Raw genomic sequence first — 144,179 nt, forward strand, 5'->3', positions numbered from 1 at the left:
ACCACTACCCTAGAGCAATCATTCTTGACTGAAGCCAGGCAATGCGAGGGGAAATGTGCTTCAGAGGAATGTGCTGACATTTTTCTGACACTCCTCTTTATCCTTCTTCTGGCTGCTCTATGCTCCAAGAGACCTGCACCAATGGTCCTGTCTCACCACTAGGCTGAATTTGGGCTCAGCCAATAAGGAATATGAGCAAGCAATACGTGGGACAGAGGAGAGAGATTGGATTACTGATTCCCTTCCCAGTGGAATTGCTGCCTGCTGGCTGTGTCCACAGCCGAAGGTTCTATCTCCTGGCAGATAGTCCCCTCTACAGGCCTCTCTGTCTCTGTGTTTCTAGTATCTGTATCCTCCTCATGTTCTTCCAGGCTTAGGGAGTTCAAAGACCTCCCTGCTATTAGCCCTGGGAGTTGCACTATCCTTTATGGCATCCTTATATCCTGACTTCACTTTTATAATCATGTTATTAAACTCTTCTTAAATGACTCAATTTGAGCCTATCATTTATTTCAGACAAGGAGTGTGGTTGATATAAAAGACATAACAATATTTCTTAAAAGACTTGGCTAAAAATTGCAGACCTGATTTCTGCTTTATTTTATTAGTTAGACTGCAAGTGAGGCCAGGGAATTTGTCTAGCTTTGCTCCCAGAAAAAAAAAATATATATATACATATATATCTACTTGCTGAAATATATATACATAGTTTTTTATATATATATATAGGTGAACAGTCTTTTCCGCACACTTAAATTTGCTATGTCCTAGTAGAAATTCATGTAGCTGAAAACAAATTTATAACTATTTGAGCTTAGAACCTAATTCTATTTTACAGGTATACACAGAAATGCTTCTGATACATACTTGGTAAATTGAGGGGCAAGTATACATTATTTTACTCATAACTTTACCAAGAGATGTCTACTATTTCAGGAAATCTTATCAGCAACAGTTATTATTTAAGTCACCAATACAAGACAAGGGAATCCTGGCATTTGACCATTTAATCATGTGTTCTAGTGTAGTCTTGCCTCAGTATTTACATGCTGAAATATATATACATAGTTTTATCTTCTGTTAAAAATATGAAATTCAATTGATGTTTCTTTTAAAATCACATGCACTCAAGTTAGAGTACAATATTATAGTTTATAAATAAAAGCATGTGTTATAAAAGAAGGTGTTGGGTTTTTAGGACTGAGAACAGTATTTTGTAAAGAGGAACCTCTTGAAAGACATTTGTAGTCTCGCACCTGTGGGAAACCTTAGGCCTAAACTAGCCAATCATCATAGTTAGCATATAGAGAAAAGTGGACAGATGTCAGTGATGAACAAGTGACAGCTGGATGGAAGCTACCAGACACTCCAGCCCCAGACGATCTGGAGAATGGTGAGGCTGTTTGCGGAAATTCTTCCATACATGAACACAGTCATTGTTTATGAGTTTCATGACATTTCTAGCCACTGGTAATTGTACCTCAAGTTTGAGTCTTGAGAACAATTGGAGAAAAGCCCAGAGGAAGGAATAAAATCCATTTATTTGTTCATTAAGTAGCACAATTTCAGTAACAACATAGGATATTATTAATACTGCCTGGGGGTATAGCATATTTTCCTTCTTTTTACAATGTGGGTATTTGCTTAGAAATTATGATCCAACATGTAAGCAAAATATTAATCTTTATACCTCCATTGCAATAACATAAAATAACTGCAATAAAGAGAATAAACACATGAGTGAGTGTATGTGCAGTTGCGCGCACACACACACACACACACCCATACCCTGACTGGTAAAGGATGGCATTCACATGTTATTAATACCAAATTTGCATGCTATTTAGAGCCTATTGGAGCTTATAAAGCACTTTCTCCTATATTCCCTCATGTCTTCCTCACAACAGCCCCCTGGAATAGGTATTTTTATATTTAATTATTTGCTGAAGAACGCCATGGAACTCAGAAAGGCTAAATAGCCTAACATTATCAAGTTAGTAAAGTATGGAGTTAGGAATCAAGATTTAAAATTCCAGCATCTACTCTTTTTTTTTTTTTTTTTTGAGACAGAGTCTTGCTCTTTTGCTCAGGCTGGAGTGCAGTGGTGCAATCTTGGCTCACGGCAAGTTCCGCCTCCTGGGTGCACGCCATTCTCCTGCCTCAACCTCCTGAGTAGCTGGGACTACAGGCCCCCGCCACCACGGCCAGTTAATTGTGTGTGTGTGTGTGTGTGTGTTTTCAGTAGGGATGGGGTTTCACCATGTTGGCCAGGATAGTCTCTATCTCCTGACCTCGTGATCTGCCTGCCTCAGCCTCCCAAAGTGCTGGGATTACAGGCGTGAGCCACCGGGCCCAGCCAATTCCAACATCTATTCTGATACCACAAGTGATTTTTTCTTGTGCACTGAGCTCTGTGTCAGAAACGTTTGAGGTGATGAAAGAAAGAAGTGACTTTGGATTTGATCATGAAGGCCAGACCAATTATGTGAAATATGGAAAAAATACTCTCATCTCCAACTGTCTTTCAACCCTTTGTATTTGTTTTTTGACATCATTACATCAATGGAATTGTTTACTCATATTATTATTTTTTTATAATTGTTAGAACAATTTTTTTCTTTAAATTGATCTCTGACTTTTTTATTATAAAATTTAATATAGGTAGATGTAGATACATTTCTCTGGGTTAGTTTTTAGTATTGATTAGAATAGAATTAAAACCACTCGTACACACAGTCTCCTTGGGCAAGGTTATCTATTCCTCTGGTTTCAACTACAACCTATAAGCTGCTGACATTTACAGTTCTCTCCTGAGCTCAAGACCTCAATGGGCAATTGGTGATTCAACATCTCTTAGCTATCTCATGAGCACTTCATACTCAATGTGTTCAGAGAACTTTTGAATGCCTTCCTTCCAGCCACTTTTTCACATCTGTACATACTTCACACAACCTGCAACTCTTCCCTCCTTTTACTCATTATTATGAGTTATAGTTATCAAACGGATGTAATTTACAGGCTAAGAACAGTAGTCTCGTGATCTGGAAACCCGAGATGCATCCTTGCTTGATCCTTTACTCAAATCAACCACCACTTCCTGTATTAATCATTATAGCTGTTAATATTTAAGGTTCTTCTTCTCTTAGTCACACTACCTCTACTTTAGTTCAGCTCACCATCACCTACTAAGGGAACTACCTCAAATCATTCTAATTTTCATGATCTCAGGATTTGCAGCTTTTGATCCATTAGCCAAGTTGTAGCCAGAGTGATTAGTCTTAAATGAAAATCTGATATTACTTCACTGTTCTCACCTCCAATTATAGGCAGGTACACAGATGAACGTGCAGGGCAGGGTGTGCTTTGTTTTCTTCTGCTCTTTGGCCATTGTATGCTGTGCTCTCTATGTCTAAAATCCTTTTACAATCCCAGTTCTCCTTTAGTTTACATCCCAGACAAAATCTACTTCTTATCTCATAGGTTTACAGGCTTTTTCTCTTGCTCATGGGCTTATTATTATGATAGCGTTTTGCTCACCCATTTAATTATGTGCATGTCTGTTTGTCTATTTCAGCCACTCATCTCCAGTCAACTTGAAAGCAAGAATTGCATTTTATATATCGTGGGAACCCCAGAAGGTAACAGGGTCTGACACATAGAAGATACTCAGTCAATGTTAATAAAAATAGTAAAAGAGTTAATTAATCAATAGATGAATGTGAGTAGGATAGAGAGAGAGTATATACAGTCAGAAATAGAAGTGTCTCACTCCTTCCTGGTTTTGCTGAGCTGGCTATTCTATAGCAATGCTGCTCACCACACCCCTCAGTGATCTAGCTTGACTGAGAAAAGTTTTGCTGGCAGAGACTGAAAGAATCATCACCATAGGAGTGACATGGAAGGAGAGACGTTTGCACATGAGTTACATCACTTCGCTAAGACTGTCTCAGACAGACAGACAGACAGACAGACACAAATGAAATACTACTGCTAGCCTCATGGAGTTGTTATGAGGGGGTGAATGAGATGGTGGATTTTACAGGGTGAGAACAACTTAATAAATGTATACTTCGGCAGTGTCAGTACACAAAGCTACTGGTTCAACTATCTTGATGGAAATCAATTTTGATAATGTGAGTGATAAATTCAATCATACAATTCATTAAATGTATTCCACCATATCAATTGTGGGGAATCAGCTCAATTGTGTAAGACTATGTTTCTATTGAGACAATTAAACATTGTAGCTATTTATGACTTTGATAATTTATGATATGAATATGGACTTTGAGAATTTCTCTTGCACTGTCTGGCTTGAAATAAATGTTCAAGGACTGAAACTCATAGCTTTTTATTATCCTTTATTATTAAAAAAATTAACAGAAAAATGCTGAGGTAATGTTTTACAATCATTCAATATTCCAGAAATATTTTTACTGTGGTTTCAAAGGGTATCTCTTTGTTCTGCTCTTTGGCTCCTGTATACTGTGCTCTCTACACCTAAAATATTTTCCTAATAGTAGTGACACAATAAGTAATTTGGGAATTCTTAAATTTGGAGGATTAAAATATAGTATTGTTGTATTTCATTTATCTTCAAGACATAGTTCTAATACCTAGAATGTGTGTGTGTGTGTTGTGTGTGAAAGAATGCAGAAGACAGATAACAATTTAGAAGCGTTAATTTCATTGTTGGAGGTTAAACGTTTAAGGAAATTTTCAAGCCGGGCGTGGTGGCTCACGCCTGTAATCCCCGCACTTTGGGAGGCTGAGGCGGGCGGATCACAAGGTCAGGAGATCGAGACCATCCTGGCTAACATGGTGAAACTCCATCTCTACTGAAATACAAAAAAATTAGCCGGGCATGGTGGCGGGCGCCTGTAGTCCCAGCTGCTCGGGAGGCTGAGGAAGGAGAATGGCGTGAACCTGGGAGGCAGAGCTTGCAGTGAGCGAAGATGGTGCCACTGCACTCCAGCCTGGGTGACAGAGTGAGACTCCGTCTCAAAAAAAAAAAAAAAAAGGAAGTTTTCTAGCCAGAAGTTAATGGTGTGCTTGTGGTTTTAGGGTGAGTTTGTAAATTGAACTTTTTTCTTTTATTTTTCTTTTGGACTTGAATTGGTGGACTCTCAAGTAAAAGCCAGTACCTAAAACACAGCAGTATGTCAAGCACTGACTTTTCCAAAGCCCTTCAGAAATGGGCACAAGACCTTGATGTACAGGTCATTGTTCTTTTAAGGAAGGAAGATCAGTAACATATTTGCTTCTCAGATTCTTTTTTACTGTTTCCCTATAAAAGGTTTGGGCTTAAATTAATACATAGGTGACAATTTAACATGAGCAATTACCAAAAATTAAATTACAAACTTTACATGGCCCCAGTATTTCTAGACTGTTTTGGGCCAGCATAACACCCTACTCATGTCAAACTGAAGATCACCTTCAGTTTGGAGGTGTGAAGGATAAACAGTTTCTGAATAAGGTCTTTGGGAAGTCCCCTTTCCACTCATTATGAGAGTGTTCTGTTGCAGCGTTCATGTGCCAGGTCAGTACATCTCAATGAGTCCCAAGGAAATAGGGGATCACCACTATTTGGTATAAAGAAGAAAGAGACCCAGTGAAACATGAAAATGATGTTAAAGGAAAGGACAATGAGAGGAAGTAAAGTCCATGTGTCAGCAGTCTCATGGGTCCCAAACAGTTTATTGTTTTTCTCGAAGTAGATGCCCGTGCTTCAGGCAGAAAAAAATGAATTACATCAAATGCCTGAACACACATTTTGAAATATAAATCTCTTAGGGGACTGTAACATAGTAATAGTGCATTTCTTTTTTAATGTTTGCTTACTTTTTTATTGTGGAAAAAATGTGAATACACAACACCCAGGACAATAACAGAATAATATAAAGATATTTTATTTTTATTAAATACAATAAAAATTCTATTTGAATGATCTGTTATTTTTATTCATCTAGGCTATTATTAGTATCATATTTGATTTACAGCCAAACATCTGGGTTAAAAAAAAATTGGTGTCTGTTTATGTCTAATAGAGACCACTCCCATTTAATAAATTATTTTAATTATCTCAAGCTTGACATTTTACAAGCCAGTAGTCTCTTTCCCATCTTACCTTATGTGACTCCACAAAGGAAAATAAATTTTTGTAAGGAGCTTATTTTAAGTATTGTTTATACAGGGCTACCAGACCAAGCCCTTTGATGGATTCTGGGTCACAACATGGTGGGTTCAGTCATTCAACCAAGATAATGAATTTCTACCAAACCCATCATATGGCATTAGCTTAATTGAGTAGGAATATCAGCCCCAAAAAAGACAATCTAGTTCTCAGTTAGAAAGCAAGAAAAAAGTCTTATCTGATTCAGCCTTACTTGGCAAACTTGACTTCCAAGTACAGTGACTGCTGACAAACACAGCATTCTGGCATCAGAGAAGAGTGTAATGTGTAAGAAAAGTATTATTGGATAGAACTTGATTTAAATCCCAGCTCGATCTCTTCTCAGCTGTGTGACTAAAGTACTTGCATCATTTTTCTCACCTGTGAATTGGCATTAAAAAGTATCAGTTCCTGAGTACTATTATAAAGACTGAATTTTACACACGTATAAAGGACTTGGCTTCCTTGTGGCATGCAGATAACATGTATACTTTCTCACTTTCTCCTTTTGACCTCTTAATTGTCTTTGTTTGCTCCTTATTCATTGTCAGCATGGAGGTACACACAAAACACTACTCTGTACATATAATTTGTCTTAGCTTTTGCATCCCTCTATTAGAGCACATACAACCTACCTTGTAACTGTTTTACCTGCCTACACCTCCCACTAAACTGTGAACTTCTCAGCAGTGAGAATGGTCTCTAATTCCTTAGAATATTATTTTGGGGTACAGATTAAAGAACATTTGCAGTTTGCCACTGCCCTACAAAAGTCTCTAAAGCACAGCCTAACTTCAAGAATCTCTTATTAAGAATAGAATACAATTAGTACAATCACTTCTCACTCCCTGGCTAATAAACAATGTTCTAGTTCCTACATTGGACAACAGGTAAGTGTGTGCATTTTGTCATCTGGCACCAACATTTCATTCTATTTAACTGCCTCAAGGCATGCAGAGTCTAGGGAGTTGAAGCATTCATGCTCTCTCACTAATTCACTTCTGCCTTTGTATTTTTAAGTACTTTCTTCACCTCAGGATCTCCTGATCTCCTCTCTAAAAAATTAATATAAAAACACAAACTATTCTTTAAAACCATTTCACTCACTTATGAATTCCCTAACAGTGTGCTCTATTACTTTAACTTGTCCACACAGGAAGCAATCATATCCATCTCTGAATTTTATTTTCCTTAATTGTGCAACTGTCTAGATTAGTTGCCTGTTGTTGCAAAACAACGCCAAAATTTAGCAGCTTAAAACATAAACATTCATTAACTTACGCAGTTTCTGAGGATCAGGATTCTGAGCGTGGCTTAACTCAGAGGATCTGACTCAGGGTCTCTCAGGAGGCTGTTGCTGAGGTGCTGGCCAGGGCTTCAGTCATCTGAAGGGGCGGAGCATCTCTTCCCAGCTCACTCCTATGGAGTTACTAGGAGGATTTCATTTCTCACTACATGTGGTCCAGGAGCAGAGAAAGAGTGTGAAAAAGCTAGCAAAACAAAATACATGTTGCCTTTTGAAACTGTCTCCACAGGGTTAACAAGAAGCTGGGCTTTAGATGAAGCATTAATCAGGGTGCCTTTTGACCTACTTCTCTGTAGGGGCTTAGGGACCACACAGGCTGTGATTTAAACCATTAACTTCCTCACTGTTTCTATAGATAGCATCTGCATTAGGCATTCTTGCACTACTATAAAGAAATACCTGAGGCTGGGTAATTTATAAAGAAAAGAGGTTTAATTGGCTCATGGTTCTGCAGGCTATACAGGGAGCATAGTTGCTTCTGCTTTTGGGGAGGCCTCAAGGAGCTTAAAATCAAGGCAGAAGGTGAAGGGGAAGCAGGAACATCTTACATGGCCCAGAGCAGGAGAAACAGAGAGAGGCAGGAGGTGCCACACACTTTTAAACAACCAGACCTCAGAGAACTTACTATTGTGACAAGAGCACCAAGAAGGATGGTGTTGAGCCATGAGAAACTGCCCCCATAATCCCATCACCTCCAGCACTGGAGATTACAATTGAACATATTTGGGTGGGGACACAGATTCAAACCAAATCAGCACCTTTAACTTTAGGAGCTTAAAACATTTCATTTGATCTGTTTTTTTCACAATGGCTGATGCCAATTGCTCTGAAGACCTTGCCAATGAGCCAAGTCAGTGTGATAATGCAGTTTCTTCACTTCTTATTTCATGGCATCACACTTCACACTTCAACCAATCAACACCTTTACTCACTACCCTTCCAAATTCCTTAAAATCTGTGGACCCAAACTCTCTGGGAATGCAAATTTGAGGTTTCCTTCTGTCTCTTTTTTTGGTGGCCCTATGATTAAAACTCTTTCTCTACTATAACCCTCAATGTTTTAGTGTATCGATTTGCTGCACATCAGGCAATGGAACTATTACGGTTACATTTTTATAACTTGATCTTGGAGTGGGATCCTACCACTTATGCCTCATCCAATTGATCATCAAGACCAATGCTGGTACAGTGTTGGAGGGGACTAAGTAACGCTGTGGAGATCCAGAGGTGGGCATCACTGGGAATCATCTTGAAGGCTACCATCTTTCTCATGAGTCTTATGCCTTTATTCTTTCACTACCATTTAGTGCAATATCTTCTTACACATGAGATCTCTTTCAATGTGAGACCCTTGATAGTTTATGTCTTTTCTTTTTTCACCTTATACATTTCATGTCTGCAATGGTGTAGAATAAATATTTATTGAATTAATAAAATTAAATCCGTGCTTCATGAAAGTAAAAAAAATCTAGCTTCTTAAATAAGGACACTGGGATGTATAGGTTTCAGTCGAAATATCAAAGGCAAAATCGTATTTTAAAAAATACAGAGGCTTTTACATAAATTCATAAGGACATTTGGGGAGGAAGTCTTGTCTTTATTTTTCTGGCTTATAAAATAAAGGTGCTAATTTAAATTACAGATTCAATCCTAGCTGTAAATTACCAGGTGAAATGAAACTCTCCATCCCTTCACCAAAACAGCCACCTACATTCAAAGTACATGCAAAGTAAAGAGAAGATGCAAACAGAAACCCTATTTTACACAAATTATGGTCACTTGACAAATCATCCTTGAGTTATCATGTCGGCAGAGGCTGAGCACAGGCATGATTACAGCTTTCAATCTGAATTTGTTTTCATTTTTTTTTTACAGGGTTGTTTTCCTGTTTGTTTTTTTTCAACAACTTCCTGAAAATAATCCTAATATTTTTACCTTTTTCATAACTCCACAATACCTAATTCAATACCCTCTACATAAAACTATCCTTTACGATCATTTTTCAGAAAAAGAATGGCATTTAGTCAAATAATTAATACTGTCACATTGGGCAGATTATGAATCCTCTCCAAGTTTCAGTTCCCTGATTTGTAAAATAGGAATATAAGTTTTTATTAAATTAAATCCCTATACTGAAATTAATGAATATGTGAAACTCTGAACTATAGATATCTAGCACAAAGCCTTGCTTTCCATGGCAAGTTCTCAATAAACGTTTACTGAACTCAAAATGCTTCTAAACAAAAGCATGCTTAACTGGTAAGAATCAGATACAATACATGTTTAAAAGATACTTCCAACAGACTTACTGATGTCTGTGGTTTTATTTCCTTTTTTTTATTTTGTTTTGTTTTTACTTTTAGTAATGTTTGTTGTATCTGTAGATTAACAGAAGAGATGGCATTCAAATGTGTCAATTTGCATGCGGGTGAATTAAAGGGTGGTTACCATGCAGTGGGGTACAGATTGTTCTATACTCTTTTTCATTCTTTCTTCCTGAAATATGAGGTCAGTTAATGAAAACTCAAAAAATGGACCACCTGTAACTGTTTCCTTCTTTGGTGGTCTGGGCCTTAGGGAGATAAGGGAACTTCAGGGTTCATCCTGTACTTTGAGAGAGACAGAGGATTGAGAGATAGAGGTTGGAGTAGTCAGAGCTTGAGGCTGCTCCTTCAGTTCAGCCTGTAAAAGCATCATATTTTGGGGTATTTTGGGGTATTTGGAGCCTTTATACTAGTATAATAATAAGAGCAATTACTTCTTATAATTTATTATGTCTTGGGAAATTTGTTAACTGTTTTACAAAATATCTCATTATCTAGACCTCATAATGGCACCATAATTTTGATAAACAAAGTTAAATCTCTGATTATTACCCAAGTGTTCCTGTTCCTCTCAGTCAGTTTCATTCGTCAAATTGCTGCAGGGTTTGTGCATGTGTGTTTGTGTATGTTTAAGGGTGTTTTGTGATAAGAGCTGGGAGAATGTGTTTCTCCCCAACAGATGTAAAATTTGGATTTGTTCTGAAGAACACAATCCCCTCTCTAGCTCAGATCTTGAAATGAGCCTACTCAAATGAAACATGAGTCCAACTCTTCATTTTATTAAAATGGATGACCTCTTCTTTGTTTCTCATATGGGAATACTTGATTTGAAACTATTTCTACATAAACAAGTACTGTTTTAAATTTTAGTTTTAAGCCAAATCAAATCAAGGTTTTAATAAATTCTAGAAAATCTCCTGGTAAAATAGTGGTAAACACATGCATTCAAGTGAATAAACTAATGATCCACATGACTGCTAAGAAAGCTGAGAATTAATTGGATTTTATACTCAGTTACGGTAAATCCCTTGAGTTCTGCAGGCAGTGGCCAAAGATACAATTGCTTTTATCATGCAAGATAATGGGATTACCAGGTAGTCTAAGTCTTTAATCTTTGTTGATAAAGTGAGTTGAATACTCAGGAAATACACTAGGTGGGCTTAAATTGCTAAAGGGAGGGGAAAAAAAAAAAAAGAGAGGAAAAGCCGGAAGTGTTAGATTGCCTATCAGGGAAATAGAATTAAGTGTTAGTACATTTGCATAGTTGAAAAGAATTTCTATCCATGGTTGCAAGGTGTAATTTTAAAGTTGGTTGTCTAATGCACATAATTGACGTGTATAATGAGCTACTTAATTTGTGTTCTTTCATTTCTACTGTTTGATTAGAATATGATGTATTGCTGTTTTTTTCTTCCACACACATTAATTTAGTTATAAAAGTGATGAAGTTAATAATTTCTTTGATTTTTAGTGAGAGAAATGAATGCACTCCTGTTTTGATTTATATTACTTTTCTTTAGTTTTATTTTTATTTCCCACTTCAAACTGTGTATATTCAACTAGAAGATTTGCTGGAGGATAGCTTCTAGCACTGACTTCTGTGTGTTGAGTTTGCTGAAATATTGTATGTTTTTAACAAATGCAGCTTTTCATCCTTGATAATTTTTTGTTTCTTATATAATTAATGGCTGGCACAAAATATATTATTGCATATCAAAATAAGGTTAACTCTTTAAAAAGCCAACTTGCAACATGCCTTTAAAATTTACTATTTGATAAAGTAAAATAGGCACACAACATAAAAAGACATTGCTGATTGTTGAAGTCTTGGCTACATCTATAATGAAAAAATTTGCAAGGAAGATATTAATATATTTATTTTTCAGTTGATGCCATTCAGGCTCAGAGTGGTGAGTTTCTCTGCTCAAGGTCACAAAACTTATACCTTGTAGAGCTGGGAATGAAGCTAGGAGCAATGCTCTTAACTCTCAGAATACTCCTGTGATTACTGAATTCTAAATACGCTCCCAAAATACTGCCTCTGATGGCTTCTTTGGATAAAGCCTCTTTGAATTGCACATACAATCTTGTTACTATAGTCCAGTTTATACATACAGCAGAAAACAAATTTTGTTTGATGATAAACTTGAGTGTCACAAAGATACAAGGTCATATACATACATAGGGTTACACAAGTTAATATCTTTTTTCAATAGACATTTCTCAGTCAGACATCACCAGACTCCTCAATAGTGATACAGGATTCTAGTGGAGCAAAATCTCCAAAAGCTTAAGAAAATATTAATTTGAGTGTAGAATTCTACCCTTGGCCAAATTCTTAATCTTGAAGAGAGATTAGATGTATTTTTAAACACACAAGGTCTAAAAAATTATGAATATGGATGGGGCTCAGAAAAGGCTACCCCTAGTTTATCATCATTAGATCATGCCCTTTTGTCTTCCAATCATATTTCTCTGTGACTGCCCACCCTTCACTAAACGTAAGCATGAAAATACAGACTTACCCATTTCTTTGGGTCTTCATTTCCTTATAAAGTGTCCAGTGTCACACAAAACTTATATTAAATAAAATGCTATGCATTTCTCTTGTTAATCCACCTTTTGTTATAAGGGCCTCAGCCGTGATGGGAAGGAAAGGTATTTCTTTTCCCTGATAATTCCAATCTCTGTCTTAAAAAATACAAGAAATTTTGCTTTAGTACAACAAAGTAAAATTTTTAAAGTAGTGGATTTGGGATCTAGGAAAGAAAAGATCCTGGACAGTGAAGTGGCAAAGGAAGTTCAAGCACTGTGTAGGACGTCTGGAGTCCAGTTGGCCCAATAGAACGGGGAGGATCTTGGAAATTTGTTATGGAACTAATAGGTGATTTTTGCATTTCAGCATCTGGAAAACACATATAGGATTTTAAAGGTCTAGTGTAGCTAAGAGAGAAAAAAAATGACAGATACTGCTAAAACTAATCAAATACAATTTTTAAATAAGTGTTTAGCGTTCTTGTTTTTTACACTCTTATTTTAGGTTTAGGGAGTATGCGTACAGATTTGTTACACGGGTCAATTACGTGTCACTGAGGCTTGATGTATGCATAATCCCATCACCTATGTAGTGAGCATAGTACCCAATAAGTGGCCTTCCAGCCTGTGTCCCCTTCCTAGAAACACCCCACAAGCAGTTCCCAGCATCTCTTGTTCTCATCTTTGTGCCCATATGTATTCGACTTTTAGCTTCTGGTTACAAGAATATGTGGTATTTGGTTTTCTGCTTATGCACTAGTTCATTAAAAATAATGGCCTCCAGTTGTGTTCATGTTGCTATAAAGGACATGATTTGATTCTTTTTATGGCTATGTAGTATTCCATAGTGTAATATGTATCACATTTTCTCTATCCAATCTATCACTAATACACATCTTGGTTGATTCCATGCCTTTGCCATTGTGAATAGCAGTGCAATGAACATACACACACATGTATCTTTGTGGTAGAATAATTAATTTTCCTTTGGGTATATACCCAATAATGAGATTCCTGGGTTGGAAAGTATTTTTGTTTTAAGAGCCCTGAGAAATCTCCAGCTTCTTTTCACAGTGGCTGAAATAATTTACATTCGCACCAGTGTATAAGTTGTTCCCTTTTCTCTGCAATCTCACCAGTGTCTGTTGTTTTTTGACTTTTCATAATAGCCATTCTGACTGATGTGAGATGGTATCACATTGTGCTTTTGATTTGCATGTCTCTAATGATTAATGATAATGACATTTCTTCATATATTTGTTGGACTCAAGTGTGTCTTCTTTTGAGAAGCGTCTCTTCACATTCTTTGCCCATTTTTTAATGGGGTTGTTTTTGGCTTGTGGATTTAAGTTCTTTACAGATTCTGGATGCTTGACCCTTGTTGGAGGCATAGTTTGCAAATCACTTGTTCCATTCTGTAGGTTATCTGTTTTCTCTGCTGTTAGCTTGTTTTGCAGTGCAGAAGTTCTTTAGTTTAATTACGTCCCACTTGTCAACTTTTGTTTTGGCTACAATTACTTTTGGGGACTTAGTCATAAATGATTTGCCAAGGCTGAAGTCCAAAATGATTTCCTAGGATTCCTTCTTGAATTTTTATTGTCTTTAGTCTTACATTTAAATCTTTCATCCATCTTGAGTCAATTTTTATATATGGTGAAAAGATAGGGTTTAGTTTTAATCTTTGGCATATGGTTAGCCAGTTATCTCAGCATCATTTATTGAATAGGGGGTCCTTTATGTGTTGTTTGTTATTTTCAGGTTTGTTGAAAATTAGATGGTTGTAAGGGTGTAGCTTTATTTCTGGGTTTTCTATTCTTTTACGTTGATCTGTATGTCTGTTTTGGTAGAGTACCATTCTTTTTTGGTTACTGTAACCTTGTAGTGTAGTTTGAAGCCAGATAGTGCGATGCCTCTGGCTTTGTTGCTTTTGCTTAGGTTTGTGTTGGTGATTGCAGCTCTTTTTGGTTCTATATGAATTTTGAAATACTTTTTTTTATTTCTGTGAAAAATGACATTGGTAGTTTCACAGGAATGACATTGAATTTATAAATTGCTTTGGACAGTATGGCCATCGATGTAGTTTGGTTTTGTGTTCCCACCCAAATCTTATGTGAAACTGTAATCCCTATTGTTGGAGATGGGGCCTGGTGGGGGGGTGATTGAATCATGGAGGTGGTTTCTAATGGCTTAGACCTATCCCCCTAGTGCTTTCTCATGATAGAGTTCTCACGAGATCTGGTTGTTTAAAAGTGTGGCACCTTCCCCTTTGCTTTCTCTCTCTTCCTCCTTCTCCAGCCATGTAAAATGTGTCAGCTTCCCCTTCACATTTTGCCATGATTTTAAGTTTCCTGAGACCTCCTCAGCCATGCTTCCTATAAAGCCTGTAGAACTGTGGGTCAATTAGACCTAATTTCTGTATAAATTACCCAGGATCATGTAGTTCTTTATAGTAATGTAAAAAATGCATTAGTACACCCACTTTAATAATATTGATTCTTCCTATCCATGAGAGTGGATTTTTTTAATTTGTTTGTGTTGTCTCTAATTTCTTTCAGCATGTTTTTGTAATTCTTAGTGCAGAGGTAATTCACTTCCTTGCTAAACTGTATTCCTAGGTATTTTATTCTTTTTGTAGTTATTGTAAATGAGATTGTGTTTTTATTTGGCTCTGAGTTTGACAATTACTGGTGTAAGGAAATGCTACTAATATTTGTACATTGATTTTGTATCCTGAAATTTTACTGAAATTGTTTATTAGTTGTAGAAACCTTCTTGTGGAGTCTATGCAGTTCTGCAGGTATAGAATCATATCATCAACAGAGAGAGTTTGATTTCTTTTTTTCCTATTTTGATGCCTTTTATTTCTTTGTCTTGACTAATTGTTCTGACTAGAACTTCCAGGGCTGTGTTGAATAGCAGTGGTTAGAATGGAAATCCTTGTCTTGTTCCAGTTCTCAATGGAGATGCTTCCAGGTTTCATTCATGCTTCCATTCAGCATGATGTTGATAGTGGTCTTGTCACAGATGGCTCTTATGATTTTGAGGTATGTTCCTTTGGTGGCTAATTTGCCAAAGGTTTTTAACATCAAAAGATGTTAAATTTTATCAAAGGCCTTTTCTGTGTCTATTGAGATGATAATGTGTTTTTGTTGTTAATTCTGTTTATGTGATGAATCACATTTATTGATTTGCATATGGTAAACAAATCTTGCATCCCAGAAATAAGGCCCACTTGACTGTGGCAAATTAATTTTGCTGATAGATTTGCTTTATTTATTAATTATGCTGATAGATTTGCTTTGCCAGTATTTTGTAGAGGATTTTTGTGTGTGTGTTCAACAGAGATATTGGCCTCAAGTTTTCTTTTCTTCATTGTGTCTCTGGAAGTCTTTGGTGTCAGAATGATGATGGCTATGTAGAATGAATTAGAGAGGACTACATCCCCTTCGACTTTTTTGAAATAATTTCAGCAGGATTGGTACTCGCTCTTCTTCATATGTCTGGTAGGGCCTTTTTTTGTTTTTTTGGTCTGTAGACTTTTATTTCTGATTCAATTTCAGAATTCATTACTGATCTTTTCAGGATTTTAATTTCCTTGTGATCCATCCTTGAGAGGCTGTATATTTCCAGGAATTTATCAATGTCTTCTAGGTTTTGTAGTTTGTATGCATAGAGATATTTGTAATAGTCCCTGAGGATATATTGTACTACTGTGGGGTCAGTTGTAATGTCACCTTTTCCCTTTTTGATTGTGTTTATTTGGATTTTTAAAAAATTAATGTAGCTAGTAGTCTATCAATCTTGTTTAATCTTTTTAAGAACCACCTTTTGGTTTCTTTAATCTTTTGTATTGATTTTTGCATCACAATTGTGTTCAGTTTAGCTTTTATTTTGGTTATTTCTTTTCTTCTGCTAGCTTTGGGTTTGGTTTGTACTTATTCTTCTAGTTCCTCTGGTTGCAACATTAAGTTGTTAATTTGAAATCTCTCTGACTTCTTGATATAAGTTTTTAGTGCCATAAACTTTCCTCTTTACCATGTTTAGTTGCTTTCCAAAGATTCCAATATGTTGTGTGTCTGTTTCCATTCATTTCAAATAATTTTATTTCTGCCTTAATTTTGTTTTTTTACCCCCAAATTATTCATGAGACAGTTGTTTAACTTCCAATTAATTGTATGGTTTTGATTGATCTTTTTAGTATTGATTTCTATTTTATTGCATTGTGATCCAAAAATATATTTGTTATGGTTTATATATTTTTGAGTTTGTTCAGACTTGCTTTATGGTCAAGCATGCGGTCAATCTTAGAGTATGTGCTGTGTGCAGATGAGAAGACCATACATTCTGTTGTTGTTGGGTGGCGTGTTCTGTAGATATCTATTAGGTCCAATTGATTAAGTATCAAGTTTAATTCCATTGTATCTTTGTTTGTTTTCTGCCTTGATAATCTGTCTAACGTTGTCAGTGGGGCATTGAAGTTCCCCAGTGTTATTATGTGGTCATCTAAATCTCTTTGTATATCTCTAAAGTCTTGTTTTATAAATCTGGGTACTTCAATGTTAAGTATGTATATCTTTAGAATGGTTAAGTCTTATTGTTGGATTGAGCCTTTTATCACTATGTAATGCCCTTCTTGGTCCTTTTTGGTCATTGTTGGTTTAAAGTCTGTTTCATCTGACATAGGAATAGTTACCCTTGCTCTTGTTGGTTTTCCATGGGCCTGATAGATCTTTCCCATCCCTTTACTTTGAGCCTATGGGTTTCATTACTTGTGAAAAAGATCTCTGAAAACAGCAGGCAGTGGGTCTTGCTTCTTTATCCATTTTGCTGTTCTGTGTATCTTAATTGGGGAATTTAAACCATGTATATTCAGTGTCAATATTCATATGTGAGAATTTAATCCTGTCATCATGTTTTTAACTGGTTATTATGTAGACTTGATTATATAGTTGGTTAATAGCATCAGTAGGATATGTACTTAAGTGGCTTTTTGTGATGGCATATATCATTCTTTCTTTTCCATAGTTAGCACTCCATTTAGGAGTTCTTGTATGGCAGGTCTGGTGGTAAAGAATTCCCCTAGCATTACCTTGTCTGTAAAGGATTCCATTTCTCCTTCACTTAAGAAGCCTGATTTGGCAAGATATGAAATTCTTGATTGGAGTTTATTTTCTTTAAAAATATTGAGGCTGTGTGTGATGGCTCATACCTGTAATACCAGTACTTTGGGAGGCTGAGGTTGGAGGATCACTTGAGGTCAGCAGTTTGAGACCAGCCTGGCCAACACGGTGAAAACACATCTCTACTAAAAATACAAAAATTAGTTGGGCATAGTGGCATGTGCCTTTAAGCCCAGCTACTAGGGAGGCTGAAGCAGGAGAATCACTGGAACCAAGAGGCAGAGGTTGCAGTGAGCCAAAATTGTGCCACTGCACTCCAGCCTTGGCAACAAACTGAGACACTGTTTCAAAAAAAGAAAGAAAGAAAGAAAGAAAAAAAAAAGGAATACTGAAAATAACTTCCTAATCTCTTCTCACTTGTAAGGTTTCTGCTGAAGGTCCACTGTTAGCCTGATGGAATTCCTTTTGTAAGTTACCTCTCCTTTTTCTCTAGCTGCCTTTGAGACTGTTTTCTTTCATGTTGACCTTGGAGAATCTGATCACTATGTGTCTTGGGAATGGTCACTTTGGATGTTATCCCACAGGGGTTCTCTGTATTTCTTGAATTTGCATGTTGACCTGTCTAGTGGGATTGGGAAATTTTTCATGGATTATATCTTCAAATATGTTTTCCAAGTTGTTTGTGTTCTTTTTTTCTATTTCTGGAATGCCAATGGATTGTAGATTTTGTATCCTTATATAAACCCATATTTCTTGGGATATTTAATTCACTTTTTAAAATTATTTCTTTTTTGTCTCTCTGTGTTGCTTCAAAGGAGTTGTCTTCAAGCTATGAGATTCATTCCTCAGTTTGGTCTATTCTGTTGTTAATACTTCCAGTTGAATCTTGAAATTCTTGTGGTATCTTTTTCATTTCTAGAAGTTCAGTTTGTTTCTTTCTTAAAATGGTTATATTGTCTTTCAAATTTTGGTTTGTTTTACTGTTTTCTTTGGATTGGGTTTAATCCTTCTCTTTTATCTTGATGCACTTCCTTGTCATCCAGATTCTGAATTCTATGTTTGATATTTCACCATTTCAATCTGGTTAGAATCCATTGCTGAGGAACTACTGCAATCATTTGGAGGTAAGAATACACTCTGGCTTTTAGAGTTGCCAGAGTTCTTGCATAGGCTCTTTCTCATCTGTGAGAGTTGATCTTCCTTTATCCTTTGAAGTTGCTGTACTTTGGATGGGGCTTTTCATTTTTATGATCCTTATTGCCCTTGAGGATTTGATTGTGGTACTAGTTGGGTGTAGTCGAATGGCTTTTTTTCTGGATGCTTTCAGGAGGCAAGACTCAGCTCCACACTCTTGGGCTATGAGTTCGAATCCTGATGGTCTGGGACTGAGTCAGTGGCTTTGCCTTCTGCTTCCTCAAACTCAAGCCCCAGCTGGGCTGGAGGCCCTAAGGTAATTCCAAACCATTAGCAACAACACTCTGTATGTGACAGGGGGAGTACCACTGGTAGGGGTCTCTCCAGTAGGGATGTGTTATGGTATGGCAGGTGAATGTTTATTAATGTCAAACAAGAATTTGGACATGTGTATAAGAAAACAACGTTTATTAACATAATTCCTGACTAAGCCAGACATTATTTATAAATTACAAATCATAAAATAAAAACTGTGACAACTTAACAAAAAATATTGACGTGTTACAATATTGTGAGAGTAAAATATAAAGATGGTTTAATAAGAGAGATTAAGCCTCAATTACTATATTGTGATGTCTAATATTGTTAAGCCAAGAAATAGCTTTCTTTTTTTTATCATCTTATTTAGCCACACTATAGCATTTGCCTGAAAATAGGATTTAATTTTGAATGTGATCACCTTTGATAGAACTATGGAATAGGAAGGGATTGAACAAAAGATTGCTCTTTTTCATTTTGAAAATTTAGTCGTATTTGATTTTTAAATTTACACATTCATTTTTTCATTAAACAAATTAAAATAAATTTATCAAAAAAAATGTGATTAGTGCACTACCCATAGTAGTGGCTTTACCCTTCACAAATAACACTTGCCAGAGATATCTTTTATTGTCCCAGTTACACACTTATCTAAATGCAAGAGCACAAATAGAATTTTTCACTCACCTGAGATGGCTGCATCAGACAGAAACAAAGGGCTGGCATTTTGTCTCCTTTATAGATGTAAAAAGACCAGTCCTAAATTCAGTTTTCTACTCATTAAATTTCTGGTGACAAAATTTGCATCTGTGTTTCAAATAAAATTGGAACAAAACTACAATTACACTTTTTATTTGGTATTATTTCAAAAGAAGATTGATCATCTTTGAATTTGAATAACTCAACTTTGAAGAAATGGAAAGGTTAGAAAGTTCAGATATTAAGAGCACCTATGGTGTTCTGGGCCTTATGTAGATCTTTTACATTCAGTTTCTTCTGCAATCCTCATTAGAAATGTCTTTGCACTCTCTTCAACAGAAGATCTCACATGATTTAAAAATATATCCGAAACAGGCACTCATTAGGGTTTGGTATTCTTGTACTCACTTTAATTATTTCTAATTTGTCCCACTACATAGACAAATATTAAAGAAAGGAAAATAGATATTTTAATCTCTGGGAAGATACTTTTTAAAGACTCAGCAATCTCTATTTTTCCACGGAAGAGTTTTTAATTATAATCATTCAGAGTGTTTAAAGTAGACTGTGGAATTCAAACAAAGTGTGCACAGAAAATCTTCATTAATTGCATTTTTTTGGTGGCTTTTTTTTTTTTCTCTAAAACATACATACACACCCACACAGTCTCCCTCTCTCTCTCATACACACACACACAAATACAATACATATGCATATACACAATCACACATACTGGTTTTCCAGAAAGGAACTGTTTAAAATTTCTCATTGTCAGTGGACTTCTAAATTCAATAGTCAGCAAATCAGTTTAAATTTTTCTACTGAAGAGAAAGGAGAAAATGTCAGCATCTGCTGGAACACCTGCATGAATAGATAGGGCTCACACATTATCCCAGATTTGTAAGGATTTTGTATCACTAGGATGAGTCATATGTTGGCCTTTCCTCTAAGGCCTTTATTATGACACAGAACAAATCTCATCCTGTGGTTAACAGTTGAGATAGCACACATTTTGTTAAACAAATGGAAAGATCAAACAGTTATGAGAGCAATAACCAAAATTTTCCTTATTTTAACAGCTTTCTCAAGTGTGGAATAACTTTAAATCCTTTCACAGTTCGGCAGGAAAGACCTCTGATGTCTTTGAAAAACATCAGGCCTGAAACCATGCTGGGGAACTTTTTCAGCTTGGTGCTAAAATGTACTTTCTGCTAACATGGAAGGAGGAAAAATCTAGCACATGCGTTTATTTCTCTAGCAACACTCAGCACCTAAGACTGTGCACTCAGACCACAGTCTAGAAATTTGAATGGAACATGTATTCTCCTTTTTTTTTTTTGAGATGGAATTTCGCTCGTCACCCAGGCTGGAGTTCAATGCTGCCATCTTGGCTCTCTGCAACCTCTGCCTCCTGGGTTCAAGCAATTCTCCTGACTCAGCCTCCCAAGTATCTGGGATTATAGATGCCTTTCACCATGCCCAGCTAATTTTTGTATTTTTAGTAGAGACAGGGTTTCATCATGTTGGCCAGGCTGGTCTTGAACTCCTGACCTCAGGTAATCCACCTGCCTCGTTCTCCCAAAGTGCTAGGATTACAGGCGTGAGCCACGTAATTTTATATTTTTAATTATTTTCATATAGGCCATTACTCAATGCTTTGATAGATTTCCTAATGGTCTAATACTTGCTTAACTCCCATCTACCTATCTCCTCTCATCCCCCAAATGCACTATAAATTCTAGTTATATTGTAACTACTTCTCTTTGTCGACATTATTATGTTTTACATATGATCAAGAAGGACAAAGAATCTTCCAACATGATAGATCATCACTTTTTGTCAAGAATCTTGAATTATGTTTGTGCTGTTAAAATGTGGTTTGCTTTAGGAAATAAGGATGGGAGAGAATAAAGGAAATCAGATTAAGGGTGTCACACTTCCAGTTGCCTTCAGCTGTTTATACCTCAGTGTGTGCCTAATGGGTAGGAGCACCGATTAGAAGGGGCCCCGATGGAACAGAGTAAAATAATGTCAGATTAAGTATTCACTCTACAAAATACATGTAGGAGACTTTTAAAAGGTGTCGTCTTATGTTTAACATGTTAGCATTGTCTTGTATATCTGTTGAAATTTAATAAAGTAAATTAGTAGCAGAACATATGTTCTGTGAGATAATGTGAAGACAGGAAGGCTGGAAAGATTCCACATTCTTATAGCCACAACCCAAAGCGGTCCGAGAATATGACGGTCGAATGATGGCAGATGCTATTGGTGCTCCACCCATATACCTTCGTCCACCTTGCTGTGCCCACACATGCAAGCCTGTCTTTCAACTGTCAGCATCTATATCTTGTTTAGAAGCTTTCCCTGAGGGTGGCTGCTAAATCCTGTATTCCTAAGTAAATGTCCTTCTGGTGGAAGCTCTTAAACAATGAATGACAGATGTGAGCACATAAATACTCCTGTCCTCTTGTCCCTTAGCAAGGTCTGTATCCACAGGACCTCCCAGAGTTTTCCTGTAGGATTAAGCATCAGTCACGCCTTGAAGTCTCCCATTATTGTCTCTCTCTCTTTGGTATCACCTAGTCACTGCTGCTATCTAGGTTTTCTAAATAATTATATGCACTCAATTTTTATTTCTGAGTGGAGTGAGGGGCCTCCTTGGCTGAGCATGAGGGGAACAGGGAGAGGAAATCCACCAAAACCAGAATTCTTGTCTGAGAACAGATCTAGAAAATACCTTCCCTATTGGCTGGGTGCTGTGGCTCATGCATGTAAATCCCAGCTCTTTGGGAGGCCGAGGCACGTGGATCACCTGAGGTCAGGAGTTCAAGATCAGCCTGGTGAACATGACGAAATCCTTCTCTACCAAAAATACAAAAATTAGTCAGGCTTGGTGGCATGCACCTGTAGTCCCAGCTACTCGGGAGGCTGAGGCAGTAGAATCGCTTGAACGAGGGAGCCAGAGGTTGCGGTGAGCCAAGATCATGCCAGTGCACTCCAGCCTGGGTGACAGAGTGAGATGCCATCTCAAAATATATATATATATATAAAATATATATATTCATATACATATATTTTGAGATATATATATCAAAAAATATATATCTCAAAAATATATATAGAAAGATAGATCAATATAGATGTAGATATATCTCAAAATAGGAAATAGAGATATAGATATATCTCAAAATAGGGATATATTACATATTCCCTATTATACATATATAATATATCCCTATTATATATATAAATTTCCTATTTTTTACATATATACAATAGGAATATATAATAACATATATTATTGTTATTATAGGAATAAGGGAAATGCTTGTCATGCCATTGTCAATAAAACGATGGAGACTATAGAAAAAGAGGGAGTGGGAATCATAAAATGATGTCAACTTGAGAGTCAAGGATCTGGGTTTGTGATTGAGGGGGTTTAAGGAGAGGACAAAGAGTGTGGAGGAGCCTGGAGTGGACTAGAGAGATAGAAGACAACCATTCTCCAAAGGAACTGGTCTCAGGCTTTTGTAGGATTGAGAAAATACATCCACCTTGACCCAACAGGAGGACAACACGAAGACAGGTGAGAACAGTTGGCTGCACAACCAAGCCCGGGAGAGTGGAGGTGTTCTGAAGATGACAACGTCCGAGATGAGTGAGTAGAGTTAAACAGGAATATCCCCTTGGAGAAAAGCAGGGAGGCAGCAAAGGAGTAGAAAGTTGGGTTACGTTTATTTGTAGCTTTTCTGATCTAAGGATTAGAATTTCAGAGATACTTGAGGCAGCTGTAAGTAGTTTAATCTGACTCGAGAGTAGGTGTTGGTGGAGGTGTCACCAAGAGATGACAGTGAAAAGTTAAAACACTGGGAATCATGAAGAGCCCTGCATAGCTCCTTGGGGCAAAAGAGAGGAGAAGGAAACTGGGAAGAAGAGTAAAAAGAAGGAAAAGCAGAGTTTCTGAAGACAGCCTCAGGACAGGAAGGAGGACGCTGAAGAGGATGGCGCAATATAGGATGAAAACATTTGTCCACATTTTTCACTACATCCTAGCACTGATGTTGTGTTGTTGATTTTCAAAAACGTGTATTTCATTTTTCACCCTTAACAGATTGAATTTTGATGTGCATGACTTGACTATTTCCCATGATCTAAATGAAAGTGAAATGGTTGAATAAATCTGCCATCTTAGCATCCTCCAAAATTCAGAACTACATATTTTTCTTCTTTCATCCCAATCTCCAAAGGCAGTGTTGTCCTCACTTTTTAAGCACCTGCAGTCTTTTGCTAGTTTAGTCCTTAAATTATAAGCTCTTTAGTTCTGATATTTTGTATACATTTATTTGATAGCATGTATTTTATTTGCTGCAAAGCGCCACAGGCATTCATGTAGCTATAAAAGTAATAACACTTAAAATAATAATAATTTTATATTGAGTCTGTTGAGTTATGTTGTTTTTCTGGCACAGAAGTGTTTCGGTAATGCTCGGTGACTGCCGTACCCATGAGATCTTCATGAAAATGAGATGCAAAAATGTGTATTTATGGAGCCATACCATTGAACATATTTTCAGTAGAATACTTCTCTTTCTTTTAAAGAGAGCCTGAGTTTTCAAAAATGACTACAGACTGTGTGACATTCCCCAGTCAATGAAATACAAATGCTGCACTGTGCATTAACAATTTCTTTGTAGTAATGGGGATACGTATTTTAGAAAAAAAGTGCAATAGAGGATTGAATTCTGCTATGTGGATTTGGTGCTTTGGCTATACTATTCTCAAAATATGGACAATTCTTTATACCATTGTGATTTTTGGAGTTGTTGACATGTAGTTGAAATAACCCAAAACAGGAAAAGCTATATGTATATATGTCCATATCTTTGCATGGGTCTACAATATTTAAATTATTATTTTTTATTTTTTGAGACAGAGTTTCGCTCTTGTTGCCCAGGCTGGAGTGCAATGGTGTGATCTCGCTCACTGCAACCTCTGCCTCCCAAGTTCAAATGATTCTCCTGCCTCAGCCTCCCAAGTGGCTGGGCTTACAGGCATGCACCAGCACACCTGGCTAATTCTGTATTTCTAGTAGAGACTCGGTTTCTCCATGTTGGTCAGTCTAGTCTCGAATTCCCGACCTCAGGTGATCCGCCTGCCTCAGCCTCCCAAAGTCCTGGGATTACAGGCATGAGCCACCACACCCTCCCTATTTAAATTGTTTTAATACTTAACAAAGTAAATAAAATGTAAATTTAATGGCCAGGTCTGAACCATTTATCCATTTGATCTTGAACATTTTCTTAATTTTTTTCACCTTTAAAACAGAAATAGTCTTACTCATTTTGATGGACTTTGTTAAGAGTAAATAATATCTTATAGAGTGTTTATTACTATTCCCAATGCAGTAAAAATTTAACATATAGCAACTATTACTACTAATACCACCGTTACTCAAGAAAGTACAGATGACATTGGGAAAAGAATGACTAAAGGCTTCATCTACCTACAGTCTATTTCTTTCGAAAACACATGTGGCTGAAAAGCTAAAATTCACGGAATGAGCCTGATGGACCTCTAGTAAAATGCATGGAAAAAAAAGAGCCATCAGTGGTTTTATTGAGGGTTTCTGCATTAATCATTTGCTCCTAGTTCTAGTAGGATTTGATTACTGATTTCTGAAGTCTTTGTAGATCACTACAGATACAGAAATGTACCAGGGCCTGGGTTGATAAACACTTGTTCTGCAGTGGACCCTGGCAATGGGCAGCCTGATGGCGTGAGCAGAGCTACAAAAAGTAGCAAGGATTTTAGATGAACAGAAGCGAGAGACCATTCGGGTGGAGGCACACATCTGATCTCACCACATCCTGCTTTAAAATATTATTTACTAGTATTGTTCATATGGATGGATATCAGTTAATGTATAAAGCAGATATCAGTTAATATGTAAATTCTGTTTAGAAGACTTTTTCCACAGATAATAAATTATTATACTTTATATATGAAAACTACATCCATCAGATGCTTTACTTATTATAAAATCTAGCTCTCTAAAATGAAACATTGTTAAGAGTCCTACACAGCTGAATCCTGTAAAAATTTTTGTTTTATAGAGGAAGAAATCAATGTTAAACATCTATTATATACCAGATCCTTCATCTTCTAAAACTCTACATTAATTAAGATACTTTTTTTCTCCAGGGAGAACATCAAGAAGAAAATATGCCTAAAACACCAGGAAAGAGACTATCATCTGTAATAAAGATAGCAAGATAAGAAGTTCCAAAATTGTTTAATTTAGTCACTGAATGGCATCAGGTGGGTTCTGGCTTGACCTTTTTTTCTCCCCATTTCCTTAAATTTCTAGAAGGTGGCTGCTATAGCAGCAAGGCCTCTGCCTTTACAAAACAATGCCCAAGGTAGGAAAGGAAAGGGCGTAAGGGGAGGAAATCTCTTGCACAGAATTTACTTCCTTTCTTTTTCTCTCTCCCTCACTTTCATGAGGGAGGGAACTCATTCTCAGAACCCTATAGCTCTCAATGTCCAGTGCTGTGTTATCATACGTGGACAATGTTCAAACAAAAAACGATGCCAAGAATGTGCCTAATTTTAACTTTCAATCTCATAAGGAATGCTGGCATGTTGCTAAAGTGAGGTGAAACTATGGCATTTCACCAAAACCCCCTTCATGACTGGAGTACTTGTATCTGCAACTATGCTGTGAAACCCTCAACTGAACACAGCTTCTCACCCGAAGACAAGCCCCAGTTCCCAGGCAGCTTATAACCAATATCTGGTCTTGTGGAATATAAATCCCTAGCCCCTATCTCAACACAGGACTCCTGGCTTCAGAAGTCATTATGGGGTTGACAGAAATGTCTCCTGAGGCTGTCTTGCAGCCAACCTCTCTTGCCCATCTTTCTTCCATTACTCCTTCCTAGATGTTCACCCAGAGAGCATTTCTCAATGACCTTCCTTCATAACTCATCTCAGACGCTGCTTGTCAACAAACTCAATCTGAAAAAGATGGAAAGAAGTGGAAAAGAGCTCTAAGATCAGTAACTAATAGTTCTGCTAACTCTAATTTAATTCTCGCAATAATCTTATGGAGTTATTATCACTCCTTTAAGAAACAAGAATATAGAATAGTATTGACATTGAAAACCTTGTCCAAGGTCACACAGCACAAATCTTTGTCATGCTTCTTCTCAAATATCATGCCTCTTCTGCTGTTATGTTCATATTTTATTTTTAATTTTAAAATAAATCAAATATAAAAGTTCATTTTTTGTGGTTTAGGTATTTATTTTTTTAAAACTATTTTTGTGTTTTGAAATTAAGTGACTTGTAAAATTTAAGTAGAGTGGAATTATTTTAGTTGATGTTTATACTGATCTATTATCATTGTTTTCGCATCAGCTCTCTGGCTCTTTGGATTATTGCAATTGTCTATTAAGCTATGATCAGTCTTCAGAACCCTATGATGATTGAGCAAGGTTCTTTATTTTTCTGTTAAATCTCGCCTCAGAATTTAACTGCTATTTCTCAATGTAATTTTAGAAAGCATAATGTCAAATGCTGAAATCTAGTCAATACCCTGAGCAATCCAGGATATATATTTTATTTCTTCTGAGGATTCCACTGGAGAGAGTCTAGGAGGCCATCCTCTTTATTTAAAACATCTTTGGTTTAATGTTGCAGATGAACACTGGGGAAATTTGAAAGGAAAAAAATAAAATTTTTATTCCCGAGATTCAAATTCAGTTTTTCCCTGTTAGAGGTATTTTTAGTTTTAGATTATTTGGTCTTATTCCTGTGAGCATTAATTGCTGCTTTTCTGCATCATTAATTTAGCACTTTAATATTGAGCCAGGTATATTATTGCATTGAAGCGCCTTACAACAAACTTTATTAAAACACAGATCATTCCACAGTCTGGAGAGGTGACAAACATGTCCATCTTAAAATTATAAGACTGGGTTTTTGCTGTGCAATCTAGGACAAGTTAAAAAATCCTCTTCAGGTTTTTAATTCTTCAACTGCAGAGAGATGTGAACATGATATCTAAACAGCACAATATTATTTATTCATTAACTGCTTATTGAGGACCTACTCTGTGTCAGACACTGGGGATTTTAGGATAAATTATAAGATATGCTTCAGGAGCTAACATTATAAAATAGAAAATTGCCTGAAGGCAAATAAAAATGAATAAAGGAAAAATGAGTTAATGGAAAGGTAAGTATTTTAAAAGCTTGACATAGTTTATTCTAATTAAACTAGAAAATTAACCAGAATTCAAGGTCCACATTATCTCCATTTTCTAAAAATAAAAGCCTTCCCATGTTAATTGTGTAGAAATGTTTTCAGCTCAGATACCTCTCACCTCCCCAATCATTCAAGAATCTATAGTTATTTTGGTCCATTTATGTTCAATTATTTTTCAGTAGTGATGCCAAATGAATTGAATGGGGAAAAGGTATTCATTTCAACAAATAGTACTGGGAAAACCAGATTTCCAGATACTCGCTGTGAAATTATGCTAACATTTTCAAGAGAAATATAATCCTTTTTCTTTAAATTCCCTCTACTGTGTTTTCTCCTGTGACCCAATTAATTTATTTATACTTCAAATGCAACCGGTTGTAGTTTCTTAACAGACCATGTATATTACACTTCTGCTTCTGGCATTGTGCAAATGCTGTTCTTATAGTGATGTTTCTAATGCAAAAATCGGCAACAGGTGTTCTCAATAGTTTTAAAATATATCCAAATCACAGAGATAATATTTACCAAATTAAGGCAAAATAATATGTTTGTGATTTCTTCTTTGTATAAAAATACACTACAGTAAACCATTTCTGTATAAGTAACAGTAGTGAGCCATACAACTTGTTGGCTCAAACACTTTTGATCAGATTATTTTTGTCAGTGCCAGGAATGAAACTAGTTTTTATTTTTCATTCTTTCTTTCTTTGTGATTTTTAAATTTTTTTCTGAATATTTTCGAGCCGCCACATAAAAGTAGTTTTTTCCTTGAGAATTCCTATAGTCCATGAGTCATGTATGCATGGGTGTAAATGCAGCAGAAACCATTATTTGTTCCAAAATATACCAATTTCAACACACCTTCAAAACTCTAAATGAAATGTGTCATTAATGGAAGAATACCAGTGGCTGGGAAATGTATAAGCCTTGTCAACTCTAAACTACACAGCCATAAACGCTAATGAATCTGCATCCCTTAGAAAAATATCCCCTCCTGGGTGTGGAGCTACCTATCTTTATTATCTTTAATATCCTGTGCCTGGTGCATTAATTTTTTTTTTAATGAAATCACAGACTTACAGCACATAATGAAAAATGAAAACTTTACAGCTAATGAATCCAGCCAGCCTATTTTAATTCCATGCCTAATTTTCCTTGGACATCAAGAGCAAACACCTCTGCTGGGGGAACAAATACCATAATAAGTTTCTCATTCTTAAATCATGTTCAAATTACCGGGCCAGGGGGCAGGTTGCTGTTTCACCCAGCCTGGAGAATGCAGCCTTGTTCCTAGGTAGGGATAAGGTCAGATTCCTGCCCAACTCACAATCATCTAACACAGCCCTATCAGCTTTAGCAAGCAAGAAATGTTTGTTTGTTTGTTTTGCTTTGTTTTGTTTTGTTTTTGAGGTAAGGGTTAGCTACATTTTGCTTAGACTCCAACCAAAAGAGAGGGAGTGAGGATAAGGGATTGCTCTCTGGCATAACTTCATTTGAGACAAAATGGCATCAGTAACACTCCATTTATTCTGTATCATGCAATATTCAGTTTCTGTACAGCAAGATGGAAGACTAGGTCCCTAACTTTCTCTCCCAGAGTCCATTAATATTAATAGTCTGAATAATAGGGATGAAAAAGCTGTTGTGAGTGGAGCATGTAACCTACTTTTGAAGTCTCCTCTTTGGTTGGTGAACACTCCCTACTGCCTCTGTCTGGTGCAGTTTTCCCTTCTGTCATTTAACTGCTTTAAGCTGAAATACATATGCAAGGATATTATTCATTAATAATTATTTTCCATCACAAAATTAACTGGAGTGAGACCTGATGTGGTGGTAATTTTGTGAAAATAAGTAATTTAAAAATTTTCCCTAGGTCAGAAGCAAAACACATAGAGGCACACACATCTATGGTATTATATTATTATTTTTCTTATATTTCTTTTGTTTAGACAAAAAGCTGCAAGGAGCACATTAATGGCATGAAAAGAAAGATGCTTTCTAAAAGTAAAGATGTCATGCTCCTCAGGAAAATGTTTCCCTGGGTCCCTCATGGTGAACCCTCTATTCTGCTGGTCTCCCTGGGCACACAGTAAATATTCGTTGATGGAATATAAATTTTCATGGGGTCTCACACTCCAAATGAGGAAAGAAATCACAGCGTCAACGTAAATTGCATATCTTAAAGGAACTTTTCACTTCTGATTCTTTTATTTTCCTTAATTCTCCACACTTTGCTTTCTTTTAAATAATATATGAAAATGATGAGTTTACTCTGCTTTCTGCTAGAGTATGAGCTTACTAGATACCAGTTATTATTGCTCAAATATTAATAATCACTTTATATCTTATCCTTGGTCTTGGAAATCTATTTAGATTTGACATATCTGAAAAGTTAAAGTAAGCGACCTGTCTGCAACGTTGTTATGCTTGTCTTCTACTCATCTCGGTGAACTGCTGCTATATTTATGCTCTGTTTCTAATTGTAATACTCTGAACTGTTTCATACGCAGCGTGCTTTTCTTTTTTAACCAGGATTAATCTTTGCAAAGGCAAGGATCGCTGTATATGTATGTATTAGGTGAATAATGTTTTTGTTTACCAAAAGAATAATAAATTAGATGTGATAATTTCTTGTGATGAAGTGTGTATCAATTCCTAAAAAGCACCTAAAGTAAGAAGTTTTCAGTTCTATTATCAAGACAGGCCTCATTAAATGTGTGATTTTTGAGCCGATCTTTTCTCAGATATAAATTCTTTGCTTTCAGTCGCTTATTTAATTCTCAGTTCTACCTACTTCTTTTTTTTTTTTTTTTTTGAGACAGAGTCTTGCTCAGTCGCCCAGGCTGGAGTGCATTGGCGTGATCTTGGCTCACTACAAGCTCCGCCTCCTGGGTTCAGGCCATTCTCCTGCCTCAGCCTCCCAAGTAGCTGGGACTACAGGCGCCGGCCACCATGCCCGGCTAATTTTTTGTATTTTTAGTAGAGACGGGGTTTCACCGTGTTAGCCAGGATGGTCTCAATCTCCTGACCTCATGATCCGCCCGCCTCAGACTCCCAAAATGCTGGGATTACAGGCGTGAGCCACCGTGCCTGGCCAGTTCTATCTACTTCTATATAACCCTACTGAAATTTTCTAAACTCAGAGTTTCAAAGCCCTCTTTTAGCCTAATGCAATAGCTTCCTCAGTGGTCTGTCTTTAGTCTTTCAACCTCCAATACATCCTACATACATGCAGCTTTCAAATAATCTTTCTTAAATCCAAATATTTTCCTTAATTCTCATCAAAGTCAACACATTGCCTTAACTGGCCCATAAGTTATTTTATTATCTTACTTCATTGTCTCATAAACCTATTTTCCACCTATTCTATATCATATTTTTTTTTTCTGTGTGCTGTGTAACTTCCACATTTTTTGCCTTATTGCTTTTGACTGTGTTCCTTAATTTTCCTGGTTGCCCATTTATCCCTTATGAACTTGATCCAATGCCATCAGCTCTTAGTAGACTCTCCGAGATTATCTCCTACCAAGGAGTTTGATATTGTTTTCTCTTTTGTATCCCTAAGTTACCATCTGATAATATTCTGAGTGCAATTGCCTGATTTGTTATGTCTTCCTTAACCTAACTGTAAATATCTTGAGGAGTGTATTTTGACATTCAATGTAGGCACAGTGTCTGGCACATAGTAAGCTCTCAAAATGTTGCCCAGTAAATGAGCAACTGGATTAATAAATTAATATATTTTGCTGAATTTATGCTGAGATGAAGAAAAAAATAGTAATTCTATTCATTTCCCATGTATCTGTCATTTTTATGTTTTAGATGCTTTCATTATCTTTACTTACTAAAATTTGTTAAAATGATAATCTTGAGAATCATTAGTTTAGTCTAGAGCAATTGCATAAAGGCTTCTGAATGTGATATGTCTATGCTATGTCTAGGCAAACTGAAGTACAATAGAAATAAAATAATCAGAGGGTGATTTTGGAAAAAGAAAATAATGTATATATGAATGTTAAATTGCAGAGAAAATCATGAGGTGATTATAGATTTAGGAAAACAGAAATGCTCTGAAAGAAAGTTTACTTATTCAACAGTTCCTTACATTGATTGTTGACCAGGTAGGTTTTCAGAATCTGGAGATGTATGGGTGAACAACAACTACAAAAACAACAAAAGAAAATTGTCAACATGGAGCTTGCCAACTAGGAAATATAATCATAATACACATTTTTGACTCTGCAGTAATCGTATTTTAGTTATATTGCTGTAAAATTTGGCTATTAAGTCGTAGTAAAGATAAACTATATTCTAGAAATGACGAAGGAGATTTGTGAAAGAGTACACGTGTATGCATATTAGTTATAGGGCTAATTCCTCCTCTATCATAATAGGCACACTTACTGTATAAACAATAGATTAAGAAAGCGGAGTATAAGCACATTATTTCAAAATATAGTAGTAACTACCAGGCAAAACAGTTCAATTAAGCAGTTATTTCTGGGGAAGGAGACTGCATGGAAGATTAGAACAGGTATATCTGTTTAATTATTTCATTTAAACATGTTGGTGGCATTATATTTGTGACTACTTTTAAACATCAATTTTTTTTAAAAAAAGCAATAAAATATGGATAATACATTTTGGTGTCTGTAGAAGTGCCTTCAATTAGTTAATTACGATATGATGATATGCTTTTGTTAAAAAAAGAAATCATTAAAGATCAAAAACCAAAAACAAATTCTGTATATGCTCAAAGATGAGAATATCATTATGTTACTATGATTCACACTACCTTCTATATAAGCTACTTCAGGACAAATTTCTATTCAATATATTGCTAGAATAAAATGGAGTCTTATTTGAAATGGACAATTTATTCTCTCTGATGAGAAATTGAAAGATAACACCATATAGTTCTTTATTACTTGGCTGCCAGGAAGCTCATGGTTAACTAAATATGGGGTGGAAGACATGTTTTCGTTTTCCTTTTCAATGTCCAATTTTTAAAAAAATGCAATTCTTGTTTTATTAGCTTTATTATTTATGACTTTTATTTTATTCTGCCTCAAACCCTTTCAGTAAAGAAGTGGCACATGAATAAATAAGCAATAAGATGTGCTTGAAATATAGATGTGACAAGAAAAAGTTCACAAACCCTAAAAGGATCACATAGTTCAGAATGTGAGATTCAGGGGCCAACGCATGGCAGTGAGAAAAGTAACTGTTACCATGGACCTAGAGCAAAATCACTACAGCTATAAATAACCTGGAGACGGTTCAGAGTTGAAGAGTCGCCAGGTAGGAACATTTTTGTATCAGAAGGATTCTTTTACATAGAGAAAAAATAAAATGGAACAGCAGGGGAAAACAAAACAGCATTATAATCCTGAGTTATCAAACTTCTGTTAGATAATTAACAAAAAATATTGGGAGATTTTCTACAAACCCCGAAAAAGAAAAACAGCAAGAAGATACTCCTTCCGGCTCAGAAAGAAGAGGGAGAAAGAAGAGAAAGAAGAGGGAGAAAGAAGAGAAAGAAGAGGGAGACAAAGGGAAGGGGAAGAAAGTGAAGACCAAGGGAAGGAAGAAGAAAGATAGAATAAGTGGTAGAGAAAGAAGACATCTAAAAAAAAAAAATACAAAGAAGAGGAGGAGGAGGCCAAGTACGAAGAGTAGAGGAATGAGATTGGAAATAGCTATTTAATTTTTTAATACGCTAGAAATGATGCATCCTTTTCATAAGGAGAGATTGATGTCATAATTGTAATACACTCTATATATGGTCTAGTCAAAGCCATCTCAATTTGTAGATGAAGAAGTCAAGGACTAATGACAAGAAATGAATTGTTGGCCGGGCATGGTGGCTCACGCCTGTAATACCAACACTTTGGGAGGCCGAGGCTGGTGGATCACCTGGGCTTGGGAATTCGAGACCAGCCTAACCAACATGGAGAAACCCCTCCTCTACTAAAAAAAAATACAAAAATTAGCCAGGCGTGGTGGCGGGCGCCCCACTAATTCCAGCTACTACTGAGGCTGAGGCAGGAGAATTGCTTGAACCCCGGAGGCAGAGGTTGCTGTGAGCTGAGATCACACCATTGCACTCCAGCCTGGGCAACAAGAGCAAAACTCTGTCTCAAAAAAAAAGAAAAAAAAAAAAAAGAAAAGAAAAAGAAAAAAAGAAATGAATTGTTTTTCTTCTTACAAAATTCCTCACAGCCATCTTGCTCAGCAACTTCACCTTCATGGCCCCCTACCTCCTCGTCAAATAAAGGTTCACTTGGCAACTATCTATTAATTCCCATAGACCTTCATGTGTCTTTTGATTACATTACTATTTCAGAATTTTATTAAATCTCTCTATCATCTTTCCAAAATTGTTGTACATCTCAAATTCTACTAGGCTAAAATTGTTTTAATGAACTAAAAATATATTAAGAAATTGGCACATACATTCAATGACATTTTGAGAAATTACAAGCCTGCTGAGTGAGAGTAATGAACACCTACATTGGATTCTCTTGTTTTGTATCATGCCATATCATTTTGCCTTGACTGTTGAAATACTTATAAATTCCTGTGGGGGCTAGATGTGGTGAGTCACGCCTGTAATTCCAGCACTTTGGGAGGCCAAGGCAAGAGGATCACTTGAGCCCAGGAATTCCAGACCAGCCTGGGCAACATAGTGAGATTTCAGCTCTACAAAAAAATTAAAAAATTAGCCAGATGTGGTGGCATATGCCTGTAGTCTCACTTATTTGGGAGGCTGAGGCAGGAGTACAGCTTGAGCCCAGGCGGTGGAGGTTGGAGAGAGCCGAGATCATGCCACGGCACTCCAGCTTGGGTGACAGAGGGAGAACCTATCTGGAAAAAAAATCCCCTGGAAAGGAATTAACATTGATCCAGAACCTGCACTGTATGAATTACTGTTCTAGATCTTTTCCATAATCTACATCACAGAAATATTTCCCCCACATAAGAGATAAGAAAACTGAATGAGAAAGAGGTAAAGCAATGAAATCGGGGTTGTGAGTTGAGAAAGGAGAAAAATGTGGATTTGTGTTTATGTCTCCCCAACACCAAAGCGGATTTTCTGTCATAAACGCTGACTGAAGTACCAATAATAATGATTATTGGTAATCATTTGCATTATTATCACAAATGTATTATCACAAATGTATTGTATTACTGCGATATTATTAATATCACAGTAATATTTGTATTATCAAGACCTACTTACTTATCAACACTTACTCATGATGGCATGAAAATTGGACCAAAATTTCTTATTTTCCTTTTCACAGAAGTTGTTTTTAGCTTGCTACTAGGTCAGTAAATTCCCCTTAATCTAGACCTGATGTGCCATATGGTGGGTTACTATTGCTATGAGAATTTTAATTTTTTGGGATTTCTGACATTTTATTTTCAACTTCACAATTTTATTTTGCCATTAGGACTGGTACTTGTTTAGCATTTATTTTAAAAAGAATTCTTCAGTTTCAGGTGATCCAGAATGACATATCCACCAGGTAATTCAGTGGAAAATATAACTCTAGACATGAACACATTTCTGTTCTGGTAAAGAAACATTTCTCAATAAATCAGATGAACTGACATTCTCTTTATTAATGAGAAATTACTGGCTGGAATTTGGATTCTTTCCTGTTCATGATATATTTGGAAATATTTCTTCAATAAAAGCATAAGTATGAGCTAGCTGCTATTTTGTTTTGCATCTCTGGTCAACCACACTGAAGATGCTTTAGTACAAAATAAACAGTCACCCGCTGCCTCTGCGTTGCAAGTAAAGGATCCATGTAGCAGGTGGACAGAGAGAATAACTGAATGCCCCTGCACACTTTGTAGAGGCTTGAAAACTAAACCCGTACAGATGAGCCAATTACCCCATTCAACTGAGAAATAAAATGTAATGTGAAAAGTGTTGGGCTTCTGTTCAAGATACGGCTTTACCAATTATAAACTATATTATTTTTGAATAAATGAGTCACAGCTTCCTCAGCTTGAATATATTTAATATTTACTGAGAATAGAACTGTGAGTCTTATAGCTTTTTATGAACTTGAATTTTTAAGAAATACTAGTGTTTATTATAAAACTAATTGTTATAATTTATGTCACCAAGCCATGGCCCTTGTAAATACTTTCTAAAATTGCATTGGAAAGGGTGCTACAAGACTTATTTTATTCAAATTCCAGTGAGAAATAGAGAACTTGGAATATAAAGTTGTTATTTCTAAAGTGCTTTTAAAATAAAAAGTATTGACGATGGTATTCATTGTCTTAAAAGACTGTAAAGAACAACATGAATTACTTAGCTTACCTCTTTCACATACTAAAAAGCCCCTATTGTTATGAGACTTTTTCTGCTAAATACACATCAGTCATGTTTGAGGATTGAAAGAATTCTTCCTCATGTCTCTATTGAATAGCTCCTTTTTGGTTTATTGTGAGTTATTATATGACTTAAAATCAAGAAAATTGCATTTCTAAAAATAGTAAATTTTTATAACTCAAATTTTGACTCTAGCTGGACATTCTAACAGGTAGCCATTGTGAAGGTAGTTTAGGTTAGACTATTATCTGATCGTCTAGAAATGCATAACCCAGCAAGGAAATAATGCTTCCTTACTTGACTCAAATTGATCGACCAGCTTTTAGCATCAATGGGAAATTTCCAATGTATCTCCTATTGCTAAATTTATAACAGATATAGATAATATATTTCAAACAAAGTTCTAAATAATAGTATGAACAAAAATATTATTGTCATATCTAATAAATTACCCATAAGGTTTTTCTTTGTATTATTACTATGGCATTTTGCCTGATTTAATTGTATCCTCACAACAACGCAGTGATATAGATTTTAATATACTGTCAGATGAGGAAACAGAAAGGGAGAGGTGGTAACTGAGCACATCATTCAAAATGTCAAACTGCTAACCAGAGGAGCCAGGATATGAGGCCAAAACATATGCGAACTGCTCTGTGTAGCACTGACATAGTAAAAAATATTTAACAACTTCAACTTGTTCCTCCTTCACTCCCTTTGCCCATCCTCACACATGACAAATTTTGTTTCAAATTAATCCAGTCAAAATGTTCTGGACCTGAATTTTACCTGTTGCCAGAGGGGATGCCCTTAGGTATCTCGGTCTTAAAGATTATACATTTTTAGGTTAAATATTTGGTTTTATTTTTCTCCTTCTACACTAAACAAGAGGTCATAAACAAGGATAGTATCTGAATCTCTTTTAGGTACATAAAAACACAGTAATAGGCTGGGGAGAAGATAAGAGCCACTGCCTTCCAGATATGAGTTTCTACTTTTGAACAGTCTACTGGGAGTACTGAAAATGGCTCCCAGGCAAGCGAGTGGTTATGGGAAGAAATTTACCTAAACAAAATGGCAAATATTGAAACTCCTAATCTGAGAACATCAAGGTCCTGTCTGAACACACGGACCTTACCCAACCTAAGAAAAATGACCTAGAGGTCAGCCCACCTAGCATCAGTATCCTCCTTGTACTGCCACCTGATAGCCCAACTTCTACCCCCTTATAAAATTTCTGTAGGACAAATGGGAGGAGGACAGTGAACACAGCTTTTTCTCCTAATTTCTCTGGACACAATCACTCCCAGGTGCATTCATAAAATTGGTCATATTCACAGATATATATGCATTTGCATTTAATGCTTTTATTAATTTAATCAGAGATATTTAATAGGTAACTCTCAATGATGTAATCTATAAGCTGGGAAAAAGCTATGATGCTGTTGCTATAGAATGTACCATCACTATGACTATGCCTATGATACAGTAGTCATCAGGAATTATTAGTGAGAATCAAACTCGACTTGAAATCTAGGTCCACTGAGAGATGTTCTAATCCTTTTTTTTTTAAAAAAAATCATAATCTCACTCTGTGGTCCAGGCCAGAGTGCAGTGGCATGATCATAGCTCATTGCAGCCCCTAATTCCTGGGCCCAAGCAATCCGCCTTCCTCAGCCTCCCACAGTGCTGAGATTGTAGGTGTGAGCCACCGCAACTGGCCCTGATCCAACAAAACTTCATTTAAAAGCTTCTATTCACAAGCTAAAAAAAGTCTCACTGAGTCCAGGTGGCATTACAATTGCAATCAAATACATTTTTGTTTTGAAATACCAGATTGGTGCAAAAGTTATTGCTGTTTTTACCATTACTTTTAATAAAATGCAGTTTATCAATTTTTGTCCTATTTCATTCCCGAACCCATACAGTGACTAGAACATATTCCTACATATTGCTTTCCTATTGTTGCCTGAACACATTGCCGCAAGCTTGTCGGCTTAAAACAACACAAAGTCATTTTCTTACAGTTCTGAAAGACATAAACTCAAAATCAGCTTTACTGGGACAAAATCAGGGTATTAGCAGGGCTAGGCTTCCTCCAGAATTTCTAGGGAGAACCTGTTTCCTGGTCTCTTCCAGCTTCTAAAGCTGCCATCCTTGCATTCCAATGCCTGCCGCTCTTGCTTCGTCTTCAAAGCCAGTGCCAGGACATCTGAGATTCCTTTCTGTTCCCACATTCTTCTCTCTCTTATCATCTCCAAACCTGACCCCCGGCCTCCCTCTTATAAGGACTCATGTGATTACATCACTGGGCCATATGACTAATTCGGGATAATGTCCCTATATGTAAAAATTTTTTTCCAACATAAAGCAACGTATTTCACAGGTTCTAGGAATTAGGACATGGACATCACATAATTTAAAAGTATGAGTTAATACAGGAAAGATATATTGAAAGAAGTCAGTGAAAGCATTTGAACCCTGGTGGTTAACACTGGTGTTTAACTCTACTTTTAATGCTTATTTAAAAAAAAGAGTTAATTTTAGACTTACAGAACATTTGCAATTTCTATATTCCCATTATCTAGTTTCCTTTTATTCTGACGTCTCAATCTTGAGACATTTATCTAAACTAAGAAATGAACGTTGAGACCATGCTACTAATTAAAGTATAGAACTTATTTGAAGTTCATTAGTTTTTCAATTTTTTTGTTGTTGTTGTTCTAGGATCCCATTCAGGATTCCACGCTGTATTTACTTGCCTTGGCTCTCAGTCTCCCCTAATCTGGGACAGATGATTAATCTTTCCTTATTTTCACTTTACAGAGTCACTTGCCTCCATCTTGGTTTCTTTTAAACAATGTACATACAGTAAAGTTTACATTGTGTTTCGTATAGTTATATGGGGTTTGGACTAATGAGTAAGTTGCGTATCCACTAATACCATTCCATACGGAATACTTCCACCACCCCAGACATTCCTTTTGTGAAGAATTTCTCCTTCCCTCAATCCCTGGAAACCACTGACTGGTTATCTTTCCTCTAGTTTTCAGAGGATGTAATATAAATGGAATTACACAATATGTAGCCTTTGGATCTGGCTTCTTACACTTCCTAAAAGGCATTTAAGAACCATCCAAGTTGTTCCATGAATCAATGGTGTGTTTCTTTTAATAGTAGTATTTTAATGTATGGATGGACCACAGATTGTTTATGCACTAGGGGTTGAAAGACATCTGGTTGTTTCCAGTTTGGGGCAATATAAATAAAGCTGCCATAACATTCACATACATATTTTTATGTGAAGAAAATATTTTATTTCCTTTGGGTAGAAATTCAGAAGTGGGATTTCTGGGTCATATGGCAGGAGTATGTTTAACTTTATATAAAAAAGCAGATAACATTTCCAGACATGGCTGTACTATTTTACATTCTCATTGGGAATGAATTGCTGCTCACTAAGCAAAAGTTGTTGATTCAACTAAAGTTTATTAAGTTTTTATTTTATGGATTATACTTTGGAGTGATAGTTAATAATTCTTTGGTCAATCCAAGGTCACCAGTTTTTCTCCTGTATCTTGTTCTAGAAATTTTATAGTTTTAGGTTTACATTTAAATCATGAAACCATATTGAATTAATTTTTATATTAGGTGTGAGAAAAAGGTTGAAGATTTTTTTATTTAAAAGTTTTATTGATATTTAATTCACATGCCATACAATTCACCCACTAAAGTTATAATTAAATGGCTTTTAAGAGAGTTGTTCAACCATCATTTCAACTTTTGAACACTTTCATCACCCCAAAAAAAAAGCTCACACCCTCTGACTGTTGATCTCAACCACCCATCCCTCTGTGGCCCTAGGAAATCACGGATGTACTTTCTGTCCCTATGCATTTGCCTATTTTGAACATTATACAAATAGGATCACACAATATGTGGCCCATTGTGACTGACTTCTTTTCCTTGGCATAATGTTTTCAAGGGCCATCCATGTTGTAGCATGTGTCAAGTAAAGTTGATCTCTGAACCACACAGGTCTGAGCTGTGCAGGTTCACTTCTATGCTTTTTTTTTGTTTTAAACCAAATGCAGTTTGAAAATACAGCATTCATGGGATGTAAAACCTGTACGAGTGGAGGGGTGACTTTTCCTATACACCACAGAGCTGAATTTGGAACTTGCGTCTGCCCAGATTTGGGTTTACCTGGTTAGTCCTAGAACCAATCTCCTGCATATACTCCTGCAATACCCAGGGACAAATGTACTCTATTTCTGTTTTTTGCCTAGTAATATTTTTCTCTATGAACATATCGTATTCTATTTAGTCATCTATCATCAGTTGACGAATGTTTCAATTGTTTCCACTTTTTAGTTATAAATAATTCTGTTATGAACATTTGTGTACAACATTTGGGTGGATACGAGTTGTCATTTCTCTTGAGTATACATCTAGAAGTTGAACTGATGAGTCACATAGTAACTTAATGTCTCATAGTTTGAGCAACTGCTATGTTGTTTTCCAGGATAGTTTAGCCATCTTACATCCCACCAGCCTTTTATGGGAGACCTGATTTCTCCATATCCTCACCAAAGTTTGTCTTTTTGACTGTAGCTATTAAAGTGGATGTGAAGTGGTATTTGACTGGTTTAGCTTTGCATTGAAATAAATAGTCTGAATCAATTTTTAAAGTTTGACTGCCACTAAGCCCCTCTCTTGTTCCCTCTGCCTTGTGTCTGCACAAGGTGATATATAAGCCAGAGCACTCCGTCTTTGGGCATGGACAGAAGTCTCATATCACACAAGCCCTTGCTCAAGAATGGGAAATCTCACTCAGCATCACTTCCTAACTTCCATAAAAACTCCAAACCAACTTCCTTTCTTTGCTCTCTTGAGTACTTTTTAAACCAGATTAAGAGGGCTGCCATGCTCTTCTCATTAGCTTTATTATGTAAATGATGAACTTTTCTTGCGACCTTGGTCCTTGTGCCATCATCAGTCTTGATGGCTGAATCAAGCATTTTGTGAGGTCTATTTGGTCACTATGAGATGGCCACAAGATTTCTAATGGCTAGCGATGTGGAGCATCTTTTCATGTGCTCATTGCACATTTGTGATTTTCTTCTGAAAAAATATTTCTTCTAATCTTTTGTAGATTTTTAATTGGGTTATTGTCTTTTTACTATTGAGTTTTAATAGTTGTGCATATTTTCTAGATATAAGTCCCTTATCAGGTATATGATGTGTAAGTATTTTCTGTCATGGTGTGGCTTATGTTGTCACTTTATTGATGAGGTCCTTTATGGATGAAGTCCATCAAAGCACAATAGTTTTTAATTTTGGTGATGTTCAATTTGTCTATTTTTTTTCTTTTGTTGCTTTTGCTTTTGCTTTTTGTGTTGCGTTTACAGGGTCATAAAAATTATGCCTAGGTTTTTTCCTTTTAGTTTTATAGATTGAGCTTTTACATTTAGGCTTTTCATTTACTTTGGGTTAATTCTGACATAGGGTATAAGGTAGAGGTACACACTATTATTGTCAGGTGGCTATTTAGTCACTTTATTACTATTTATTGAAGCTACTATTCTATCCAGTAGAAAATTAATTAGACATAATGTGAAGATTTATTTCTGAACTTTCAACTTGATTCCATTGATTTACATGTATTGTTAGGACCGTACCACACTGTATTGATTGATGTAGTTTGCAGTAATTTTTCAAATTAGGAAGTATGAATCTTTCAAATTTGTTCTTCAAGATTATTTTGAATATTCATGGTCCTTTGAATTTCCATATGAATTTTAGGACTATCTTCTCAATTTTTGCAAAGAAGTCAGCTGAACTCCTGGGCTCAAGTGATCCTGCCACCTAAGCCTCCCAAATAGCTAAGACTAGAGGCATGCGTCACACACCCAGTTGATTTTTTTAAAATGTATTTTTAGTAGAGATGAGGTCTTGATATGTTACTCAGACTGGCCTCAAACCCCTGAGCTCAAGTAATCCTCTTGCCTTGGCCTCTGCAAGTGTTAGGATTACAGGCATGAGACACCACACACAACCCAACATTTTAGTTTAGATTCAAGGGAGACATATGCAGGTTTTTGACATGAATATATTCATCCAAATAGTGAATGGAGTACCTGATAGGTAGTTTCTCAAAATGTGTCCCTTCTCTCCCTCCCTCCCTCCCTCCCACCTTTTGGAATCCCCAGTACTTATTGTTCCCAACTTTGTGTCTGTGTAAACTCACTGTTTAGCTCCCACTAATAAATGAGAACATGAAGTATTTGGTTTTACATTTCTACAGTAATTTGTTTAGGATAATGTCGTCCAACCTCATCCATGATGTTGCAAAGAGCATAATTTTATTCTGTATTAGGACTGCATGGTATTCCATGGTATATATGTACCACATTTTCTTTATCCAATTCATCATCGATGGGCACTTAGATTGATTCCATATATTTGCTATTGTGAATAGTGCTGCAATAAACATGTAAGTGCAGGTGTCTTTTTGTTGAAACAATTTGTTTCTCTTTGGGTATATATTCATTAATGAGATTGCTGAGTCTTACGATAATTCTGTTTTTAGGTCTTTGAGAAATCTTCAAACTACTTTCCACTGGGGCTGAACTAATTTACATTCCCACGAGCAGTGTGTAAGTGTTTCCTTTTCTTCACAATCTTCCAAACATCTATTATTTTCTGATTTTTTTTTAGTAATAGCCATTTTGACTGGCATGAGATGGTATCTCACTGTGGTTTTTATTTGCATCTCTCTGATCATTAATGATGTTGAATGTTTTTTCATATGTTTATTGGCTGCTTGTATGTCTTCTTTTGAGAAATGTGTATTCATATTTTTGCCCACATTTTAGTGGGGTTATTTGTTGTTTCCTTGTTGATCTGTTTAAGTTCTTTACAGATTTTGAATATTAGACCTTTGTTGGATGCATGATTTGCAAATATTTTCTCTCATTATGTAGCTTGTGTGTTTACTCTGTTGGTAGTTTCTCTCGCCATGCAGAAACTCTTTAGTTTAATTAGATCCCACTTGTCAATTTTTGTTTTTGTTGGATTTGCATTTGTGGACTTAGTCATAAATTATTTGCCTAGGCCAATGTATAGAAGGGTATTTCCTAGGTTTTATTCTAGGGATTTTACAGATTGAGATCTTAAATTAAGTATTTAATCCACCTTGAGTTAATTTTTTATATGATGAGAGGTGCCCACCCAGTTTTATTCTTTTGCATATGTATAGCCGTTTTCTCAGCACCATTTATTGGTTAGGGTATTATTCCTCCAATGTTCATTTTTGTCAGCTTTGTTGAAGATCAGTTGGTTGTAGCTTTGCAACTTTCTCTATTCTGTTTCATTGATCCATGTGACATTTTCTTTTATCTTTCCTTTTTTCTCTTTTTCTTTCTTTCTTTCTTTCTTCGTTTGTTCTTTCTTTCTGTCTCTTTTTTTTTTATCAGTACAATGCTTTATTGGTTACTGTAGCCTTGTAGTATAGTTTAAAGTAGGGTAATGTGATGTATCCAGCTTTGTTCTTTTTGCTTAGGTTTGTTTTGGTTATCTAGACTCTTGTTTTGGTTTCATACAAATTTTAGAATATTTTGTTGAATTAAGTGAAGAAGGATTACATTGGAAATTGAATAGGAATAGTGTTGAATCTGTAGATTACTTTGGCAGTGTGGATATTTTAACAATATTGATTCTTCTAATCCTTAAGCATGAAATGTGATTCCATTTGTTTATGTTGTCTATGACTTCTTTTATCAGTGTTTTGTAATTCTATTGGTTGAGGTCCTTCATCTCTTTGTCATCTCTTTGACTAGATGTATTGCTACATTTTGTGTGTGGGTGTGTGGCTATCATAAATGGGATTGCACGATTGCACTCTTTACTTGATTCTCAGCTTGAACATTATTGGTGTGTAGAAGTGCTCCTGATTGATTGTTGTACATTGATTTTATATCCCAAGAACTTACTAAAGTCATTTATCAGGCATAGGAGAAATTTGGTAGAATCTTTAGGGTTTTCTATATATGGAATCATAAAGTCAGCAAAGAGAGATAATTAGAGTTCCCATTTTCTTTTCTTATTTAGATGTCCTTTCTCCTGCCTGATTGCTCTGGCTAGCACTTTAATAGTGTGTTGAATAGGAGCAGTGAGAGTAGACATCTTTGTCTTGTTTGAGCTCTCAAAGAGAATGGTTCCAGCTTTTAAGGTACAGTATGATGTTTGGCTGTGAATTTTACATAGATGGCTCTGATTATTTTTGTGTATATTGCTTTGATGCCTAGTTTATTGAGGGTTTTTATCTTGAAGGGATATTGAATTTTATCAAAAGATTTTTGTGTGTTATTGAGATATTAATATTTTTTTTGGTTCTGTTTATGTGATGAATTACATTTATTGATTTATATGGGTTAAACCATCCTTTTATCTGAGGAGTAAATCCCAGTTGATCATAGTTAATTAACTATTTGATGTTTTAGTGGATTTGGGTTGCTAGTATATTGTTGAATATTTTTGTGTCTATGTTCACCAGGCTTGTAGTTTTCTTCTTTTGATTGTATCTCTGCCAGAATTTTGGTATCAGGAGCATTCTGGTCATAGAATGAGTTAGGGAGGAGACTCTTCTCCAATGTTTTGGAACAATTTCAGTAGGACTGGAATCAGTTCTTCTCTCTATGTCTAGTAGAATGTAGATGAAAATCTATCTGATCCAATGCTTTTTAGACTGGTAGGCTTTTTATTAACTACTTAATATCATTACTTTTCATTGATATCTTCAAGATTTCTGTTTCTTTCTGGTTCAATCTTGGAAGGTGTCATTTTTCCAAGAATTTGTCTATTTTCTCTAGATTTTCTAGTTTGCGTTCAGAGATGATCATAGTAATCTCTGAGGGCTTTTTCTATTTCTGTGGGATCAGTTATGATGTCTCTTTTGTTATTTCAGATTGTGATTATTTATATCTTCTCTCTTTTTCCCTTTGTTAATCTAGCTTGTGGTCTATCGATCTTGTTTATCCTTTCAGTGAACCAACTTTTCATCGTGTTAATCTTTGTATGCTTTCTTGAGTCTCGATTTCATTTAATTATGTTCTGATCATAGTTATTTCATTTCTTCTGCTAGTTTTGGGTACAGTTTATTCTTCTTTATCTAATTCCTTTGGTGTGAGGTTAGTTTGTTAATCTGAGATCTTTGTCTGTTAATGTAGGTGTCTAGCGCTACAAACATTCCTCTTACCAGTTTTTGCCACATTCCAGTGATTTTGGTATGTTTTGTCTTTATTTATATTTGTGACAAAGAATTTTTCAATTTCTTCCTTAATTTTGTTTTTTACCCAAATATCATTTAAGAAGAGCAAATTGTTCGGTTTTTCATGTATTTGTGTTTTGAGACTTCCCCTTGGTATTGATTTCTAATTTTATCCTCTGTTGCCTGAAAAGATACTTGGTCTAATTTAAATTTTTTTGTTTGTTGAAACTTGCTTTATGACTGAGTATGTGGTCAATCGTACAGTAAGTTCTGTGGGCAGTTGAGAAGAATGTATATTCTGTGGTTGTTGGCCAGAGTATTCTGTCGATGTAGGTCCAATTAGTCAAGTGTAGAATTTAAATGAGATGAATGTATATTCTGTGGTTGTTGGGTGGAGTATTCTGCAGATGGAGGTCGAATTGGTCAAGTGTAGAATTTAAGTCCAGAATTTCTTTGTTTAGTTTTCTGCTTTGATCATCTGTCTAATGCTATCAGTGTGGTGCTGAAGTACCCCACGATCTCTATGTGTACGTAAAAGATTTTTCTTAGGTCTAGAAGTAATTCTTTTTTAAATCTGGGTGCTATAATGTTGGGTGTGTACATATTTAGGATAGTTAGGTCTTCTTGTTGAATCGAATGTCCTTCTTTGTCCTTTTTTTTTTTGAACGGAGTCTTGCTCTGTCGTCCAGGCTGGAGTGCAGTGGCGCGATCTCTGCTCACTGCAAGCTCCGCCTCCCAGGTTCATGCCATTCTCCTGCCTCAGCCTCCTGAGTGGCTGGGACTACAGGTGCACGCCACCATGCCTGGCTAATTTTTTGTATTTTTTTTAGTAGAGACTGGGTTTCACCATGTTGGCCAGGATGGTCTCGATCTCCTGACCTTGTGATCTGCCTGCCTTGGCCTCCCAAAGTTCTGAGATTAGAGGTGTGAGCCACCGCGCCCAGCCTCTTTGTCCTTTTTTACTGGTATTGGTTTAAAGTCTGTTTAGTGACCCTTGCTTTTTTTTTGTTTTCCATGGGCATGATACAATTTTCTCTATCTCTTTATTTTGAGCTTATGGGTGTCAGAACACATGAGATGAGTCTCTTGAAGATAGCAAAAGAATAGGTCCTGATTTTTATCTAATTTTACACTCCATATCTTTGAAATGTTTAGTCTATTTACGTTCAAAACTAATATTGATACGTGAGGTTTTGTTCCTATCATGGTGTTGTTAGATAGTTGCTTTGTAGTCTGGATTGTGTGATTGCATTATAGAATTTGTTGGCTATGCTTGTGTGTACTTTCATGGCATCAAGCATTTAATTTTCATTTCCACGTTTAGAACTCCCTTAAGCATCTCCTGTAGGGCTGGTCTAGTGGTAACAATTTCCCTTAGCAATTGTTTGTCTGGGAAATACTTTATTTCTCTATCATTTATTAAGTTTTAATTCAGAAGGATATAAAATTCTTCGCTGGTATATTTTTCTTTAAGAATGCTAAAAATGAGACCTTGATCTTTTCTGGCTTTTAAGGTTTCTTCTGAGAATTCTGCTGTTAGGTTGATGGGCTTCTCTTTATAGGTAATATAACCTTTTTTTTCTAGCTGTATTTAAACTTTGTTTTGTTTTGCTTTGTTTTTATTGTTTTTGTAATGACCTTGGATAGTCATTTAATGACTATGTGCCTCCGGGATGGGCATCTTGTGTAGTATCTCATAGGAGATCTCTAAATTTCTTGTATCTGCATGTTTCTTAATCTTTAGCAAGATGAAATTTTTCCTGAGTTATATCCTCAAATATGATTTCTAAGTTGCTGATTTTCTATTATTCTCTCACAAGAATGCCAATAAGTCATAGATTTGATTGTTTTACGTAATATCATATTTCTAGAAGGCTTTGTTCACTTCTTAAAATTCTTTTTGCTTTGTTTTTTGTCTAATACAGTCAACTTGTAGGACTAATCTTTGAGCTCTGAACTCTTTTCTTCTGTTTGGTCCCATTTGTTATTCAGGTTTCCAACTGTATTTTGAAATTCCTGCAATAAATTTTTCATTCCTAGAACATCTTTTTGGTTCTTTCTTAATATAGCTATGTCATTTTTCAAAACTTGGATTGATTTTCTGGCTTCTTTTTGTTGGATTTCAACTTTCTTTTGCATCTCATTGAGTTTCTTTCCCATTCATAGTCTGAATTCTATTCAGACATTTTGTTCTACCTAGAATCCATTGCTTGGGGACTAGTGGGATCCATTGGAGGTGACTAGACACTCTGGCTTTTCATATTGCCAGAGTTCTTGCACTCTATTATTTTTTGAATTTGCTACATTTTTGATGGGACTTCCTGATTATTTTTCTTTTTTCCCTTGAGAGTATGCTGTGGTGTGTATTGTGTATGATCAATTGTTTCCATTTCTATGTGCTTTCTGAGGAGAATTTGGGCAGTGGCTTTCTTAGATGTAGCTTTTAGCAACATAATTTTGTTTGGTGGTGTAATTCAGGCTGAATTCCAGTAGATGGCATGAGAAGTAATAGCTAGTCAGTAGAGAGGGGGCAGAGGCAATGGAGAAGTGTGAAAAGTGCCCTCCCCCAGCACACAGAGAAGCCACTGGAGAAGACTGAAAAGTAGTGTCTTTCAGCCCATGTTCCCTGAAGAGCCTATGGGAAGAGTCATTGTCTGAAACAGTGCACTGAGGAGGGAGTTAAGAAGCAAAAGGTGACCCCATGTCTTTTCCTGGGCTTGAATGGTGCTGCCTTCTGTGACTGGTGACACACTCCACATTATTTCCCTTGGTCCAAGGGGGGTCTATGATGACCGGCACTCCCCTTCTCTTAGGGGTGGACTGCACAGAGCATTAGATTTCCAAGGGAGTGGGGTCCTCCTCCCACTCCTCAAAGTTTGTGGGGTATTATGCTCCAGCTGACCAAGGGATTAGGCTGAGACATCCAAAATGATACATAGACTAGTTCCAGGTGACAAAGCTGTCCCTTGCTGAAAGTCTCACCGCCCAGGAGAAACCTCAGCTTTAGTTACTCTCCTCCCATTCCAGCCCTAAGATGAAGGATAGCCTAATTCCAGCACCTACTGCGGGGGTGCTCTCCACACTCACTGGTTAATTCTGGCTGTGAGGGCCTTCCTCATTCCAGAGCAAGTGCTCCAATCTCTGGCCTAAGACTAAAACGCCTGCTGTGGCTGCTGATTCAATGTCTCTAAACTTTTAAAGTGGTGGCAGCTTTAGGTGTGTGACCAAAGAGGGTAGGCCCCCCTCAGGTGAGCAGCCTGAGCAAGAAGCTGTGGGAAGTGCAGCCCACATGCAACTCTATCTCACAACATCCCACAGCAGGGCATCTAGTATTGTCTTAGGTATGCATAGGAGAGAACCTGGCTTCCCTGTCCCGCGTTGGCTGGTCAGTGGCTTCAGCCTTGCCAGCCCAAATTCAGGCCAAGCACAGATTGTAGCTCGGCATTAGTCTCTCAAAATTATATGTTGATCCTGGAATCAGGGAGGATGGGGCACTACCCAGACAAGCACCATTGGCAAGAAGCTGGAGGCAGTGCAGTCTCATCACTTTTCAGTCATACCAGCCCATTGCAGGGCAGGGGGTATTGTCCTATACGAGTGTAGGATGGCCTCATCTCCCTGTGCCTTTTTGCCTGAGCAGCAGCTATTGCCATGTCAATTCAAGCTCAGGCCAAGGTTGGGAGGCAGACCAGTGTTAAAGTCTCAAAATGCCACGTTGGTGAGGATCAGAGAGGATGGGGCATCACCAAAGCAAGCAATATGAACAAGAATTTGTGGGAAATACAGTCCACTCAAGTCTCTGTCTCACAGCAGCCCGTTCCAGGATATTATGCTAGACTAGACGTTCATAGGATGTCCTGGTAACCCTCCCTTGGGGGCTGGGCAGCAGCTTCAGCGTGTCAGCCTAAACTCAGGTTGAGTGAGGGGTGCAGCCTAGCATTAAATTCTCAAAACGGTATTTGGTCTAGGACCGGAGAAGGTGAGGGATACCATCCAGGAAAGCAGCCTGGGCGAGAAGCTATGGGGAGTGTGGTCTGATCATGTCTCCGTCCCAGTGGCTTCTAGCAGGGCAGCAAATACTCTCCCGGGGGGTGAGTGGGCGCACCCCATCTTCCTCTCTTTCCTTGGAGCAGTGCCGTGGCTGCAGCCGTGTCTCTACTCCTGGTATCGGGGCTCTCAAAATGGTTCTCAGCTGAAGCTGCTCCAGGCTTGGCTGCCTGTGGGATTCCGTACGCGTTCTCTTTCTGGAGCAACATCTCTGCAGACTTTAGGCCACTCCATATGCCAGGCATAAAGTCCTAGTAGGTTGAGTGTTTCCCCTGTAGCCAAGATTGTTAAAGCCTGTTTCAGAGCTCTGGGGATTTCTTTCTTACTATTTCTCCATGTCCAACCTCTCCCACTCTCAGTTGGTTTGAGGCTGGGCAAATTGCCTCAAGCCCATCTTCTTACTTACTTCTGGCACTTCTTGTCTCTTCTCTGATGAATCCAGGCATTCTCTCCTAGATGATGTGCTTGGATTGTGAGTATATGCTTACTATTATGGCTCTCCTCTGTGGAGGAGGTGCACATTACGTGAGTCTGGTCAGGCATTTTCCAACCCTCCTCCCACCTGAAGAATTTTTTAACTTTTCATTTAGGGTTATTGACAATTAATTTCCTTACTTTTTGTCTTTCTGATAAAAAATATTTTATATATATATTTTTTCTGAGTTTTGAAATCAGAGTTGATAATGTTTTGGGTTTATAGTTTATTTCATTTAATAATATGACTTTTTAATCATCTTTTATGGCTTCTGACAAGAATTCTTCTGCAATGCTTATCCTTGTTACTTGTTAAATGTTTCTTTGTCTCTGAGAGACACCTAGATTTTCTCTTTTTTTTTTTTTTTAGCAGTTTGAATATCATACCCTTAGACGTGTGTGTGTGTTTAAATTTTATTTTGTTGTTTGTTTTATTTTTATCCTGCTTCCCTTTTTCTGATCTTTTTGCATCAGTGATTTGGTGTCAGCTGTATTTTGGAAAATTTCTTGTTTGCTCTCTTTCTCTACCAGCATTCTAATTTCACATGTTAGAATACTTGATATTGTTTCACAGCTCTTGCATGCTCAGTCTTGATTTTGTTGTTGCTGTTGCACTCTTTTATTTTTTGTGTGTTCAAGTTAGGTTGATTTCTATTGACTTTTCCTCAAATTTGCAGATTCTTTCTTCAGCTGTGTTGAATATACTGATGAGCTATTTGAAAATATTCTTCATCTTTATTACTGTTTTTTTTAAATTTCTAGCAGTTCCAGTGATTTGCTTTTACAATTTCCATTTCTCTGCTGAAACTAACCATCTGATCTGTTTTCCGTTAGAGTCTTTAGCATATCAATCTTTTTTTTTTAACATTCTTTATTAGTCTAAAATTTATGTCATGTTGGAGTATAGTTCTAATTGTAACTTCGTTGGGGGTTTTGCCTGTGTTTTAACATGCCTTATAGTTACTTTTTCGTTATATGCTAAACATTTTCATAGTACACTAGACCCTAGGTAATACTTTTTATACCTGAAGTTGGACACACCTTTCTTTCTGCTAGGTCTTCCCCAGAAACTTCAAATTGATGTAAATGAATTGCTGTATGGAGTATGGAGGTTGTCTTTCCATAACAATGTCTGTTTGTTTCTGAGTTTTAGGTATTTCCTTTACATTGTGTCTCAGAAAGGGCATCTCTTGTTCTTTTACCAACTGCATTCTGCTATTACTTTCTAATTCATGCTCATTAGCTCATTCAGGATGGGGTGAGGTTGCAGCCCCTATTCTTCTGATTGAACTTTTGTGTTAAGTATACATTATTTCCCTGAATCTCCTGGGTGTCTGGGTGTGGCCTTTTTTTTTTTTTTCTTTTAATCTCATGCCCTTTCTCTAGCTAAAATTGTAGTATCAGTGTGTAATCATGCTCTTTGGCCCAAAGCCAGTTTTATTGATTTAGTTTTTTACCTCTTCCAGTCCCCTACCTCTGGTAGTTTCATTAATCTTTTAGGGACAGCAGTGCTTCCCTTCCTTCTCCTCCTAGAATAAGGCGTTTCTCCCATCATGGAGAAGAGGATAATAATCCAAGCAGAGTGTCTGACCAGTCCCTCAGAAATATTCCCCTCCTTAGATCTGCATTGCAATAGACAATCCTGTGAGCTTTTTTTCTGATATTTTCTGGGATAACCTGGTGGAGTTCATTAAGAAAGTGCCTTCAAGAGAGTGCAGGTTCACCCAGTTTCTATGGCACTATGGGGTTTTATGCTATCCTAAAATACTACACCTGGTCTTCAGCAATTTGTCAACTATTTTGCTTATTGCTTTCTACTGACATCTGCTTGCATAATTCAAAGGAGTGCTTTCTCTCACTTCTCTTCCTGTAGGTACCAGTTCTCAGAGTTTGGTTTAGTTTGTTGCATTGTGACTTCAACTCTCAATGACTTCAAACTAAGTTACTAATTTGATGTAGTTTTTTCTTCTTCTCTGTAAGGGTGAGAGTAATACTCTTCAAGTTTTCTACTTCCCAGGGTAGAAACCATCAGCATAAAATATTGTGAACAGTGAGATTATGTCTTAAAGTGAGCTTTCCTTTTGTTAATCAAAATGCTAGGGAAATATGTTATGATAATAATATTATAATATTTAATAATATATTACATACTATTAATAATAATATTTATTTAATAATCATATTAAAATTGCAGATATTTATTAGGCTATCAAGTGTTAGGCATTTTGACCAAGAATATATGGTTAATTGTTATCAAACCCAGACTTGTAAGACAAATGGAAAGTTCATGTGAAAAACAAGACAATGGACAATGGCTCCTTGGCTAAAAAGGCTCCGCACCCCCTTTAGATAAGCATCACTCTGAGTATCACATAAAGCCTTAACATTTATTATTTTAAATACCTTGGTGTGGTACTTGTTTCTTTCAAAACTAAAGTGAAAACTGCATTAGGTGAGAAAAGAAATGGACCTGACAACTTAAGTGCATTTGCACCTTACTTCTTAAGATGTTGTTTAAAAGAGCTCTTCAATCCTTCTTTGGAAAGAAATACCTCCTTTCATTTTTTTCCTTGGTGATTTATTAGAGTAACTCAAATTTAGCTCAGTCCCTAATAGATTAATAATTCTATATTAGTTTTTGGGTAAATAATAATTGTACGTATTTATTGGGTATGTGTGACATTTTTAAACATGCATATAATGTGCAGTAATCAAATGAAGGTATTTAGGACCTCCATCACCTCAAGCATTTACTTCTTTGTGTTGAGAACATTCCAGACCTCCTCCCCTAGCTATTTCTCAAAATAGAATAAATTATTGTTAATGATACTCATTCAATTTGCAAGTGAACACTAGAAATTGTTTATTCTATTGAACTACATTTTGTACCTATTAACCAACCTGTCTTTACACCCCCACCCCACTACCCTTCCCAACCTCTGGTAACTACCATTCTCTTCCCTATCTTCATGCGATAAACTTTTTTAGCCCACACACATGAGTCAGAACATATACAATATTTATCTTTCTGTGCCTAGATTTATCCATGTTGTTTCAAATGACAGAATTTTATTCCTTTTAAAGCTGAATAATATGCCACTGTCTATATATACACCACATTTATTCATCCATTCATGGACATGTAGATTGATTTCTATATTAATTTTAATATTGAGATATTACAAAGGTTGATACTTGAAGGGCTTGTTTTAGTGAATTAGAAAATGCTGAATGTTTCTGTACTTACTTCCTAGTATCTCTCACAGTAATATCCATCTCTTGACTTTTGCTTCTGATTTTCAGTAAGCTATTTTTAGGCTGGGCTTGAATGTCTGTTTCCCAGGGACATCTTTCCTAATTTTCAGATGTTCACTCTTTTTTTAATGCCAGGTAAGGATCACATGGTACTACAGATTTTTCATGACAATCATGATAATTTATTATAAGGCCTTGTCTTATCAGTCTCTTCTATCTAGGTTATAAACTCCATGATGAGAAAATCTGCTGTTCTCTTATTTTGTGTTTATCTTATGCATCCAGCATCACACATGGCACAATAAATATTTATTGCATAAAGACAGCAGGTACTCAAATGCTTACAAATATGCTTCACTTTCAAATTTAACCTAACTAGGAACATAATTCCATTATATTTATTTTCATATTCTCAATGGCCATTTTTGACTTTAAAACATGGTTGAAAATAAGTGTTTCCTGATAAAATTAATAAATCATTCAAGCTTAACACGTTGTTCACTTAGTATTTTTTAGAGTATGGTTTGAATATTTTATATTGGATGATTTTCATCCTGTTATCTCTGACCATTTTCTCTGTCTATTTTTCTTCATTTACATTTGCCTTTTAAAAAAATACAAATGATCAAGGCTATGTCTACAGTACACTGAAACACCTGGCTCATTCAAATAAGTGAAAGAAAAGAACACAGTTACATAAATGGACAAAAATATAAATAAAAATCAGTCAAATTGTTTCTCACTGCAAAGATGACATAAGCAGCTGACTGAGTGATTTCTTTTTCACTATTCAATTCCTTGATTTAACACTATTATCACACAACTTGCAAGTATGTGCATTAAGTCTTTAAGTTAGATCCAAAGGAGAATATCTCGGTGAGATTCATTTACTCTCCCTGACTTTGGGAAGGAAGGCTATTCATTAAAAAGATGTGATGCAGAACACGAAGAAAGAATGGGCAATTCTTTAACCTGGAAGTTATGTATATTTTCTCTTCCTGAAAAAAAAAAATTGGAAAAAGTGGATGGTCTGTCTTTAGGAAAGAAATTCCAAAAATGCTGACCTCAGAAGAGATTTGAGAGATGGAGTGTAGCACAACGGGCAAATAAAATTGGTATCCAGACAAAAACCTTGAATTCAGCCAGATGCAGTGGCTCGTGCCTATAATCCCAGCATTTCAGGAGGGTGAGGTGGAAGAATTTCTTGAAGCCAGGAGTTCAAGCTTGGGCAACATGGTGAGACTCTGTCTCTTCAAAAATATAGAAAAATTAGCTGGGCAGGGTGGCGTGTGACTGTAGCCCCAGCTGTTAGGGAGGCTGAGGTGAGAAGATTGCTTGAGCCCAAGAGGTTGATGCTACAATGAGTTGTGATCAGCCTGGGTGACAGAGTGAGACCCTGTCTCAAAACAAAACAAAACAAAACAAAAACCTTGAACTCAGAATATTTTATTGATAAAATGTTAGATCTTGAGCCTAACATGTACCTGTAGAGATCATTCAACAGTTAAAGAAACAGAACCTGAGGCAATTATAAATTCACAAAGAATGTATTTGCACTTTTTACAGATAGACTTAGAACTGAACCATGACTCTATTTTTTTTTTTATTTCTCTCTAGCACATAATTTCACCTGCTCATCCTTCATAGATCAGAAAGTTATTGATGGTGCATATAGTGTTATGCTTATATTTGATTTCACAATAACTTAATTCTGTGTCTGTCACATATAAAGGCAGACAATAAATATATGTAGAATTGGCACTATTTTGAACATTGGAGAATGTTCTACACTTTTAAAAACAAGTGAATTTTTTAATTGTATTTTATTTCATTTGCTTATTTCAGGTGCCATTATTTCCAGAAAAGTTTGGGTTGGTAACTGTCTTACCTTGATATCATTTCTGCATAGTTAAATAAGTGCCAAAGATATGGGCAGAAGAGTCTAGAGAGGAATTTTTAAAAATCTGGAATGAATAAATATTTTTTTTACTTTTCTTCAGTATTTTGTTAACCCCCAATTCTGCAAAAGTCAAAGAAGATGGAAAACTAAGAAGCTCTAGAAACTGGTTTGTCACTGCAATAACAATTGAGCTGACAGGAATTGTCTAAAGCTACTATTTTGAGACTCTGGAATATAATAAAGCACTTGCAGTATCCAGGGAAGAGCTTGAAAAAGACACTGGTATATTTTGGTAAACTTTAGTGATTATCCACATTATGGGTAGCAACTATCATACCCCATCTGGTAGCCCTACAACAGGAAGCCATGAGAATGATGGCATGTGCTCCTGATATGGCTTGCTGGTTTTAGGGTAGGCGTAAAGGAGCTTGTCTTCCGAAAATTACAGTTGTGCTTTTTTAATTGCTGCTCGTTGGGTTTCATCACTAAGAGAAAGGCACAGAGGCCAATCATTCTTTTAATAATCATGGACCAAAGCAGGGTCTTAGCTGAGAGGCAATTAAAGAGACAGGCCCTTTTGTCTATTTTTTTTTTCTATTTTTGGAGCCAGAAATTTAAGGAAATATTCACCATGTCACTGCCTGACTGCAGAGACAGTGGAATAGAAAATTCAGTGACCACATACAGCAATGAATATACACTTTAAAAAACTAGTTTGGAAAAGACAAATAGATATCTTAAGCCCTAAACAAGAAAAATCAGCAACTTCTGAGGATTGGGAGGATTAGATTTCTAGAGTTAAGACAACATAATACTCAGAATATCCAGATTCAACAGCAAAAGCAACAATAACAAACATACAGAGAGATAGGAAATATGGAGCAATTGCAAGAAAAAATAATTTGACAGAAAATATTCCGACTAAGCTGAGATGCAGAAATTAACATAAAATAGAGTTAAATCAGCTGTCTTAAAAATTTTCAGTGACATAAAGGAAAATATTGGAAACAACTATAAAAACAGGAAAACAATGTCAAAAAAATACAAATATCAATATATAGATATACATTATAGAAATGAACCAAGCAGAAATTTAGAAACTGAAAGTTACAAGAATTGAAATGAAAACTTCACTGGGTGGGTTCAATAGCAGATTTGAGGAAACAGAAGAAAGAATCAGCAAACTTTCAGATAGTACAATAGAAATTATCTACTCTGAGGAGTGGAAAGAATAATGTCTGAAGAAAAATGGACAGACCCTGAGGTTCTTGTGAGATACCATCAAGGGTGTCAATATTTGCATTATAAGAATCCCAGGATAGGATAAAGAGAAAGGGGGCGGAAAAACAAGAAAATAATACCTAAAATGTTCACAAATCTAATGGAAGATATGATTATACACATCCAAGAAATCAAATTAACTCCAAACAAAATACAATTTAAGATACACAGTGAGACACATTATAGGCAATCATTAGGATCCTAAAACAAAGAGACTTTTGACAGCTGAATGAGAACCAAGGCTTGTCGCACATATAAGAGATTCTCAAGAAAAATAAGAACTAATTTCTCACATGTTGGCCAGGGGTCAGTGGGATTACATATTTTAAATTCTGAAAGAGAAACACATCTCAACTACGAATCTGTATCCAGAAAAAAATATCTATCAAGAATTAAGGAGAATTTCATACATTTCTAGATAAGCAAAGCATTGAATAATCAAGCTCCTGAAGTCAAGGATAAATAAAGGATCCTAAATGTAGAAGAGAAAAGAAACAAATATCATACAATGGACCTCCAATACATCTAGCAGCAGTTTACAGTCCAAGAGAGAGTGGCATGATGTATTTAAACTGAAAGAAAATATCTCTTATCCTAGAATAGTATATCTGGCAAAAATATCCTTCAAACATGAAGGAAAAATAAAGACTTTCCAAGACAAACAAAAGATGAGGGATTTCATCAACACCAGATCTGTTCTACAAGAAATGCTAAAAGAAGTGTACTTCAATTGGAAAGAAAAGGATTGTGATGAGCAATAAGTAACCACCTAAAGGTACAAAACACACTTGTAATGGTAAGTACACAGAAAAACAAAATGTTGTAACACTGTACCACCACAATTACAGTGTGTAAACTACTCTTACCCTCAGTACAAACACTAAGTAATTAACCAATCAAAAATAATAACTTTAACAACTTTTCAAGACATAGTACAATAAGATATAAACAGAGGAACAAAAAGTTAAACAGGAGGGGACAAAATTAAGGTGTAGAGTTTTTATTGGTTTTCTTTTTGCTTGCATATTTGTTTGTTTATGCAAATAGTGTTTAGTTTTTATCAAGTTATATTAAAGGGTTATTAAGTTAGTATTTGCAAGCCTCATAGAAACATCAAGTCAAAAAGCATACAATGGATACACAAAAAATAAAAAGAAACTAAATCATATCACCAGAGAAAACCTCAAATAAACAATCTAACAATGCATTTTAAAGAAGCAGAAAAGTAAGAGCAAACCAAAGCCAAAATTGGTAGATGAAAAGAAAAAATAAAAACAGGCTAGCCATATGTAGAAAGCTGAAACTTGATCCCTTCCTTACACCTTATACAAAAATTAATTCAAGGGGGATTAAAGACTTAAACGTTAGACCTAAAACCATAAAATCCCTAGAAGAAAACCTAGGCAATACCATTCAGGACATAGGCATGGGCAAGGACTTCATGTCTAAAACACCAAAAGCAATGGCAATGAAAGCCAAAATTGTCAAATGGGATCTAATTAAACTAAAGAGCTTCTGCACAGCAAAGGAAACTACCATCAGAGTGAACAGGCAACCTACAGAATGGGAGAAATTTTTTTCAATCTACTCATCTGACAAAGGGCTAATATCCAGAATCTACAAAGAACTCAAAGAAATTTACAAGACAAAAACAAACAACCCCATCAAAAAGTGGGCAAAGGATATGAACAGACACTTCTCAAAAGAAGACATTTATGCAGCCAACAGAAACATGAAAAAATGCTCATCATCACTGGTCATCAGAGAAATGCAAATCAAAACCACAGTAAGACACCATCTCACACCAGTTAGAATGGTGATCATTAAAAAGTCAGGAAACAACAGGTGCTGGAGAGGATGTGGAGAAATAGGAACACTTTTACACTGTTGGTGGGACTGTAAACTGGTTCAACCATTGTGGAAGACAGTGTGGCGATTCCTCAAGGATCTAGAACTAGAAACACCATTTGACACAGCCATCCCATTACTGGGTATATACCCAAAGGATTATAAATCATGCTACTATAAAGACACATGCACACGTATGTTTATTGCAGCAGTATTCACAATAGCAAAGACTTGTAACCAGCCCAAATGTCCATCAATGATAGACTGGATTAAGAAAATGTGGCACATATACACCAGGGAATACTATGCAGCCATAAAAAATGATGAGTTCATGTCCTTTGTAGGGACATGGATGAAGCTGGAAACCATCATTCTCAGCAAACCATCGCAAGGACAAAAAACCAAACACTGCATGTTCTCACTCATAGGTGTGAATTGAACAATGAGAACACTTGGACACAGGAAGGGGAACATCACACACTGGGGCCAGTCATGAGGTGGGGCGGGGGGTGGGGGATAGCATTAGGAGATATACCTAATGTAAATGACGAGTTAATGGGTGCAGCACACCAACATGGCGGAAGTATACACATGCATGTTGTGCACATGTACCCTAGAACTTAAAAGTATAATAAAAAAATTAGAGCAGAAATAAATGAATTTCAAATAAAAAATACAAAAACAAAATGAAACAGAAGTTTGTTTCTTGAAAAGTTAAACAAAATTGACAAACCTTTAGCCAGACCACCTAAGGAAAAAAAAAGAGAGAAGATCCAAATAAATAAAATAAGACATGAAAAAGTAGGCATTACAATTGATACAGTAGAAATCCAAATGATTATTACTGGCTACTATGTGCAACTATATGCCAATAAGTTAGAAAATGTAGAAGAAATAGACAAATTCCCTGACTCATACAACCTACCAAGATTAAACCATGAAGAAATCCAAAACCTGAACAGACCAACAACAAATAACGAAAATGAAGCCATAATAAGAAATCTCCCAGTGAAGAAAAGCCCAGGACTCGATGGCTTCACTGATGAATTCTACCAAACATTTAAGGAAGGACGAACACCAATCATATTCAAACTGTTCCAAAATATACAGAAGGAGGGAATACTTCCAAGCTCTTTCTATGAGGCCAATATTACCCTGATACCAAACCCAGACAAAGACACATCAAAAATAGAAACTACAGGCCAATATCTGTGATTAATATTTGATATGACTTGATTGTATCCCCACCAAAACCTCATCTTGAATTGTAGCTCCCATAATTATGTGTTGTGGGAGCAGCTGGTGGGAGATTATTCAATCATGGGGGTGGTTTCCCCCATACTCTTCCCTTGGTAGTGAATAAGTCTCACGAGAAGTGATGGTTTTATAAGATGTTTCTTATTCTGTCTTGTCTGTTACCGTGTAAGATGTACCTTTTACTTTCTGCCATGATTGTGAGGCTTTCCCAGTCACATAGAACTGTGAGTCCATTTAACCTTTTTTTCTTTATGAATTACCCAATCTCAGGTATATCTTTATCAGCAATGTGAGAACAGACTAATATAATATTGATGCAAAAATCCTGAAAAAAACCACTAGGAAACGGAATTCCACAATACATTAGAAAGATCATTCTTTGTGACCAAGTGGAATTTATCACTAGGATGCAAGTATTGCCGAACCTGCCTAAATCAATGTGATGCATCATAACAACAGAATGAAAAATAAAAACCATATAATTATTTCAATTGATGTTGAAACTGAATTTGATAAAATTCAACATCATTTCATGATTTAAAAAAAATCCTAGAAAACAGGTTATAGAAAAAAGATAACTTAAAATATTAAAAGCTATATACAACAGCCCCACAGCTATTATTATACTAAATGGAAAAAAACTGAAAGCCATTTACCTAAGATTTGGAACATAACAAGGATGCCCCCTTCCCCATTGTTATTCAACATAGTACTGGAATTCCTAGCTAGAGCAATCAGACAAGAGAAAAAAAATATAAAGGGCATACAAACTGGAATGGAAGAAGTCAAATTATCCTTGTTTGCAGATGATATCTTATATTTGGATAAATCTAAAGACTCCATCAAAAAATTATTAGAACTGATAAACAAATTCAGTGAAGTTTCAAGATACAAAATCAACATACAAAGATAAGTAGAATTTCCATATGCCAACACTGAGCAATTTGAAAAATCAATAAAAATCAAATCAATTTATTATGGCCACAAATAAAATTAAATACCTAAAATTAACCAAATGGAAATATCTCCATAATAAAAACCATACAACACTGATGAAAGAAATTGAAGAGAACACCATAAAATGGATAGATAGTCCATGTTTACAGATCAAAAGAATTAATATTATAAAAATGTCCATACTACCTAAAGTAATCTACAGATTCAATGCAATCCCTGTCAAAATACCAATGACATCATTCACACAAGTAGGTAAAACAATCCATATGAAATCACAGAAGACCCAGAATAGCCAAAGCTACCCTAAGCAAATGATCAAAACTGAAGGAATCACATTACTTAAATTCAAATCATACCTCAGAACTGCAGTAAACCAAATAGCATGATACTGGAATTAAAGCAGACACATAGACCAGTGGAACAGCATCAAGAACTGAGAAAAAAACCCACACACCTACAGTGAACTCATTTTCACCACAGTTGCCAAGAACATACACTGGGGAAAAAGACAGTCTCTTTAATAAATGGTGCTGAGATAACTGGATAGCCATATGTAAAATAATAAATTTAGACCCCTATATCTCACCATATATAAAAATCAAACCAAAATGTATTGAAGACTTAAATCCAAAACCTTAAATTATGAAATTACTACAAGAAAACATGGAGAAAATCTTCAGGATATTGCCTTGGCAAAAATTTCTTGAGCAGTATCCCACAAACACAGTCAACCAAGGAAAAAGTGCATAAATGGGATCACATCAAGTTTAAAAACTTCTGCACAGCAACAGAAACAATGAACAAAGCTAACAGACAGCCCACAGGATAGGAGAAAATATTTTCAAACTACCCATCTGACAAAGGATTAATATCCAGAGTACATAAGGAGCTCAAACAACTCTACAGGAAAAATTCTGATAATACAATCAAAAATGGACAAAAAATGTAAACAGATATTTTTCCAAATAAAGCATACAAGTGACAAGGATACCAATGAAAAGGTGTTTAAATTAGTACTACCACTATGGAGAACCTTTTGGAGGTTACTCAATAAATTAAAAATTGAGTTACCATGTGATCCAGCCAATCTCATTGCTAGGTGTCTAGCCAAAAGAAAGGATATCAGTATAATAAAGAGATACCTGTACACCCATGTTTGTTGCAGCACTTTTCACAATAGCTAAGATTTGGAAGGAACCTAAGTGTCCATCAAAAGATGAATGGATAAATGGTATATATACACAATAGAGTTCTATTCAGCTATGGAAAGAATGAGATTCTGTCATTTGAAACAACAGGGATGGAACTGAAGATCATTACATTAAGTGAAATACACCAGGCACAGAAAGACAAACATCGCATATTCTCATTTATTTGTGGGATTTAAAAATCAAAACAATTAATCTCATTGAGTAGATGAATGGTTACCAGAGGCTGGGAAGGATAGTGGATGGTGGGGGGTGGAGCTCATGAATGCGGGGGGAAAAAAAAGGATGAATAAGACATACTATTTGATCACACAACAGAGTGAATATAGCCAAAAATCTTAGTTGTACATTTAAAAATAACTAAAAAAATAATAGTTGGATTGTTTGTAACACAAAGCATGAATGGTTGTAGGAATAAACACCCCATTCTTCGTTATGTGATTATTTCACATTGGGTGCCTGTGTCAAAACATCTTATGTATACCAAAAATATATATACCTACTATGAATCTATGAAAATTAAAAATTAAAAAAAGTAAAAAGTAAATATGTTTGAATATGTTTTGTAAAAAATGCTCAGAGCTCAAAGACTGGTACTCCAGACTACCTCAGTCAGACATAAATAAAGAAAAAATAATAAAACATAATGAACGAAACCTCCAGGAAATACGACATTATGTAAAGAGATCAAATATATGACTTATTGGCATCCTGAAAGAGAGGGGAAGAAAACAACAACTTGGAAAGCATATTTTTAGAATATTGTCCATGAAAATTCCCTCAAACTCATATCCACCACAATCAAGTAGGCTTTATCTCTGGGATGCAAGGTAAGTTCAACATATACAAATCAATAAATGAGATTCATCATGTAAACAGAACTAAAAATGAAAACCACATGATCATCTCAATAGATGTAAAAAAGGCTTTTTATAAAATTCAACATCTCTTTATGTTAAAAACCCTCAACAAACTAAGCATCAAAGGAACATACCTCAAAATAATAAGAGCCATCTGTGGAAAACCCACAGCCAACATCTTACAGAATGAGCAAAAGCTGGGAGCATTCTTCTTGAAAACTGGCACAAGACAAGGATACCCTCTTTCACCACTCCTATTTACCATAGACTGGAAATCCAAGCCAGAGTAATAAGGCAAGAGAAACAAATTTAAAACATCGAAATAAAAAGAGAAGAAGTCAAACTATTTCTGCTTGCAGACAATATGATTTAACACTTAGAAAACCCATAGTCTCTGCCCAAAATCTCCTTCTTCTAATAGACAACTTAGGCTAAATATCAGGGTACAAAATCAACGTACAAAAATCAGTAACATTCCTATATACCAACTACATCCAACCTGAGAGACAAACATAAACTATAATCCCATTCACAATAGCCACGGAAAGAATAACATACCTAACAATACAGCTAACCGAAGAGGTAAAAGATCTCTACAATGAGAATTACAAAGCACTGCTCAAAGAAATCAGAGATGACACACACAAAAATGCAGAAACATTCCATGCTCATGAATAGGAAAAATCAACATTGTTAAAATGGCCATACTACCAAAGTCATTTATAGATTCAATGCTATTCCTATCAAACTACCAATTACATTCTTCACAGAATTAGAAAAAAAATCTCTTTTAAAATTCAAATGGAACCAAAAAAAGAGCCCAAGTTGCCAAGGCAATCCTAAGAAAAAAGCAAATCTGGAGGCATCATGTTACCTGATTTCAAACTATACTTCAAGGTTGCAGTAATCAAAAAATCATGGTACTCGTACACAAACAGACACATACACCAGTGGAACAGAACAGAAAGCTCAGAAATAAAGCCACACACTTAGAACCATCTGACCATCAATAAAGGTGACCAAAACAGGAAATGGGGAAAGGCCTTCCTATTCAATAAATGATCCTGGGGTAACTGGCTAGCCATATGCAGAAGATTGAAACTGGACACCTTCCTTATGCCTTTTACAAAAATCAGTTGAGGATGTATTAAATATAAAACCTAACACTATAAAAAAGTCTGTCAGACAACCTATGAAATACCATTCTGGACATAGGCCCTGGAAAAGGCTTCATGACAAAGATGCCAAAAGCAATTGCGATGAACGTTAAAATTTACAAATGGGACCTAATCAAACCAAAGAGCTTCTGTACAGCAATAGAAACTATCATCAGAGTAAGCAGACAACCTACAGAATGGGAGTAAATATTTGCAAACTATACATCTGACAAAAATCTAATATGAAGAATCTATAAAAATTTAAACAAATTAACCAGTAAAAATTAAACAATCCAATTAAAAAGTCGGCAAAGGACATGAATAGACGCTTCAAAAGAAGACATACATGCAGCCAAGAAGCTTATCAAAAAATGCTCAGTATTACTAATCATTAGAGAAATGCATATCAAAACCACAATGAGATACCATCTTACACCAGTAAAAATTGCTATTAAAAAGTCAAAAAATAACAGACGCCATTGAGGTTGTAGAGAAAAGGGAACACTGGTGGGAATGTAAATTAGTTCAGCCCCACTGAAAAGTAATTTGAAGGTTTCTAAAAGAACTTACAATAACCATTTGATTGAGCAATATTATTATTGGGTATATACCCAAAGAAATATAAATTATTCTAGCATAAAGAGACATGCATGCATATGTTTATCACAGCACTATTCACAATAGCAGACATGGAGTCAACCTAAATGCCCATTAATGGTAGACTGGATAAAGGAAATGTTATAAAGAAAATGTAGGCTGGACGTGGTGGCTCATGCCTGTAATCCCAGCACTTTGGGAGGCTGAGGCAGGCAGATCACCTGAGGTTGGGAATTCGAGACCAGCCTGGCCAATGTGGTGAAACCCCATCTCTACAAAAAAAAAATACAAAAATTAGCCAGGCGTGGTGGCACGTGCCTGTAATCTCAGCTACTTGGGAAGGTGAGGCAGGAGAATCATTTGAACTCAGGAGGCACAGGTTGCAGTGAGCAGAGATTATGACACTACACTCCAGCCTGGGTGACAGAGTGAGACTCTCTCTCAAAAAAAAAAAAAAAAAGGAAAATGTATTTGTGGTACACATACACATGGAATACTACACACTCATGAAAATAATATCATGTCCTTTGCAGCCTCATTGATGCAGCTGGAGGTCACTATTCTAAGCGAACTACACAGCAACAGAAAACCAAACATCACATATTCTCACTTATAAGTGAGATCTAAACATTGAGAACAAATGGGCTGGGTGCAGTGACTCATGTCTGTAATCCTAGCACTTTAGAAAGCCAAGGAGTGCGGATCAAGTGATCAGAAGTTTGAGACCAGCCTGGCCAACATGGAAAACCACACCTCTATTAAAAATATACAAAAATTAGCCAGGCATAGTGGCACACACCTGCAGTCCCAGCTACTCAGAAGGCTGAGGTGGGAGAGTCACTTGAACCTGGGAGGTGGAGGTTGCAGTGAGCCGAGATTGCGCTACTGCACTCCAGCCTGGGTGATAGGGGAAACTCTGTTTCAGAAAAACAAAATTAGTTAAATACATGAATAATCATTGAGAACACATGGACAACAAGAAGTGAACAACAGGCACCAGGGTCTACTTAAGGGTGAAGAGTGGGAAGAGGGAGAGGATCAAAAAACTACTTATCAAGTACTATGTTTATTATCTGGGTGATGAAACAATCTATATGCCAAACTCCTGTGATATGCAATTTATCTATATAAGAAACCTGCACATGTACCCCTGAAAGTAAAACAAAAGTTAAAAACATAAAATAAAGTAACAACAAAAAGAATGAAATGCTTAGGAATAAACTTAACCAAGGAGGAGAAAGACTTATAAACTGAAAACTACAAAAGATTGCTGAAAGAATTTGAAGAAGACCTAAACAGATGGAAAGACACCTGTATTCATGGATTGGAAGATGTAATATTGTAGATTCAATCCCATTGAAAAACCCAAAGGTGTTTCTTATAGAAATAAAAAAAAAAATCTTAAAATTCATATGAAATCCCCAGAAACTGTGAGTAGCTAAAACAATTTTGAAATAAAAATAGCAAATTTGTAGGATTCACACTTCCCGATCCCCAAAATCAACATAAAGCTATAGTACTCTAAACAGTGTGATACTGGCATAAAGTACACATATAGACCATTGAAACAGAGTAGATGGCTTACAAATAATCTGCACATATGCGGCTGAATTTCAACAAGGTGGGAAGACCATATAATGGGGAAAGTACATTCTTTTCAACAAATGTTTCTGAGGAGACTGAATATTCACATGCCAATGAATGAAGTTAAACCCTAATATGGCTTAAATTTTTGTCCCCGCCCAAATCTCATGTTGAATTGTAATCCCCAACATTGGAGGAGAGGCCTGGTGGGAGGTGATTGAATCATCAGGGCAGATAGTCCTCTTGGTGCTGTTCTTATGATAATTGAGTGAGTTCTTGTGAGATGTGGTTATTTAAAAGTGTGTGACACCTCACCTCCACTCTTTCTTTCTCCTGCTCTGGCTGTGTGAAGGTGGCTTCCCCTTCAATTTCTGCTACAATTTTAAGTTTCGTGAGGCATCACCAGAAGCTTAGCAGATGCTGCCATGTTTTCTGTACACCCTGCAGAACTGTGACCCAATTAAGCCTCTTTTCTTTACAAATTACCCAGTCCCAGGTATTTCTTTAGAGCAGTGTGAGAACTGACTAAAACAGACCCTTACATTTCACCATATACAAAACTTAACTCAAAATTGCTAAAAAGATCTAAACTTAAGAGCTAAAAGTCTTAGAAAAAAAATTAGTGAAAAATCTTCATGACCTCATATTAGACAATAAATTCTGAAGTATGACAACAAAACTTAAACAAAGAAAAAATAGACAATTTGAGATTCATAAAAAAACCAAACACCGCATGTTCTCACTCATAGGTGGGAATTGAACAATGAGAACACATGGATGCAGGAAAGGGAACATCACACACCGGGGCCTGTTGTGGGGTGGGGGGAGGGGGGAGGGACAGCATTAGGAGATATACCTAATGCTAAATGACGAGTTAATGGGTGCAGCACACCAACATGGCACATGTATACATATGTAACAAACCTGCACGTTGTGCACATGTACCCTAAAACTTAAAGTATAATAATAAGAATAATAAATAATTGAGGGAGGAGCCAAGATGGCCGAATAGGAACAGCTCCGGTCTACAGCTCCCAGCGCGAGCGACGCAGAAGACGGGTGATTTCTGCATTTCCATCTGAGGTACCGTGTTCATCTCACTAGGGAGTGCCAGACAGTGGGCGCAGGTCAGTGGGTGAGCGCACCGTGCGCCAGCCGAAGCAGGGGCGAGGCATTGCCTCACTCGGGAAGCGCAAGGGGTCAGGGAGTTCCCCTTCCAGAGGTGACAGACGGCACCTGGAAAATCGGGCCACTCCCACCCGAATACTGTGCTTTTCCGACGGGCTTAGGAAACGGTGCCCCAGGAGAGTATAGCCCGCACCTGGCTCAGAGGGTCCTACGCCCACGGAGTCTCGCTGATTGCTAGCACAGCAGTCAGATCAAGCAGCAAGTCGGCAGCGAGGCTGGGGGAGGGGCGCCCGCCATTGCCCAGGCTCCCTTAGGTAAACAAAGCAGCCTGGAAGCTTGAACTGGGTGGAGCCCACCACAGCTCAAGGAGGCCTGCCTGCCTCTGTAGGCTCCACCTCTGGGGGCAGGGCACAGACAAACAAAAAGACAGCAGTAACCTCTGCAGACTTAAATGTCCCTGTCTGACAGCTGTGAGGAGAGCAGTGGTTCTCCCAGCACGCAGCTGGAGATCTGAGAACGGGCTGACTGCCTCCTCAAGTGGGTCCCTGACCCCTGACCCCCGAGCAGCCTAACTGGGAGGCACCCCCCAGCAGGGGCAGACTGACACCTCACACGGCCGGCCAGATACTCCAACAGACCTGCAGCTGAGGGTTCTGTCTGTTAGAAGGAAAACTAACAGAAAGGACATCCACACCAAAAACCCATCTGTACATCACCATCATCAAAGACCAAAAGTAGATAAAACCACAAAGATGGGGAAAAAACAGAGCAGAAAAACTGGAAACTCTAAAAACCAGAGTACCTCTCCTCCTCCAAAGGAACGCAGTTCCTCACCAGCAACGGAACAAAGCTGGACGGAGAATGACTTTGACGAGCTGAGAGAAGAAGGCTTCAGACGATCAAATTACTCCGAGCTACGGGAGGATATTCAATCCAAAGGCAAAGAAGTTGAAAACTTTGAAAAAAATTTAGAAGAATGTATAACTAGAATAACCAATACAGAGAAGTGCTTAAAGGAGCTGATGGAGCTGAAAACCAAGGCTCGAGAACTACGTGAAGAATGCAGAAGCCTCAGGAGCCGATGCGATCAAATGGAAGAAAGGGTATCAGCCCTGGAAGATGAAATGAATGAAATGAAGCGAGAAGGGAAGTTTAGAGAAAAAAGAATAAAAAGAAATGAGCAAAGCCTCCAAGAAATGTGGGACTATGTGAAAAGACCAAATCTACGTCTGATTGGTGTACCTGAAAGTGATGGGGAGAATGGAAACAAGTTGGAAAACACTCTGCAGGATATTATCCAGGAGAACTTCCCCAATCTAGCAAGGCAGGCCAACATTCAGATTCAGGAAATACAGAGAACGCCACAAAGATACTCTTCGAGAAGAGCAACTCCAAGACACATAATTGTCAGATTCACCAAAGTTGAAATGAAGGAAAAAATGTTAAGGGCAGCCAGAGAGAAAGGACGGGTTACCATCAAAGGGAAGCCCATCAGACTAACAGCGGATCTCTCGGCAGAAACCCTACAAGCCAGAAGAGAGTGGGGGCCAATATTCAACATTCTTAAAGAAAAGAATTTTCAACCCAGAATTTCATATCCTGCCAAACTAAGCTTCATAAGTGAAGGAGAAATAAAATACTTTACAGACAAGCAAATGCTGAGAGATTTTGTCACCACCAGGCCTGCCCTAAAAGAGCTCGTGAAGGAAGCGCTAAACATGGAAAGGCACAACCGGTACCAGCCACTGCAAAATCATACCGAAATGTAAAGACCATTGAGACTAGGAAGAGACTGCATCAACTAACGAGCAAAACATCGAGCTAACATCATAATGACAGGATCAAATTCACACATAACAATATTAACTTTAAATGTAAATGGACTAAATGGTCCAATTAAAAGACACAGACTGGCAAATTGGATAAAGACTCAAGACCCATCAGTGTGCTGTATTCAGGAAACCCATCTCACGTGCAGAGACACACATAGGCTCAAAATAAAAGGATGGAGGAAGATCTACCAAGCAAATGGAAAACAAAAAAAGGCAGGGGTTGCAATCCTAGTCTCTGATAAAACAGACTTTAAACCAACAAAGATCAAAAGAGACAAAGAAGGCCATTACATAATGGTAAAGGGATTAATTCAACAAGAAGAGCTAACTATCCTAAATATATATGCACCCAATACAGGAGCACCCAGATTCATAAAGCAAGTCCTGAGTGACCTACAAAGAGACTTAGACTCCCACACATTAATAATGGGAGACTTTAACACCCCACTGTCAACATTAGACAGATCAACGAGACAGAAAGTCAACAAGGATACCCAGGAATTGAACTCAGCTCTGCACCAAGCAGACCTAATAGACATCTACAGAACTCTCCACCCCAAATCAACAGAATATACATTTTTTTCAGCACCACACCACACCTATTCCAAAATTGACCACATACTTGGAAGTAAAGCTCTCCTCAATAAATGTAAAAGAACAGAAATTGTAACAAACTGTCTCTCAGATCACAGTGCAATCAAGCTAGAACTCAGGATTAAGAATCTCACTCAAAACCGCTCAACTACGTGGAAACTGAACAACCTGCTCCTGAATGACTACTGGGTACATAACGAAATGAAGGCAGAAATAAAGATGTTCTTTGAAACCAACGAGAACCAAGACACAACATACCAGAATCTCTGGGATGCATTCAAAGCAGTGTGTAGAGGGAAATTTATAGCACTAAATGCCCACAAGAGAAAGCAGGAAAGATCCAAAATTGACACCCTAACATCACAATTAAAAGAACTAGAAAAGCAAGAGCAAACACATTCAAAAGCTAGCAGAAGGCAAGAAATAACTAAAATCAGAGCAGAACTGAAGGAAATAGAGACACAAAAAACCCTTCAAAAAATTAATGAATCCAGGAGCTGGTTTTTTGAAAGGATCAACAAAATTGATAGACCGCTAGCAAGATTAATAAAGAAAAAAAGAGAGAAGAATCAAATAGATGCAATAAAAAATGATAAAGGGGATATCACCACCGATCCCACAGAAATACAAACTACCATCAGAGAATATTACAAACACCTCTATGCAAATAAACTAGAAAATCTAGAAGAAATGGATAAATTCCTCAACACATACACCCTCCCAAGACTAAACCAAGAAGAAGTTCAATCTCTGAATAGACCAATAACAGGAGCTGAAATTATGGCAATAATCAATAGCTTACCAACCAAAAAAAGTCCAGGACCAGATGGGTTCACAGCCGAATTCTACCAGAGGTACAAGGAGGAGCTGGTACCATTCCTTCTGAAACTATTCCAATCAATAGAAAAAGAGGGAATCCTCCCTAACTCATTTTATGAGGCCAGCATCATCCTGATACCAAAGCCTGGCAGAGACACAACAAAAAAAGAGAATTTTAGACCAATATCCTTGATGAACATTGATGCAAAAATCCTCAATAAAATACTGGCAAACAGAATCCAGCAGCACATCAAAAAGCTTATCCACCATGATCAAGTGGGCTTCATCCCTGGGATGCAAGGCTGGTTCAATATACGCAAATCAATAAATGTAATCCAGCATATAAACAGAACCAAAGACAAAAACCACATGATTATCTCAATAGATGCAGAAAAGGCCTTTGACAAAATTCAACAACCCTTCATGCTAAAAACTCTCAATAAATTAGGAATTGATGGGACGTATCTCAAAATAATAAGAGCTATTTATGACAAACCCACAGCCAATATCATACTGAATGGGCAAAAACTGGAAGCATTCCCTTTGAAAACTGGCACAAGACAGGGATGCCCTCTCTCGCCACTTCTATTCAACATAGTGTTGGAAGTTCTGGCCAGGGCAATTAGGCAGGAGAAGGAAATCAAGGGTATTCAATTAGGAAAAGAGGAAGTCAAATTGTCCCTGTTTGCAGATGACACGATAGTATATCTAGAAAACCCCATTGTCTCAGCCCAAAATCTCCTTAAGCTGATAAGCAACTTCAGCAAAGTCTCAGGATACAAAATCAATGTGCAAAAATCACAAGCATTCTTATACATCAATAACAGACAAACAGAGAGCCAAATCATGAGTGAACTCCCATTCACAATTGCTTCAAAGAGAATAAAATACCTAGGAATCCAACTTACAAGGGATGTGAAAGACCTCTTCAAGGAGAACTACAAACCACTGCTCAAGGAAATAAAAGAGGATACAAACAAATGGAAGAACATTCCATGCTCATGGGTAGGAAGAATCAATATCATGAAAATGGCCATCCTTCCCAAGGTAATTTACAGATTCAATGCCATCCCCATCAAGCTACCAATGACTTTCTTCACAGAATTGGAAAAAACTACTTTAAAGTTCATATGGAACCAAAAAAGAGCCCGCATCGCCAAGTCAATCCTAAGCCAAAAGAACAAAGCTGGAGGCATCACGCTACCTGACTTCAAACTATACTACAAGGCTACAGTAACCAAAACAGCATGGTACTGGTACCAAAACAGAGATATAGATCAATGGAACAGAACAGAGCCGTCAGAAATAATGCCACATATCTACAACCATCTGATCTTTGACAAACCTGAGAAAAACAAGAAATGGGGAAAGGATTCCCTATTTAATAAATGGTGCTGGGAAAACTGGCTAGCCATATGTAGAAAGCTGAAACTGGATCCCTTCCTTACACCTTATACAAAAATCAATTCAAGATGGATTAAAGACTTAAATGTTAGACCTAAAACCATAAAAACCCTAGAAGAAAACCTAGGCAATACCATTCAGGACATAGGCATGGGCAAGGACTTCATGTCTAAAACACCAAAAGCAATGGCAACAAAAGCCAAAATTGACAAATGGGATCTAATTAAACTAAAGAGCTTCTGCACAGCAAAGGAAACTACCATCAGAGTGAACAGGCAACCTACAAAATGGGAGAAAATTTTCGCAACCTACTCATCTGACAAAGGGCTAATATCCAGAATCTACAATGAACTCCAACAAATTTACAAGAAAAAAACAAACAACCCCATCAAAAAGTGGGCAAAGGACATGAACAGACACTTCTCAAAAGAAGACATTTATGCAGCCAAAAGACACATGAAAAAATGCTCACCATCACTGGCCATCAGAGAAATGCAAATCAAAACCACAATGAGATACCATCTCACACCAGTTAGAATGGCAATCATTAAAAAGTCAGGAAACAACAGGTGCTGGAGAGGATGTGGAGAAATAGGAACACTTTTACACTGTTGGTGGGACTGTAAACTAGTTCAACCATTGTGGAAGTCAGTGTGGCGATTCCTCAGGGATCTAGAACTAGAAATTCCATTCGACCCAGCCATCCCATTACTGGGTATATACCCAAAGGACTATAAATCATGCTGCTATAAAGACACATGCACACGTATGTTTATTGCGGCATTATTCACAATAGCAAAGACTTGGAACCAACCCAAATGTCCAACAATGATAGACTGGATTAAGAAAATGTGGCACATCTACACCATGGAATACTATGCAGCCATAAGAAATGATGAGTTCATGTCCTTTGTAGGGACATGGATGAAATTGGAAAAGATCATTCTCAGTAAACTATCGCAAGAACAAAAAACCAAACACCGCATATTCTCACTCATAGGTGGGAATTGAACAATGAGAACACATGGACACAGGAAGGGGAACATCACACTTCAGGGACTGTTGTGGGTTGGGGGGAGGGGGGAGGGATAACATTGGGAGATATACCTAATGCTAGATGACGAGTTGGTGGGTGCAGTGCACCAGCATGGCACATGTATACATATGTAACTAAATGCACATTGGGCACATGTACCATAAAACCTAAAGTATAATAATAATAATAATAATAATTACAATAAAAGAAAAAAAAAAAAGAAAAGAATAATAAATAATTGTACAAAACTACAAAAAAAGAATTTTTTAAATATGTGCATCAAAGGACAATATCAAGAGAATGAAAAGACAGTTCACACAATGAGAGAAAATATTTCCTTTTCTTTTTTTTTTCTCTTTCTTATTTTGGTTTTAGGGAGCAAAGAGTTTAATAGGCAAGAAAGAAGAAAGAAAGAAGAAAAGAAGAAAACAGCTTCCCCGTACAGAGACAGAGGGAGGAGGGCTCGGAACAAAGAGACACTGTGAGAAAATATTTTCAAATGATGTTTCTCATAATAAATGAATATGTAGGATGCTTAAAAAACTCTTACAACTCAACAATAAAAAATACCAGTCCAATTCAAAAATGAAAAAAGGACTTGAGTAGACATTTCTCCAAAGAAGATATACCAATGGCCAATAAGCACATGTAAAGATGTTAAACATTATTAGTTATTAAGGAAATACAAATCAAAGCTACAAACAAGTACCACTCTATACTAATTAGAATGACCATTAAATCATAAATTAATTATTTAATTTTAATTAGTAAATTAATAACAAGTGTTGGAAAGGCTGTGGAGGAATTGGGACACTTGTACATTGCTGCTTAGAAATGCAAAATGGTATAGTTGCCATGGGAAACAGTTTGGCAGTTTCTAAAATAGTTGAACATAGATTTATCATACTATTTAGCAGTTCTACTCCTAGGTATACACTCCAAAGAACTGAAAAAAAGAACTCAAACAGATAATTATACACTATTGCTTATAGCAGCCTTAATTATAATAACCAAAAGTTGTAAATAACAAAGTGTCCTTCAGCAGATAAATGGATAAACAAATGTGGTATATATATACATACCATCAAATGTTAAACCCTGAAAAATGGGTTCAATTTTGATACAGGCTATGATATGAATGGATCTTGAAAATGACAGGATAAGTGAAATAACCCAGACACAAAAGAACAAATATTGCTGTGATGCTATATGTATTTAGAATCTATAGCAAGCAAATTCATAGCAACAGATAGTAGAATAAAGTAGAAGAGAGTTTACCAGAGACTGAGAGAGGGAAAAAGAATTATTGCTTAATGGGTAGATAGTAATTTGAATTGATGAAAATGTTCTGGAAATATATATTGGTAATCATTAAAGAGCATTATACATTTTCTTAATGCCACCAAATTGTATACCTCAGAATTGTTGAAATGGTAGATTTTATGTGTATTTTCCCACAATTAAAAAAATGTTAAGGTTCATCAATTCCCCTTCTAAGAATTAATCCCTATGTTTTAAACATGCATGCAAGTAGTATGCGTATACATATATATATATATATACTTTTTTATAGTGGAATAATAAAACAGAATATGAAAATAAATTATTAAAACAGTATAGTAAATCTAAAAAAAAATGTTAAGGGTACTAAGAAACTAGTAGAGATAGCTTATAGAATTTCTTGTAGAATGTATTCATAAGAGTGGGGAATCATGGCTTTGGGTTGACAGCCTTAATTCTAAACTGTTTGGACTGTTCAGTCAAACACCACAAGTTCTATTAATTCCTATTCAGTCCTTCAAAGAACAATTCAAATTATTTTCCTGTATATGTCCATAGCCATCTACGTTTATGTGAATTATTCATTCATGTGTATGATGAACAGCACTTTCAAATGTCTATTCTATAGACACTAAGTAACTTCCAGGCACCTATGCATTTCACTGCCATTTACAAGAAATACCTTCTCTGCTCCTGAGTAGGGATATATTCTTTTCAGTTCTGTGTCATCAATGACTAGCAAAATGCCTACAACTTTGTGCCTGTAATTTAACTTTTGTAATGAATAGAAATGAAAAAGAAAACAAAATCAACTCTAAATGAGAGTCAAACTTATTTGGTAAAGATGTTGGTTAAGCAACAGCTTAGAAAAGTAGGAAAATTTTTCTTTCTGGTTTGAGTTTTTAGGAAAGAGAAAAATCTCCACTGTAAAATTGACAGATGCTCAAATTAAAGTCATTAAGCATCAATATTTAAATTATTTCACAAATATTGATGTAAACTAAGTTAATTAACTTTTGATATAGAATATTGGGGCCAGTATAATCTCAATCAATCAACATGTATGTGTTCACACAAGGAAGTCAATGGGTACTAAGATGAAATTCATCATACAGGTAGATGAAAAGTCTGATATAGCAATACCAAAACCCAGAAATTAAGGTTAAGGCCTTCCTCTACAGAAGAGCTAAAACCAAGTTAAAGATTAAAGCTATTACAAAGCTGTGAGAATTCAATTAGAAAGTATTTTTATTTGTGCAGAACACATTAAAACGTGAGAAACGGCACAAAAATTTTTAAATTCTACAGTGGCTTAACTAATGGGCATTAAAAAACATACCTAGAGAAACAATGGAATGCAAATGGCCAGGTGTTTTTATGCACTAAGTCACAGACACCTGGTAATCTCAGCCTACTCATTTACTTCTCTGAATTCTACTTCATTTAAGATAAATTTAAAGAAGTAGATTCTACAGTGTCTAGCACACAATAGGGCAGCACAATCTAGTGGCTCAGAGCATGAACCTTAGAACCAGAATGATGGATCAAACGCTGTCTCTGTTTTTTTTTTTTTTTTTTTTTTTTCTAGCTATACAATCCTTGGCAAGTTACTTTGTTCTCTGGCCCTTGGATTTCCCATGAACATGAGCTAAATATTCGGTCTTCCTAAAAGGCTTGTTGTAAAGATTAGATAAGATAATGGAAGCACCATTTTTACATTAATACTTGACGCATGGTGTTACATAAGTATTTATGTGTATTTTAAAAATTATTACAAAACTGTATGAAATACAACCATATACTAAAAGTAATGCAAAAGTCATGGATGAGAACATTTGTGACATTAAGAATGTGTTTTAATGTATATACCTATCTTTTGTTTATATGTGAATGGTAGTTTTGATTCTAAGTCTTTCCAGAACCAACATAAGGAGCAGAACACTTACTTTTTTTCACTGGTATCATACAATAAAACATAAATCAACTGTTTAGTGGACGAATAACTGTTCTTGGTGGTGAAGCCAGCTATTTCTTCCAAGTTTACTTCCAAAGAGGAAAGTTCTAGATCAATAAAAATGCCCTCAGTGACAGGCCCACAACAGACACAGCTGCCCACTTTCAAGAGCTGTTTTGGGAAGAGGCTGTGGACCTCTTAATTCAAATCCCATTCAATCAAAGCCCATCTGTGCAGAATTATGGTCTTCAAAGTCTGCCCTCTAACTATTCTTTTGTGTCTTTGGCTATTACAAGGAAACAAAGATTAACGCACTATAATAACTCTGAAATGTCAAGTTTAAAGTTGGATTTTTAGGCAAAGAGGCTCAATTGCATTAGAATTAAAATTTTGTTGAAATACTGTAGGTTTTTTTTTTTCCCTGTGATTCAGGTTGCCCAGAGGGCTTTAAATTCCTGGAGCTTTTGTTATGTATTTCCAATATACTGATAAGCACCTTTAAACATCAAAGTTCTCACTAAAATAGGCTAAATAGAAATCTCATCAGTAAGTACTGGCCAGAGCAACTAGGCAAGAGAAAGAAATAAAGGAATTGACGTCGGAAAGGAGGAAGACAAATTGTCCCTGTTTGCAGATGACATAATCTTGTATAGCGAATCCTACATACTCCACCAAAAAAAACTATTACACTAATAAACAAATTCAGTACAATTTCAGCATACAAAAAAGCAAACAAAATTCAGTAGCACTTTTATATGCCAATGGTGAACTATCTAAAAAAAAAAAAAATCAAGAAAGCAATCCAATTAAAATAGCTACCCGAAACCCTACAAATACATTTAACCAAGGAGGTGAAAGATCTCTACAATTAAAATGATAAAAAATTGATGAACTAAGTTGAAGTGGACATTAATAAATGAAAAGATGTCCCATGTTCACAGACCGGAAGAATTAATATTGTTAAAATGGCTGTACTACCCAAAGCAATATACAGTCACTATCAAAATACCAATGACATTTTTCCTAGAAATAGAAAAAAAATCTAAAATTGGTATGAAACCACAAAAGACTCTGAATAGCCAAAACAACCTTTATAAAAGAACTAAGCTGGAGTCATCATACTACCTGACTTTAAAATACTCTACATAGCAAGCATAACCAAAACCTCATGGTACTTGCATAAAAACAGACACATGGACCAATGGAACAGAATAGAGAACAGGAATATATCTACACATTTATAGTCAACTAGTTTTTGACAAAGGTGCCAAGAATACACATTAGGGAAAGGACAGTCTCTTCAATAAATAGTGCTGGTAAAATTGGATATCCATATGCGAAGAATTAAATTAGGCCTTAATGAAATTAGTTCTCATCCCTTACACAAATCAATGCAAAAACAGATTAAAGATTAAAATATAAGACCCAAAACTATGAAATTACTGGAAGAGAACATAGGCGAAACACTTTACAACATTGGCCTGGGCAAGTGCTTTTTGGGTAAGACCTCAAAAGCACAGGCAACAAAAGCAAATATAGACAAATGGGATTACATAAAACTAAAATGCTTCTGCACAGAAAAGAAAACTATCAACAGAGTGAAGAGGCAACCTAAAAATGAGAGGAAATATTTACAAACTGTGCATCTGATAAGGGATTAATATCCAGAACTCAAACAACTCTATAGAAACACAAAAATATCAACAAATAATCCAATTAAAAATCAGCAAAAGATCTGAATAGACATTTCTCAAAGAAGACATTTAAAATGGCCAACAAGTATACGAAAAGGTGCCCAATATTGTTAATCATCAGGGAAATGCAAATCAAAACCACAGTGAGATATTCCCTCACCCCAGTTAGAATGGTTATTATCCATAAGACAAAAAATAATAAATAGGGCAAGAATGTGGAGAAAGAAGAACTCTTATACATGGTTGGTGAGAATGTAAATTAGTACAGCCATTATGTACAACAGTATAGAGGTTTCTCAAAAAATTAAAATTAGAGCTACCATATGATCAAATAATCTCAGTCGGGATATATATCCAAAGGAAATGAGGTCAGCATATCAAAGAGATATTTGAACTCTCATGTTTATTGCAACAATATTCACAATAACCAAGATATGCAATAAACCTAATGTCCATTAATGGACATTATATGATGAATGGATAATAAAATGTGGCATATATACACAATAAAATAATATTCAGGGATAAAAATGGATGAAAGCTTGTCATTTGCAACAACATGGATAAACCTAGAGACATGATGATAATTGACATTACCCATACACAGAAGGACAAATATTGCCTGATCTCACTTACATGTGAAATTTTACAAAGTTGATCTCACAGAACTAGAGAGTAGAATAGTGGGTATCAGAGACTGGGAAGGATAAGAGGGAGGGGGGCTTGGGGAGAGCTCTGTCAATGGGTACAAGTTTACAGTTAGATCGGAGGAATAATTTTTGGTTTTCTATTGCACAGTAGGATGACTATATTTAACAATAATCCATTGTGTATTTCAAAATAGCTAGAAAAAAAGATTTTGAATGTTTTCACTACAAAGAAATGAGAAGTGTTTGGGTGATGGATATGCTAATTACCCTGAATCGATCATTACACAATGTATACATATACTGAAACTTCACACCATAGCCCATAAATATGTATAATTATTATGCGACAGTTAAGAACAAAAATACTTAAAAAAGAAATGTATTCATTGTTTCACCAAGGATGATAAAACAGTTGAATAAATTGACTTGAAATATCAACATTTTCTCTGAAATAAACTAGATAGAAAGCTATTTTTTCAACTATACTCCCTTTGAGTACTAAAACACATACAGAAAAATGCGTGAGACTTTGTAAGTCTGAACTAAATGTCTCTATATGCATGTTTAAAAATAACCGAAATAGCCAATGTCTAGAAGGGCTTTTTGAACATTATCTTCTAGAGTTCTTATGGTTTCAGGTCTTAGGTTTAAGTCCTTGATCCATCTTGAGATGATTTTTGTATAAGGTTAGAGATGAGTTTCCAGTTTCATTCTTCTACATGTGCCTTGCCAAAGAGTTCCTGACCAAGAACCCCAAAGCAAATGCAACAGAAACAAAGATAAATAGATGGGACTTAAACCAAAAAGCTTCTGCACAGCAAAAGAAACAATTAGCAGAGTAAACAGACAACCCAAAACATGGGAGAAAATCTTCACAATCTATACATCTGACAAAGGACTAATATCCAGAATCTACAAGGAACTCAAACAAATCAGCAAGAAAAAAAAATCCCAGCAAAAAGTGGGCTAAGGACATCAATAGGCAATTCTCAAAAGAAGCTATACAAATGGCCAACAAACACATAAAAAAAATGCTCAACATCACTCATTATCAGAGAAATGCAAATCAAAACCACAATGCAATAACTTACTCCTGCAAGAATGGCCATAATAACAAAATAATAGATGTTGGCATGGATGTGGTGGAAAAGGAACACTTTTACACTGCTGGTGGATGAATGTAAGCTAGTACAACCACTATGGAAAACAGTGTGGAGATTCCTTAAAGAACTAAAAGTAGAACTACCATTTGATCCAGCAATCTCCATACTGGGTATGTACTCAGAAGAAAATAAATCATTATATGAAAAAGATACTTACACACGTATGTTTATAGCAGCATAATACACAATTGTAAAAATATGAAACCAGACCAAATGCTCATCAATCAACAGTGGATAAAGAAATTGTGGTATATATACAACATAGAATACTACTCAGCCATTAAAAAGGAACAAAATAATGGCATTTGCAGCAAACTGGGTGGAATTGGGGACCATTATTCTAAGTGAAGTAACTCAGGAATGGAAAACCAAACAATATGTGTTCTCACTCATAAGTGGGAGCTAAGCTATGAGGAAGCAAGGGCATAGGAATGATACAATGGACTCTGGGGACTTGGGGGAAAAGATGGGAGCAGGGGTGAAGGATAAAAGACTATACATTGGGTACCGTGTTCACTGCTCGGGTTATGGGTGCACCAAAATCTCAGAAATCACCGCTAAAGAACTTATTCATGTAACCAAACGCTACCTTTTCCCCAAAAACCTATTGAAATACATAAAATAAAATTTTAAAAGAAAAAATAACCAAAATATTGTTTTGAAAAATACACTTTTTAATTAACATATTTAACTAATATTTAATAAGTGCACACTATTTGCTCAGAACTTTGGAAAATTAATAATAATGGACTGAGTTTTTGACCTCGAAGAATGTGGAGAGTAATAATTCAACAGTCTTTTTGTATAACGTTTCCTCGATCCCTTTAAGTACTGAGCAGTGTGAAATGTGTTGATCATGTTTAAATTGCTGACAAAACCTTTTAAAGAAAAAGATAAATCAGGACAGTAAAACGATCTAAATCAATTATCAGATTCACTGGTTCATGTAAATTACTGAAGGGAAACCTGTGGCCAGAGGGGAAAACTGGCTTTAATCTAGCAGCCTGTTTCTAAAGAGTAGGGAAAAACCTTCCCCTTCAGGTGACTTGCCCTGGCTGAGCTGTTGGGAGTAGTATCCACAGAAGGAAAGATGGAGAGTTTAGACATCTCTTAGTGTTAGTTAAATATATGGTGGGCACGTGGACAAATGATAATAATAGGAAGTAACTTTCTAAATATGGTTCAGCGATCGGCTGGGATAAAGCTAGAAAAACGACTTCTGTTTTCTCTCCCATGATAATAATGTTTCTGTTTTTTTTTTTTTTGTGACCCATTACTGCCTGTGTGTTTCTCTCTCTCTTTTTTTTCACTTTATCTCACTTCTTAACTAACCTCTTTTTTTTTTTTCTATTTCTATTTCATGTCCTTTCATGTCCACTTTCTCCAATGAATTTCCAGTCTACTTCATCAACTTACTTACTTTCTCTCTTAACTGGCCTTTATATGTTTTAATATTTTTTCAATTTAAAAGTTTGAAGACGGTTTTTTTTTGTTTGTTTTTTTTTTTTTTTGAGACAGGGTCTAGCTCTGTTTTCCAGACTGGAGTGTAGTGATGCTATCATGGCTTACTGCAGCCTTGACCTCCCAGGCTCAAGTGATCCTCCCACTCGAGCCTCCCGAGTAGGTGAGACTACGGGTGCACCCCACCATGCACAGCTAAATTTTGTATTTTTCTGTTGATACAGGGTCTCTCTACGTTGCCCAGGCTGGTCTCAAACTCTCGGGCTCAAGCGATCCATGGGCATTGGTCTTCCAAAGTGCTAGGATTACAGGCATTAGTCACTGTGTCCGGCCCTAAACCACTTTTTAATTGTGTTTGTTTCTCTCAACAACTTAACACATCCTCCTGCTAAGCTGAAACTGCAGATTTTGACTACAGTCTTGAGATTGCCACTATCTGATGGCCCCACCTGAGCAATTCCTTTTATTTTGGGGGGTTTCAGCTTCTTCATCAGCAATGTCAGTGTCAGTCTAAATGAGCTCTAAGATGCTGGCAGTTCTAGAATTCCATAGTCCTTTTAAAATGGTTTTATTAGTAGCTATTTTTTAAGCATTTAGTGAAGTACCAAAAATTGCCCCAGGGTTATTGGGATGAAATTTATATTAGGTTAATCAAAGCGAGGGAAAGATGTAATTACCAATATGGCTACATTACATAGAGAGTCCCTCATTATCTTTTGTACGGGTTAAGAGGTGGAGTGTTGTACAGCTTGAAATGCATATTTTTTCCAGCAAACTCCTGGAGAAAATGTTGCTTATACTGGTTACATTATGGCTTTCACAAAAAATCAACCAGTATTTAAGTGAGAATGTAAGAGATATACCATATCTGATGTCTGATAGAATTGGGGTAGGATAGATGTAACTAGGCCTTCACAGGGTGACAGAAGCATTTTTTTTGCCAGTCAGGCTCATGAGTTACTTCCATGATTCATTTTTACATAAGGTATTCGATTTTGATTTAGTTGGTAATTTAGCGAAAAACACTTTGTTTAACGAAACCTAAATTTTACATATGTTAAGTGAGCTACATAGACCAATTGTCCACTCACTGGTTCATTCCATTAATCTACTAACTTACCCCTGCACTCGCTAACTAATTCTGAGGATATCCCTTGAAATCTGAACTTACAGAGAAGGCATTGCATGGGATTTTCTGATGAATCTGAATGGTCTCTTAATTGATTCACAGTTCAAAAGTGAGATGCACACATTCACTAATGAGTACAATACTGTCAAGGGTTCTATTTTACACATTCACGTAAAGTAACCCGATGCCTCAAAAAAGGGAAAGGTAGGCATTTCCTAAGAAAATGATACAAAAATAGACTTCAAGAAGGAGGTTATTAGTTGGTATCAATCTTGAAATATAAGTTGTTTTTATATTTCGGTGGGCAAGGACATCGAAGTGCTCTAACAGAAGCAGAATGAATAAAGGCATCCTGGAAGACAACTTCTTGGCTTGCTAAAAGTTTTAAATTATTCTATTCCATAGATTCCTATGCTAAGCAATATTTCAAAAAGTGTGTGTGTGTGTATGTGGCGGGGGCAGGTGGTGGCTAACTTGACCCCAGGGGCACTTGGAATCTCTGGAGACATTTTTGATTGTCGTAACTGGGGGTGGTCCAGGGTGGCCACTGGTATTTAATCTATAGAAGACAGAAATGCTGCTAAGCATCCTGCAGTGCACAGGCAGCCCTATGTCCTCACACCAGGAATTGTATGCTCCAAAATATCAATAGTGCCAAGGTTCAGAAATCTGGATATAAGGTGTAAAATATAAGGGGAAAAAAGCCAATGCAGAATAAGAGATGTGGGAGATAGCACACCATGACAGACTTTTACACTATGCTAAGAAGTTTGGACATTACTACCAAAGATGAATACCAAAAGGATTTAATGTTGTTTTCTTTTCTAAGAAACACCGTTCTGATCTATAACAGCAGCTTTGCAAATAAGGGACCAAAGTCCAAGCAGTTTGTTGACTGTTTATTGACCAATGAACATTAAGTGAATTATTAAGCGAATTCAGATTTGAATAGACTGTGGCTTTAGTAATGTCATTTATCTCATTTGGGTCTCAATTCTCTTATTCGTAAAATGAAAAGTCTGAAATAGACAATCCAATGGGCCATCAAGTATAAAAATTCTAACATAATATGTCTGTGAGAAAATATAATGTGGCGAAGAATTGGTTTATATTTATATGCCGATGTTAATCTTAGTCACAGACATGAAGAAGCACATACATATATTCATCTACACTTTACCTCTCAACCTTCCTGACACAGATTTATAAATGCACAGACTATAAAGCTAGCTTGCTTTAGGTGTACTGATGTGAGCTGATGAAGCCTGATATGTGTTCCTTGTAAAATCTTTAAAACATTCGTTAATACAATTCTCCATTGTCCTACCTGAAATCAGATAATAAACTAAATAATCTTTAACATACTTTTCTGTATTGCTAAGAAATTTTTTTAACAAATATAGGATCTGGAATAATTTTTGTTACATTTCTAAGCCCTCATTACCTGTGATTGGAGAGAATTGTACCATGAATATATATTGTTTTTGGAGCCAGGATCTTGCTCTGTTGCCCAGGTTGGAGTGCAGTGGTGTGATGCTAGCTCACTGTAGACTCAAGCTCCTGGGCTTAAGTGATCCTCTCACCTCAGCTTCCTGAGTAGCTGGGACTACAGGTGTGTGCCACAACACCTGGCTAATTTTTTGTTTTTGTAGAAATGGAGTCCTGCTATGTTGCTCAGGCTGGTCTCAAACACCTGGCTTCAAGCGATTCTCCTTGACTTGACCTCCCAAAACTTTGGGATTATAAGTATGAGATACTGTCACTGGCTGGTCCCATGAATTTATAATGATTTCATCACATCAACAATAAATGTCAGATGCCACATGTCACTAAAATAAGTTTTCTTATTGTTTATTGGATAGAACTTGACTTCTAAGTTATTGTAAAATACTTAACTTTAGAAAATTGTGCCTGTAGCGTATTATCAAAAGGAACACGTAATAAACAAAATGAATTTGTGTGATGAAGACAAGTATGGAATCGAGACTTAGGAAGAGGAGCAGGGACTTCAACATCCTACAGAGCTTTCAAGACTGAATTCCAAACATTTATTGTTTAACCAGAGCATCATCAAACTAAGTCTCCTAGGATTTCTTCACATGTGAGAGCGTCATCAGATTGCTAGGCTAGGTAACCTGAATATAAGAGAAACTATAACGTTCTAACAATATTACCAGGCACAAGGGGCAAAATATGTTTGTATAAACATTTATATCACAAAGGACCCAATCTTACCGTAATTTCTCAAAAAGTCAAAAATAATATGACATTGGCAATTCAAAATGAGTAAAGTTAGAAGAAACAATTTTGTGTTAAACATATTTCAGAGGGAATAATTAGAAGGAAGTGATCTAAGTCTCCAAAACTTAAGGCTACAGACATTTTCTCCACATTTTCCAAATGCAGGTGCCTATGATTATATCATGATTTTCATACATCTCTGCTGCCCTCTCCTCTAACCAACCTACAGAATACTGATTTTTATGTGTGTCTTTGAAAGTATAAATGAAACATTGAGTTTTGAGGAAACAGCAGAGGAGTTTCAGTTAAACTCAGGATTAGCAAAAATGACAGCAGTGGCCTTGAGGCAATTTCTGCAATTCTTACAAACTTCATATAATATAATTCTTGATTAAACCCTAACCACATCCACTCAGTGTCAGTTTAGGGCAATGAGGTAGGAAAGGGGAAATCTACCAAAAATAATAGAGCCTAGTGACAAGGAAAGCAAGTGAAGCAGTCAACCCCCAGTACAGAGACTGACACCTCAGAGGCAGGAAAGAAAGAACAGATACATGGCCCAGCAGCAGGAGAAGAGTGTTGCTACTGAGCACATTGACTTTTCTAGTCTCAGATGGCTTTATTTCCAAATTTTCCTGGGGAATATAATTGCTAAGCAGAGGTGGAAGTTGAAGATTATTCTCCAGTCAACATATTTCTCAAAATGGCATTGAGGCATCAAAGAAAAACAGACATGTATTGATGCTGCTCAGTGGTAGCAGCTTTTCATTATATCTGTGGATTAATTTCTTCATAAGCATAGGGGACTAAATTAATACAGGACAGAAATATAAAGTCCTAGGTAGACTTTAGAAGAAAATACAAAACATACCACAAATACCTCAATATTTGACATGAATTGAGAAAGAATATGAATTCCATTATTCTTTTTCATAAGAAATGTACTCTTTATTGACATCCCCTATATTCTATATAGACATCATACACAGTAGGGAATAAATAGCAATCTTTATAAAGAAAGCCCAGAATGAATTCTAGTCTGATCTATACAAGGCAGAGAAAATTCATCTCTCCTTGTTCCTCCTAGCTAAACACAGTCACGAACCCTAGAAATAAAGCAAGAGGCAACCAAGAGAGAACTCTAAAAGGCAGAAGAGGAAAACAAACTTGTCTGCCACCCCAGGACTAGAAAAGTAACATAGTGAAAGGCCACCTTATGATTCACCCAATCGAAGACGGTGATCCAGGTCTGGTGTTTTGCAATTCCCAACCTAGTAACAGATGGTGGTTCAGCTGAGCTCATTTCTCTCCTAAGTCAAAGAGTCCAAGTGAAAACAATAGGTGAGACTGGCAGCACCAGCAGGGAGGATCAGTCAATCACATTTCTATAGACTAGCAATGAAGTGTGTAAAACAAAATTAAAACACAGTACCATTTACAATTGCTCTAAAGTGAATGAAATACGGAGATATACCAACTAAAAAGACATATTCATAAACTGTATACTGAATATCATGAAATACTGAATAAATAAATCAAAGAAGATCAATACATGTGATACACCACAGAAACAGACTTAAAAACAAAAATAAGAATCATCTCAACAGACGCAGAAAAAGCATTTAGCGAAATCCAGCATCCGTTTATGATTAAAACACTCAGCAAACTTGGCATACAAGGAACATACCTCAAAGCAATCCAAGCCATTTATGACAAACCCACAGCCAGCATAAAACTGAATGGGAAAAAGTTGAAAGCATTCCCTCTGAGAACTGGAACAAGACAAGGATGCCCACTCTTACCACTTCTATTCAACATAGTCCTGGAAGTCCTAGTGAGGACAATCAGACAGGAGAAAGAAACAAAGGGCATCCAAATCGGTAAAGAGGAAGTCAAACTGTCGCTGTTTGCTGACAACACGATCACATACCTAGAAGAACCTAAAGACTCTTCCAAAAAGCTCCTGGAACTGATAAGTGAATTCAGCAAACTTTCAGGATACAAATTAATATACACAAATCAGTAGCTCTTCTATACACCAACATCGATCAAGCTGAGAATCAAATCAAGAACTCAACTCTTTTTGCAATAGCTGGAATAGAAAATAAAATACTTAGGAATATACCTAACCAAGGAGGTGAAAGAACTCTACAACAAAAACTGCAAAACACTGCTGAAAGAAATCATAGATGACACAAACAAATGGATACACATCCCATGCTCATGAATGGGTAGAAACAATATTGTGAAAATGACGATACTGCCAAAAGCAACCTACAAACTCAATGCAATTCTCATCAAAATACCACGACCATTCTTCACAGGACTAGAAAAAAAAAATCCTAAAGTTCATGTGGTACCAAAAAAAAAAAAAAAAAAGAGCCCGAATGAAGCAAAAACAAACAAACAAAAACTAACCAAAAAACAAATATGAGAGTATCACATTACCTGACTTAAAAGTATAATATAAGACCACAGTCACCAAAACAGCATGGTACTGGTATAAAAACAGGCACATAGACCAATGGAACAGAATACAAAACCCAGAAATAAACCTAAATACTTACAGTCAATTGAGCTTTGACAAAGCAAACAAAAACATAAAGTGGGGAAAGGACTCCCTATTCAACAAAAGGTGCTGGGATAATTGGCAAGCCAAATGTAATGCAGGGGAAAGAAACTGGATTCTCATCTCTCACCTTATACAAAAACCATCTCAAGATGGATCAAGGACTTAAATCTAAGTCCTGAAACTATAACAATTCTAGAAGATAGCACTGAAAGAACACTTCTAGACATTGGCTTAGGCAAAGACTTCATGACCAAGAATCCAAAAGCAAATGCAACAAAAACAAAGATAAATAGATAAGACTTAATTAAACTACTGCACTTCTGCACAGCAAAAGGAACAGTCAGCAAATAGACAAGGCACAGAGTGGGGGAAAACCTTAACAATCTACACATCTGACAAAGGACTAATATCCAGAATCTACAAGGAACTCAAACAAATTAGCAAGAAAACAAACAAACAAACAAATAATCTCATCAAAAAGTGGGCTAATACCATGAATAGACAATTCTCAAAAAAAAAATACAAATAGCCAACAAACATCAACAAATGCTGAACATCACTAATGATCAGGGAAATGCAAATCAAAACCACAATGCCTTACTGCTGCAAGAAAGGCCATAATAAAATAATAATAATAATAATAGATTTTGGCACAGATATGGTGAAAAGGGAACACTTCTACACTGCTTATGGGAATGTAAACTAGTACAACTATGGAAAACAGTGTGGAGATTCCTTAAAGAACTAAACTAAAAGTAGAACTACCACTTGATCCAGCAATCCCAATACTGGGTCTCTGCCCAGAGGAAAAGATGTCATTATATGAAAAAGATACTTGCACATGCATACTTATAGCAGCACAATTCACAATGGCAAAAGTATGCAACCAGCCCAAATGACCATCAATCAATGAAGGGATAAAGAAACCGTGATATATATATATATACACATATATATATATATATATATTTATACACATATATATATATGTGTGCGTGTGTGTGTGTATATGTATGTGTATATATATGTGTATATTTGTGTATATATACGTGTGCCCCAATGCCCATCAATGAGGGGATAAACTGTGATATATATATATGTGTGTATATATATATGTATATATATGTCTATATATATGTGTATATATGTGTATATATATATATCACATACATATATGTATACATATCCATCATATATATATATATATATGTTATCACTGGAATATTACATTATACATGATGTAATCACTGGAATACCAATCAGCCAAAAAAGGAACAAATTAATGGCATTCTCAGCAACCTGTGTGGAACTGGAGAGTACTATTCTAAGTGAAGTAATTCAGGAATGGAAAACCAAACATCATATGTTCTCACTTATATGTGGGAGCTAAGCTATGAGGATGCAAAAGCTTAAGAATGATACAGTGGACTTTGGGGAATTGTGGGAAAGGGTGGGAGGGGGTGAGGGATAAAAGACTACAAATTAGGTTCAGTGCATACTGCTCAGGAGATGGGTGCTCAAAATCTAACAAATCACCACTAAAGAACTTCCTCATGTAATCAAATATCACCTGATTCCCAAAACCTATTGAAATAAAAAATTACAAATAAATACATAAATAAATAAACAAATAAATAAATAAATGGAGAGATACATTGTGTTGACGGACAGGAAAACTTAGCATATTAAATATGGTAATTCTCCCCCAATTGATCTACAGGTTTAGTGCAATTGCTATCAAAATGCCAGCAAGCTTCTTTGGAGACATGAACAAGCTTATTCTACAATTTGTATGGAAGACACAGGCCCTATAACAGTTAGGCAATCTTGAAAAGGAAAATAAAATGAGAGAAATCACTCTAGCTGAAATTAAGCCTTACTATATATCCACAGTCATCAAGGGCGAGTGGTATTAGCAAAAGTAAAGACACATTGATCAATATAATGGAATAGAAAACTCAGAAATAGACTCACAGGAATTTGCACATGATTTTATATGAACTTTTTATAACAGCTTTATTGATAAATAACTTACATACCATAAAATTTAGCCTTTTAGGTATATAATTAGGTGTTTTCAGTATATTCAGAGTATGCAGTCATCACCACTAATTATTTAGAACAACTTCTTTTTGACAAAGGTGCATAAATAATTCAGTGGACAAACTATCACCTTTTCAAGAAATCAGCCTTGATCTAAACTTCACATCTTACACAAAAATAACTCAAGTTAGATCATGGACTTAAATGTAAAATGGGAAACTATAATACTTTTAGAGATATTGAGAGAAAGTATTCAGAATCTACTACTAGAAAAATATTTCTTAGAATTAACAGCAAAAGCAGAGACAATAAAGTTGATAAATTAAAGCTCATCAAATTTTAAAACTTTTGGTTTGTGAAAGAATTTGACAAGAGGATGAAAAGACAAGTACAGACAAGAAAAAATTGCGATACCCATATTTGACAAAGTACTAAACTTTAGAAGATATTAAAAACTCAAAACTCAGTATTTTACTAGAAAACCAAGTTCTATTAGAAAATGATGAAAAGATATGAGCAAATATTTTATTGAAAAGATTATACCATTGGCATGTGGTTACATGAAAAGTTGTACAACATGATTGGTCATTGGTCATTAGGGAAATTTAAAATGCAGTCACCTTGAGATGTCAATATACTCACATCACGTTGGTTAAAATAAAAGATAGAGACACCACCAAATGCTGGCAAGAATATATATAGAAACTGCATCACTCATACGTTGTTGGTGGCAATGTAAAATGATACAGTCTCCCAGGAAAACAGTTTGGCAGTTTCTTGTAAAACTAATTATGTAATCAACACATGATATAACAATTACACTCAGGCATTTTCAGAGAATTGAAAACTTAAGTTTTCTGTTTAGATAAAAATCTGAACATAAATGTTCATAGTGGCTTTATTTATAATAACCCAAAACTTGAAACAACACAGATGTTCTTCAAAGACTGAATGTTGAAACAAACTGCAATAGATGCATACCATCAAATAATATTCAGAAACAAAAAAGAATAAACTATTAATAAATTCAACAACTTGAATAAGTCTACAGGGAATTATGCTGAGTGAAAAAATCCAATACTGAAATGTATATTTGTATGATTCCATTTATATAACATTCTCAAAATTACAAAATTGTATAAATGGAGAACAGAGTAGTGGTTGCCAGGAGTTTAGGAGAGTGTGGGTAAGGAAGGAAAGTTGGCATGGCTATAATAGGGCTACGTGAAGGATTCTTTTGGTTATGGGACAGTTCTGTTGAGACGGCATCAACATTGATATCCTAATTATGACATTAATACTACATTATACATGATGTTATCACTGGCTAACTTGCTTATAAGGAACCTGGGATCTCTCTGTGTGATTTCTTATAAGAACATGTGAATCTACTGTTATCTCAAAACAAAATAATGTAATAATGATACTACTAATAAAAACACAGAATGGAAAAACATGCAGGTCCTCGTCTTTTTACTCTTTGAGTGCACAGTGAAATGAAGCTAAATAAACATGTGTAAATGATGCTGAATAAAAATAAATCTAACGTGAAATATGTATTAGAGTAACACAGACAATTCTGTGAAGCTATCAAGACACTGTAGCATCATGAATACTGCATTGGAGCTTGAGCGCAATGTAAGAGTCAACACTATATTATAGACCAAGCAAGCTTGAGTCCTCTAACCTCTTTGGAATTTATCTTCTTCATGCGAAAGAATTGTACATCTTTATACTTCTGCTCATTAATTATCTGGGTAACACAAGCCAATGTACATCTGAGTCCTAAACACCTGAATTTTCCATGGCAATGCTCAGTTAAGATAGAGTCAGGCATTCTCATGTACCAGTCAGGAAGCTCCACCATCTTATATTTGCAACATCTGAAAAAATAGTTTGTATCACATGGCAAGAGAAGAAACTAAGCATGATGTATTGCATAACAGTTCCTAAAGACTTTTCCTCACAACTGGCATGCCCCACTCTGATCTCATTTCATTGGATAAAAAGCAAATCACAGGGCCATGACTAGCCCAAGGGGATAAATAACTTCAATTCCCCACGTGTCCTACCATCAATGCATAGTGAAGTCTCACTGGAAATGGTGTTGATGAGAAAGACTATTGAGACTCACTCCTCAAAACACAACAATATAGAAACAGAGTAACTCAATTCTAATCTATTTAGTATCTTATTTATCTTTAGTCTACAATAAATAATTGCATATAGCTACTTGCTAATTTATAGCCACAGGATTATATCGAGCGTGATTGTCTTTCTTCACTAAGCACAGTTCATCACTTCTTGACTAGTAAATTTTAGTTTCTCATTATATACAAAAGTTCCTGCATTAGTTCAAGATTCTCCAGAGAAACAGAACCAACAGGATATATGATTTGCCTTTAAGCAACATAAAGGTTAGGAGTGCTGCTCAGTAAAAGTCATATACATGTTTTGACTCCTGCAAAGCAATCATAATAGCCTACTGTTAAGAGGAAGTGAGAGGTGATGGCGTGTTAGCAGCCCTCACTCACTCTCGGCGCCTCCTCCTTTGAGGAGCCCTTCAGGCCGCCGCTGCACTGTGGGAACCCCTCTCTGGGCTGGTCAAGGCCAGAGCCGGCTCCCTCTGCTTGCGGAGAGGTGTGGAGGGAGAGTCACGGGCAGGAACCGGGCCTGCCAGTGCCTTGGCCAGCGCAAGTTCCAGGTGGCCGCCGGCTCGGAGGGCCCCGGAGTAGCTGGCGGGCACCACTAGCCAGGGGCATGAGGGGCTTAGCACCCGGGCTAGCAGCTGCAGAGGGTGGGCCAGGTCCCACAGCACTGCTGCCCGCCCTCGTGGCACTCAAATTCTTGCAGGGCCTCAGCTGCCTCCCCGCAGGGCAGGGCTCAGGACCTGCAGCCTGCCATGCCCAAGCCCCCACGCCCCCTCCCCACAGTGGGCTGTGGCACCACCTGAGCCTCCCCAACTGGCACCGCCCCCTGCTCCGGGGGTGCCAGGTCCCATCCACCACCCAAAGGCTGAGGAGTGCAGGCGCGTGGTACAGGACTGGCATGCAGCTCCACCCAGGGCCCTGGCACGCAGGATCCACTAGGCTAAGCCAGCTGGGCTCCTGAGTTGGGTGGGGACTTGGAGAACTTTTATGTCTAGCTTGAGGATTGTATACACACCAATCAGCACCCTGTGCCTAGCTCAAGGTTTGTAAGCACTCCAATCAGCACTCTGTGTCTAGCTCAAGGTTTGTAAACACACCAGTCAGCACCCTGTGTCTAGCTCAAGGTTCGTAAATGCACCAATCAGTGCTCTGTATCTAGCTAATCTAGTGGGGAGGTGGAGAACTTTTGTGTCTAGCTCAGGGATTGTAAACCCACCAATCAGCACACTGTCAAAATGGACCAATTGGCTCTCTGTAAAACGGACCAATTGGCTCTCTGTTAAACGGACCAATCAGCTCTCTGTAAAATGGACCAATCAGCAGGATGTGGGTGGGGCCAGATAAGGGAATAAAAGCAGGCTGCCCATGCTAACAGTGGCAACCCACTCAGGTTCTGTTTTCTGGTGTGGAAGCTTTGTTGTTTTGATCTTTGCAATAAAGCTTGCTGCTGTTACTCTTTGGGTCGAAAGTGCCTTTATGAGCTGTAACACTCACTGCAAAGGTCTGTAGCCTCACTCCTGAGGCCAGCGAGACCATGAACCCACCTGGTGGAATGAACAACTTCAGACAGGAGGCATGAAGAACTCCACATGTGTTGCTTTAAGAGCTGTGACATTCACCACGAAGGTCTGCAGCTTCACTCCTGAAGCCAGCGAGACCACGAATCCACCAGAAGGAAGAAACTCCGAATACGTCTCAACATCGGAAGGAACAAACTCGGGACACACCACCTTTAAGAACTGTAACACTTACCATGAGGGTCCGCGGCTTCATTCTTGAGGTCAGTGAGACCAAGAACCCACCAATTCCCGACACAGAAGTATTATTGATAACATAATAAATTAACACATATTTTGTATATTATTTTATTATATACTGTATTTTTACAATAAAATGGGGAATTTTTAAAATATAACTATAAGAAAAAATATGCTTAATATTTATTAAGGAGAAGTGGTTCGTCGTAAATGTCTTCATCTTGTTTTCACTTTGAGCAGGCTGAGGAGGAGCAGAAGGAAGAGGAGGGGTTGCTTTTGCTGTATTAGGAGAGGAGGAGGGAAAGAAAAATCTGTGTATAAGTAGATGCTTGAAGTTCAAGGGTCGACTATACACACACACAATCTCTCTCTAGATATATGCTACATATACGTGTGTATATATATAAAATTATATATAATTGTGTATATATATGCACGTGTGTGTATATATAGTTTATTGGGGAAGTTGGATCATATGATTTTGAGGGCTTACAGGTGCCACTATGGATCATCTGTGATCTGAAGATCGTGGGATGGTGGTCCTGTGGCTCAGTTCAAGTCCTAAGACTTTAGAACTAGGGAAGCAGTTGCTGTCTATATTAGTCTGTTTTCACGCTGCTGATAAAGACTTACCTGAGACTGAGCAATTTACAAAAGAAAGATGTTTAATTGGACTCACAGTTCCATGTGGCTGGGGAAACCTCACAATCATGGTGGAAGGCAAAGAGGAACAAGTCACTTCTTATGTGGATGGCAGCAGGCAAAGAGATTGTGCAGAAAAACTTCACCTTATAAAGCCATCAAATCTCATGAGACTTATTCATTATCATAAGAACAGCACGGGAAAGACCTGCCCCCATGATTCAATTATTTCCCACAACGTCCCTCCCACAACACATGGAAATTACTGGAGTACCTTTCAAGATGAGATTTGGGTGGAGACATAGCCAAACCATATCATTCACCCCAGGCCTCTCCAAATCTGATGTCCTCACATTTCAAAACCAATCATACCTTCCCGACAGTCCCCCAAAGTCTTAACTCAGTTCAGTATTAACCCAAAAGTCCATAGTCCAAAGTCTCATCTGAGACAAGGCAAGTCCCTTCCACCTATAAGCCTGTAAAATCAACAGCAAGCTAGTTACTTCCTAGATACGATGTGGGTTACAGGTATTGGGTAAAGACAGCCATTTCAAATGAGAGAAATTAGCCAAAACAAAGGGACTACAGGCCCCATGCAAACCCGAAATCCAGCAGGGCAGTCAAATCTTAAAGGTCCAAAATGATCTCCTTTGACTCCATGTCTCACCTTCAGGTCACATTGATGCAAGAGATGGGCTCCCACAGTCTTGGGTAATTCTGCCCCTGTAGCTTTGCAGGGTATAGCCCTGCTTCTGGCTGCTTTCATGGGCTGGCATTGAGTGTCTGTGGCTTTTCCAGGTGTATGTTGCAAGCTGTCAGTGGATCTACTGTTCTAGGGTCTGGAGGATGGTGGCTGTCTTCTCACAGTTCCACTTGGCAGTGCCCCAGTAGAGACTGTGTGTGGGGGCTCGGACCCCACATTTCCCTTCAAGACTGCCCTTGCAGAGGTTCTCCATGAGAGCCCCACTCCTGCAACAAACATATACCTGGGCATCCAGGTATTTCTGTACATCCTCTGAAATCTAGGTAGAGGTTCCCAAACCCCAGTTCTTGACTTCTGTGCACTCGCAGGCTCAACACCATGTGGCAGCTGCCAAGGCTTGGGGCCTGCACCCTCTGAAGCCACTGCCCGAGCTCTATGTTGGCCCCTTTTAGCCTCACCTGGAGTAGCTGGGATGCAGGGTGCCAAGTCCCTAGCCAGCACACAGTATGGGGACCCTGGGCCCAGCCCAAAAAATTGCCTTTTCCTCTTATGCCTCCAGGCCTGTGATGGGAGGTGCTGCCCTGAAGACTCTGACATACGTTGGAGACATTTTTCCCCATTGTCTTGGGGATTAATATTCGGCTGCTCATTACTTATGCAATTTCTGCAGCTGGCTTGACTTTCACTCAGAAAATGAGATTTTCTTTTCTATTGCATTGTCAGGCTGCAAATTTTCCAAACTTTTATGCTCTTCTTCCCTTATAAAACTGAATACCTTTAACAGCACCCAAGTCACATCTTGAATGGTTTGCTGCTTAGAAATTTCTTCCACCAGATACCCTAAATCATCTCTCTCAAGTTCAAAGTTTCAATAATCTCCAGGGCAGGGCCAAAATGCAGCCAGTCTCTTTGCAAAAACATAGCAAGAGTCACCTTTACTTCATTTCCCAACAAGTTCCTCATCTCCATTTGAGACCACCTCAGTCCAGACTTTACTGTCTGTATCACTTTCAGCATTTTGGGCAAAGCCATTCAAAAAGTCTCTAGGAAGTTACAAACTTTCACACATTTTCCTGTCTTCTTCTGAGCACTCCAAACTGTTCCAACCTCTGCCTGTTACCTGGTTCCAAAGTTGCTTCCACATTTTTAGGTATCTTTACAGCAGTGCCCCACTCTACTGGTACAAATTTAGTGTATTAATCCATTTTTACACTGCTGATAAAGACATACACAAGACTTGGCAATTCACAAAAGAAAGAGGTTTAATTGGACTTACAGTCCCACGTGACTGGGGAAGCCTCACAATCATGGCAGAAGGCAAGAAGGAGCAAGTCACATCTTACATGGATGGTGGCAGGTAGAAAGAGCTTGTGCAGGAAAAATATGTCTTATGAAGCCTTCAGGTTTTGTGAGACTTACTCACTGTCACAAGAACAGCACAGGAAAGACTTTCCCCTGATTCAGTTATCTTCCACTGGTTCCTTCCCACAACATATGGGAATTACAGGAGTACAATTCAAGATGAGATTTAGGTGGAGACACAGAGCCAAACCATATTACTGTCATTCTCAGTTTGAGATCAAAGGCCTGAGAAACCCAGGGTGGGGAATCTTTTTGTAAGTCCTGGAGTCTAAAGGCTGGACTTGCAATGTTCAAGAGGAAAAGAAGAGTGTGTTCCAGCTCCAAAATAGAAAGAAAGAAAAAAATATTTTCCTCTATTTTTTTGTTCTATCCAGTCCCTCAGCCAACTGGATGGTGCCCATCTACATTGAGGGTAGATTTTCCTTACTAATTCCACTGACTAAAATGCCAATCTCCTCTGGAAAGACCCTCACAAAATAGTGCTTTGTGAGTTTTCTAGATATTTTTTATTCTGCTCAAGTTGACAAGCAAAATCAACCATTATAGTCCCCACTGCTCATCTAACATTCATAATCCACCAGTATTTTTGGACTAAATCTCCATATCTGCTATGCAAACTACTCATCTGACAGAGCAGGGTTTGACACCCTCAGAACTATTAATATTTTTGGCTGGGTAAATATTTGTTTTGGGTGCATTTCTGTGCATTGGAACACATTTAATGGCATTCCTGGGATCCACCGTATAGGTGCCAGTTAGTAATTCCCACCAGTTGTGACAACCAAACATATCTCCAACATTACTAAAAGTCCCTTGGGAGGCTAATTTTCTGCACACTCTCACATCTACTGAGAACCATGGCGTTATGTGTTGTGAACATCCCAGCTCCTTTCCTTCTTCTCCGTTGCCATTTGAAAGCCTTCTTTTCCTAAAAGGTTATCTGGAAGTTCATCTTCTATGAGTAGATATTAAGATCTGTCTCATTTCTTTTCTTTTCTTGTAAGAAAATTTCAATTTGTAATACATTTGATAGTTTATAAGATGCTTTCACTTGTTCTATTTATTGTGATACAAAAATTCTATGATATCTGAACGATAGGAACATAAACCTTTGAGAAATAAATAAACCAAATCTCAGAGAGTTTAAGGGACTACACCAAGATCACTCATACTGTAAGTGGCAAAGTATGCTTAGTAACTTGCTACCAAAACATACACAGTATTGAACGCTTGCTAACTCAATGGAATTTCTTTGTTCTTCTAGTGTATTCCTTACCTTAGCCTTATTTTCATTGAGGATTTTTTATGAATATTTACCCTGCTTCCATTACAGGGGGAATCATTCCTAAATTTCCTCAGCATCTTTTGCTTTTTATACAAAATTTTTATCTAGTATTTAAAAAAGTTTATATTTATTGACTTTTTATTTTGGGCCAGGCAGACATTGTAAGACAATTCAGTTCTCATGCAAAAACCTTATGACTTAACAAAGCACTCCTAATAGTCTTATTTTAACAAATGAGGAAACAGTCTTTGTGGCTAAGTGAATTGCCTCAAGCCATGTGGTAAGTAGTTGATAGCATCTGAACTATGGTCGAGGTTGACTGAAGTGTGGTCCAGGCTGATTTACTGACCATTACAATGAACAACACATTTTTTAAAAGTGTATTGCATTACTTCAGTTTCTATAGCACTAATTTGGGCATGATTGCATATGGCCAGAGCATGGCCAAGTGACTCCCACGCAGGTGAGTGCAGCCCTCCAGAATGCGGCAGACTTTCCAGCTCGTGGCTAGTTGCCATGTTCCCACAGGCACTCTGAGGCTTGTCAGTCTATGGCTCTTCTATGTCACTTTTCTTTTTAATTTTCCTCTGGTGATGTAATGAAACTCAATCCCTAGAAAAATCAGACAAAATAAACAAAAAATGGATTATCAGAAATACACATTAGAATATAATTTGAAACCAACAGTATTGCTTGGGTATATGCTGCTGCACTTCCACTTATTATGGAAGGAGACCTGTTCTGCTGGAGGTGAGGTGTTTGTAATTTAGGAATCTTTCCTAGTTCCCCTGAAACCCTCCGAGCACCGGGTCACTTGATCTGCCCTGGATTATGCGAAGAGGTTTATTCTCCATCTAAGCTCCTGGTAATCTGCATTACATAAAGATTCCAGATTCTACAAACAAGATGGAATTACTAATTTAGCAGAATTAATATGTTCCTCTGACCTCAAAATCATATGAGGTCATACTGTCCGACATGGCACAATAACCAAAAAAGAATATTTGGAATTAGAACTTATCTGAAAGAGTAATTTCATTAACAGTTGTGGTTATTATAGATGTTTATTTTACAAGGTAGAACTGGCCCAATATATTGGAAACAGTTATAAATACAATTTAGAAGCTAAAAATTTCTCAGAAGACTTGAGTTTTATTCCACAGTTGCCAGATCAAGATGATTTGATATTTCCATGTTATTTACCCTCTGTGACTCAGTTTCCTTTTTTTGTTAAATAGAAATTCTTGTCCATTTTGCATATGCCACAGAAATACAGTTAGAATCAATGAGGCAGAGGAGAATCTGTACTTTCATTTCTAAAATGCCCTTTCTGCTCTGATGGAACTAGCTGAACAATCTCCAAGTTTCTTTGCAGTGTGGATTAACCCACAACCCAGTGCTGTGTTTCTGGGCCAGAAGCTCCTGGCTGGTGTTAGTGTTTCTTCTTCCCTTCACTGTATCAGAGGATCTCTGAATTTGTTCACAGAGGAAAGTTCTGCAGGACAAGGCGATAAGGAGCCTGCCTTTCTAAGGCTCGGCTCCCCTAGTTTCTTTCCCTCTCCCATATTCCTCAAGGGCTGCCTCAGACCTTGCATCTAGGGCCCTAGAGCAAGGCGCTTTCCAGTCCGATGCGGTGGCTGCTTCCAGCACACAGGTGGCGGTAGAGGACCAAGCTGAAGCCGGTGGCCTTTTCTGTTCCATTTTCACAAGCCTGGCTCTCAGAGCCCCAGGGCAGCCACTGTGGTGAGGGGTGTCCCGAGACGCTGATCTGGACGCTGAGCCACACTAACTGAAGATGAGAGCCACGTGCTCATGCCAGGCCAACCTGGAGTAGGTCTGGAGCAAATAGCTCCTCTATGGCACAGTCGGAGGCCACGAGCCAGGCTGAGCCAACTCTGCTTCTGTTGCTTCAGTGAGTGTTTCTTTTCTTTTCTTTTCTTTGTATTATTATTTGCCTCCACCTCTATGCACAAATAATTTGTAACTTTACTGCATTTCCATATCCCTCTAAGACATCATAGCCTTTTTCAGGGATCTGCCTGTTAAAGAATGAAGAAAGGAGGGAGGGAGGGAAATGACTATCCATTTATTCATTCCCTTATTTAAAAACACGTATTAAATGAATAATACAGGTTAGCAGGTCAATTTTTAGAAAACATTAACAGTAAAGCCAAATAAACCTTGGTAACCTATTGTCTACAAAAGTCAAATGTCTTGTCAAGGAACGGGATGAACATCAAATTCAGAACAGTGGGTACCTCTGTCTCCATTTTGTCTCACAGATGCTGTACCATCCAGCACGTGACACTAAGCATCTCTCCAACTGTCTCATCCCAATGCTCTGCTCTGTGCCTGTAAGCAGTAGCCTCTGCTATTTTACTGTGCTTCTCTGCCCACAGTACCTGGAAAATAGTTCACCCTAAATGTCAGCAATAATGTCATCTCCTCTGTGGAAAACAATAACAACAACATTTTTTCTAGTACAAGATATTTTCTTTTTCATAACGTTCATAAATCTCTTCTCATTCAAATAATTATATGGCCATGGCAGACTGAATTCTTGATGTTAATTCTTTCCTCTCTTGTAGTAATGTTGTACATTTATAGCCTTCCCACAATGGGTGCTGTGTGTTTCCCAGCCCTTAGCCCACGTGACTTGCTTTTTCCAACAGGATGTTAGCAAGATTTGACACAATTGGAGTCTTGAAATGTGCTGTGTGGTGGGGCCTGTCCTCTTGTGCTCTGTCCTAACCATGAGCTGACATACCCTGTCAGCTGTGTAGCTGCTGTGCCTTCATCCCAGTTCTCAGAACTAGACACATCAAGCCTACTCTAGCCTGACCTGCAGTCCAGGGACAAGTACGGCTGAATCCAGCCCAAATTAGCTAAACTCCAACTAATTCACACACTGAGGAGAGAAAAAAGTAAAAGTATGTGTAGTAATTTTTTGATAGTTTCAGATTGTGTTTATTGAATCGGCATTACTGTGGCAACACCTAACTGATAAAATGCCCTTTATTGATTGCGAATTCAAAGTCAATACCTTATTTGCCCATATATTAATAAAGGTTTACTGATGGAATTAAAAAATAAATATGCTTTTATTGTGACAGATTTAAAAGGTCGGGAATAAGTGTTAAGCCTTCAAGAATCTTGGTGTTCAGGTAGGATAGGCAAGACAAATGTATAAATAGCTAAGCTATGAAGAAGAATGTGATGTCATGTGTCATGAGATGGTTCCCAGGGAAGTTTTATAACTGGGACCAAGACAGTACTTCCTTTTGAGGAAAGATAAAGGAAGTTTTCATGATTGTATGAGAACAGTCATACAAGTGCAAAGTGGAGATTTGAAGGTACACAGAATTTTAGTAGTCAGAAATAAAGTGGAATTAATAAAGAAATGGGAACAGGCATTCAGGAAAAATAGACAGGGTCCTATAGACAGGTACCTGAAGAAGCTCAAGGATAGGAGCCATGAGAATTTCACTTGTGCTAGTGTGTAGAAAAAATAAAAGTTACTATCATGAAATAGGGATGGAAAAGTTTATTGGCAATCACAGAATCTTTAATTTTATACCAAGAAATTTTTATTTTATTCACTAGGAAATGGGGAGCTTTGGGACAGTTTTCTGGGTGGCCTTGGACCAACCAAGTTTTCCACCCTTTCTCACTTGTAATTGTCAAGGATAACTGCAGAATGTGCTGATATTGTAATGTTCTGAGATAGAGAGTGACTGACTGGAACAGCCCAGGCCCTGCTCTTGTCCCTGTAGAAACAGAACATACTGCAACACTTTAGCCCAGTGGTCATCTTTTCCTCAGGGAATAAAGCCCAGGGTGGGCTGCTTTTCAGTGTCCCTCAGCTGTGGTGCAGGTGGAGGCAGAGGCAGACAAGACTCCATCCATCCTGGGCAGTTTCAAGAGCCATGGAGAACGGGTTTGCCATGAATCCTAGGCTTCTGCTGTCTTTTGCTGCCTACCTTGGAGTGATAAAGTTGCTTCGTTTAACTTGTTGTGTGAGTGTTCAGTCCCAATGGTCTCATGCAAGTAGTAGAGATTGCAGCCCAAGAGGCAGCAGGCTGAAGTGGTGATCTTGCTTTGCAGGAGCCATCGCAGGCCCTGCAGAACTTACATTGCAAGTTTCTGAAAGGCGAGTTAACTCATTCATTATGTATTAAGATAAAAGAGTTTTATGCATGACACATTACATTAGGCTAAAATGCTGTGTAGCAAGTAGAACAAAAATACAAGTTCAAAAAGATAAAAATATATACAATTTCTAAGTATTAAAGAAGAGCTTATTCACATATATTTTAAATGAATAGTTATGAATAGCAAATTGTTATAGTGTTTAGAGTCTATTGGATGCATTTTAAGAAGCAGTATAACAGTTTTATTTCAAAAATGTCAACTTTTACAGGGTTGGATGTTATATCCATGCAACTAATTAAACTGAAGTAGAAACATTTTAGATGCAAACTTTAAATGTGTAAGAAAGTACAGCACTTACAAAATTTTAAGAGGGAGTAGAACAAAAAGGTTTGAATATCACCCTTGCCTTGATTCACAAAGAGATAAAATTACATGAAAATATTTTCCTTGTCTTATAAATTTTGGAAATGCTATCTGAACAATCCACCGCATTTTCCACTGTACGTTAGCCTTTTTAAGGTTGTGGAAGTCACTATACTTATTTGATCACTAAATTTCTCCTCACTTTCTTTGCAGATTATGTTTATTTATATACAGTACAGGTGGTTTTCTGGAAACACAACCCAGGAAAACACTTTAGTAGTGTATGAGCCAAAAATTACTTAATTTGGCTGCTTTTTACATATGGATGAAAATTGCCTTGGTAATTTGAGGAGAAAATAAATCTCTCTGGCTCCTATCATTCTTAACAATTAATTACAATCCTAGAAATAATGGTTAATAGAATTCTGGAAATTTGAAAGCCTAGTAAAGTTGGGTTCCATTAAATGGAAACAGAGAGGCCGCATGATTTCGAGTCCAACATTAAGGTTAATTTGATGATTAAGCAGGATGCAGAGGATAATGATTGAGGCAAGGAGGCAGGACAAAGTTCCTGCAAATAAATCGTTTGAGAGACAAAGGTTTGAGATAAAAAATGGTTTGGGAGGAGAAACTAACAATTAAGAGTATTGTTTGGGTCACTAGTATTCATATATGTATTATATAATTTTTTTCCAGCTGGCTTGTAATATTCTTAAGAGCTGAGATAATTTTGTTTCCCTATAGCACAAGACTTCAGTTGTTGGGTAACTAAAATATTTTCTAGTTAATAGTGCTGACATTTAATTTCAGAACTATTTCTATAATGAAGGATATATAAATTATATGTGCATGATTAAATATTAAATATTGTCTCAAACTATTTCTTGAAGTTTTATTTTTAAAAACTAGAACCACAGAAATATATAGATGTGAAAAATTATCAGTAAGAGAGCAAGATACACAAATTAAGAGGAAATAAAGAAAATTGAGGGAACATAAGAACATTTAATAAAATCTAGTGCTTTTGGAAATATTCAAGAAGATACTGTATATATTAAGTTAAAATTTTAAAAAACGACTATTAAAAATCAACAGAGAATGAGAAAGAGTTTTGGAAATGAACACCACGACTACTTAACATTAAAAATTTGTGTAGATTCATTTATCAACAAACCCTGTCTTCTATCTTCTATGAGACTTTGTTCTACCAGTGATGATACCTCTTCCAATTCTTTACTCATCTGCCCTTCTAGTTCCCACGATCCCAGCTTTACCTGTGGCATTTAGTGTTATACACACATCTCACTTGATTTTTTGATCCTCCTACATTTTGTAAAGTAGCACTCTGTTAGACTTTTTTTCTATGTCCTTAATTTCTCATTTTCTTTCTCCTCTAATATTCCAACCTTACTTTTTCTACCCAACTATGAACATTAACATTGTCCACCTTCATGTTCCAGTGTCTCCCATTTTAATTATATTTTTCCTCTTTTCTGCAGTCAGGGTGTACTAACTCTTCAGACTCTATCAACATTCAGTCCACAGAGAGCTTGATGGCTTTTCCCTTCCAGAAGACATTGTGCTGACCCATCATGTTGATGATGACATGCTGATTGAACCTGGTGAGCAGTAGCAGGTAGTCTAGACATATTGGTAAGATATTTATTTACTTGCCTTTCAGAAGGTGGAGAATAAATCCCATAAAAAGCTAGGGGCCTTCCATCACAGTGAAATTTCTGAGGATACAGTGGTTTGGGATATGTCAAGATATTTGTTCTATGTTGAAGGATAAGTTGTTGCTTCTGGCCTCTCCTACAACCAAAAAAATATACAACTTCTGGTGAACCGTTTTGGATTTTGGAGGCAACATATTCCTCAGTGGAGTGTGCTGCCCTGGCCCATTTAAATGTACCAAAAAAGGCTGCTAATTTTGAATGGGGCCTTATGGAAACGTGATAAAAGACAAAGATAGTCTCTACTGCAGCCATATGATCCAGAAGATTAAATAGTGCTGAAAGCGTCAGGGGCAGTTAGAGATGCTGTTTGGTGCCTTTGTCAGGCCCCCACCAATAAATCAAAGTGCAGACCCTTCAGATTTTGGAGAAAAGCCTTCCATCCTTGGATAGTTATCCTGTGCGAGTGGATAACTCCTTTTCTTCTGATAGCGCTTTTGGCTTGCTACTGAGCTACTGGACACTTAGCCACGAGCCATCTAGTTACCAGATAACCTGAGCTGCCCAACATGATCTGGGTTGTCTAAGCCACTAAGCTTTCAAGTTGGATGTGCACAGCAGCACTGCATGAGTACTCCAGCAGGCCCTGAGGCAACAATTCAGTTATGTGAGGAAGTGGCACAAACTCCTATGACCTCAGCTTATGCTACATTTTCCTCTCTCGCCCATGCTGTTAGTGTAGCCTCACAAGGAGTTCCCTACAGTTAACAGAGTAAGAGAATACACGGACCTGATTTACAGATGTCCCTGCATGATATGCAAGTGCGCTCAAAAATGGTGCCCCTTTCTGGGACATTCCGAAGGGCAGTAGTGAAGGGTAATCCTCCCAGTTGGTAGAACTTTGAGCAGTGCACCTGGCTTTTTTTTTTTTCCTCTCAAAAGAGAAATAGCTGGAGTTATGACTCTGATGTTGAGGAGAAGAGGCAAAATAAATAAATAAATTAATTAATTAAATTAAAAAATTAAAAAGTAAAAAAAGCCAAGCAATTCCATGCTTTGGGAGCCTTGAATTGGTCCACCTAAAAGAGGCACAGAATCTGACTTTTGGAAAAGTACAGCGACACTGAGAAGGAATGTGCAGAAATGACAAAAGCGACCCTGAGAGATCCAGACAGAGTAACAAGAATGTCTACTCCGAGTACCATTCTTATTGTATATATTTTTTAATGGAACATAATCTATAGGACTTAATCTATCGAAAAGTACAAATGGAGCTAACTGATTTCACATAATCTCTCTGTCATACACCAAGTTCCCATACATGTGTGGATCCATTTATCTACTTGCCTTTTACTGTACCAAATGCCATACTGTTCACTAGCATAGGATTAAAAATCTGATAGTATACTTGTCAGCAACATATTCTTCACCTTTAAAATTATCTTCTCAATTCTTTAGCCTTTAATTTTTCATATGTATGCAAAAATCAACTTTTCAATTTCCATGGGTAAATGTTATTAGGATTTTAATGGGAATAGCATTGAACTTGTAGATTAATTGACATCTTTATAATATTGAGCCTTCCTATTCATACACACTGCATATTGCTTTACTTATACAAGTCTTTTATTTTTCTCAAATTGTATCATCTTCTCTAAGAACATCTTGTTTATACCTGATTAGATTGGTTTCTAAGAACTTCATAGTTACAGTTTGGTTGCCATTTTAAATGGAATGTATTTTTTGCTATCACACTGTTGTTTTCTTTGTGCTCATGTATTTTTTGATGTTATTTTTATTTGTCAATTATATATGGCTATCCTGCCTAACACTATTAGTTCTAATAGTTTATATGTTCTAACAGATTGTTAATGTAAATAACTATATTATCTGCACATAATGTAATTTCTTCCTTCCCGTTTTTGTGTCTTATTTTTCTTTGTTGTCTTATTTTCTTTACTAACATTTCAAGTTCAACATCACCCTGCAGAGATAATAGGTGTCTTCTCTGTCTGACTTTAATGGGATCATTTCTAAATATTTCTTAAATTGGTATCTTGTTTGCTGTAAATTTTTAATAAATACACTTTTCAAAAGTTTAAAGTTAAATAGATTTAGGCTTTTCCTTCTATTCCCACTTTGCTAACAATAAATGTTACTGTGAATGAATGTTGACTTTTAGACTGTTGAAAATTGAATTACTTTTATGCATATATTGAAATAATTTTATAACTATTCCTCAAATGTATGTTAAGGTGGTTTTACATTAATATATTTTTAAATATTAAACTATTTTTTATTCTTTGATTAATCTTACCTGGTATTTTTATACAATTTATATGATTATTTACTAATTTGCTATTATGGTTCAAATAAAAAATATAATTGCTCTTTTTTGACAAAACTTATCTTGAAGGATAAAAAACATACAGAAAATTATACAGATTATCAGTTTATACATCTCATTGAATTTTCACCAATAGAATAAACCCATGCAGTCATCACCTGGTTCAAAAAACAGAATAAAACCAGAACCCCAATAGCTTTTTTTGTTTTTCATTCCATTTACTGTCCTGCTCAAGGGTAATCACAATGCTGATTTTTAACATCCTGAATTAGTTTTGCTTTTTTTTTTAATGTAATACAAATAGAATAATAGTGCATGTTTTATTTTATGTCTATCTTCTATTTTTCTATATTTCTAAGATTTAGTTATTCTACTTTGAAGATACAATTTGTTCACTCATTTTTTATGTATATTGAACTATTTTATTACAATTTACTCACTCTGTTTAGTCTCCTATGACAAACATTTAAATTGTGTCTGCTTTTTGACCATTACTTATCTATGAATATTGCTTCTGTATTCCTATTTTCCAATTAAGGTAGTGCTTGTACAGTAAGGTGCACAGATCTCGTGTATAATTCAAATGAGTTTTACAAATATGAACCTCCTGTAATCAATACCCAATCCAGATATAGTACATTTCAATCACTCCTGAAAGTTCCTTTGTGTACTTCTTCAATCAATTCCCCTCCTTATGGACAGCCATTACTCTCTTATCTATCCCTATAGATCTGTGTATCTTTATTTGGACTTCTATAAATAAAATCAGAGTAGCTACTTTTTTGCCTGGCTTCTTTCATTCATCATAATGCTTTGGGGGCTCATTCCTCTTGTATAATACACAGTTGCTCATTGTTTTTCCATTGTTAAGTAGCATTCCATTGTATGAATAATCAATGTGCTTACCCATTCTACAATTGATGGACAAGTGTAGAATGGGTTGTTTCATTTTTTGGCTATTATGTGAAATAAGCCACTATCAAAATTCTCTCTCTCTCTCTCTCTCTCTCTCTGTGTGTGTGTGTGTGTGTGAGAGAGAGATTTTTTTGGAAATATGCTTCCATTACTTTTTAATAAGTTTGGGAGGGAAATGTCAGCATTAAGGGTGACTGTATATAATGTTTAACTTTATATGAAAGTTCAGTTTTCCAAAGTAGTATCTTATTATACTCCCATAAGTAATTTCTGAGATTTCAAGATACTTTATATCTGTACCAACATTTGCTGATGTCAGTTTTTTGAATTTTTTTCTTTATAATAGATGTGAAAGGGTAAAGCATTTTAATTTGAATTTGAATCCTCTTGAATACTAATGATGTTAAACATCTTTTTAAGGTCTTTCAATTCTTACACTTTTTATTATAAAATGTCTGTTTTAGTCTTTTGATCGTTTTTATTTAGGGGTTAGTTGTTACATTGCTGACTTGTAAGAATTTTTGCTTCATACATTTTGAGTATAAGTTCTCAATGTATGCATTACCAATATTTTTTTTGGGCTTTAATAAATTTTTTGATAAGATTTAATTTATTATTTCTTTTCTTATATGACAAGGGTATTTTCAATAGGTTCTCATAAACATTTGTCAACCCAAAGTCATAAATATATTTCACAATACTTTACAGTAGAATGTTTACAACTTCAATTTTTACATGTAGACTTACAATCCCTCTCAGATTACATTTGAGAATGTTGTAAAGAAAATGTTAAGGTTCATTATTTTCCATATATTTATTTAGTCATTCAGTATCAGATATTGAAAAGACTTTCTATCCCCATTGATTTATCTTGGCACATTTATTGAAAGTAAATTGGCCTCAATGTAAGTCTGTTTGGGAACTCCCTACAGTGTTCCACTAAGCTTTATTTCTATCCTTATATTATACCACCTTGTCTTCATTGCTATAACTTTATAATAAGTCTTGTAATCAGGTGGTACGAGGCTTCCTAAATGTATTCTTTTTTTACATTGCTTTGCCTATTCTATGTTATTTGTATTTTCCTATGAATTTTAGAATTGCCTTGTTAATTACCATCAAAACCAAAACAAATACACCAACCAAACAAACAGAACGTTGCAAAGTGTTGATGGAATTGCACTGAATTTAGGGAGAATTAAATCTTTAAAATATCTCTTTGTTTGTTTAGGTCTTTTCAGTTACTCTAAATGTTTTGTTGTTTTTCATGTGGAAGCCTAATAAATTTTTGTTAAATAAATTTTAAGAACTTTATGCTTTTTTGATCTTCTGGTGTATTTATTTTATTTTTTAATTTTTTGCTAATAGTGTGAAGATATAAACTCAACTCTTAAAATTCTTTTAGTGTGCATGCAGAATGTCTCTTTTTTTGCTAATTTTAAAAGCTTTGTTGTGCAAAATTGGCACACAATAAACTGCTTTACATAAAATGTATAATTTGGTAAGTTTTAATATATGCATATATCTGTGAAACCATTGCCAAAATGTGTTACCCCTAAGTTTCCACATTTACCTTCCATTTGCTGACTCTATTCCCTCCCTGTGTCACCACCTCTCATCTTCAGATAACCACTAATCTGCTTGTTGTACTTCCTACAATTTCATATGAATGGAATCATACAGTATGCATACTTGTTTAGTCTCGCTTTTCTCACTCATCTTAATTATTTTGAGGTTCATCCATGTTATTGCACATGTCAATAGATTCATCCTTTAGATTGCTAAGTGGCATTTTGTTGTGCAAGTATACCACATTCATTTAATCATTCAGCTGTTGATGAACATGTGGTTTGTTACCATTTTTTGGCAATAGGAGATAAAGCCTCTATGTTCATTCATGTAGAAGTCTTTGCATGAGCATATGCTGTAATTTCTCTTGGGTAAATATTTAGAAGTGGAATAGCTGGATCTCATTCAAGATATTTGTTTAACTTTTTTTTTTTTTTTTTAAAGAAACAGCTTAGTTGTTTTCTAAAGTGGTTATAGCATTCGACATTCATACCAATAGTGTATGAGAGTTCCAGTTCTTCCAAATCCTTATGGACATGAAATTTAACTATTCTAATAAATAAATAGTGGTATCTCATTTGTGGGTTTAATTTTGCATCTCCTTAACACTAATAATGTTGAGCATTTTTATGTGCTTATTTGCCATTTATATATTTCCTTGGCAAAATAATCTATTAAAATATTTCATCTATTTGTTTTTATTTTGCTTTTTTTTTTTTTGGACTGAGTCTTGCTTTATGCCCAGGCTGGAGTGCAGTGGCACGATCTCGGCTCACTGCAACCTCCACTTCCCGGATTCAAGTGATTCTCCTACCTCAGCCTCCCAAGTAGTTGGGATTGCAGGCACCTGCCACCATGCCTGGCTAATTTTTGTATTTTAGTAGAGACGGGGTTTCACCATGTTGGCCAGGCTGGTCTTGAACTGCTGACCTCAGGTGGTCTGCCCGGCTCAGTCTCCCAAAATACTGGGATTACAAGTGTGAGCCACCCTTCCTGGACTTCTTTTGCTCATTTTTAATTGTGTTATTCCTTCCCTTTGTTGGAGAACTGTATTCAGAAACCATGGTGTAAGTGTTATGTATATCCAGTACTGTTGACCTGTTGCTGCCTCCAAGGCATCTCAGTGGGCAATTAGGAATATAGCTAATGCTATATCTCCAAAGTACATATGATGGAAACTCAATCTCCAATGTGGAGGTGTTGAGAGGTGGTACCTTTAAGCGTTGTTTAGGTCATGAGGATAATGCCATTATCATAGGAGTGAGTTTAGTATAGAAAGGTGTGTTTGGCCCTCTTTTGCCCTCTGTCACCATCACTTGCCTTTCTGCCATGGGATGATGCAGTAAGAAACACCTTGGCAGATGCTGGTCCCTTCATCTTAGACTTCCCAGCATGCACAATTGTGAGCCAATAAATTCTTTTTCATTATAAATTACCTAGTCTGGGGTACTCCATTATAGAGGCACAAGAGGAATATGTATTACTGTACATAAACATAAATGTGTACATAGTGAATACATTCACGTTTAATTATCTATGCATGTTGAAAATTCTGAGTTCATAGAGGTAGTTTAGATTTCAATCCAACTTGACAGGATTCAATCTAGGTTTTTTTTTAAAAAAAAAAAAACTTTCCATATTTTTATATTCATAGTTTAATGCTGTCCATTATCTTTAATATATTTACTCACTTGTAGTTTTCTTTTATGTAATCAATCTCCTGCCACATTTCTGTCCCCTCTCTATGTGGATACTCCTTAATTACACTTGAGTTCTGATATCACATAGAGGAATGTGTCTTCACCCCAGTGATCTCTTTATCCCACTCAGAATTCAAGATGTACGCTAATTGGACAGTGGTTATCCAGGCCAGGCTGAATAACGCCAGCACTGGACTCGCTCCTTCTTGTCTCAAGCTCTCATATCCTGTTCCGGGCCATCAAACTCTACAGCCCCCTCCACCCACGTCTCCTAAGTTAGGACACCTGTCTTATTGCACACTATCTGATGAATTTCAGAAATAGAAATGTTCAGAAAGCAAGGGAAAAAGAAAGAGAAGGGAATGAAAGTGGAAGTAGAAGAGGAAGAGGGAAAAATTCACCTCAATTTTCAAAATAGAAACTTATATAAAGATAATAGAAAGGAAATCTATTTTATGGCTTTCATGGAAGTTTGTTTCATCAAAAGGGTCAAGTCAAGAAGACACAATAGAGAAAGAGAAAGGCAGGAGAAAAAAGAAAGAGGGAGTACAATATAGAAGTTACCATCATATTCATTAGAAGCAAGTTACTAGGTCCAGACTACACTCAAGGGGAGAGGATTATACAGGTGTATGAATATCATTATATGGAGAGTATCAGAAGTCACTATAGAAGGCTGCCTACAACCCCTTCTATTTTCAAATATAAAAATTGTATAAGAGCACAATTTCTTTATTCTCTCTCCAAACTTTGTTGTATTGTAGTCATACATTTTAGTTCTACTTATATTGTATGTTTCCCAGTGTGATACAAAAAATAGAGAATTTATATGCAGATGCTACTCAACTTACGATAGGGTTACATCCCAATAAATCCAGTGGAAGTTTAAAATATCATAAATTGAAAATGCATTTAGTACACCTAACTTACCAAACATTATATTTTAACTTAGTCTTCTTCAAATGTGCTCAGAACACTATTTTACCTACAGTTGGATGAAATCATCTAGCAAAAAGTCTATTTCATGATAAAGTGTTGAAAATTTAAACACAGCATTGTTTATAGGAAAGACTTCTATGGGCTTGGGATGCAAAAAGAAAATTGTGAGCTAAGAAATTGTTGAAACATGTTAGTAAATTTACTTTTTTTGTTAAGAATAACATGCATAGAAAATCATGTAGAGTTGGGATTCCTATTTTCATAGATGGTTATTTTCCCAACGTGACTACAGACAATGAAAGTTCTCTTTGCAACGCCACCTTTAAAAACCACTCAACACCCACGCATTTCCCTGTTATGCTTTCCTAGGGACACATCTGACACAAACATTATAAAATCTCTCCCAGCACCCTACAACCACCCAGTTTCAATCTGAACACGTTACACTGAAAAAAAATGTTATGTCATAGAGACGTTTAAAATTTAGAAAATAGATTGAAAACATAATGCAAGTGAGTCAATGGTTTTTTAAACATATAATATAATTCTGTCTCCTCTTTTCAGTAACCAATTATGTCAAAGTAACTGGTTTAGCTTCAGGTGATATCTGATTAATCCACCTTTTATGGCCAACTGACTATGGGCATGAATGCACTTTGCCTTAATTTTGTACTTTGAGTGTCTTTTTCCCCACTGCTTTTACATTCTTATTTCAATCATTCTTCAGAGATATCATTATGGGATTCTTTTCTGTATTTTAGATGAAATTCAAATAAACTCCAGCCTCTCCAGTTCATCATTTATCTAAACCTGTTGTTTGATAAGCTAACAGGCTTATTTCATCATATTTTAAACATTTATACCCAGCAAGGAGAATGTCTAGCAGCATTAGAAAACGAAGCCAGTCACATGTTCAGGCAAAGCACCATATTGCGTTTTCAACTTTGAACCAGCTGCCACAGCCTCTACTCACCTAATGTCCTATGAAATATCTATGAGCTTTTAAGTATAATCTTAACATATTTAGTGTTGAAAACTGAATGATAGACAGTATCGACTATAGAACAAATAGATAGTATAGATAAAAGGTTTTTCTTTTTCTTTTCTTTTTTTTCTTTTGAGACAGAATCTCCCTCTGTTGCCCAGGCTGGAGTGCAGTGGCGCGATCTTGGCTCACTGCAAGCTCCGCCTCCCGGGTTCAAGTGATTCTCCTCCCTCAGCCTCCTGAGTAGCTGAGATTACAGGCGCGCACCATCACACCCAGCTAATTTTTGTATTTTTAGTAGAGACGAGGTTTTACCATGCTGGCCAGGCTCGTCTCAAACTTCCGACCTCAGGTTATCCACCCGCCTTCACCTCCCAATGTGCAGGCAGAGATTATAGGTGTGAGCCACTGCATCTGGAAATAAAAGTTTGATATAAATATATATATATATATACACACACACACACGCACACAGTATGTGTGTGTTTAAGAGGGTGAGAGAGAGAAAAAAAAAAGAGAGAGAGAGAGAGGGAGAACAAGAGAGAGAGAGAAAGATGTAGTAGCCAGAAGGAAGAATACAGGGGTTAAAATTAGAACATTATCTTTTCAAGGAGATTTTGTCTTGGAAGTCAAACATAAAATTTCTGCTTATATCGTATTTTTAAAAATTCTTCCCACACTTACCATTTATAAGGATTCTTGAAAGTATTTTTATTCTGAGAAGCTATGTGCCCATCCAAAAAATCAGAAGAATTAGAGAAAAAAATACTTAAAGAGAATTATCCATGTTTACAATAAGGGTTAAGTTGTGTTGAATGTAAGAACCAAAGATGGTTTCACATCAGAAAATCTATCCATGTTATTTAGGACATTAATGGACAAAAGCATGTACAAAGAAATGCAGAAAACAAGTTAATACATGCTAACATCTATATTTTTGTTCTTAAAAAAGAAAACAATAGAAAGAAGCTCACTTAAATTGACAAAAAAAGTCATTATATGTGAAACATCCTACTAATATAGAAATTTTAGATAATTACTTCTATAAAATTGTATGCTATAATTGACTATCATGGACAATAAAACTAATATGATGACATTTGATTATAACTACAGAGAAGTGGAAATTTAAAAGCCCTCATGCTTAATTCATTGTTTCATTAAGAAAATTATTATGTACCACACAGCCTCTAGGAGTTGTGATTTAGGAATATAACCATGAATATAGTTATCTCTGTCTTCAGGGAGCTATATATCATTTTATTTCGGAGAGGGATATAAGCAAGTAAACAACCAGAAAACAATACAATACATGCCAAAAGTGAGGCAGGAAAAAATTTCTATGGGAGAACAAGTATGGTGTATTTAACCCACGGATGTGGAGAAGTGCCAATCAAGAAATGTCTCTGGAGATGTTGACATGTCAGGTAAATTGTGGAGGGTTGCTCAGAGTTACCCAAAAAAAGTGGGGGGGCCTAGGCATTGCACATAGTGATAACTTAATTTCAAAAGCACAAAGGTGAAAAAGAGTGCATGCTACTTTCACAAAATGCTAATCAAAATAGTTAAGTTTGACATGTAGAACCAGGAAGTGAAATGGGCTGACTAGATAGGCTGTGTATCATCTAAATACGTTTACCTGTTGAAGTGTATGATTTTGCAAAATCTCATGAGATATCACTCTTCAAGTCCCATAGGCTGTATTTTCAACCCTTAACTATTCAGCATTTTTTTCTAGAATTATTTCTTTAGCTTCTGAATTTTTTCCAATACTTTGTAGATGGCCAGAGGCAATGAGACACTATGGTTCTTTTAAGATAAAATGCCAAGCATGCAGTTAAAGTTTATAGCAAATGTTCCATGTGGAGACTCAGCGCAGAGAAAGCTTTGCCTAAGAAGATGCTAATCTGATATATTTAAATGGGTAGGAGGAGGGGAGTGAAGAAGAGCCTCATTACAGATTCAACAGTGAGTGACTCGGAGAGAAGGGTACTGATAGAGCTTCCTGAACCTCCAGTGAAGCCAATAAGCCTGTGATATTAAACTCCCTGAGCTATAAACCCAGATGCTCTAACTCCAAACTCAAGCAACATCACCCATCTGCTTCTGTTTTGTATTCTGGCTTCGTTACAGAGTTCCTACAGGAGTGCTAAATTGTTGGGAGTTTCCTCCATGCCTGCCTTTCAATATTAACCTCTAGGCTATCAAATTTCCTAAATTAAGTACCATAAAATACCCTTAGGTTATCAAATTGCTTAAATTATGCACCATGGAATATAAATAAACAATCAGACTTTAAATATGATTGCACCCCTTGTGAGGCATGTGTACAGAACTCAGCACTAGCATGCTTTATATTGTGAAGTTGCCAAAATATATTTTATGTGCTTTCTCACTCAGGCTTGACTTCAGACTAAAGGAGAGCTAGGCTTCTTGCCTGTTATTGTTGCCTTCAAGCCCAGAATGAGGATAGGATATGCTTTCTGTTATCAGCTGGTGCAATGGGCTTGGCTGTGAACATAGCTGCAGCCTGGATTACACTAATTTGTCCTTTTATTATGAAAAGTTCTGTGTAGACTGGATTGTGCTGGATTGTGCCCTACCCACAACCAAATATATATATACACGTATATATATATATACGTGTATATATATACATAAATATACATATATATGTGTATATATATGTATATAAATGTTGAAGCTGTAACCCAAAATCTGACTTTATTTGAAGACAGGGCCTTTGGGTAGGTTCCTAATCTGATATGTTTGGTGTCCTTTTAAGAAGAAAAAGAGGTGCCAGAGAACTATTTCTCTCCTCATGAGCACAGAGGAAAGGCCAACTGAGCACAGAATAAGAAGGTGGCCATTTGCAAGCCAGGAAGAGAGACCTCATCAGAAACCAACCCTAACTTCACCTTGGCCTGGGACTTCCAGACTCCAAAACTGTGAGAAAATCAATACCTGACATTTTAGCCAGCCCATCTGTGGTATTTTGTAATGGTAGCACAAGCAGGCTAATATAGAATCCTTCAGTGAAGGGCAGAGAAGATTTATGGAAAATATTTTGGAATGCCCCTACAAAGATACAGAGGGTACCATGAAGACCATGAAGAAAAGAATTAAACATATTTCTTTGGTCATTGCAGTAGACAGCTCCTAAGATGGACCCCAGGAGTCCCAATGTTCGCACTGTTTTCTAATACCCCGCCTCATTGAATGGGGGATGGACCTAGTCAGTTACTTCTAATGAATAGAATGTGGCAGAGGTGATAGGATGTCACTAGATTAGGTTTGACAGATTTAACAAGAAGAAAACTCAAAATAACTAGTTCGATTTTAATTTCAGAGAAACGTTTTTACTTTTTTTTTTTTTTTTGTATTATCATGCACCTTGAAACATTTGGGAGACATTTTTACCAAAAAAAAAAAAAAAAAAAAAAAAAAAAAGAGAAAAAAAAAGATGAAACGTTTGGGAGGCACTCATACCAAAAAAAGATACTATTTCTCTGAAATTTAAATTTAATCAGGGAACCCTACATTAGCTTCGAGCAAATAAATTTGAAAAACTTGGTGGATTATGTTACAATAAGACTGTGGCTTCTATCCTGGGTGCCCTCTCTCGCTCACTCTCTTTCTGAGAAGCCAGCTGCCATGTTTTGAGCTTCCTTAGGGAGATGCTATTGTGGCAAAAAACTGAGTGATGTCTTTGACCAACAGATACCAAGAAATTGAGTTCTGATAACAGCCACATAAGTGAGCTTGGGAGTCATTACTCTACCACTGGAGCCTTGATAAGACTGTTATTCAGCCAACACCTTAATTATAGCCTCCTGACCAGGGAAGCCAGCTGAACTCTGTCCATGTTCCTAACCTATAAAAACTATGAGATCATTAATGTGTCTTGTTTTAACTTCTAAACTTTCAGTAAAGTGTTATGAAGCAAATGATGACTAATATAGTCACTGAGCCTTCACTGAATCAGCTAGTTGATTCTTCTTTCCTGGAAGGCCACATGAAGACTCTGAAGCAGTTGCATGAGCTTACATGCCATAGCACCCTGAACATGATATCCCTCTTTCCAGGAGAACTTGGTTCACTCCAATCCCCACTCCTCTTCACTTGGTTCTACAATTAATTATACCTTAGTGCACAGCCCAGGAATCACCTCTTGCAGGAAGCCTTCTCTGTATTTGAGGCCAATTGTGCATATATCCAAACATACTTTGAATAGTCATATTGCATTTACTACTCCACTGTAATGCAGTTTCACTTATTTTTCCTTTTGCTCTTCCACAATTTCCAAAAGTTTTGCCGAGTACTCCGTCTGACATGTAGTGGATATCAACAAAGAGTTGATAAATGAGAAGGATCAGAGCAACACTTAAGAAAACAAGTAGATCATGTTTGGTCTGATCCTACAGGATTTACAGAAGGGGAAACAAAACTTGATAATGTTCTCTCTGCTTAAAATATGATGATTGCATTTATTGGAGAGTACTCTGGGTGTAGGGGTTCAGGAGCTCTTTAAGACAAGGTGCACTGGATTGAGAAGATGTGGAGAGAGAATGAAAGAACACATTCTCTCTTTTCGAGAAAGCTGAACTGAGATCATCAGGAGATGGTAGACTCTGGTCCAGCGTGTATGTTCTGGAGCAAGACAGTCTGTTATTGAAGTCTGAGGCCCATATTGCAGTGAGGATGTGGCTTCAGTAAATTATTTAGATCATCCATATCTCAGTTTCCCAATCCATAAAATTAAGTCAAAAATGTCTTTGTTAAGTGTTTAGAAGACTACACAGCAGTACACGGGGTTGGCTAAATAAGTGTTCCTGCTTTAAGGAATATTCTTGCAGTAGGTAAATTTCTACTACAAATAATAGTAAATAGGTAAATTTTTAGAAAATAAATCAGTGGAATAAGCTGTGTGGTAATAATAACACTAATAGTTGCAAAATGCTTGCTCTGTGTGGGGAGCATGCTATTAACATAAGCTCAAATATATTAATTCTTATACACATCTTGTGGGAGAGGTACACTTTGTAGATGATCTATTAGGTGCACAATATAATTAAGTAAATTGTTCAAAGTCACAGCACTAGTAGATGTTGAAGCTAGGACTTGATCCCAGATAATCAAGATCCACAGCTTGCACTCCTAACCTTTGTATGATCCTCAGTGGTCAGTTTCTATTACCCAAAGCTGGTTAAGCTCCTGCTGACTGAGATTTTGCCTTGGATGGAAAGATAAGTTTCCTTTAGGATTATTATACAGCTTTTTCAGTTTTCTAAAATTGTTTGACTTTATTTGTCCCCATTCATTAGTTTTGTACTTTACATATTTATTTTTAAAGAAAATATTTAAAAATATAAGTATTTATCAGAATGGGCTATGGCTACTAAAGCTAAATTTTTGTTCAGTTCGAATCTGTTTCCTTATATTCTAAGGGAGAGAGGCAGCATGTTGGGGACATAAACTATTTTTTGTTTGTTTGTTTAAGGGTTGAAAACAGTAAAAGTCCATCTTAGCTATTGAATCTTATTGTCCAAGAAAGGGTGTTGTGGTGGTGTAACCTTAACTGTAGTTGTTCCCTGTTCTGAAAGGAAGAACAGAGTCATCCTGAGAGAAGAATGGGGCTAAGGAAGTGTAGATGGCTGAGTCCAGGGAGTCAGTAGATCCTGAATCATATTTGAGGCTGGCATGCAAGAACTGTCAACACCCTCAAACATCTGAACTCCCAAGGGCTCCCTAAATACCAAACAAGGAGGTTGTGTGAATAACACGGGCCCAGGTACCTGTGAATGAAGGGCTGTAAGTGTGTATGCTCTCAAGACAAATCAGAACAGGTTGGTACACTTGAGCTGTGAATAAAAGAACCAAATATCCTTGTTACGTACATATTGAACATCTATGTTCTGTGAGGCAAAGGGCTAACGAGTGAGGATACAGAGATAAATGCAGACACTTCATGAGTTAGAAATGACAGTATGTAATTACCCTTTCCTAAGTGGGATAATGGAGATCTGTACAAGGTACCAGGGAGCCGATAAGATGTAATACGTCCTGGGATATTACAGGGCAAATGTTTCTTGAATATACTTTTGAGGGGAGTCTGACATATGAGATTAAGGAGGGCATTCCAAGCAAAAAGCACAATTTGTGCAAAGATATTAGGATAGAACAAAAAGAATAACACACTGGGGAAACTGCAGATCTCAGTAACAAATAAAAAGGAAAATGAATTTGGAAGGAAAAAATCATCTTATCCAGATCTGTAAACATTGTTAAGCTTACAAAATGCCATGTACAGAATAGGGCCTCAGTAAATTTATTAAATTGGCTTGAGCCATTTATGAATTTCTCTTAACATCCTAATGTCTCCCAGGTTTTATGAATTCTACCACATATATCAACTAAGATTACATAGTTTGATTATGCAAGGCTGGCAAGTTTTACATGTGTTTCCTCGTTACCTTAAGAGGATAATTTATTTTGGATTTGTGTGCATGTGCATGGAGGCACATAGCTAGAACTATGCAGATGGTAAAGAGGATAAGAACAAGACAACTTTATATTGTTGAATTTTTGAAATATATTTCTTCTCACCTCTACCGCACACACACAAACCAAATACTATTTGTTTCTTGCTGTATTGGACTAAACCCTTTTTTAAATTGTAAATGCTGTTCATTGGCTTTTGCTACTATCTTCATTTTTTGTTTGCTCTCACTCTTCTCTTTTTATTTCCCCAAAACCTGGATCATTTTATTGGAGGGAAACTATTGTAAAGTGTTCTGCTTAAAATATTATTTTTGTGTGTTTGTAGTTGAAATCTTTGTCTACATTGGTGAAAAAGTACAGACACATATTTTTTTAACAGTTGCCAAGTCCTCAGCAATAGTAATCAATAGAGTTTAGTCGTTAAGCTGTCACTAAATCTCACAAAAATATACCTAAAAAAAAAGGGCCAGGCTGATAGGTTCCAGGCCTCCAGCCACTGTTGTAAAGACAACCCAATGGCCACACTAGTAATGATCAGGATAGGAGGAGTTTATGGTAGTCATGTGGGGCATTCTCTGAATCTCTTTGGTTCTCGGCCTCCTTGGTGAATGAATTCTGTCTGAGACCCCATGTGAGAGTAAAGCTATGTAACTAGTTTGGGCCAAGGAGTTTGAGCAGATGCAACACACATCATTTAATTGCTGCTGCAAGACTCTCCAGAGAACTCTCCTCTCACTATGGCAGAAATTGGAGAACTTTGAGATAACTCCCTCTTTTATTCTCTGTTGTTGTTGTTATCCCAACACAACTGGCTTATCCTGAAAAAAATAGAACTTAATCATCATTGTTTAGAATGAGTGAGAGAACAACAGTGGAAAAATGCAGAGTACATTGCTTTTAATTCAGCAAAAACAAACAAACAAAAAACCTGTCTGCTGGAAAGGATTTTAAGTCACTGGATGTGGGAAGATTTGATTTTGAGTCTGCGTTTCATGTTTTACTTGCTTAACTGGGATTCTTATAAATCAATAAGGCCTTGCTATTGATATTTGATTTTAAGGCAATTGATATTGGTGGATAATAGTTGAGAAAACAGTGGGCTAACCAAAATGCTTAAAATGAAAATCTAGGAAATGAGATGTCCATGGAACCTAGAAAAATCTCTGACATATCCTTTGTAATCTAGAAGATCATTCACATGTGCAGAGTTGTGTGTACATCCAAAAAAGAGAAAAAAAATGGAAAACTTTCACCTCCACTTGATTTTGAGTATCTGTGTAACCAAGAAGTGAAGGGTAAGGCAGAGTTGTAAATTGCCTGCATCATTGTTGGAGGCATGTTTCAACATGTTTGTAGAACTCTTCAGCAAAGGCCGGGAGATTTCTTGGTTCCAGGCTTTTAAAGTAAACACTGTATAATGATTAATTGACCACTAAGCTAACTATACAGATATTCAAATGGTATAACTAAGAAAACAAACATTACAGAATTGGTCATAAAAGCAACTAATTAAGCAAACAACAATATCAACAACAAAGAATAGCAGTATCAATTTCTGGGGAGAAGAAGGATTTTGATTTTCATGTTTATTACATTATTTATTTTCTTTAAAATATTGAGTTTTCAACAAAAATTGTGACATTAAAAACCAAAATTTTAAAGTGTAGATAATACACAGAAAAAATCCTATCAGTTAGAAATTTTCCATGAGAAAGTCCAGACATTTAACTTATAACAGAGTACCCTTAAATTATTTATTTTAATATTTCCATGGAACTAAAGAAAATTATGTCTAAAGACCTAAAATAAATTACAAGAATGATTTCTCAGTAAATAAAAAGAATACCAATAAAAATATAAAGTTTATTTAAAAAATAACCAAATAGAAATTCTGGAGTAGAAAAAGACAATATTAAATTTTAAAAAATACTAGAGAAAAATACTAATCAGATTTGAGCAGTCAGAAGAAATAATAAACATGAACAACAGAAAGAAAAAACATAAAGAAAAATGATTAGAAAAGAGCTTTACAGATATGTAGAACACCATAAAATACACCCATATACACATAGTGGGATTCCAAAAAGGAGAGAAGAGGTAGAAAAGAGCACATGTAATATTTGAAGAGATATAAACCCCCAAATTTCCAAATTTGGTGAAAAACATTAATTTACATATCCAAGAAACTCAGTATACTTCAAGTAGCATAACCTCAGAGATCCATACTTAAACACGTCATAATCAAACTGACCAAAACTAAAAACAAACACCCCCACATAAAATAAATAAATAAATAAATAAATGGAGCCAGAGAATTTTGAAAGCAGCAAAAAAGAAATGGCATCACATACAAGGTATCCTCAATAATATTTACTACTAATTTCTTCCAGAAACCAAGTAACTAAGAAGCTATGAAATGACGTATTCAATGTGTTGATAAAACAAACTGTCAACTAAGAATTTTATATCTCCAAAGCTATCCCAGTGAAATAAAGGAAACTTTAAGAATTTCTGAGATCAACAAAATCTGAAGAAATCTGTCATTAGTGAAACTTCTATATAGGAAACACTAAAGGGAGTCCTTCGGACTGAAATATAAAACACCGGACTTTAAATTGAATTCCCATGAATTAATAAAGAACACCAGTAAAGGTAGCTATTAGGTGAGTGCAAAAGTAATTGCGGTTTTTGCATTATTGGAATTTGCTATTTGATATTGGAATACATTTTTTAATATATGTGGTTTATTGTAAATGATTTTAATGGGTATTTCTCACTTTATGTATCTTTCCTAGTGACTTACTACTTGCTGTTCACTTTATGTTTATTTTAGACTATGGAAATGATGTTAGACAAAAAGTAAATTTGAGTGATTTTCTTATTCGAGTTCAAAATGGGTCATAAAGCAGTGGAGACAACTCTCAACATCAACAACACATTTGGCTCAGGAACTGCTAACAAACATACAGTGCAGTGGTGGTTCAAAAAGTTTTGCAAAGGAGATGAGAGCCTTGGTGATGAGGAGCATAGTGGCCAGCAATTGGAAGTTGACGATGACATCAATTGACAGCAATAATCAAAACCGATCCTCTTACAACTACACGAGAAGTTGCCAAAGAACTCCATATTGACCATTCTATGGTCCTACGGCACTTGATGCAAATTGGAAGGGTGAAAAAGCTCAATAAATGGGTACCTCATGAGCTAAGTGAAAAAAATTATTGTTTTGATTGTCTTCTCTTATTCTACACAACAGCAACAAACCGTTTCTCAATCAAATTGTGACATTCGATGAAAAGGGGATTTTATACGGCAACTTTTCACGACCAGCTCAGTGGTCAGATCAAGAAGAAGCTCCAAAGCGATTCCCAAAGCCAAACTTGCACCAAAAAAGGTCATTGTCACTATTTGGTGGTCTGATGCCGGTCTGGTCCACTACAGCTTTCTGAATCCCAGCAAAACCATTACATCTGAGAAGTATGCTCAGCAAATAGATGAGATATACTGAAAACTGCAATGCCTACAGCCAGCATTGGTCAACAGAAAGGTCCCAATTCTTCTCCACAACAATGCCCAACTGCACATGGCACAACCAATGCTTTGAAGGCTACAAAGTTTTGTCTCATTGACCGTATTCAACGGACCTCTTGCCAGCTATCATTTCTTCAAGCATCTTGACAACTTCTTGCAGGGAAAAGGCTTCCACAATCAGCAGGATGCAGAAAATGCATTCCAAGTATTTGTTCAGTCATGAAGAATGATTTTTACAGTACAGGAATAAAGAAACTTATTTCTCATTGTCAAAAATGTGTTGATTGTAATAGTTCTTATTTTGATTAATAAAGATATGTTTGAGCCTAGTTATAAGGATTTAAAATTTATGATCCAAAACTGCAATCACTTTTGCACCAACCTAATGCATAAGTAAATAGAGTATGAATGTATAAAAGGCAGCATAAATGTATTTTTGCTTCTAACTCATTGTGTTCTCCTATTATTAAGAGAGATTAAAGATAAAGGTTCAGTGGTAGAGATTCAGGTATTAATAGATTTAAAAGAAAGCTGCATAAAGCAGTAATTATATATCTGTGGTGATGGGCGTACAATGTATACAATGACATAATAATAACAGCAATGTCTTCACAAAGGAAGGAAATGAATGCAGCACTATATAGGGATAAGGTTTTATGTACAATTGAAATTAACTTGGCATTAATTCAAACTAAATTGTTACAAATTAAATTGCTAATTGTAATCTCCAGGACAACGCTATGAAGGTAACTAAAAATATAGTAAAAATAATTAAAAAGAAATTAAAATGGTATGTGATATAATTTGCATATTTGTCCCTGCCCAAATCTCATGTTGAATTGTAATCCCCAGTGCTGGAGGTGGGGTCCTGGTGGGAAGTATTGGATTATGGGGACAAATCCCACATGACTTGTTGCTGTCTTCCTGATAGTGAGTTCTCAGGATGCTTTTTTTTTTTTTTTTTCGACGGAGTCTTGCTCTGTTGCCAGGCTGGAATGCAGCGGTGCAATCTTGGCTCACTGCAACCTCCACATCCCGGTTTCAAGCAATTCTCCTGCTTCAGCCTCCTGAGTAGCTGGGACTACAGGCATGTGTCACCACGCCCAGCTAATTTTTTGTATTTTTAGTAGAGACTGGGTTTCACCATGTTAGCCAGGATGGTCACAATCTCCTGACCTCGTGATCTGCCCACCTCAGCCACCCAAGGTACTGGGATTATAGGTGTGAGCCACCACTCCCGCCCTGGTCTGGTCACTTTAAAGTGTGTGGAACTACTTTCTTCGATCCCATTCTGGCCATGTGATGTAGCTTCTCCCTCTTCACCTTCTGCCATGATTGGAAGTTTCCTGAGGCCTCCCCAGAAGCATATGCCACTTTGTTGGCAATTAAACCTCTTTTTTAAAAAAGTTACCCAGCCTCAGGAATTTCTTTATAGCAGTGAAACAATGGCCCAACACAGTATTATAGAAAATATCTATTCAGCATAGCTAACTCTGACCATACTTTAAAACCCATTTCGTAAGTATTTCTTTTTCTTCTTTACTCCACTCTATTATGAAGGTGGCCTTCTCTGAATATTTGCTGCTTCCTTGAGCTCTTAGAAACACAGCTTAATAAGTAAGATTCTGATATAATAGAAAGAGTTTAAGTTTTGGAGTTACGGAGATCTAACATTTAGTTCTTGTAGCATCAGAGGTTAGTGAGGTTACCCCAGAGCTATGTACATCATGTCGTGGAGTGTTTATTTAGCTGCTTCTCTCCTATGAGAAACGGAGGTAATATTCTTGACTTTACCATGTTTATGGGAGAACTAATCTTACTCCAGCACATGGCATGTGGTAAGCACTTATGGTATTGTTATTATTGTCTTCCTATTATATTTCAGAACTCATTCCTGAATTTTTTCCACTGTTAAGCTTTCATTTTATTCAGTTCTGCTGATTACACCTCAGAGAATGCCCATTAGCTTCCAATGGTCCACAGTGCCTGTCTTAGGAGGAGGTCTTGCCCATCTCTGGGTTTTTTCATCATGCAACAGTGGTAGAGGTTCAGGAGTGGAAATTAGAAGGTTGGGTAGAAGAAAGGGCAGTGGAACCCAAAATGAGACTTTACTAGGAATTGAAAAGGTAGCTAAGAAACTCAAATCTGGTGTGTTTGCTATTTACTTGTTTGCATTTTATGTATAGACACTTATGTATAATACACAGCATTCCTATTTTGAGAATGCAATGAATACAAGAGTTATGCAGATAATTAAAGATAGCAAAGTAGACTCATTTTACCTTACTTAACCAGGTAAACTCCGCATCCAGTGAGAAAAAGCAACAATCATAGGTGACAACATTAGAAATATTAGAACTATAATCAACATATTCTTATTCCAGCTTCTCAAATTAGTCAAATCTACCACTTTTTAACTAACTCAGCCAAAGTCTTAAGTACTACATTTATAAAATATTGATTAAAAAACCTTTCACTTGTATGATATAGAAAAAAGTCAGAACTTTTAAATTATTGCAGCTAATGTGTCATTAAAATCTTGGGTTATATCCATATTTCCGCCAAAAGACATTTAAAAGCAGATAATTTTATTACCCCCAAAATGGGTTAGATAATTAATTATATATCCTAATGTGGTTTATTAATAGGTGCTTAGTATTAAATAACATCAGACTTTGTCCACAGGGAATTACTTTGTACTCTGAGCTACCAGAAGAGAGGAAGATATGAAATGATTGAGTTTCAGGAGTAAAGGAAATGAGCTATAATAAGTTTATATATAAACTATTTTGAAGCCTTTTGTTGAGTTGTCTTTGTGCCTCCTTGAGGCAGGTTTGCTTTGCACTCCTCCTGTGGGAGGCCAGGGCAAGAGATCATTGATAACATGTTCAATAACCTCATGACCCTCATGTGCATTTTATGCTATGTTGTACTTTGTTAGCTGAGATGAAAAACCAGCCAGTAAAGGCTTCATCCAGCACTGCTTCTGGAACGACAGGAGAGGGGCAGAGTTCCAAGACTCCTTTTCAATAACCAAGTCTATAAGAGGCCTTAACCCTTATTGGGGGGAAGTCAAGTGTGAGAGTTGCAAGGTCTTTTGGTGAGTACCGTAGGTATTTGTAGTGAAACAGTTTGTGTGTGTGCCAAGTGGATGTTCAGCTGTGTCTATAAAGGTAAGCTGTTATGACGTTTCCTAAGAAGGATTCAAATCCCATATTTGAGGGCCATCCTTTGACAAAATTATAAAGATAATATATACAATAATCTTTATTTGGCACCTTTTAATCTTCCTTTTCTCTCTCCCCCTTCCTCATACTTGAATTCACAGAATTGTATACTTTTCCTTACTGGTAATCTAAGCAGCTATTCTATTTACTTTTGTTTTCCCAGTTGTCAATTATTACCTGGGAAGTAATTTACTAATAATTAACTGTTAGTTGTTAACTGAGAGTTGTCTTATACATTCTATACCACAATTTTCTATCTGCTTCTGCATAAAGCAGGAATGTCTCCTACTTGTAGTTTTTGCTGTTTAACTAAGAGACAATGCAATCTGCCACTTAGAAGCACAGGTGTAGAATCAGAAAGGCTGAAGTCTGAATATTAATTATGCCACTTACAAGCTGTGACCTGAGACAGTGACTTCATTTGCCTATTCATAATAATTTCTAAGTTTATTGAGGATTTAATACATGACATTGCCTTCTTGCAATCTCCTTAACAACCCATTGAAAAGGTGCTATCCTTATTTCTGTTTCATAGGTGAGGGAAGTGAGGCTTAGAGTTATTAAATCACTTGCACACTGTCATGAAATTAATAGTTACAGAGCTGGAATTAAAAACTTGCTCTGTCTGACTAAGCATGTAAAACTCCTCTCATGCTAGTACTATTCTTTCTTTATCACAAAATTGTGGGTAATGATGCTTCCTTGAAAATTCTGTTGTGAGCTTTAAGTTATGTGTCTTGGAGATTCTAGAATAGTACTAGAACATAGGAGGTGACGATATACATAGATTACCCTCTTCTAATATTCTAAATTCTGTAGACTCAGAATGCGTTAAAAAGACAGGATGGAATTATAGAGGTTAGAGTTGATTCTTTAAAAGATTAAGAGCAAGACAAATATGTTTAATATGATTATACATAATTAATTGTTTTAAAATTCTTTTTAAGTAAAATATTATTATCCTTAGTCTATGGATGAGAAAAGTGTATATGCCACCTGTAATCGATATTCTGATTTGTGATAGGCTCTGAAAAAATATGCATATGGCCCAGTTTTTGCAGGCAAAGAACTAAAAGTCTAGTGGAATAAACATACTTTTTTAGGTGCAGTATATTAGATACTAGAGTTGTGTATACGCATAAGAATTCATAATAATACAATGGAGAGATACTTACTACAACCTTAGGAAGTCAAAAGAAGTCTTATATGAGGACTGGGGAACCCTGAGTCCTAGAAACAGAAAAAGTGTTGCTTACCAAGGGAAGCTCATTCGCAAATGCATTCAAACGTGAGTGATCCACACTATGATGATTTATACAACTACAGAGATGGTTTCATAAGGGGTTGAAGAGGGAGGGTAGGTCATGCATGGCCTGTGATTTTAACAAGATGACATTTAAATAAAAGACCAGGATCTCTTTAGTAATTGTATCCTTCTGTGGGAAGCATTGCTGAGTATCTGTTGATTTTTTATCTAAGTATCTGTTATCCACTTTGCTAGTAAGAGTCCTATTTTTTTCAAGGCCCTCTCTTCTAGTGTGCCATGTATGTGAGCCTCTGTTAGCCTCTGTGGTCATGTGACTAAGGCTAGCCAATCAAAGTATCCCATTCTGTTAACCATGGCTCATAGGTCGAGAGGAGCCGCTAGCACAACCAGAAGCCAAGCTTCCAAAGGAGGACTTTTGTGGATCTGTTTGTCTCGAAGCATCTCTCTCTTCCACTGGCATTAGTGTACAAGTCCGGAATTGTCGGTACATGATTAGACTTAACAGGAAGAGAGTTTCTGCCTCAGAGTTGAGCCACTCAAAAAAACCCAGCACTGAAAGAGAGGGTGAATGAGAGTGAGTCCTGAAGACACCATCTTCTCTGTATTTACCTTCTGCTATCACCATCAATGCTTTTAGCACAATCGAAGTAAGCTTAGTTTCATATCCAGTGCACCGAAACACATTCTGGCTAAAAGGAAAGCTAGTGGTATACTTTTAGTTACCAATGTTTAAGAGATGTCATTAATTCATGAAAACCAGAACCGCTTAACCACCTCATGGGTTTATATTTCAGTCAGATGAAGTGAAAGCTCTCTGACAAGAGTCTTTCAAGGATGCATTCACATCTAAATTACTCGGTAGGTATTCATAAAATATGCATTCCCTTTATCCCTCTGAGGATATAACTAACTTTCTCTTTTTTATTTTATAAATTATGTATCTGAGCAAGTAGAGGTGTTTTGACCTGGAGTTATCCTCCAATGCTTAACCACCTCATGAGGCTATGGCAGCAGAATATTCCTTTTCTTCTCATCATCTCCAATTTGACTGCCCACTAAACTGAAAGGAATTGTTCTCTGTACTGTCCCATTGAATTCAACAAATAGTTATTGAGCTAGGTTCCAGGTTCTGTGATACATGGTAGGGCACTAATACAAAAGGTGCCCTCTGCCCTGCTGCTGTTCAAAGTTCACTGGTAGCAACAAACAGGTAAACAGATTTGTGACTTATTACGTGCATAAATAAACGTAAGTACAAAGTGCAGTGGTGACACTGAAAAAGGAATGGGTACATATACTGGTTCAAAGCAGGGTGAGTCATGTCAGTGAGAACTTCAGAGGGAAAATTCCACACTCTTGGGGGTAATTTACAATCGATGTAACATTTCCTCATTACATACTTGATATATATCAGTCTCAAGCTATCAGCTTTCTAAATATCTGACTTTCTATAAAAAAGGGATTATCTCTGCCTGGTATTAAATGTCTTTTCTCAAAATTGTTATAATACAACATATATAAGTTCAACCTTTTTCCCTTTTCTCAGTTGTCAAGAAAAACACCATGATTATGAAGAGAAGAGCAAACATCTAGAACATTCACAAATATTCTTCTTGTTCTAAAATTCTAAACTATGCTGGTCCATTGTGATGCTCTCAAAGAAATTAGTGACAAAGTAAATGTCACTAAGTGTTTTATCTTGAATGTATGCTATGAAGCAATCTGTTTTTCAGAAAATACATATGTTCTAAAAAAAAGAAAGACATAGTTAACTAGAATATAATGGTTATTGTTGGTCTTCAATTTTCCTGCAAAAGGAAAAACAAAGGTATTTTTTAAGTTGTTTTAAGTGACATACAGAAGACTGTCTGAACCCACCAGATTTAAAACCGTATGGTAGCACAATCTCATTTTGGAAATGTAATCAAGTCTAGAATTCTTGATTGTACTTTGTAGTTAATAGCTTGATTACATTTAGAATTCCTTTCTTCAATTTTTGAGGTTTTTTTTTTATTATTATTATTATACTTTAGGTTTTATGGTACATGTGTGCAATGTGCAGGTAAGTTACATATGTATACATGTGCCATGCTGGTGCGCTGCACCCACTAACTCGTCATCTAGCATTAGGTATATCTCCCAATGCTATCCCTCCCCCCTCCCCCCACCCCTCAACAGTCCCTGAAGTGTGATGTTCCCCTTCCTGTGTCCATGTGTTCTCATTGTTCAATTCCCACCTATGAGTGAGAATATGTGGTGTTTGGTTTTTTGTTCTTGCGATAGTTTACTGAGAATGATGATTTCCAGTTTCATCCATGTCCCTACAAAGGACATGAACTCATCATTTTTTATGGCTGCATAGTATTCCATGGTGTATATGTGCCACATTTTCTTAATCCAGTCTATCATTGTTGGACATTTGGGTTGGTTCCAAGTCTTTGCTATTGTGAATAATGCCGCAATAAACATACGTGTGCATGTGTCTGACAAAAGCCAAAATTGACAAATGGGATCTAATTAAACTAAAGAGCTTCTGCACAGCAAAGGAAATTTTTTGAGTTTTCTTAGTTTACGCTATTGTTCAGTAGTGCCATCTCCTAAATTCTAGTAATGGGATTTAGAATATTGTGGATGGTGTGATGTAAATAACAACTTGCTCATTATTTATTTCATTGTTATAGACCAATCAGTTTGTATACTTGCAGCACAGAACAGACCATTACACTGTGTCAGCAGGGATTGCAGCTGAGAAAAAGTTTAATGATTGAAAGGTGCCAAGTGAGGAGATGGGAGGACACCTTTAAATACATCTCCCTGGGGAGTTTTGGGCTGGAGATATTAAGAGGATCATGGAGGGCAAGGGACTGGAAAATAGAGGTTGTTGATTGGTCAGGGTAAGGAGGGAAAATAATCAGCATATGGAAACTGCACTCTTTGGTGAGTCAGCTCTTCCTGGGGTCCCTCAGACAGTTGATGACAGTACTTTCATCAGTATGCAAGATCTGCAGGAATATCTGAAAGGGAAAACTAAACATTTTATAATGTTCATGTTGTTATCTCTAGAGCAGTTAAAAGGAACTATAATCTTGTAACAGGGTCTATGTGATTCTGAGGCAAGAGGCATGACAACTATGAGGAAGCAGGTCAGAGAGCAGTTGACCTAGTGATTGATGATGAGTGTCCTGCAAGCTGGGTTTATTTTCCTTTCTTTCCCTCCCTTCTTTCCTGATTAATTTTATAAAGTGTTTAGGAATGGTTTCAACATATTTTCTATTTTTGAAAGATATTGGTGTTTGTATAAACTTTTTTTCATTATTATTAATCACAATCCCCATTTGGTGATATATCTAGAAATAAGTTATCAGTAATGTGTAAATATTTAATAATTATCTCTTTTTTAAAAAATAAATCTGTCACTTTACAATGCAAGCTTATACATACATAAAAGGCAAAAGAATACACAGATATCTTGGAATTCGTAAGTCTAAAAGTAAATGTTCTAAATTTGTACACAGAAAACTGTATAACATAAATAATATATGTTAAAGAACTAAATAGCATGTTCATGTATTGGGAGACTCAACATCCAAAATATATCAGTTCTGTATGATTTAATCTATAGATTACCTATCATATTGATAAACTTTTAGCATCCTTTAAACTGGAAGTTAATCTGCCAGGGTTAAAATATTTGTGATTTTAACACTGGCTGATTAATTTTGTGTCTGGATTCTTTTACTTAGCATAATGCTTCTGAGGATCTTTGACATTGTAGCAATTATCAGTGTTTGATTCCATTTGTGTGGCTGAATTATATTTAGTTGTATGAATAAACCACAATTTGTTTATCTGTTAATCAGTTGATGAACATTTGGACTTCTTCTTTACATTTTACTATGATAAATAGGCCTGTTATCAACCTGCACCTACCTGTATTTGTTTGAATATCGATTTTGAATTCACTGGGTGTATACCAAAAAGTAGAATTAATTAGCCATATGATAATTGTATGTTTAACTTCTGAGGAATCACTAAACTGTTTTCCATAGTGGCTGAACCATTTTACATTTCTCCCAGCAAGATAAGAGGGTTTCCATTTCCATTTCTGTCTGCCTCTCTAATATAGCCACTCTATCTGTGAAGTTCAGCAGTGGATAAGATTAGCCTTGAGTGGTAGAAGTGAGGATCGTGGTTAACAATGGAAAAGTAGTGGGACACAGTGACTTGAAGGGGACAAAGGGGGACTTTGGTAAGGAAGAGTGATGTTGTAGGTGGTGGTGAGGTGTGTTTACCTTGTGAGAGTCTATAGGTCTCTACACTTTTGACTTAACACTTTTCTGAGAATGTTATATTTCAATCAAATGGTTTCTTTAGAAATGTTGATTGCCGGGCGCGGTAGCTCACACCTGTAATCCCAGCACTTTGGGAGCCCGAGGTGGGTGGATCACGAAGTCAGGAGATCGAGACCATCCTGGCTAACACGGTGAAACCCCGGCTCTACTAATAAATACAAAAAAATTAGCCGGGCGTGGTGGCGGGCGCCTGTAGTCCCAGCTACTCCGGAGGCTGAGGCAGGAGAATGACGTGAACCTGGCAGGCGAAGCTTGCAGTGAGCCGAGATCGCGCCACTGCACTCCAGCCTGGGTGACAGAGCCAGGCTCTGTCTCAAAAAATAAAAATGAAAAAAAAGAAATGTTGATTATCAATAAATACTTTAGAGTAGTCATTAATACAAGTGATAGTAAATAAGCCCTTACTTCTTCTGAAATGGATGTCAATAGTCATGTGAGGGTCACAGCGGTCTGATAGAATTTGAAGGTCTAGCAGATGGTGTAAATTGTCATCTGATTCTAATTTGATGTACATTTTAGCACATAGTTGGCACACCAATAAAATTATGTGAATAAACACTCCCATTTCTTTTGACTATTTTTGCTCAAAATAATTATTTTGATGTTGCTAGCATGGAAAAACACCAGGAATAGGAGCTGGTTCTTTCTCAAGTCAGCAGCTCCCATGAAGGGAATTGGGTGCTAACATGACAAATCTCATTGGTTATCTAGATTAGGATTCCATTAAACATCTGTGTGAAATGGCTAATTCTCTGTACCATAGGATTATTTTCTAATGACTTCTTAGTGAGTGCTAGCACAGTTAAAGTGATAATCAAATACTTAGATACTGTGATACTAGGAACTTTCATTTAGTATGGAATCACATTAGTACACATGATGAGCTTGATGAATAGTTTTTGGTTGAGACTGAAGATTACAAAAGAGACTGTTGCAAACTATAACTGTCAGGTAACTTGTCTTCACATATTTGGGAAGAAAATAATACTGAATTGTTAACTTGTTTGTATGTTTAACCTTGGAAACATTGTTTCGTCCACTTTTTCTAAACCTGTAGGTATCACACTAATTTTCACTGCTTTTTAAAAATCTTTATTGAATGTTTAAGATAATTATTTAAAAACATTTACATAACAGGATTATTGAGTTTCCTAAAAGCACTGCATAATAACATTATTTATGTTCAATTAACCATTATTTATGTTCAATTAACATACACATTGTGTCAAGGCTGTGTTTTGGATGTGGGGAAAACAAGTAGATGGTGATGTTAAATTCGCTTGACCTTATGAAAATTAATATTAATATAATAAGGAAAAAATCCATGTTTCGCTTTCCATAGGTCTGAGCAGCTTACCTAGTCAGTCCCAATGTGAGAACCTGGATATTTCAGTTGAAGTTGCTGAATTCAGTTGCCCCTTTTTCTTCCTCTGTGAGTGCCACGGACTGTTGCTGCTTCTAATCAGCCATCTTGCCCTTCTTGGAAACAGATTTTTATTTTTATTTTTATTTTCTGAGACAGAATCTCACTCTGTCACCCAGGCTGGAGTCCAGTACCACAATCTCACCTCACTACAACCTCTGCCTCCTGGGTTCAAGGGATTCTCCTGCCTCAGCCTTCTGTGTAGCTGGGATTACAGGCGCATGCCACCATTCCTGGCTAATTTTTGTATTTTTAGATGAGACGGGGTTTTGCCATGTTGGCCAGGCTGGTCTCGAACTCCTGACCTCAAGTGATCCGCCCCCCCCTCGGCCTCCCAAAGTGCTGGGAGAGAATGACTTTTAAAAGGGCATTTCTATTTACTAAAATATACATTGTTTCTTGTGTTGTTCATTTCTTCCTGAGTATTTGGACGTTTCCTTTTAGCTTGGAAAGTTTTTCAACATTCTGTGTTGTGCAAGTCTTCTTGAAAAAAAAGAAGGAACCTGATTTGACTCCATGAGAATGGTTTCATTTTGTTTTTATAAGAGTTCAGGAGAATATTTTAATCAGTATGGAATTCTACATTGACAGTTTTTTCCTTTCATTTATTACTTTAAATATTTCATTGTTTTATTTTCTAGTCTCCTTCGTTTCTTGTGAGAAGTTCCATTATTGCTCTCTTGTAAACCATGTGACTTTTTTTTCCTGATAATTTTTAATGCCTGCTATTTACCTTTGATTTGCAGAATTTCACTTATGGTGTCTTTTGCATTTATATCTTTGAAGTTTACAGAGTTTCTTGAATTTGTTGGTGGGTTTCATTTAATCAATTTTAGAAAGTTCTTTACCATTTACTATTTGATTTTATATCTGCCCCATTATTTCTCTTACTTCTTTTTGGGATTCCACCTATATATACATTATACTATTTGTTATTGAACCATAGATCTCACATTTTTCATTTCATTTTTTTCAATGCTCTTTGTCTCCACCTTTTTTTTTTCCTTCAGTTAGGATATTGTCTTTCTATCTGTCTTCAAGGTCACGTATTCTTCCCTCTGTAGTGTTCAGCCTGCTATTAATCACAAACCATTATTTTTGACATTGCTTTTTAAATTTCTAACGTTTCCATTTGGTTCCTTCTAACATTTTTATGTCTCTATTAATGTACAGTTTCATCATGCATGTTACCCATATTTTCTACTTCTATTTTTCTTTTAATTATTTTAAACACCTTCCTAATAATTCCACCATCTGGAACACTTCTGGGCCTTCATGTATTGATTGAGGCATGAAACATTTTTTTTTTTTTTTTGCTTTTTCTGTAACTTGTATTTTGATTACATACAAAACACATATACACAATATAATTCATGCCTTAATACATATGTTATACACACAAATATTATACTTTTAGTATAAATTTATAATATACTTTCTATGCCTCTGGTGATCTCTTACAGCCTTATTTCTCCTCCCAATGCCTCTGCATATGGTGGATGTCTTTGTCCTCTTTGAAGGTCTGGAGACCCTTGGAGGGGCACATATTTCTTCTCCTGCTCCACATTCAGTCTTTAGTGATTGAAATATTAGAATACCTTATCTCAGTTCTCCTACTTTGCCTTCAATTGTATTTGGCTGAAAGTAGAAATGGATTTCTTTATCTGACGGATTTCTTTCCATTTTCCTGTACTGATTTTCATCCTTACATGGGGCTTTATAGTGGGAGATTCCACATGCCTCAGGGCAGTTATCTCACCCTTCTCCATGATCCATCCACTTTTAATTGCCTCTGCCAATGTACTCATTGAAGTTTGGTGAGTGCAAACTAGACCCAAGGGTGGAACTTCTCTGGATTCTTATCTGTCACTCTGGCCAACATGTGGTTGTTAAAAGTTTGTTAAAAATTTAGCTCTTTAGAGCCATTGTTCTATTCATTTATTCATCCATTCATTCAACAAATACTTTCTGAGTGCTATCCATTTGCCTCTGCATGACCCTGGTAATGAGACAGTGTGCAAGACAGAAATAACCATGGACTTTTGAGGCTTAAAAAAATTTCTTCATGACGCCTTTCCAGGAATTGTGAAACCAGGTAGACATAAGTGGATTGAAATTCCTTGTACATGGCAGTATCTACAACAACTTGTTTCAAGAAATAGGTAACAAATATAAACATTCATAGATTAGTTTGGGCTATGTAATCATACAGTAAATAATTCAAATACCACATTTTTGTGTGCAAATAAATATTTAATTTATATTTTTATTCATTCTCAAATATTTGTGTATTACACATAGATATTATAATATTTTTGTGCTGTGCTTTTGAAAATTAGCAGGATTTAACTTGAAGCAGGGGTTTCTTAGAGTGTACCATCCATTCTCATCACCTGTGATAAATGACTTACGGTGATTGAGGGGACCGGCTATGGTTCACAGTGTCATCGCTCCTCACTGGAAGATTTCTTTATAAATTCTCTGAAATATTACAACATGACCTTATTGGACTTTGTGTAGATGCCAGTGTATAATATTTAAAAAGTCCCCCACAAATGATTCTAAGGTTCATAAGAAATATAAAGCATAATACAAATGCTGAACCACAGCAATGACACTAGTGAAGAAAGGAGCTGTGGATCATGAAGCAGTGATTATGTGCTTCATAAATAATCACCACATGATCTAGAGTGATGTCAGGAAAATGGCAGAGTAGGCAGCTCCCAGCTCTTATCCCCTCAATAAAACCAAAAATCAAGCAGAAGCAATCAGAACCAACTTTGTCAGAACTCTGAAGAACAGCCTAAGGTTTACATCACCCAAGCAAATATCAAGAAAAAGGCTACTTGAAAATGGAAGAGCACTTTGTGGCATTCTTACTTGCCTTGTCCTAGCCCCTCTTCGGCAGAGCAGCAGCCTTTAATCATTGGCAGACTGTGTCGCTGCCACGGGACTCTGGTCTGTTCTAACCTGTCTTGGAGCTATTGGAAGGGCTGACACAAAGCATTTGTTTTGGTATTGACTAATTAAAAATTCATATATGTACACATCACATTTTTTGATATATATCACAGATATATATATATATATATACACACACACACACACACACACATATCTATCAGAATAAAAACGTTTAAGTGAGTTGGATGTTTGTTTTAGGAAATGCATTATCTCTGTTCTATGAAGCTTCATATGATTGCATTTTGGTGAAGCATTTTTCAGTATAGCCAGCATATTGAAGACTGTGCTATATATAATTTAATTCATTCATTCATTCATGAAACATTCATCAACTACCTATATTTAGCTAAGCATGTCTGCAGATGCTTGTCATAAAGTGATATATATAACAGGACTCTTTTCCTCGAGGCAAACAGCTACTATGGGAAGATAGACAAATATGTCAGCTCTTATAGTGAACTATACTAATGCTATGATAGAGGCAGGGGTGATAGTTAAAATAATTGATTACATGGTGCAGGTACTGACCATACAAATGCTCAGCAATTGTAACACTGGAGCAAAGTCATGTCAGTCTTATTCATTTTCTGGATTTAAGGGAGGTATGGTATATCCTAGAGAATGGCCTTGGGAACCTGTGTGGCCATGACAGGGCACTTTCAGGGTTTGGTGCAACAGCTATTTATCAACTGGTACAGGAGTCTTTCAACAGTTTTTAAATCAATATGACTCAGGGTGAGTAGTTGAATGTCAGTCCTAGAAAAACCCAAGCAAAGGTCCCCTGGTACACAGAGCAAAAACCCTTAACCAAGGATTTGGGTGTCAGGAGGATTTATCATGACAATTGAGCTATGTGTTGAGACATGGGCAAGAATTGTTCCCATAGGTAACAAAGAGAAGAGTGTCCAAATTGGGTGGTTAATGACATGCAAGTGCAAGAAGCTTGAGAGTTTGTAGTGATTAAATATAGCTAGTGCAGAGTATAATGTTTTGAGGACAATGGGAAGAAATTCATCAGGGAAGCTTCTTAAAGGTCTAATGCCAATTTTAACTGGTAGGGAATCAAAAGACTATTCAAGATTATTCAAGAATATTCAAGATTCAAGGATCTAATATATCATATTTGCCTCTCAAAAATCTCTCTCTCTCACTATGAAGAGGATAGTTTGGAAGGAATAAAGGGGCAAAAATTGAAGCAAGGGATTTATCTTCGGCCTTATCTAAGAATTCTCTGGATGCCACAAATTCACAGGGGAGGGCACAGGTCAAAAGTAATGCCTGACTCAAGAAAGGATCTCACCCAAACAATCCCAGGCATCCAGGCCAGTGGGGGATGGTCTCTAAAACCCCCACTAAGGAAGAATCAATGTCCCATATTAACCTCTATGAACATTAAGTATACAGGGGGATATACTTAAATATCAGTAGAGAAAATTCAGTTTATCTTTGGGTGAGTTATGAAATACTGATTTTTTAAAATATCTGTACATATTTCCCAATTTTTCAAACTTAAATTAAAAAAACACGTGTTACTTTCATAAGTAGAAAATAAATGTGATTTTTCCATTTGTCTAAGGCAAGCCTGTCCAACCCGTGGCCTGCAAGCCACATGCAGCCCAGGATGCCTTTGAATGTGGCCCAACACAAATTCATAAACTTTCTTAAAACATAAAAAAAAAAAAAAAAAAAAAAAAAAAAAGGCCAGGCGCGGTGGCTCATGCCTGTAATCCCAGCACTTTGGGAGGCCGAGGCGGGTGGATCACGAAGTCAGTAGTTCAAGACCATCTTGGCCAGCATGGTGAAACCAAGTCTCTACTAAAAATTCAAAAATTAGCAGGGCATGTTGGAGTGTGGCTGTAGTCCCAGCTACTCAGGAGGATGAGGCAGGAGAATCGCTTGAACCCAGCAGGCGGAGGTTGCAGTTAGCCGAGATCACACCACTGCACTCCAGCCTGGGTGACAGAGTGAGACTCTGTCTCAAAAATAAATAAATACATAAATATAAAAAACAAAGTAAGAAAGCCTAAGGGCTAAAATGAAGTTTGGAAGAGAGAGGACAGTTTAATAGTATTTGAAGAATGATAAAAGGCTGTTTATGTAAATCAATTATTTTTTTCTTCTTGTTTTTAAGCCAGTCAAATTTAAACCAATTATTTAATTCAAAAAACATATCTGATATTTTTCTTTCCTTTTTTAAAAAAATTTTATAGAGACAGGGTCTTACTCTGTTGTCCAGGCTTGAGTAGAGTGGCACAATCATTGCTCATTGTAAACTTGAACTCCTGAGCTCAAGCAATACTCCTGCCTCAGTCCCTCAATAACGGAGATTATAGGTGCGTGCAAGGATGCCTGGCTACTTTTCATTTATCCATCTACTTTTTGTAGATATGGGGTTTTACTATCTTGCTAGGCCTGGTCTTGAACACCTGGCCTCAAGTGATCCTCCCTCCTGGTACTCTCATAGTTCTGGGATTACAGGCATGAGCCACTGTGCCCAGCCTCTGATTTCTTATTGATTAGATAAAATATGTTACTTCTCCCCATGGCATTCTCATATTAACAAACCTTCCTGGTAGATTTTATTGCATTCCCTAAGCAATAATACAGCTTTAAGCATTGCTTTGTGAGGAATGTTGTCTGAGCTTTGATAAGATGGTACACTGTAGTAAATTACGAAGAGCAGGTAGACAGAGCCATAGGAAAGTGACAACTTGTTTTACTAGGCCATGGAGTCCTGTTGGGGTTTATGAGTGTGAGCACTGCAGGTCTATTGAACCTCTTCAGGTGGACTCTAGAGCCACATATCAAGCAAATAGGAGAAATCACAGGAGAAGGCAGGTCCAAAAAGTTTAGCCTGTGTGTTAGAACATCTGGAAAGCTGGCCCTAAGTAGGGGTATTCAGCAACATAAAATAGTACAATGTGATCAAGACTCTATTTACTATTTAAACAGTTTTTCATGGTAACAAGCACACTGCTGAGCAGATTTTGAAATATAACACTTAAACTTAGGAACTGAAGGCAGCTTGGCTGGCTTTATCTATCTGCCCTTTTCACTTAGCTATGTAAGCTATGATTGGTTAATCTCTGTGACTCAGTTTCACATTTGCAGAATGGGTAAATTAACATCTACAGTGTCTCATTATTGTGCAGATGATAAGTAAAGTACTGCTTTTAGGGATATTTAGGGATATTGCATTTACCACGGTGACATGTAGAAGGTATTCAGTGTTTGTGTCCTTTCCTCCTCAGCCCACAGCAAAAACAACCCACCCAATGCCTCTTACTGTTGTGATACTAATTGGTTTAAGTTTCCCCTAGAGGCCTAACAGAATTGTAACTCAATTAGTATAATATTTAGTATAATCTTGTAGATGAGGAAATTAAATAAAGCAACACTACCTGGAATAATAGTTCAGATTTTTGGTAAGAATGCCTTTCATTCTACTCTTTAGACTGACTCTTTTTTCATGTTAATTCACTGCCTTCTAAGAAGGAAAATGAATTCTGTGAGTTCCTCCTAATTGGGCATTCTGTATCTTCTGTCTCTGGTGGCCTCACCCAAATGTCTCCACATTTTCAAAATGTATAATGACCTTCACTATAAAAACTCAGAGCATCACAGCCTCCACCAGGGCTTAAATAGATTTTATGCTCTAATTTAAATATATATCTATACTCATAGGCTTCTATATATATCTACAACTCTATGCTTACATAGATACCTACACCCCAACACTTATATAAATATCTATTTTCCTAACTTACATGGTTTTTTGTGTCCCTAAGCTTATACGGATATCTATACCTCCAACTTATATAGATATTTACACTCTAACTTATATAACTATTTACACCTCTAACTTATATAGATATCCACAACCCTAAACTTATATAAATATTTACACTCCTAAACTTGTCTAAATAGCAAATGCCTAATTTAAATATGTATCAACACTCTTAAACTTATATAGATATCAGCGGATCTAATTTATCTATATTCCTCAAATGACATATTTACACCCCTAAATTTAAATGAATATCTATACCTCTAATTTATATAGATATCTGTACCCCTAAACTTCTATCAGTATTGTTCTAAAAGAAAGTTTTAATTTTTACAACTCTAAAATTGCAAACAAGTGGCAAGAACTGGGTTTTCCTACTATAATGTTCTTATATTAGAAGGCAGATATCATCATTGATAAGTGGCTAGGCTGTCATTAAGAAACAAAATACAGTTTAAAGAGTCAGAATTTTTTCTGAAGCCCATAATTTCTGTCTGTATAGATTTACTCCCACTTGCCCATCTGGTTTGTCCAGATGGAATTTGTTGCTCTTATACCACCATCTGTGTTAGAAATTGACTGATATTACTTTGCCTAATAATTAGATGAAGATATATAAGGAGTTTTGAAAAATCACCTTGTGGAGATGATAGCTTTGTGAGTGGTAAGTTTTGATTTGTGACCTAATAAAATACAGTACAGACTCTCCATTGAATTTGAATAATCACATATCAGAGAAGGAAGGTGGAGATAAATACTCCCGTGTCTTCTGGAAAAGAGAAAAATAATCAAAGAGCTATTCTGGTCACAGATACACTGCATCCCTCCCAAACAAAACAAAACGAAACACAATAAAAATGGCCGGAAGAAAAATTGCTTCTTTAATCTTAAGGACCCCAGGCTCCACAGATAAGCATGACTATCCGTGCCACTGACAGACTGAGTGTGGAGTAAAAACTGAGAGGAGTAGGTTCATTAATAAGGATACACTTGACAAGAAGGAACAGCATATTAGTTAACTGCCACTTAAAACACTCTTTGAGTACTTAAAAATGTTCTGAAGTTAGCCTTCCCAGGAGCATCTCAGAAACTGATCAATGTCATAGGACCCAGGTGCCGCCACCTTTTTGCTCAGTCACCCAGAGGATGCCCTTTTTCTGTTTATTGTCTGGTTGTCTTACGTCCACATGGCGGCTGCTGCCACCACCTGCTTCATGTTGCCTCATCGTAGCTTCGCATGAGGGAAGGTCATTCCAGGTACTTTTTAAGTAAAGGAGTACAGTCTTTTCTCAGAGCTCATCAGCAGAGTCACCTTATATTTCCCTGGGCAGAATAGGTTCCATGCTTACTGGTAAGGCTATCATTAGGACCTGTCATCTCAAAGCTAGGCACAGTCACATCAAAGCAGAACCAACACATCCTTATTATAATTTTGCAAAATGAGCAAAGGGGCCTCAGAAAAATTAGCTACTCAAAATTCTACAACTGCTATTGAAAGGCACATATCCAAGCCCTATTTTATTTTCACAAAGATTTTTTCTCATGCTGCTATATGACTCTATCTTCTATAACATCCTTAGAGGGCTAAACATTGGGTGACTTTTCGCAGCTCATGAACTATTTCTCAACACAGTAAGCTCTGAGCAGTGGGACAACAGAACCTAGAAAGAGGAGAAAGTGATTATTTCACTTACTATTAAAAAAAGTAATAACTGACACAATTGTGGATATTTATGTGGTACAATGGGATGTTTTGAGGCATTGTATAATGATCAACTCAGGATAATTACCATGTCTATCACTTTAAACATTTATCCTGTTTGCGGTGACAATATTCAAAATCTTCTAACTATCTTGAAATAGACACTACACTGTTATTTGCTATAGTCACCCTACTGAATAGACTATAGAACTGTGTAATAGAACACCAAAACAAGTGAAATTGACTCTTAAAGCATAGGGCATAAAAAATTGAGAGCCTCTGAAGGAGCCCTTTGGCTTGACACTTTGCATATCTGTCTTGTCTGAGAGGGAAGAGAGCATTTCTGTGGATAGCCATAATGCTATGGACTGAAAGTTTGTGTCTCTCTGAAACTGGTGTGTTGAGACCCCTGTCTCTGATGTGATAGTGATGGTAAATTTTGTACCAACTTGATTTGGCTATGGAATTGACAGTTAGTTGGTAAACCATGATTTTGGGGTGTTTTACTAGGCAATGGGGTCCTAGTTGCCTCTTAACTCCTTCCAAACTATCCTCTTCAGTCCTGGATTCATTCACCCTGTGAGGGTGTTTCAGGACGAGACTAGCATTTGAACCAGTATACAGAGAAAAGAAAACTCACCAATGTGGGCAGGTGTCATCCCTGTGAGGGCCAAATAGAACAAAAAGCACACAGATGGACTTTCTCTCTCTTCTTGAGCTAAGGCATCCATCTCCTGCTCTCAGACACTGGAGCTTCTGGGTTTGGGGTCTTAGGAGTCTGCAGTGCTCCCTGCTCCACTGTTAGGCTTTTGGACTTGAACTGAATTGCCCACTGGCTTTTCTGGTTCTGGCTTGCAGACACCATATCATGGTACTTCTCAGCCTGTGTAATCACATGAGCCAATTCCCATAATACACCTGCTGTTGGACATTTATATATTCTACTGGTTCTGACTCTCTGGAGAACCCTGACAAATACAGTGATGGTATTATTGTATAAAGAGATGGGGCCTTTGGGAGGTGACTAGGACATGAGGGTGGAGGCCTCATAAGTGGGATTCACTCCTTATAAGTGGTGACATAAAGGAGATGATCTCTCTCTACTATGTGAAGATGCAGCAAGAAGGCATCCCTCTGTAAACCAGTAATGAGACCTTCACCAAGAATGAAATCTGCAGACAGCTTCATCTTGGACTGTCCAGCCTTCAGAACATTGAGAAATGAATGCCTGTTGTTTAAGTGACCCAGTGTATGAGATGGCAGTCAGTAGTTATGGCAGCCAGATCTGACTAAGATACAGTCAGAAGGAAGGCTAGATGTTCATTCCCATGTCCCCAGGAGCGCCTGTGTCACCTTCCTCTGGGCTCCATCCTGGCCTGCTGGTTTCCACTAATTGGTTGTTAAAGGTCCCTTTGGCTGTCCCTCACTTTAAGATTTGCCTCCAAAAGCCATAAGTGCCGGTTCGAACATGCAAGTCTGCATGAGGCAAAGCCATTCAGACAAATTCTGGACCTTAGGGGACAACAAACTTTCCATTCATTTTTTTTTTTGGATTTCGGGATTTTTGAGAAGCATGTATTCTTTCCAGGGGACAATATATATAATAAAGAAAAACCTATAGATTAGAGGGAGAATGCAGAAAAACCTCTGTTAAGTTTATATGACAACATAAACATGTCAAATCATGGCTTCATAAATGATATTACCATAGTCTGCTGAAAGGTATGAATAAGAATTGTAATTATCTCTGTTTTCAAAAGACCTTTATGAAATAAATCATCTTGGGATTTTGAAAACTTGTGTAAAATCAGAGTTAAATGATTTCTATTTTAAACACTTGAAGTTTTTATTCTCAAGGCATGACTAAAGGAAACCTCTTTCATTCAGTGGCGGTAACTCTGGAAGACCCTACCAATAAGTATTTCATGCTAGCAGCTACACACTTTTAATCTCTTCCTATTTCAGTGTCCTTTTATTCATTCTGATTGCTTCAAGAATAATGTTTCAATTAGGGATAATGATTTCAACAAGTGTTCAACACCTAGTAATCCCCTTTCACAGGAAGAAGGTGTACCATGAGAAAGGCAGCCGGAAACGTGGAAATGAGGAGGAAGGTGGAAGGTGGCTTTGGAGTAACACTAAGAAGTGATTTTCTTAAGAATTTTAAACTATTTTTTGCACCAAATATTTTTATTTATTTATTTATTTATTTATTTATTTATTTATCTATCTATCTATCTATCTATTTTTATTATACTTTAAGTTCTGGTGTACATGTGTCAAATATTTATAGATGAATATATGAATAAATAAGTTATTTACAAAAAGTATAGATATTTGAAGTTGAGAGAGATCTGAGAGCTTATGTCTTTGATTTTCCTTCATCTTACAGAATAATAAATTGAGATAGAGTGCTCAGATAACTTATAAAAAATGACTCAGACATTTTCTGATAGAACCATATCTAGAACTTTGAAGATTTGTTTCTGTATTCTTTCTACAATACTACACTGAATCTGAAGCAGAAAAATTGATGAACCACTAAATATGTTTCATATCTTTCCTTGCTAGGACATTCTGTAACACTTGCAGAAATTAGGAACTTCTTCACACAGCCTATTCTTAGTCCTTTCTGCTGCAACAAGTCCACTCATCTGAAACAGCATTAGTAATGTGAAGATAGTTATAATTTCTTATTCACTCACCTGTTCACTAAGCTAAGTCACCTCCATAAATCATTGTCATATGCAGTAGCTGTATTTCTTTTTTTTCTGTGAAAATCTGGGTATTCTATTATTTTACAAGATCCAAAGATAGCTCTGTCTCTTTTCATAATACAATTGGGATCCCACAAGGGCAGATTTTATTTGTCCACAATGGATTCACAGTTGTTTGTTTCCTGTTTATACTCTTACCTATATTCCATACAACAAATTAAGAGTATCACACGTGTTTTGTATCTATATCTATGATTAAAACTAGGAGCACTTGCCCTCATGGGTTATCTTCTCCTTCTGGTCAAGGGAAATATTACACTTTCCCTCTCTCAAGATAGGTGTAACCACATGACTAATTCCGGCTTATGAGGAATGAATGCGCACATTCTGTACCATTTCTGGCCTCAAGTATTCCATAGACCATCTGAAACCCTTCTCTTCTCTTTCTTCTTGTCATGTCCACTGAGGAGGCTACAGGCTCTAGATGGTGAAGCCACAGAGCGATGGAGCTGTCTTCTGCCCGAATTGCCAAGAAGACCTTTGACCTGGACAGCTGTTACTACATACAACTGATTTTGCGTGAGTGAAAAGTAAAGCTTTAAAGACTTCAAGATTCTTTGTTTCCACCATAGTATGTGGCTTATTCTGACTCATAGCTTTAATTAGAATACTTTATTTTTTTTTAGGATTTTTTAAAATTTAAGTTTGAGAGAGTAAAGTTCATTGATTTATTTTTCTAGTGATTCATTTTTTATACTTGGTTCCAGGCATTTTGCTAAGAGCTAGAAACCTCAAAATAAACAGAACCCAGCTGTTCCCTGTAGGTCTGGAAGCAGGAAGTCTGAGGCAGGAAACAAACAGTAGTACAACCAAGAGATAGATGCTAAAATAGAGGCATGAGTACAGCACTATGGAGAACCAAGAAGCAAGGGCTTAATTCTGTCTGGAAAGTGACAATGGCTATATGAAGAGTTGAGCTTAAATAAGGGATGCATATGGATTAATTTGTTGGGTAAAAGTTACCAGAAGAATATACCACAGAGAGGAAATAGCATGTTCAGTGGTGCAGCATGAGAAAGAAACATATTAAAGTTTTCAGGAAAATCTAAAATGGAGGCAATCTTTGGAGATGAAGGTAAAGAAGCAGACAGGGGTCAGATCATGGAGGTCTCGTGTGCCATGATGTGGGTTGTGGTAGAGAATTTATGGATATCTGTTAGTAAGTAGGCTT

The sequence above is a fragment of the Pongo abelii genome, chromosome 11 (genome assembly GCF_028885655.2).
Source record: "Pongo abelii isolate AG06213 chromosome 11, NHGRI_mPonAbe1-v2.0_pri, whole genome shotgun sequence".
Taxonomy (NCBI): Eukaryota; Metazoa; Chordata; class Mammalia; order Primates; family Hominidae; genus Pongo; species Pongo abelii.